The following is a 128,635-nucleotide window of genomic DNA, read 5'->3' as shown; positions in this document are numbered from 1 at the left end:
CTGTTGGGGTATCGGATGAGGACAGGTTGCACAGGAACCCCGGCAATGAAGGCTCCTGAATCCCATTTCCACCCCCACCCCCACCCCCCCAGGCAGAGGTTAGTTCATGGAGGTAGCTAGAAGGCACCAAGTGTCAGGGTCTGGGACAGTTCTGAAACGATATCTGATCTGGCTCCGTTTCATTTGTAATTTTCTTTCTGACTCCTAGAGACTTTTCAGTGTCAGCGAGGAAGTTCCCTGTCTCTCTTCCCTAGGATCCCTGCTCCACTTCTTGGGTTATTCCAGAGTCCCCCTCCAAATCTGGGGCTCCTTTTTCCTTCAGCCCTACCACCCACTATCATTTTATTCACCTGGTTTGAATTTAAGCAAAGCCTTCTTGTTGGAACAGGTGCCCTCAGGAAAGAATAGTACCTGGGGGGAAAAAAACCCGAGGGACCAGAATGAGGTGGGGTAGCCTGAAGGGAAGAGAGGAAAGAGAAGCCTCTTTGGGAGCACATAAAAGGTGAGATCTTGAGACTCTTACCCACCTGGGGCCACTTGCCTCCTGAGGTAGCCCGCCTTCGGACCTCCTCCACCACTCTGCGCCGAGAAGCCGGGTCATGCCGAGATACTAGGATGGCTTGGTTGAAGCGAAGAAGGGCTGGGGTCCAGAGAGGATACAAGGAGTCACTTGGTTCCTACCCAGTGGCATTAATATCCGCAGCCTCCCCTTCAGCAGTAGGAGATGCTTCGCAGTGATCTCTCTGCCCTGAGGACCCTCCTTTTACTATATTTTGGTCCTTTTAAGCAAGTGATCAGAGGTCCTTCCAACACCTCTAAGCACCAGCCCTCAGAATCTAAGGGGTTGGTTCACAAACAGTATCCATTTGCATCTCATTTGCCAGCAACCGCTGATTTCCCTTCTAACCTCTCCCTTCCCCCTTGAGGCCAGTTCTCTCCAGAGCATCCTCGATTCCTGCCTTTTTTGCTCAGAGTTGTCATCTCTCCCCTTCACCCCTTTTATGCTCTCACCTCCAATGACAGGCACGGAAAGGTTCTCGGCTCGGGACACAACCTTGGGCAGGTCACAGGGCAGCAGAACAATGGGGTCAAAGAAAGTAGAGTGGGGAGCAGCAACAAGGACAGGGGCTTGAAGGCGAGAGGCCCGCTGTCCCCGAACGCGAATTCGAAGGAAGCCCAGCAGGAAAAAGAGCAGGCGGCTGAGGCCCAGCACCCCGTTGTGGCACACAGTCCTGCAGGACAAGGCTGGGCATCAGCAGAGGCGGTGATTCTGTCCCTCACTCACCGCCCCCCCCCCCCCCAGGCCTAGGCACCCAGAAAAGCCGCTGCCTTTCTCTTGTCTTCTATCCCTCTGCCGAGGGGCTGAAGTCTGCCTCCTTTGGGACATATCAGGGTGCATCACTTTGAGCTAAGGTCCTGGGTACCAGGTCTGGGCCTGGCGGACTCATCTCACCTACCTAGGCTGGGTAGCAGAGCTTCAGAACCCTCCCTCCGTTTCTTCTCAAAGAGGGAGCAGAATGGGTAACAGGGAAGAGAAGTGAGAAGTAGGGTCTCTGGGGGCTGACCCCCCACTTACTTCCTCCATCCTGTGATTGGCTCCTGAAGCTGCGCCTCCGTAAGACCAGCTACTTGCAGCCAAGCAAAGGGCCAGAGGAGAAAGAGGACAATGAAGGCCAGAAGCACTCGGATGGGGGCCAACAGTGCCCCCAGGAGGCAGAGCTGCAGAGGGTGGGAGAAAACACCACTTCAGGACTGGGAGACACTCTCCATTGCTTCGCTTCTCCCACAAGCATGAAGCAGAGAGCCATCACGCCCTGTGCATCAGGAGACAGGTGGTGTGGGAACAGAAGACGGGGCCGGAATCCAAGGGGGAGATGAAGATACCAATAAAGGCGAGAGGATAAAGGATTAATAGGATCAGGGACCTCATTATTAGGATCGGACCTGATTTTTTTAAATCATAAAACGCATCTGTCACTTGGTAAGGCTGTTAAGAGCTTTTAATGATAACCCCCGTGGAGGCGCCCAGCACAGTGCTTGATGGAGAGTAGGCTGGAGAAAGTCCCTCCCCCACCTCGCATTCCATAAATAGCTCCTATGTCCAAGAGAAACCAGGTGCATAGTTCTTTCTACTTTGGCCCTGGGAGGTGGTAGAGAGTTGGAACACACAGAGGTCCACTTTTTAGGTCCAGGCCAGCCTAGTTCCACTCAACAGCACTCCCCTAGGCCTGGGGGGTGGGGTGGGGGTAGGGGAGAAGAGCGTGGCCCTACTCCGCAGGGTAGGGGTTGCCAGGAGTCAGGGTGACTCCTAGGGATGCCCCGGGGAGAGTGCAGGTAAACAAACTGAGCCCCACGAGCCAGCCTCAGGGGCAGTGAGGGTGGCAGAAACCTTGGACACTCCCTTCCCCAATTCCCCTAGGCTAGTGCGGCTCTCCACTTCCTGTAGCCAGCCCCCTTCTCAGCCTCCCTACCCCCCACCAGGAGGTGCTGCAGTGCGGGGAAGGGGGGGAGCGGAAAGAGGGGGGTGTTGGATCGGCACAGGGGCGCAGGCTATGGGTCTAGAGACGTCTTCCCTCTGATTCAGAGCCTCACAGAAGCACTCAGCACGCCCCTGCCCCCACCCCCGGCTTTCCGTAGCCTCCACCTCCATCCTAGTTCATCGGTCTCCGCAGGATGTAAACCGCATTTCCCAGTATCTTCCATCTCCCCTACCCCTGGGTCTCCTGCGGTCCTCTATCCTCAGCTAGTCAATTCTTCCACACCTTCGAGCTATCCATCGCCCAAGCCCGCGCCCTCTCCAAGGACTTCTCGCCCACCCCTGCCGCCCCCACGTGCGCTCCCCCGGACATCCTCCCCGCAAGCCTCTCGCCCACCTCTTTTCCGGATCCCCATCCCCATCTTTGCCTGGGCTCTAAACGGCCTCCTTTTCCTATGCCCACGAGTCCTTCCGACGCCCCCCGCTCACACTTTACCTTAACCCTCTGGAGGCGGGAGAGATGTAACTCATGCACGAAGGGGTTGGGGGGCGCTGGGGACCCGGGGGTGGGGTCGAGGGGGGCCCAGTCCCCCGGACTTCCCTGGTTCATAGCGGCGGAAGAAGGTGGGAGCGAGGGCGCCCCGGCCCCGACCCCGGGCCCCGCTCTGCAGAGCAGCGGCTGCGGCTGCAGCGCTCCGGCCGGGGCCCCGCCTGGTGCCGGGCGCCGAGGGGCGGGGAGCAGGCGGCGCGGCCCGGCCCGCGTTGTCAGGGAGCCGGCCGAGGGGCGGGGCTTCCAGCGCCCGGGCGCCCCTGCACCGCCGCGCCCGCGGCGCCCGCCGCAGCCCCTCCGGCCATTGTTCGGCAGCGGCCGGATGCTGGGGCGCGCTGACCCCGGGCCTGGCCCTCCGGGCGTTCCTTTCGGAACACCGGGCCGCCGCTTCCCCGCAGGCCTCCGGCTCGGAGCGGGCTTGAGGCCGCGAGGTGGGCGCGGAGCTGAGAGCGTCCTTCGACCCCGCCCGGGGGTCGAGGTCACCCTGCGAGCGCAGGTCGGGGCCCTCGGGCGGCTGGGAATGGAGGAGCGGTGCGCCGAGGCCCGCAACTCGGGGGCGGGTGGGGCCCCTCTCTCCCCGCGTGCTCGCGGGCCCCAGGCACCCCTCCTCGCAGGCCGACCACCTTCCCTTCTTGGTCGCGACGACGCCATCGCGGGAGGACTTGGGGCGCTCGTGCCCTCTGGCGGCCGTGTTGTGCCTCACACCGCTCCGCATCCGCGTCCTGCGGGTGCTAAACCGGATCTCCTGTTCGGCGGCGTGCACCTGGCGGCGGCCTGGCGCCAGCCGCCCTTGACACGCTGGCCCGTGTGCTTCCTGTGAGCCCGGCAAGGCCTGGCTGGGGAGTGGCAGTGGAAACCGGGAAGGCCGGGCGACCGCAGAGGCAGCTTTCTTTTCACTCCTAGTCTCTTTTTCTCCGTCGGCCCCTCTTCTGTCTCTGTGCCCTTCACGCCCAGGCTCCAGACCGTCCTAGAAAACTCGTGAAGTGGTCAGCACCTGGTTGTCAGGCGATGGCGAGGTCAGAGAAGTTGTCCACAGCTAGTAACACAATCAGAAAGATGATACCCACGACAAAAAGGGAATGAGAGCCTCCCTGCTGTGGAAAGAAGCTGCCTTCAGTTCACCTCGTTTTCTCTCTCTCTCTCTTTTTTTAACCTCGTTTTCTCTCTTAAGCATTCCTGTCAGTCACTATTTCCTGAGGGCAGTGGGGACAATGGCAGATCAACGGGCTGCTGGATCACTGCACACCGTTAATCTTTCACTGGAAGGGGGAGCAGGCAAAAAAAGCCAGAAGTCACTCTGCTTCCGATTAGATCCTCTTCTCTCCCTCCCTGCCCCATAATTTACTCACTTAATTCCTACCTGTATTCTTGAGAGCATCAGCATTCTCAGAGAAACAAAGGGATATCCTAGTCGATTTATTTATTTCTTAAACGTTCTTAGAAGAGATTCAGTAACCCATTTACCTATTAAAAATTTTTAAAGATCATTTCCAGCCTTATCAATTACTGACATACATGTAAGTTGAAGGTGTCTAATGTGATGGATGATTAGATACATGTACATCTACCTCCTATTTAGGGGAGAGCGGGTTTCTATATGTCTATCTTTCCAAGGTAGTTAAAATATTTTTATAATTTCTTTTTCTTCAATTAAGGCAATCCATTAAATTCATAGTTACACATATGGCTTGCTTTTTATGCCTCTAATATTTTAACATAAATTATCTATAACCAGGAGGAGTTATTAAGCTTAGAACTCAAACCCATATGGGGCACCTGGGTGGCTCAGTCGTTAAGCGTCTGCCTTCGGCTGGGGTCATGATCCCAGGGTCCTGGGATCCAGCCCGACATCAGGCTCCTGGCTCAGCAGGAAGCCTGCTTCTCCCTCTCCCACTCCCCCTGCCTGTGTTCCCTCTATCGCTGTGTCTCTCTCTGCCAAATACATAAATAAAATCTTAAAAAAAAAACCTCAAACCCATAGAGTAATAATGATTATATGCAAATTATTATGTAATTAAATTAAGCATAACCACATATTATCAATGATGTACAGAGAAAATTTTGTTACTAATTTCTGATTCTGTGGAATTGATGAAAACCCTTAGGCAATGTGTCTGGTGTGGAGATTCTTCCCATTTGTTCTGTTCACCTGCTATGTCTCTTGCAATGGTCTTGCTCCCTGCTACTCTCTGACATGCTGTTACTTTGTTGTTTCAGATTTCTTATCACTGATTGCAGAGCAATCTCGGTATTTGTGGCAGTTTTTAGCATCTTAAATAAATCCTCATTAACTTTTTGCAAAAATGTTCTGCAAATGTGCTTGCTACTAGCTGCTAATTCTATTAGGGGCTAATTGCCAAGGTATGGTTTCTTGGTTTTTGCCCCTCTGCTCTCTGCCTTTTTCTAATTTAGACGCTCTGGTATAATTCATTCTGTCAGCGCTGGACTGACGGGCTAGAGGTTTCATACTTTGTCTTTTTTGTAAACGCTTTGATTGGTCCGTTCTCCCTGTTTCTCCTTAACAGAACCCTAATTTAGTTCAAGTAGCTAGCTGCCTCATACACCCATTTGCCTCAGGGGCAGCCAGGTTGGGTGGAACCTATCTGAGGAAGTCCTTTTCTCCTGGTCAGTGACTGATTTGAAATGGGTGTGTGACTCTGGACAATGGGACATGAATGAAAATCTGAGGAACTTCTGGGAAGTTTCCTTACTCTTCCTGAAAGTGCCTTACAAATGAACACGTTAGCTTTTTATGCTGTGGGTGTTTCTGAATGTGACAGCTATGACTATTGGAACCATCTTGCAACTATCTGAAGATCAAGCATCATTTAGGATAGAGTAGTGAGATGCAAAGAATCTGGGTCTTTGATGATGGAATTGAGCCTCTGAACAAGCCAAATTGAAGTCTGAAGTACTTCTGGCCTGCCTGTTATATGAGAAAATAAATTTCTTTGCTCATTAAGCCAGTTTAAGTCAGAGATTCTGCTATGTGCAGAAAACCACTTTGGTTTTCTGTTGCTGTATAACACTTGCCTTAAAATTAGCAGCTTATAACAGCCCCTATTTATTATCACAGTTTCTCCGGATCAGAAGTCCAGCTTAGCTAGGTCCTCTGCTTAGGGTCTCACAAGGCTGAAGTGAAGGAGTTGTGAGGGCCATATTCTCTTCTGGTGGCTTGACTAGGGAAAGATCTTCTTCCAAGATCTTCTTCCAAGATCTCAACAACTCCTTAGTTGTTGGCAGAATTCATTTCCTTGAGGCTGGAGAATTTATGGTAGCTTGATTTTACCACCAGCACCAGAGACAGTCTAACCTCCAGACTCTCTTTTACAGGACTCACCTGATTAGGTCAGGCCCACCCAGGAAAATACCACTTTTGATTAACTCAAAGTCAACTAATTAGGGACCAGGCATGTGGCTATGTATATAATGTGAGTTCTATTATTTATTCAGCTTGCGGATAATATTTGGCCGTTTTATTGATTTCTAGGCCCCTGGGAATTACTCCGTGCAGTAGCGTACTTAGCATATTTGACCCTTTGGGGGGGACCTCATGCCAAAGAGCTTGTGTTCTCTCTCTCTGACATGTGGGCATACAGTGAAAAGGCTGACATCTGCAAGCCAGGAAGAAAAGACCTCACTATAAACAGACCATGATCTCAGACTCCCAGCCTCCAAAGCTGTGAGAAAATAAATTTCTGTTTCTCAAGCCACCCATGGTATTTTGTCAGCTGACTGAGACACTATCACTATGCTATCATTGTTTATGTCAAATCTGTTTAAATGTAGGGATATGGAGTACCACAGAGGCTGGAGACACGAAGGAGGCTTGAAGTAGTCTGGAATGATTCTGAACCTTTGCAGACTTTCTAAATGAATGGGAATAGCTACTGAATCTGCTTGTGTCTGGGGGCAGTTGTACAACTGAGAGTCCTTTGAGTTAAATTCCATGCAGATTACAATGTTTATTAAAGGGCCAGTAATAAAAATGTCCAACTCGAAGCTTAAATAAATATTATTAAAACTCAAAAGTAACCACAGCAATTGTTTAAAACTTGGACTCATAGGATATTTTGTTTGGAGGAGTATTTGATCACTGGCATTGTTCAGAATTGCTGATGCATAGTGATAATAAAATGCTGACTGATTTCTAGCCCATTTAGTTACTGTTTTTATATTCTCTATGGACAACACACACTTTTATTGCCCTGTACCTGGGGCTGACCCCTTCATCAACCTGTCCTTGGTACCCTGCTGACTCCATGATCTCTTAGGTGCTTGCTTCATAGGTTGGAAACCATTGGTCTACCTTGGGAGACTAGGAAGATTTGGGGTTGACATGATTTACACATATTAATTGGGAGGCACCAGCCAGATCCGAGTGAGATTGTCTAGTAGGCCTTTAAAAATGTGGATCTGGAGCTTGGGGATGGAGATAAAGATTCTGGAGAAGTCTGTGCATGTGGTAGTAAAATAAAAAATCAGGAGTGTGTTTCCCACATGCTTTTGGGATCAAATGTATTTCTATTTGTTTCAGAGGTGCCTTAAGGCAGGAGGGAATTCTGACAAACCATCCTGTCTGTTTTCAACTTAATGAAAAAAAAAGTTTATTGAGCAATCCCTATGTACCAGACACCATAGTAAGTGCTGAGAATATATATGTATATATATATACCCACCCACACATACAAGGTGAGTTGGACATAGTCTCTGTTATGGTTGTGGAACTTGAATTCCAGCTTCTTCATTCCATCTTATTCTTGAGCCAGGATTGATATTGGACCATTTTTATGAAATCTCAATAAGCAAGAAGTTAATTTAATACTAAGCCAGATTCTTTTTGGGGGAGCTAAGAGGCTGGACTTCTTGGTAGGGTTAGCATAGATTTTATGCCTTCACTCTAGGTTTACCAAGGATGTCCTTGGGGGAATTAGAGATTAGGGGGAAAAAAAATCACAGTTAAACATATTCAAAAATACACAAGGTAGGTTTGAGATGAGAAAAAAAGTTTTTTTTATTAAAGATTTTTATTTATTTATTTGACAGAGAGAGAGAGAGAGATCGAGAGCAGGAACACAAGCAGGGGGAGTGGGAGAGGGAGAAGCAGGCTTCCTGCTGAGGCTTGATCTCGGGGCCCTGGGACCATGACCCTAGCTGAAGGCAGACACTTAACTACTGAGCCACCCATGTGCCCCGAGGAAAAAAGTTTTAAAAGGGGAGTTTACTGCTTAAGGACATATGTGAGCAAGGAAGGAGGGGGCAATTCCTTCTCTGTGGCCCTCAGTGTACCATAATGCTGAATGTAGCTATGTTTAATAAATGTTTTCTGGTGTTTGAGAGTCTCATTTACAAAACAAAAGATAAAAACAACACCCCCAACACAAACAAACAAAAAAACAATAGCTGTTGTAGATCTCAGAGGTCCCCTGTTCCTTTGTGAGTTCCTCAAGTCCAGGGGCATGGAATAATGGCTATTAATCACAGTACCCGAGTCACTGCTCTGAGATCTGCATTCTCAGTGTTCTTTATAGAATACTAGGCTACTAAATAAAAGAATGTCTTTGGTATTTATGAAGACACCACTACTGTCTGAGTTATTTCTTCCAGCTTTGGTATTAGATTTGCACTAATCCTTCCTGGGAATAATGGTATGAGTTTGAGTTGTCAGAGTGAGGTCAGTACAGAATAAAGTAAACAGCCTTGAATTTGGCACCACAACGTATAGTTCATGGGACTATTGTTCAGTAACTCCTTTGCTTGGGGCACATACCCACCCACCCTCCCCAGGTCCCCTGTCTAATGTTAGCTATTCTACAGCCATTCCCTCTTCCCTCTTTATCCTGAGCTCTCCCCTTTTCTGGAGGCAACTAAAGAGTTCTGTTTCCTGCCTTTTTCTTTCCTCAGAAATACCATTTAAGTTTTGATGAACAATCCAAGAACAAGCCATGAAGTGTGGGAGAGAACTAGATCAGGGACTGTGTGTGGAGGTGGGGAGGAGTGGAGGTGGTGGTGGTGGGATGTACAAAGAGGCAAAGCAGAGCATGTGTTCAGGTATTAGTCATGTGCTTGGGGTCTAGCACAGTTCCTGGTGGGAAGTAAGTGCCTTCATCATTGTTGGCTAAATGCAAAGTAACATATTGCTTTTTCTTGCCATATTTCATAAATTCTCTTTTCGCCCACAATCAGAACACACAAAATAGGGTATAAACAAAATCAAAGAATTAGAACTAGGGAAAAGATCAGTGAGAATAAACAAGACACTATATTCATTTCCTCTGGTTAGTTTCAAAATGGACTTTATTGAGGTCTATTTTACACTGTAATTTTTTTCTTACCTTTTTATTTTGAAACAATTATCAGTTCACAGGAAGTTTCAAAAATAGTACAGAGAGGTCCATATACCCTTCTCCCAGCTTCCCCCAATGGTTGCAGTGTATATGACTAGTACAATACCCAAACTAGGAAATTGGCATTGATAGAATGTGTGTATATAGTTCCATGCCGTTATATCTCATGTGTAGATTCAGGTAGCCACCACAACGATCAAGAGGCAGAACTAGTCCATCATCACAAAGGTCTCCTTGTGTTACCTCTTTTGAGTTACACCTGCCCCTCTCCTCCTCACCATTCCTCATTCCTGGCAACCGCTAACAGTTTTCCATCACTGCAATTTTGTCACATGGAGAATGTTATATAAGTGTGATCATACAGCATGTGACTTTTAAAAAAAAAGAACTTTTCAGAGGGTCGCCTGGGTGGCTCAGTCGGTTGACTGATTGCCTTCGGCTCAGGTCATGATCTCAGGGTCCTGGGATCGAGCCCCACATTGGGCTTCTCCCTCTGCCATTCCCCTTGCTTGTGCTCTCTCTCTCTGTCAAATAAATAAATAAAATCTTAAAAAAAAAATAAAACCTTTTCAGATTGGCATCTTTCACCTAATGTAATGCTCCTGTGATCCATCCAAGTTATATGTCTCATGATTTATTCCTATTTATCCCTGATTAGTATTCCATGCAGTGGGTGTAGCAGTCTATCGAGCCATTCACTTATTGAGGGACATTTTGGTTGTTTTCAGCCTTTGGCTATTACAAAGAAAGCTGTGATGAGCATTTATGCACAGGTTTCTCTGGGATAAATACTTTGGAGTGTGACTGCTGGGTTGTATAGTAACTGCATATTTAGTTTTATAAGAAACTATCAAACTATGGCCGCCCATTGTACAGTTGTACCAGCAAGGTGTGAGAGGTCCAGATACCCCACATTCTCAACAGCATTTGATGTAGTTACTACTTTTAAAATTTTAGCTGTTTTAATAGCCGTGTGGTTATATCTCATTTTGGTCTTAATTTGCAGTCCTATAATGGCTAGTGATGTTGAACATCTTTTTTGTCAATGGTTTTTAATCTTTCTTCAAAGACTTCTTCCTCTTAACCATGATACCAACTGAGACTACATATTAGTGTTCATGCTTGATCCTAATTAATATCCTTCCCTCCCTTTACTCTCTGTGGGAGGGTGCTTACTTTTTGTAAAAATCTCCATGTTCCCCTGTGCTCTAGTATTGCCTGGGGTGAACACTAATAAGGCTGTTTATGACAAAGTATTTTTTGAATAGAAGCCCTGTGTTTGGAGACATTGCCCACAGGTGACAAAAATGCTGCATTAAAGTCATTTATTTGCATTCTGAATACATTATCTCTAGAACGTTTTTACCCTACAGTTGGATTTTATTTATTTATTTAATCTATGTATTTATTTTTAAGATTTTATTATTTTTTTTAAAGATTTTATTTATTTACTTGAGAAAGAGGGAGAGAGCACAAGCAGGGGGAGCGGCAGAGGGAGAGGGAGAAGCCCTGCTGAGCAGGGAGCCCGACGTGGGGCTTGATCCCAAGACCCTGGAATCATTATCTGAGCCAGACGCTTAACAGACTGAGCCACCCAGGCACCCCTTAAGATTTTATTTTTAAGTAATCTCCACACCCAATGTGGGGTTTGAACTCACAACCCCAAGACCAAGAGTTTATTTATTTATTTATTTATTTACTAACTGAGCCAGCCAGGCACCCCTATCATGGGATTTTTGAGTTTATTTTATATCTTGGGGAACAAATTGGCCTTGCTCAGAAGCTTTGTAATGTAATACTCAGGAGTTAGGCTTATTTTCTTTCTTTTTTTTTTTTTAAGATTTTATTTTTTTTTATTTATTTGACAGCGAGAGACACAGCAAGAGAGGGAACACAAGCAGGGGGAGTGGGAGAGGGAGAAGCAGGCTTCCCGTGGAGCAGGGAGCCCGATGCGGGACTCCATCTCAGGACCCTGGGATCATGACCTGAACTGAAGGCAGACGCTTAACGATTGAGCCACCCAGGCGCCCCTAGGCTTTATTTTCAAATCAATATAGATTTTAATTCCTGGTTTTGCCATTTCTGAACTTTGTAATCTTGGACGAGTTATTTAAACTAAGCATTAGTTTTCTCTTATATAAGATGAGAATAATAATGGCAATTACCTTATAGGGTTTTTATGAAGACTATCTGTGTGTTTCAGTTATCTATTGTGTTACATGTCATCCCAAAGCTTGGTGGCTTCAAATGAGAATTATTTAATATTTCTCATGATTCTGTGGGTTGACTGGTTCTATAGACTGAATGTTTGTGTCCCTCTGAAAATTCATATGTTGAAGCATATGTGATGGTGTTAGGAGTGGGGCCTTTGAGAAGTGATTGTGTCAGGAGGATGGAACCCTCATGAATGGGATCAGTGCCCTTATAAAAGAGATCCTGGGGAGCTCTCTTGCTGCTTCCAGCATCTGAGGACACAGTAAGAAGGTGGCTGTCTATGATCCAGGGAGCAGGTTCTTTCTTATCAGACGCTGAATCTGCCAGTGACTTGATCTTGGACTTCCCCGCCTCCAGAACTGTTATATCTCTTTAGCTTTTCTTCTTAATGACACACGTTTCCTTCCTAAAAAGTCCAGGCCAACCATCTTATAAAATTCCCAGATGCTTAATTTGTTTATTTCTTCATGCTACCATATCACTTGTTTTTTCTCTCCCCTGTATTTCCTCTATACAGGATTGGAGGTTTAGAGACTTGATTAGATTCAGCTTAAACAACTTTGGTGAGAATGTATCATACTTAGTGCTGTGTATTTGCTATTGCATTTCCTAAGGAAACAACAATGCCAGGTTGTTCCACCACTAGTGAGGGCTAAGGTGGTGAATACCAGATCTCTCCACTGAATGGCACATATTTTCAACTTTAGTGATTAGTAACTAATCTGTATGGTTTTAGATTATTTAGCTATTGCTGCATAACAAACCATCCCAAAACTGAGTGGCTTAAAATAATGATTTATTTAGTTCAGGATTCTGAGGGTTGGCCATTTAAGTTGACTTTGTTTATTTATTTACTTTATTTAATTTTTTTAAGATTTTATTTATTCATGAGAGAGAGAGAGAGAGAGAGCACACATGCAGGGGGAGGGGCAGAGGGAGAGGGAGAAGCAGACTCCCCAGGGGGAGCAGGGAGCCTGACCCAGGACCCTGGGATCATGACCTGACAGACGCTTAACCAACTCAGCCGACCAGGCTCCCCTTAAGTTGAGTTTGGAGGGCAGTTCTGGTTTCAGCTGGACTTCCTCATGCATCTACGGTCAGCAGTGGATGGGCTAGGTGGCTTTGCTGCTGGATGTTGACTCACTTTTGCCTGTGGCACCTCAAATCTCCTCAGCAGGCTAACCTGGGCTTATTTTCATGACAATGGTAAGATTCCAAGGGAGCAAGGGGAAGTGCATGAGGTCTAGGTTAGGAACTGACACTGTCATTTCTTCCATATTCCATAGGTCAAAACAAATCACAAGGCCAGTTGGGATTCATGGGGTAGAGAGAAATAGGCTCCATCTCTTGATAGGGGAGCTACAAAGTCACATTGCAAAAGACATTGCTAGAGAGGGGAGAAGAAGTGAGACCATTCTTCACAATTAGTCTACAACAGGCATCATGTTGCCTATCAATCTCTCCTGATGATTTTGGCATCCATTGATGATTCTCACCTGAGTCAATTATCATATTGTGGTGACATAAGGGTAATTTCTTTTTCTTCTCTCTTTTTATTGAAATGTATTTGAGACACAATACTGTAAAAAGGGTGATTTCTTAATTCAACCATTCTCCTATATTTTCTAGATAGCATTCATCTGTAAAAAGAGCCTTCCTGAACATAAAAAAAATCCCAAACCCAAACAATGGGTAGAGGGCCTGAATAGATATATTTCCAAAAAGACACATGAAGGGGTGTTCGACATCACTAACATCAGGGAAATGCAAATTACGACCACAGTGAGATATATCACCTTATACTTGTCAGAATGCCTAGTATCAAAATGAAGGGTGGGAAATCGGAGGGGGAGATGAACCATGAGAGACTATGGACTCTGAGAAACAAACTGAGGTTTCTAGAGGGGAGGGGCATGGGGGAATGGGTTAGCCTGGTGATGGGTATTAAAGAGGGCACGTACTGCATGGAGCACTGGGTGTTATATGCAAACAATGAATCATGAACACTACATCAAAAACTAATGAGGTAGTGTATGGTGATTAACATAACATAATAAAAAAATAAATAGTAAAAAAAAAGGCAAGAAATAACAAGCGTTGGCGAGGATGTGGAGAAAAAGGAACACTTGTGTACTGTTGGTGGGAATGTATATTGGTGCAGCCACTGTGGAAGACATTATGGAGTTTCCTCAAAAAACTAAAAATAGGAATACCATACAATCCAGTAATTCCACTATTGGGTATTTACCCACAGAAAACACTAATTGGAAAACTTCTATGTGCCCCTAAGTGTTTATTGCAGCATTATTTACAGTAGCCAAGATATGGAAACAACCTAAGTGTCCACTGATAGATGAATGAATAAAGAAGATTTTGTATATATACATGTGTACACACACACACACACACACACACACACACACACACACACCCACCCCACACTGGAATATTATGCAGCTATAAAAAGGGATGAGATCATGCCATTTGTGACAACATGGATAGACCTAAAGAGCATGATCCTAAGTAAAATAAATCAGACTGAGAAAGACAAATACCATATGATTTCACTTATATGTGGAATCTAAAAATAAAACAAAAGAAATGAATAAAGAAACAAAAAAATGAACAAAAAAACCCTACACTCTTAAATACAAGGAACACATTCATGGATGCTATAAGGGAGGGGTGTGGAGGGTAAAATAGGTAAAGGAGATTGGGAGATACAGGTGTCCAGTTATGGAGTGAATAGTCATGGGAATAAAAAGCACAGCATAAGGACTGTAGTCAATGATGTAGTAGTTGTGCAGTGACAGGTGTTAGCTACACTTGTGGTGACCGTAGCATAATGTATAAACTTGCCAAATCACTATGTTGTACACCTGAAATTAATGTAACATTGTGTCAACTATATTCAAATAAAAAGATTAAAAAAAGAGTAACTACAACACACACAATCTTCCTTTATTCTTCTTTTTTATTATTTTATTATTTAATTTTTTATTATTATAGGCAACATTTTAATAATTATGTAAAATATAAATATATATTATATAATATATATAATATATTTATATTACATATAAAATTATGTAAAAATATATGCTCACAAAAATTCAAACAATATAGAATCATGCAAAATAGGAATAAAAAAATCTGTAGTCCTGCTTTCTAGAGGGACCCATTATTACAATTTTGTACATATTGTCTCATATATAAACATACATATAATACATATATGAAACAAAAATGAGATCTTACTTCACATAACACTCAGATTTCAGATGTCTTTGAAATATCATAATAAACATCTCACACTATTAAAAATACTAATATTTAAAAACAGAATGAGGGGTGCCTGGGTGGCTCAGTCATTAAGCGTCTGCCTTCGGCTCAGGTCATGGTCCCAGGGTCCTGGGATCGAGCCCTGCATCGGGCTCCCTGCTCTGCGGGAAGCCTGCTTCTCCCTCTCCCACTCCCCCTGCTTGTGTTCCCTCTCTCGCTGTCTCTCTCTGTCAAAAAATAAATAAAATCTTAAAAAAAAATAAAAACAGAATGAAGTGGCAAAACACTTTCCCAAAACTTGGTCTTCCTCTTAGAATCTTAGTTTTCCTTAGACATATATCTTGTAAATCCAACATGACCAATTACCACTTCCACATCCAATTAGCCCCATTTAAATCCTGTCACTGTCCTTGGATTACAGTATATCATCCTGAACTTGGCTCCTAACTACTCCTCAGTCTGCTCACTCCTATAATCCCCAAGTTCACCTCTAGCCACTCAGTCTTTCCACCTCAGTTATACCAGATTTCTTTCAATTCCTTGAACTCACTACGCTCTTCATGCCTCCTGGTTTTGAACATCTGGTTCCATCTCCTGAAACTCCCTTCCTCACCTCCCCCTCAGCCCAGCCTATGCCTGACTATATCTTGTTCACCCTTCAGCTTCAGCTCACATCTTACTTCCTCAGAGGGGCCTTCTCTGACTCCCAAACTGGCTTATGTTCTCCTTTTTTTGTGTCCTGTAGTGCTCAAAACTAACTTAATGTTTCTATTCATGGTCAGCCTGTAAGTGCCAAGAGGACAATATAACTGTGTCTTCATTGTCCATCACTGTATCCTCAGGGCTGGCATGGCATTTGGCACATTTTAGGTACTCAATACATTTTTATTTGATTAAAAAAAAATAGAACAGTGTTCTAGAATATGGGAGACCTATCACAATGCTATTTCTAACCATTCTCTCTGCCCTTCCTAGCCATTTAGTTCCTGAACACACTGTAGTGGGCCCTGTCTGTGCTCCACCTAGATCCTCTTGGACCCCTTAGTAAAACATTTCTTAATGCTTTTTAATAGCCAGCACCTGCAACTCTCTTAGGAGGACTGTCCTTGGGCTATTACAATGTCTCCCCCCTTCCTCCAGTCTTCTTGAGGTATAACTGACAAATAAAAACCCTCTATATTTAGGGTGTATAAAGAAATGATTTGATATATGTATACATTGTGAAATGACTACCTGATTACCATAATCAAATTAATTAATGCATCCATTATCTCACAAAGTTAGCTCAAAAAAAAAAAAGATTTCATTTTTGAGTAATCTCTACCCCAACATGGGGCTTCAACTCACAATCCCAAGATCAAGAGTCACATGCTCTACCAACTGAGCCAGCCAGGTGCCCCTAGCTTTTTTTTTTTTTTTTTGTGGTAAGAACACTTAAGATCTACTTTCTAAGCAAACTTCAAGCATACAACATAGTTAGTAGTCTACTAACTGTAGTCACCATGCTGTACATTTTATCCCCAGAACTTATTCATCTTATAAATGAAAGTTTGTACCATTTGACCAACCTCCTCCATCTCTCCCAGCCCCCAAACCCTAGCAACCATCGTTCTATTCTCTGGTTCTATGAATTCAACTTCTTTAGATTCCACATATAAGTGAGATTATACAGCATTTGCCTTTCTGTATCTGGCTTATTTCACTTAGTGTAATTTCTGGGTATACAGCCAAAGGAAATGAAATCAGTATTAGAGCTGCTTTGCTTAGGCAAGGGCCAAAGGAAGTGACCGGGAGTTTACATTCCTCCTCGCCAACACTCCCAGTCCTTAGTCACTGCAGAAGCATGAGAGCTTAACTCCTTTGACTCCACTTGGGATAAACTCTAAACTCTGAGCAATTATCTACATTCCAGAAGTCCCCTCCAGGATCCGGCTGGCCTTTGCATGCGATTGCGCCCATTCTTGGCTTTCTCCCTTCCCGGGCCAGCTTCTCCAACTCCCTTACTAGTTTCTCTTGACAGCAATTTCTTTCTTTTTTTTGCATGAACTCAGGAAATACTGCTCCAGTGAGTCATTTTTCTGAAATTTTAACTTTTAATTGAGAAATTGATGTATAACATTGGATTAGTTTTACATGTACAACATAGTTATTTTTAATTGTATTTTTAAACAATTGAGGTATAAGTGACATATAACATATTAGTTTCAGGAGCACAACATAATGATTTGACATTTGTATATATTGTGAAAATATCACCATGATAAACTTAATTGACATTCATCAATGCACAGTTACAAGTTTTTTTTCTTGTGATGAGATCTACTTTTTTTTTTTTTAAGATTTATTAAAGAGAGAGCAAGCATGTGTGCCAATGGAGGGGAGGGTAGAGGGAAAGAATCCTTAAGCAGATTCCCAGTGCAGGGCTCAATCTCACGACCCTGAGATCATGACCCTAGCTGAAACCAAGAGTGGGATGCTCAACTGACTGAGCCACCCTGGAGCCCCCAGATCTAATATTTTTTTTTTAAATTAGAGAGAAACAGAGAGAGCGTGAGCAGGGGAAGGGGCAGAGGAGAGAGAATCAATCTTAAGCAGACTCCATGCTGAGCGCAGAGCACCAGGCAGGGCCTGATCCTACAACCCTGAGATCATGACCTGAGCAGAAACCAAGTCTGTGGATTAACCACAGAAATCAAGTCTGTGGATTAATTAGTCTGTGGCTAACCTGAGCCACCCAGGTGCCCCCATCTACTTTTTTTTTTAAGATCTCTTTTAAGATTTGCTCTGTTAGGAAGATTTGAATATACAATATTGTATAGTAAACTATATTTTAAAGTCTACATTTACGTATTTATTTATTTGTCTATTTATTTATTTATAAGTAGCCTCCACACCCAGCATGGAGCCCAACCTGAGACTTGAACTCGTGACCCTGAGATGAAGACCTGTGCTGAGGTCAAGAGTTGGATGCTTAATCGACTGAGCCACCCAGACACCCCTTAAGTCTACTTTTAAGATCTACTTTTTCAGCAACATTCAAATATATGCTGAGGTAGAGTAAACTATAGGCACCATGCTGTACATTACATCCCCAGGATATATTTAGCTTATAACTAGAAGTTTGTACCTTTTGACCACCCTCACCCATTTTCCCATCCTCCCTTGCCTCTAACAACCAATAATATGTTCTCTGTATCAATGTATCCTAATTTTTTTTAGATTCCTCATATAAATAAGATCATACAGTATTTGTTTTTCTCTTTCTGACTTATTTCACTTAGCATAATGCCCTTGGGGTCCATCCACGTTGTCACAAGTGGCAAGATTTCCTTTTTTAAAATAGCTAAATAATATTCCATTTTGTGTATGTGTGTATGTATCCATATATGTCACATTTCCTTTTCTTCTTTTTTTTTTTTTTAAAGATTTTATTTATTTATTCATGAGAGACAGAGAGAGAGAGAGAGAGAGAGAGAGAGAGGCAGAGGGAGAAGCAGGCTCCCAAGGAGCAGGGAGCCCGATGCGGGACTCGATCCCAGGACCCTGGGATCATGACCTGAGCTGAAGGCAGACGCCTAACCATCTGAGCCACCCAGGCGCCCATGTCACATTTCCTTTATCCATTCATCCATCAGTGGACACAGGTTGTTTCCATGTTTTGGATATTGTAAATAATGCTTCAGTGAACATAAGGTGTGGATATCTTTTTGAGATAGTGATTTCTTTTCCTTCAGATAAATACCTAGAAGTGGAATTGCTGGATCATATGATAATTCTATTTTTTTGGACCAATCTAAGTTATTTATTTAAGCCATCTCCTGCCATAAGCAAAGGGATGGAAGATCAGTATACTGGTCATCATTTGATACAAGTAAGGAAGGTGAGCTTAAGGTCCCATAGACTTCTGGTCCGTGGGCAGAGTCATGGTCCAAAGCAGTGCTGTGGTCCCCACTGGGTGGTGGTCCAGGTTCTCTTTATTCATCTTCATAGCCGGTTGGAAGTGGATTCACGTGAGAGTTATGGAATAGATTATGATTACCATCTCCCCAGGAAAGGGCTTGGACCTGATGCGGAGATGGGGGTAGGCGACGAACTCGGGTCTCTCCTGCTCTCCGTGACGCGACTTCAGGAAGACATTCAGCATGCTCACACCCACGCCAGGGAGCGCTACGAAGTAGGTGAGAGCCTTCCACATGCGAGCTGAGCCCTCCTCGTAGTGGGCGCCACTCGACATGGACCGCCCCAGCTGTGCCCCGGACCGACCTAGCAGCCCAGAGAGCCGGGACACAGACGCCGCCGCCACCGCCGCCATTTTCGACCTGGACCATATGATAATTCTATTTTCAAAAAAGATTTATTTATTTATTTGAGAGAGAGAGGGAGAGAGAGCACATGAGAGCAGGTTGGGGAGGGGCAGAGGGAGAGGGAAAGAGTCTTGACTCTGCTCTGAGCATGGAGCCTGACGTGGGGCTCGATTCCACAACCCTGAGATCAGGACCTGAGCCAAAACCAAAAACTGGATGCTCAACCAACAGCACCACTCAGGTGCCCCATGATAATTTTATTTTTAATCTCTCAGGAACTTCCACACTGTTTTCCATAATGGTTGCACCGATTTACATTCCCACCAACAGTGCACAAGGGTTCCCTTTTCTCCACATCCTCATCAACACTTCGGGAGCATTTTCTTAGTAAGTCACCTGAATATGAATCTTTGTCTCAGTTTGCTGCTACACCTCATGACCTAAGGCCCACAGCAAGCTTGCTTCTGACTCAGGGCACTTGACTTTACTTTGGCTTCCTTCCTTCCCCCATGAGGTCTCTATTTAAATGCCATCTCCTCAGAGAGGCCTTCCTGAACCCCAGGTATAAAATAGCACCACTCCTTCATTTCTGTCCCACTCCTGTTGCCTTCCATCTCAGTAACTTGTTTTATTTTTCCTTCACAGCAGTCATTACTCTTTAGAAGTACATACTTACCTTTTTGTTTACCATTTCCCTGTTTCCCTGGCGTCTGCTTCATGAGGGTAGGGACTTTGTCTCTTTTGTTATTGCTGCTCTAGAACCGAGCACCTAGTGGCACTTGGTAAAAATCACTGGAATGAATTATTGTTCTTTAATACAGCAGGGAAATGTAGTAGTGGAAATTTTGGGTCAAAAGAATAAAATAAAATTACATTATTAAAACTTACATTTTCTTGAAATTTGTATATAATCTTTAGAACTACATATTTTTTGGTTATTTTTTTTTTCATTTTGCAACTGTTTGTCAGAAATGAGTATTTTAATTAGTGTTGCATGGCCTCCCTGTAGGAACCCCAAAGACTAGTGGCATTTTCCAAGTTCTTCATGAGAACTTATCTCCATTGTAGATGGTACAAATGAAAACAATTTGCAATGGAAAGAATATGGAATGGAGTTGTAGTCCTTGCTTTTGCAAACTAGCTCTGTAGCCTTGACCATTGTACCCTTCCTCTAAAATGACTGGCTGGGCTGGATCAGTAATTATCAAATTTTTGTGTGCTTATAGGTAGATGAAAATTTTCTTGGCTCAACCTGGGAGATTTTAGTTTAGATGTGGGGTGGGCCTCAGAATCTGTATTTTCTCCATAATTAAAACAGGTAACTTAAGAACAGATAGTCTGTACACCATACTTAATAGTCAACCAGGCAAGATGTTCATTTATTATGTCAATCAGTCCACAAACTTTTATTGAGCATCTACTATGTACTCTGCTATGTGTTGTAGATTCTGGAGATACAGTCATGAATGAAATGGACTAATCTTTGTTCTCCTGGAGGAGAGACAGAGATAGAGAGAGAGAGAGAGAGAGAAAACACTTGACAGGAGACACAGACAAAAAAACATACAAAATATATATCTGTTGTTAGATGGTGTTAAGTGCTAAAGAGAAAACAAGTAAGGATGGGGCATAGAGTGCCCCAGGAACAGGTTGGGGTGGTGGCGATTGGGGTTGTAATCAGGCAAGACCCACTGAGATGGTGACATCTGAGGAGAGAAGGAGTTAACGATGAAGCTATCTGGAAGAAGAGCATTCCTTAAAATTAACAAGACAAGAAACAACAAATGTTGGCGAGGATGCAGAGAAAGGGGAATCCTCCTACACTGTTGATGGGAAGGCAAGCTGATACAGCCACTCTGGAAAACAGTATGGAGCTTCCTCAAGAAGTTAAAAATCGGGGTGCCTGGGTGGCTCAGTCGGTTAAGTGTCTACCTTCGGCTCAGGTCATGATCCCAGAGTCCTGGGATCGAGACCCACGTTGGGCTCCTTGCTCAGCAGGGAGAGGGAGAAACAGCTTCTTCCTCTTTCCCTGCCTGCCACTCTTCCTGCTTGTGCTGTCTCTCTCTGTCAAATAAATAAATAAAATCTTAAAAAAAAGAACTTAAAAATGGAGCTACCCTGTGACCCGGCAATTGCATTACTAGATATTTACCCCAAAGAAAAAAATGTAGTGATCCAAAGGGGCACTTGCACCCCAATGTTCATAGCAGCAATGTCCACAATAGCCAAACTGTGGAAGGAGTTGAGATGTCCATCAACAGATGAATGGATAAAGAAGATGTGATATATAAAATGGAATATTACTCAGCTATCAGAAAAGATGAATACCTACCATTTACATCGACATTGATGGAACTGGAAGGTATTATGCTGAGTGAAATAAGTCAATTGGAGAAAGACAATTATCATATGGATTCACTCATACATGGAGTCTAAGAAACAGCGCAGAGGATCATAGGGAAAGGGAGGGAAAAACTGAATGGGAAGAAATCAGAGAGGGAGACAAAACATGAAAAACTCTTAACTCTAGGAAACAAACTGAGGGTTGCTGGAGGGGGAGGGGGGTGGAGGGATGGGGTAAATGGGTGATGGTCTTTAAGGAGGGCATGTGATATAATGAACACTGGGTGTTATATACAACTGATAAATTATTGAACACTACATCTGAAACTAATGATGTACTATATGTTGGCTAATTGAATTTAAATTAAAAAAAGAAAAAAAAAAAAAGAAGAGCATTCCAAATGGAGGGATGGGCAAATGCAAAAGGCTCTGAGGAGGGAGGCTGCCTGCATGTGGGAAGATGGGCACACACAGAGTGCGGTGATGGGAGGATTAGCAGGAAATGTGGTGGGGAAGATCCCAAGAGGCCAGATCACACAGGGCCTTATAGGTCATTTTATAGTCTTAAGTTTTACTCTGAGCAGAATCAGAAGCCAATGGAGGGTTTTAAGCAGAGTTGAGACATTGTTCTACTCTTTAAAAAATTTAGTCCACAAGGGGAGCAGGGGTGGAAACAGGCAGGTGGTAAGTGCTTTTTATGTGTTAGCTAATTTAATTCTCATAACCAAGAGCTTTAACATTCTATTATCCATTGCTTGTTGGACTTGGTGAAAAATTTAAAAAATTAATTTTACTCAGTTCTTTGTCCTTGCTGTTATTACTGTTTATGTAACCTATTCATTCTCAACCATTCATAATTTCCTGGCCTTTTTAAAGCAGGGAGTGTGGTAGGGTGGGAGGTGGGAGGGTCATTCTTTCTCCCCTCCTGACATTTCCTTCCCTGTGGATGGACCTACACTCACCCAACACCGTGGGGGTGGGGAATGTCCATTAGTTTTTGATGGAGTGTTCAACGATTCATTAGTGGCGTATAACACCCAGTGCTCATCACAACATGTGCCCTCCTTAATACCCTTAATACCAACAAAGCACTTTGTTGGTTGGTCATTCACAAAAATTACAGTAGGTGGCAGACACACTCTATCAAAATCAACCTCCATCCACAGCAGTTCTATTAAGGAGCTAGCCAATTTTACAATGTCCCATTAGAAATCACACCATCTTTGTTTAAGCTTCTGTAACAGAGTACCACGGACTGGGTGGTACTCTTTTAGATGACAGAACTTTATTTCCCACAGTTCTGGAGGCTGAAAGTCCAAGATCAGGGTGTTAGCATGGTTAAATTCTGGTGAGGACCCTCTCCTGGGTTGCAGACTGCTGAGGGCTCACTGTATGGTGGACAGAATGAGAGTACTCTTTGGCTTTTTCTTTTAAGGAAACTAATACTATTCATAAGGGCTCTACCCTCATGACCTAACCACTTCCCAAAGACCCCACCTCCAAATAGCATCGCATTGGGATTAGGGTTTCAATATATGAATTTTGGGAGGGGGGACAAAAATAATCAGTCCCAGATTCACCTGGCAAAGCATCTAAGTTCGGCTATTTAAGAGTGAATCCTGTTGGTTCTTATCTTGGAGTTGGCAGTTTGAATGTTTTGAATGTTTGTAAAACATGTTGAAGGAATGTTTGTAAAACATGTTGAAGGAATTCATTGTTAGTAGATTTTATTTTTTGAAATAGAAGTTGTTCAGAGCCAAGTCTTTCAAATATGAAAAGCCATTGAATTGAGTTTTTTGATGTGTAGAAGGATAATTTTTGGAAGTATTAATTTGTATTTTGCCATATGCTTATTTCTGCTCCTCCAATCCAAGTGTGTAGCCAGGCCCTTGAGAAATTCCTTGCTTCAGTTATTTTTTTATAGGATAGAAATACAAATTTTGATCTTGGGGAAAGAGTATTATCTCCACTGAATATAATTTATGTCCTGGATGGGTAGAAAAAGAACAGAATAGACAAACAGAGAGAAATAAAAGATACTAGAGACTGGGAAGGAGATAAAAGTCACTGGAACTTGTGCTTGTTAGAACCCTGGGCCCCTGGCACAGGATCCCCAGCCTAAACCTTCAGTCCTCTGAGTATGCACAGGAGAGGTGGGATGCTGGACAGGAAGGAATCATAATCCACTGGGACAATGGACTTCTTGGCAGTCTGGATAGATGACTAAGCAACTCTTTAATGCTTCGGTGCCAAAAGATCCCAGGATCTTGGCGCAACTTGGAATTGGGAACCCAAATAATGGATGGAAGTGCTTATCTCTTGCAGCCTGGTAGAATGGGGCTCAGAGTCAGATTTAAGGTGATTAAAAGAGAATAAAGCAACACATTATTTCTTGTATCCCTAGAGTCATACTCACTACAGATATTTGGATATTTGTCTCTAAAATAACCATATTTACTTTTTATCTCTAATGTTTTATAGGTCTGTGAGTGCCCCATATTTTCTGAACAAGGCTAGCATCATTGGAATAAGTATAAAATTTTCTAGGTGGCCATTTGAAGGTCAGTTTTCTTTTGCCTGTATAGATTTTTTTTTAAAAATTGACATATAGGGCACCTGGGTGGCTCAGTTGGTTAAGCGACTGCCTTCGGCTCAGGTCATGGTCCTGGAGTCCTGGGATCGAGTCCCACATCGGGCTCGAGTCTGCTTCTCCTTCTGACCCTCTTCCCTCTCGTGCTCTCTATCTCTCAATTCTCTCTCTCTCAAATAAATAAATAAAATCTTTAAAAAAATTGAAATATAATTGACATAATAAGGCCTGTGTACATTACTAATAAACAAAACTATATCATTACTTTTAATTATTTCATTTTGTTTCTTTGAATTCCTTTATCTATTATGACAGATTCTTGGGAAAAGTCAGAAATTAGCCTTGAGATCCTATAGTATCTCCATGTACTGATATTTACTTCTCACAGAATAGATGAGAGCAAATGATTATGAGGCAATTAGCTTGGCCAAGATCATAGTGGTATAATAATATTAGCAATAATAGTGTTGATGTGATTATTATGATGACAAACTAATTGAAATGATAGAGACAAACAAAAAAGCTACTTAATAAAGTCAAAGAAATATAGTATTTTTGGATTTGTTATGGCCCTTTAACTATTCAATGAATACGTTATAGAACTCAGTACATTTGCTGTGTACTTTTCAAAGATCTTTACCAATATTAACCTCACTTAAGACTCGTAACAGTCTTCTTAGGTAGACACTAGTATCTTCTCTTACTTATTTATTTACATTATTTTATTTATTTATTTATTTATATTATTATGTTCAATTAACCAACATATAGTACATCATTAGTTTTTGATGGAGTGTTCAATGATTCATCAGTTGCATATAACACCCAGTGCTCATCACAACATGTGCCCTCCTTAATGCCATCACCTGGTTATCCCATCCCTCCACCCTTCTGTAACCCTCAGTTTGGAGAGAAGGAAATTGAGGCATTGAGAGCCTAAGTAACTTGTTTAAGGTTATGCAACTAGTGATGGAGTCAGGGTTCCAGCCCAGGTAGGCTCACTCTAGAGTCTATGTTGTAAACCACTGTGCTACACTGCCTCTCTCTAACAGGCTCTAATGAGCAGCTGAGAGCCTCTTTTAGGAGAGAAATAAGAAGGCATGGGTGATCCGTGGCAATAGGAGGAAACAGCTCACTCATTTATTCATTTGGTTTCCTAGGCTTAGTTTGTTATTTTTTCAGGCTCAGTTCCTATTCCAGATAGTTCAAGAAATCAATTCAATTTTCTTACTGTCTTACTAACTGTCCCAATTTAGTACTTAGATGGTGGATCTGTCCATCAACTCTGCAGTCAAATTATGGCTTCATTGGTATTACTGAATGATTTTTCTTTATCACATAAACAACATATTTATGATTTTTCTTTATCACATAAACAGCCATATTTCTGTCTGTGGATTTACCATGCAATGAGCAAGATAGAGACCATCTTTACACTTGTCTTTATCTTTACTCACAAGAGAATCTCCTGAAAGATCACATACTAAACATCTGAATTCTTCTGTTACCTACTCAAGGCTAGGAAAATCACACCAACCATATGCTATTTTGCCACAAACTGAAATTACTTCCATTGACACAAGTATTCAACTAGCTATAGACTCTAAAACCTCCTAACTTTCCTCTGGTTTGATACTTATTTCTAGTTGTTGGTTTGTTTATAGGTAAATGTAGAGTACAATGGAAGCTCTGAAAGGCATAGTTTTGTGTAAGTCTCAAGTTCCTAATCAAGATACTTGTTCTTTTTGAAGACATCTTGAAACAAAGGGGAGGCTTGATGTACCATGGAGACCCACAGTCCCTTGGGACCCTCAAACCAGGAAAGAAGGAGAGACAGCTCTAGCCACAGGCTGGAAGGGGGTAAACTAGCTGTTAAGCTTACTGTTGTCACATAGAGGGTCTGGGGGTTTTCTCTCCTAGATAGTTTATTTTCTATGAGTATATATAAGGTTGAACGAACTGTTTGTGATTGCAAGGGAGTCTCAATCCAGTCTCTATCATTCCAAGCAGATGTGCTGCTCCTTGTCCCTTTCCTGAGAGCCAGGGTCTTAGCTCATCTCAGACACAGAAAGGTATTTGTTGTCTGTGTACCTCACGACCAAGTAAATAAAAACCTAGGTTGATGACATACATAATGTAGTCTCCATACAAAATATTATTATTTATATCCAGAACTGTATTAGCAACCTTACCTACTAGAATAGAAGCCTATGTAGTAATCATTGTCCAGGATAATTTTGAAATTTGGCTAAATTTTAGGATTTCTTTTTTTTTAAGATTTTATTTATTTATTTGACAGAGAGAGACACAGCAAGAGAGGGAACACAAGCAGGGGGAGTGGGAGAGGGAGAAGTGGGCTTCCCGCTGAGCAGGGAGCCCGATGTGGGGCTCGATCCCAGGACCCTGGGATCAAGACCTGAGCTGAAGGCAGATGCTTAACGACTGAGCCACCGAGGTGCCCTAAATTTTAGGATTTCTAACACCAAAGTAGATATTATGAAAATCTTGGCCACCCTTATATAATTTTTATTTTTTCTCTTTTTCAGCTTCCCTCGGGTTCTTTCCATTATAATTTCTCTCTCTCCTCTTTTCCCCACTTTTCTTATTTAAAAAAATGCTTCATGTTCTGAAAATCTCTGAGTCAGGTCTCAGCTTAAATGAGTTTCCTAGGGAAACCTTTTCTAATGCCCAGATTAGCTTAGGTAGCTCTAGTCAAAGTATTCATAACTCATACAATCAGTTTAGTCATTAATTATGGCATGAAAGGAATCATGTTTATATTTTTACTCTTTGTCCTCCTCTCTGCCATTAGAGTGGATGAGGGCAGGGACATATCTGCTTCTTTCTTTGCTAAATTCCCAGGGCTGGCACACAGTAGTAGTTCTTAACAGGTAATTGTCCCCTTTTCAAAGGCTTAAAAAAAAAAATCCCCCCCCCCCGTTTTTTGGTTGTTGGTGTTTGTTTTCTATTTCATCAGATACCTTAAATATATTTATGTACAATACAGAATGTTAAACCTGGAAGAGACTGTCAATGCTTATCTAGTTCAATTCTCTGCCCTTTCCCCTTAATTTAAATATGAGAGACCTAAGTCTCAGGTAGGTGCAGTGACTTCCACATGGTTACATTGAACACAGGTGACAGAACTAGGACCCTCAGTCCAAGTCTCCTTCCATATATTACATTGGTTCCCCTCCCTTACTCCTCTTTTTGTCAACCCAAGTATCTAATAAGTAAGGAGAAAATCCATCCAAGATGAAAGGGATGTTTCTCTTCTATTTAGTCCAGTCCAAATATCTTAAGTTTTCAAAGCATGATTTTTTTTTTTTTTAATTTTTTATTGTTATGTTAATCACCATATATTACATCATTAGTTTTTGGTGCAGTGTTCCATGATTCATTATTTGTTCATAACACCCAGTGCTCCATGCAGAACGTGCCCTCCTCAATACCCATCACCAGGCTAACCCATCCCCCTACCCCCCTCCCCTCTAGAACCCTCAGTTTGTTTTTCAGAGTCCATCATCTCTCATGGTTCGTCTCCCCCTCTGACATACTCCCCTTTTCTTCCTCTTCTATTATCTTCTTTTCTTTTTTCTTAAAATATGTTGCGTTATTTGTTTCAGAAGTACAGATCTGTGATTCAACAGTCTTGCACAATTCACAGCGCTCACCGTAGCACATACCCTCCCCAATATCTATCACCCAGCCACCCCATCCCTCCCACCCCCGACCACTCCAGTAACACTCAGTTTGTTTCCTGAGATTAAGAATTCCTCATATCAGTGAGGTCATGTGATACATGTCTTTCTCTGATTGACTTATTTCACTCAGCATAACACCCTCCAGTTCCATCCACGTCGTTGCAAATGGCAAGATCTCATTCCTTTTGATGGCTGCATAATATTCCATTGTGTATATATACCACCTCTTCTTTATCCATTCATCTGTCGATGGGCATCTTGGCTCTTTCCACAGTTTGGCTATGGTGGACATTGCTGCTATAAACATTGGGGTACACGTACCCCTTCGGGTCCCTACATTTGTATCTTTGTGGTAAATACCCAGTAGTGCAATTGCTGGATCGAACGGTAGCTCTAATTTCAACTGTTTGAGGAACCTCCATACTGTTTTCCAGAGGGGTTGCACCAGCTTGCATTCCCACCAACAGTGTAGGAGGGTTCCCCTTTCTCCACATCCCCGCCAACATCTGTCGTTCCCTGACTTGTTAATTTTAGCCATTCTGACGGGTGTGAGGTGGTATCTCATTGAGGTTTTGATTTGGATTTCCCTGATGCCAAGCGATATTGAGCACTTTTTCATGTGCCTGTTGGCCATTTGGATGTCTTCTTTGGAGAAATGTCTGTTCATGTCTTCTGCCCATTTCTTGATTGGATTATTTGTTCTTTGGGTGTTGAGTTTGATAAGTTCTTTATAGATTTTGGATACCAGCCCTTTATCTGATATGTCATTTGCAAATATTTTCTCCCATTCTGTCAGTTGTCTTTTGGTTTTGTGGACTGTTTCTTTTGCTGTGCAGAAGCTTTTTATCTTGATGAAATCCCAATAGTTCATTTTTGCCCTGGCTTCCCGTGCCTTTGGCGATGTTTCTAGGAAGAAGTTGCTGCGGCTAAGGTCGAAAAGGTTGCTACCTGTGTTCTCCTTTAGGATTTGGATGGACTCCTGTCTCACGTTTAGGTCTTTCAACCATTTGGAGTCTATTTTTGTGTGTGGTGTAAGGAAATGGTCCAGTTTCATTTCAAAGCATGATTTGGGGATGATTTAAAAATATTTTTGAAGTATAGGAAACTGCTAAGGATAACATTTTTTCGTCATTCAACATTAGAGGGCCAGGTACATGTAAAGACGTCAACCTTGAAGTGCAACTTTCCTTTGAGTCACACTGTTGCGAGGGGAAGGAGGAAGACAGGACAAAGTTGTGCCTGGGATGCTAGCTAGCATAGTCTGATATGGAATTCATAATCCCAGAGATCTCTGAGGTTGATCTAGCCAGCAGGCAAGTAGTCTTTTCTTCCCTTAACAATACATAAGCCTTCCTAAGACAATACAATTTTTTTTTTAGTAGAATCTTTTTTATTCAGGAAAAAAACAAACAAACCAAAAAACAAAAAAGTTTTCTAACCACACACAGGAGGAGTTTGGGTAGGGGGAGGTGTCTGTCCATCCAGCCCCAGCCCCTAGCCCATGTGGTTTTGGCAGCAGTAAGGGGTGTGGGGTAATGGCCCTCCAAATAAAAATGCTGTATGTGTGTATCTGGGAAGGAGAGGGGTACAAAAGCCGTGGGGAGTGGTGGGGGGAAGGGACGGACGAGGTCAGTACTGGTAACGCCCCAGGTGGGAGGCCATTTCATAGCATTTCTTGTTATCATACCACCGTGGACACCTTCTTCGCCCATCAGCAGGACTAGCGTCTTGGCAGTCATGGCGACAGTGATGTTGAAAGTGGGGGCTCCCCCAGTGCTCTTGGTACGAAGATCCATGGTAAATTCCCCATCCTGCAGCAGTGAGTCCCGGATAACAGAACATTTCTGGCCCCCAAGTGTCAGCCCGTTCACGAAAAAACTTGATCTGTCTTTGCCAACCAGGACACCATCCTCAGCTGGTGTGATGTTGACGAAGGTTTTCCCGGGGACGGCGGCCCAGACGGAGGGTAAGACCTCAGAGTCCACGATGGCCGCGTCCTGACAGGTCCCGTCCACCATGAGGTTGTCGATGTAGGCGTCCCACCCGGCCATGGCACTGCTACGGGCGCTGCTCTCGGCGCTGCTGCGGGGGTCGCGGCCAGGGCTCGGGGGGCCTCGGGCTGGCGGGCGGGGGGAGGCGGAGAGCTCGGGGCACGAGCTGCCGTCCGGACCGCGGCTCTGCTGGCTGTGCCGACAATACGGTTTTCTTAGAGAAAAATGCTTCACGCAGAGAAGGAAGTAGGGATTTGAAAAAGCCATCCTGAGCAGGAAGCATTATGAGAGGTAGTAGGATCAGAGGTATTCCAGAGAGGTTATTAGCCTGGTAGCCAAGTGTGCTGCTATTAAGAGTTCTCCTTATTCTCATGTGGGAATGAGGAGTTAGTAGAGAGTGCTTGTATGAGATTGTGATGTCTTAATAGTACATCACTTGTAAGAACCAGGGGGAAATATTTTTTTATTCAGCCTTAGTTTTTACATTAAGAGACTGCTGCTTTGTATTTTCTTAAAAAGAATGTGGTTAAGGGGCACCTGGGTGGCTCAGTCAGTTAAGCATCTGACTTCGGCTCAGGTCGTGATCTCGGGTTGTGGGATGGAGCCCTGGGTTGAGCCCTTCGTTAAGCCCTGAGTGGAGCTCCATGCTCAGCAGGGAGTCTGCTTCTCCCTTTCTCTCTCCCTCTGCCCCTCCCCTGCGTGTGCTCTCTCTGTCTCTCTCTCAAATAAATAATCTTAAAAAAAGAATGTGTTTAAAAAAAAATAATCTGGTTTAGAAAAGCTATGGAGAGTAAGTAGAGAAGAGCAATGCAATGATGGAAAAGATGAAAACAGGTTTTAAAATGTTTTTATTATTATTCACATGGAAGAGGTAAAGCTAAAGAATAGATCAAGAAACATGTAAACAGAACTTTGATCAGCTGTTCTCAATATGTACATAACACAAGTGAGACAATAAGCTTGTTACATAAATGGAAAGCTAATTATATAGTATAAAAAGATATATTCTTGATATGATTTTAAAAACACTGTGAATAGCTACTTGAATTTAATGTTTTAGGGACTAACTTTTCTGGAAGGGAAAGGCTGGTTATACGACCAATAGGCAACACTTGAAAGTGTGAGAGATTTCATCTCTTGCTTTGTTAGTAACCATGGCTGAAATATATTTTGAGGGGGCCTCTGTAGAACACAAAACAAGAAAAAAATATGTTTATTTTTTAGCTTTTAAGAGCTCTTGCGTATTTCTTGTGAAATAGAATCATTCATGAACTTAAAGAAACTAGTGAACAAAGAAGTTCTTCTCCAAGTAATCTAAGAACACCCCAAAAGTCATTTTAGCTTTCTATATTTCTTACAATCGTTCTAGGTTGGACTGAATCAGCCAAGGAATATTTGATTTTCCTTCTGCCTTGGTTATGCTGTGTAAGCATTCTTTTTTTAAAAAGATTTTATTTATTTATTTGACAGAGAGAGACACAGTGTGAGAGGGAACACAAGCAGGGGGAGTGGGAGAGGGAGAAGCAGGCTTCCCACGGAGCAGGGAGCCCAGTGCAGGGCTCCATCCCAGGACCCTGGGGTCATGACCTGAGCCAAAGGCGCCCCAGCTTTGTAATCATTCTTTAGAGAATATCTCACCAAATCTTATAATAGTTGTTTAAAAAGCAGGGTGGAAGATTTGAATGATCTAAATTCTAGGACAAAATCTAACACTATTTAAAGGAATACAATAAAATGCAATAATCAACAATGTAAAAATCGCAACTAGCATCCAAGCAAAAATTCTCAGGCATAATTTGCAACGGCATGGATAGAGCTAGAGAGTATTGTGCTAAGTGAAATAAATCATTCAGAGAAAGAGAGATACTATATGATTTCACTCATATGTGGAATTTAAGAAACAAAACAAATGAGCAAAGGGGAGAAAACAGAGAGGCAAACCAAGAAACAGACTCTTAACTGTAGCGAACAAACTGATGGTTACCAGAGGGGAGGTGGGGGGATGGGATAAATAGGTGCTGGGGATTAAGGAGCACACTTGTGATGAGCACCCCGTGTTGTATGGAAGTGTTGAATCACTATATTGTACACTTGAAACTAGTATTACACTGTATTAATGAACTGGAATTTAAATAAAAACTAAAAACTAAATACAAAAAGAAAAAAATTATAAAGTAAGTGATTAGTATTAGATGTTAGTGGTTAAAGGTTAGGGGTTAGGGTTAAAGTTAGGGATTAGGGTTACAGTTAGGGTTAGGGTTGGTGTTTGGGTTAGGGTTAAGGTTATGGTACATGCCTGGAATTTTACAGTTCAGAGACCTCTCCAGAGGGTTAGGGTTAGGTGAAGTGTTAGGGTTATGGATAGGGTAAATTTTAGGGATAGTATTCAGGGTTTGTGGTTAGACGTAGGAGTCAGTTATGGTTTTGGGTATGGTATGTGCCTGGTATTTTCAGATGAGGTATCACAGAGAATAAAACCCCAAACTTCTGCTGGGGTTACTGTAAGAGTTCTGGTTAGAGTTAGGGTGAGAATATGTGCCTGGTGTTTTGCCATTCAGAAACCTCTCCAGAGGGTTAGGATTTGTGGTTCAGGATTAGCGTTTGGGTTTGTTTTAGGGTTTTGTTTAGGGTTGGTTTTAGGGTTAGCATTGGGTTTGAGTTAGTGTTTGGGTTAGGGTTAAAGTTAAGTTAGGGCTTAGGGTTTAGCAGTTTGATGTTAGGATATGTGCCTGGAAGACATAAGTATTTTTTTAAAAGATATATTTATTCATCTTAGACAGAGAAAGAGAGAGAGAGTGGGCATACGAGCATGGGTAGAGGTAGAGGGAGAGGGAGAGAGAGAATCATCAAGCAGACTTCCCACTGAGCAACTGAGCACAGAGCCAGACTCAGGGCTGGAACCCAGAACTCTGAGATCATGACCCAAGCAGGATCCAAGAGTCAGCAGCTTAATGGATTGAGTTACCCAGGCACCCAAAGGAAGATATAAGGATTTCTAAACATATGTGTGAAAGCATGTTGGAATAGCTCTGTGCTTAACTCATTAAAGCTACACTGTGCAAAAAAAAAAAAAAAAATTCAGGCATACTATGAAGCATAATAATATGACCCCCAGAAGAAAAATAAATCAACATATTCAGGAATGACAGAAATGATGGAAATACCAGAAAAGGATGTGAAAATCTCACCAAGGCATATAACAATTAAATTGTTGAAAACCAGTGATGAGAAAAACTTAAAGGCAGCCAAATAAAAAAGATTCATTGCATATAGAATGAGAGCAAATGACTTTTTTTTAAAGATTTATTTATTTACTTATTTGAGAGAGAGAGGAAGAGAGAGAGAGAAGGAAAGTGCGCACAAGCCTGGCGGGCAGGGGCAGAGGGAGAGGGAGAGAGAGTCTTTAGCAGATTCTGCTCTGATCACGGAGCCTGACATGGCGCTGATCTTATGATCCTGAGATCACAACCTGAGCCAAAACCAAGAGTCAGACCCTGAACAGACTGCACCATGCAGGTGCCCCACAAATGGCTTCTCTTAAGAAACTAAGTAATCAGTGCAATCCCTATCAAAATACCAAAATACCAATAGCATTTCTCACAGAACTAGAACAAATATTCCTAAAATTTGTACAGAACCACAAAAGACCCTCAATAGCCAAAGCGATCTTGAGAAAAAACAAAACTGAAGGTATCACACAATCCTAGATTTCAAGATATACTACAAACCTGTGGTAATCAGAATAATATGGGACAGGCACAAAAATAAACACATAGATCAATAGAACAGATTAGAGACCCTATAAATAAACCCATACTTATATAATTAATATATAACAAAGGAGGCAAGAATATGCAATGGGGAAAAGACTGTCTCATCAGCAAATTGTGTTGAGAAAACTGGACAGCTACATGCAAAAGAATGAAACTGGATCATTTTCTTACACTATTCACAAAAAATAAGCTCAAAATGGGTTAAAGACCTAAACGTAAGACCTGAAACTATAAAACTCCTAGGGGAAAGCATAGGCAGTAATCTCTTTCATGTTGGCTTTAGCAACATTTTTCTAGATGTTTTCCCAGCCAAGAGAAACAAAAACAAAATTCAACTATTAGGACTACACCAAAATAAAAAGCTTCTGCATAGCAAAGGAAACAAAACAAAAAGGCAATCTAATGAATGGGAGAAGATATTTGCAAATGATATATCTGATAAGGGGTTAATATCCAAAATATATGAAGAACTTATACAACTCAACACCAAAATCACAAATAACCTGATTAAAAATGGGCAGGAGTGCCTGGCTGGCTCAGTCGGAAGAGTGTGTGACTCTTGATCTCAGGGTCATAAATTTGAGCTCCATGTTGAGTGTAGAGATTATTTAAATAAATAAATAAATTTAAAAAATGGGCAGAAGACCTGAATAGACATTTTTCCAGAGAAGACATATAGATGGTCAATAGACACATGAAAAAGATGCTCAACATCACTAATCATCAGGGAAATGCAAATCAAAACCGCAATGAGATATCACCTCACACCTGTCAGAATGGCTAGTATCAAAAAGACAAGAAATAACAAGTGTTGGTGAGGATGTGGAGAAAAAGGAACCCTTGTGCACTGTTGGTGGGAATGTATGTTGATGAAGCCACTGTGGAAAACAGTATGGAGTTTCCTCAAAGAATTAAAAATAGAAATACCTTACCATTCAGTAATTCCACTATTGGGTATTTACCCAAAGAAAATGAAAACACTAATTCACAAAGATATATGCACCCTTATGTTTATTGCAGCATTATTTACAGTAGCCAAGATATAGAAACAACTTAAGTGTCCATCAGCAGATGAATGGATAAAGAAGAAGTGTTATAAATACATGATGGAATAGTATTCAGCCATGAAAAAGGAAGATTCTCTCCCATTTGTGACAACATGGATGTATCTAAAGGATGGTATGTTAAGTGAAATAAGTCAGACAGAGAAAGACACACACCATATAATTTCACTTACATGTGGAATCTAAAAAACAAAACAAATGAAGAAACAGGAAACAAACAAAAAAACAGACTCTTAAATACAGAGAACAAACTGGTTATTGTAGGTGGTAGGAGGGGAGGTAGGTGAGAGGGATGGATGAAGTAGATAAAGGGGAATGGGGGGTAGGTGAGGGGAGGGGAGGTAGGTGAGGGGGATGGATGAAATAGATAAAGGGGAATGGGGGGTACAAACTTTCATTTATAAAATAAAGAAGTCACGGAGATGAAAAGTACAGCATAGGGAATAAAGTCAATAACATCGTAACAAGGTTGTCTGGTGACAGATTGTGACTACACTTATTTCGTGAGCACTGAGTAATGTACAGAATTGTTGAATCAATATATTGTATACCTGAAACTAATGCCACATTGTATGTTTATTATACTTCAATTAAAAATGTTTATTTTTGTTTTTGTTTTTTTTTTTTAAGATTTTATTTATTTATTTGACAGAGAGACAGAGTGAGAGAGGGAACACAAGTAGGGGGAGTGCGAGAGGGAGAAACGGGCTTCCTGCTGAGCGGGGAGCCTGATCCCAGGACCCTGGGACCACAACCTGAGCCGAATGCAGATGCCCAAAGACTGAGCCACCCAGGAGCCCCTGGTTTTGTTTTTCTTAAAAAAAAAACCCCAAAAACACAAGGTGAATCACAATCCCATTTTGCTATGTATTGTCAAATGGTCAATCTCCCTCCATCTTCTGTGCTCTTTGACAGGAAGCTGATCTGTGATTTTTGGTCACATCTTCTCTCATTAACCCAAGGTGCCCACAGTTATTTCTAAGAATTCTCAGCTTTGTTCACAAACCATGGCCTTCCACGAGCAAACTGCTGGCAAGCCTCTGTAAATGCTGTGCTGTTTCAGATTTTCATATCTTTTTTTTTTAGATTTTCATATCTTTATATGAGCTGCTCCTTCTGTCACTGCTCAAAGTCACATTATCACCCAACTATTACCTTTTTGATGAAGTCTTTTCATACTTTCCACTCATATCTTATTATTTATCTTCTATGTGGAGCTTTTAATACTACATTTATCCTCTATTTAAAATATTTCTTTACATTTCTCTCATTCACGGACTATGAATTCTTTGAGGGAGATTCCATGTCTCCTCTTCTTCCTCCTTCTGTATAATTATCATCTGTAACAGAACTTGGTATATTAGAATCTCAATTAGTGTTTTCAGAAATAATGTGAATTCCTTAAAATTTTCACCCTTTTCTCTACCATCCTGATCAATGATCTTTGAACGTGTAAAGAAAAATATTTTGTCATAAGAACTAATTAGATACTACAAAAGTCACAAGTGAAACAGGAAATATAACCATATTCATAAAAATCTTATAAATATTTATTTGGAAGAGCAATGGGCATTTAGAGGTAAGAATATTGATAAGACCCTTAGATAGATGAATAGGTAGATTCAGGATAGTGTCAAAAACAAAGAGTCTTTATGTTTTAGTTGGCTCTTTTTCTTGGATTGTTGTATTTTTTTAATTTTTTTAAAGATTTTATTTATTTATTTATTTGACAGAGAGAGACACAGTGAGAGAGGGAACACAAGCAGGGGGAGTGGGAGAGGGAGAAGCAGGCTTCCCGCGGAGCAGGGAGCCTGATGTGGGGCTCGATCCCAGGACCCTGGGATCAAGACCTGAGTTGAAGGCAGACGCTTAATGACTGAGCCACCCAGGGGCCCCTTGGATTGTTGTATTTTCTAAACCCCAGAATATACTGTTTTTTCTTTTTTCAACCTGTCCAAATGCATATATCTAGAGAATAAATATCCAATTTTGTGTGTTTGTGTCTGTCTTATATGTATACAAATGGGAGAACAGTAAAGATGATTTTCAGTAAAAAAGCAATTAAAAGAGGGTCGCCTAGGTGGCTTAGTCAGTTAAGTGTTTGACTCTTAAGCTCAACTCAGGTCTTGATCTTGGAGTTGTTAGTTCAAGCCCTTCACTGGGCTCCATGCTGGGCATAGAGCCTATTTAAAAAAAAGTAATCAAAAGATATTTTCATGAATCTTAGGACTTCATCTTCACCTCAAGCCCTGAGGTAAAAAACAAAATGAAACAAAAACAAAAACAAAACCACAACAACCTGATAAAACTTATTTATTCATGAGGGAGCTCTTCCCCTACGTGACTCCTTAATTGTCTCCTCTTACATTGCTCTGGGAAAATCAGTCTTATTCTGAGACCATTCCCAGCACAGACTGAAATCATATTGGTCTTCCCTCTGCTATGTGGTACCATTTTTGACTACCCTCTGTATTGCTAATTAGCTATCTCTTTTCCACTCCGGGGGAATTTCAAATAGGTCCACATGCCAGGTGTGAGTTTTCTGAGGATGCTGCTATTTCAGGTCTGCTAGAAAACAGGTGGGTGAGAAGGACAGGCGGAACAGATACAATCATTTTGTTGTGTTTTGTCAACTGAGATGTTTTCTGGTACTAAATCAGAGTTTGAAATCACCACTGAAGATTTCAAACTGTGATTTAGTTGTGGTCCAGAGGAAGAGGGCACTCAGAAGAGAAAGAGTTGAGAAGAGTAGTTGAGTCAATGGGCAGGGTTTGAAAAATATTCTGCAGGGAACTTATGTTGGTCTTTATTTTTTTTTTAAAGATTTTATTTATTTATTCGACAGAGAGAGACACAGTGAGAGAGGGAACACAAGCAGGGCAAGTGGGAGAGGGAGAAGCAGGCTTCCCGCGGAGCAGGGAGCCCGATGCAGGGCTTGATCCCAGGACCCCGGGATCATGATCTGAGCTGAAGGCAGACGCTCAACGACTGAGCCACCTGGGCGCCCCTATGTTGGTCTTTAAAAGGGATAGAGAGGTATTCAGTATCACATATTCAAGGATACGAACCATGATGTGGAAGAGTCAGGCACGATCCAGGAGGCAAACAGGAGTGTAAATGACATTAGGATGCACATAGAATATGTAGATTTAGGTCAGATTTAGTCTGGCAGTAAACATCCACTCCAGAGTTGGTAACAGTGTCTGGTTTTGGTGGTGGAACACAACTTCTATGTGGACCAAGCAAACAGAATTATGCAATTTAGCCACTGTTTGCCAAAGAAGCAGGAATTGCATGTTCTTTCCTCTGACATTTAATTAGTTATTATAATAAATGACTGAGGAGAAAAAATCTGAAGTAATTGCTGAGGTGAAATATTCTAATTTATTTCATTGGACCCTCGTCTTCCTGAAGGATTCAGAAAACCTTGATATCTGGGTTATTTGTATGTCCATTGTCTCATTCAACAAAAAGTACTTCCCCAGCTTCTGTTATGTTTTCAACATTAACCAGAGTTCTGGGAATACAGAGAAAAATACACAGTTTCTTCCCCCCATGAGCTGGACTCGTGGGAGTAGGAGATAGAAACCGAAAGTTATGTTCCATCACTGCCTCTGGAGCAGGAACAGCTGAGAGGTGGAGAGGTAAGTAAGGGAGGAATACCACTTAGGGAAATGTCTCATTAGAAAAGAAGTGGAAAGAATGGGGAAAACTTTGGTTTCTAGTTAAGGATCTGCCATTCTCCACAGCAGATGAGGCTTTCTGTCAAATATTTTCTTTCTTTTTTTTTTTTTAAAGATTTTATTTGTTTATTTGACAGAGAGAGACACAGCGAGAGAGGGAACACAAGCAGGGGGAGTGGGAGAGGGAGAAGCAGGCTTCCCGTGGAGCAGGGAGCCCGATGCGGGACTCCATCTCAGGACCCTGGGATCATGACCTGAGCCGAAGGCAGACGCTTAATGACTGAGCCACCCAGGCTTCCTCTGCCAAATATTTTCTGAGAAGGAAAACTCAGGTCCTTGTCTTTGTGAGGTTAGCTTCTTTCTAAAAGCCTTCTACTGGGTGTATGGCTAGGGCACTTTGGAATTTTCAATATTTAAGCTAATTTTTAATTCCTTTCCTGTATTTTTCCATTTGGGCATGTTAGTCTCTAGTCTCAGAACTTGAGGGAAATTTCACTCTGTTTCCGTTTTTCTTTCTCTTCTCCATGATTCTTTTTATCACTCTTTCCCTATTACTTACTTCTTCACTTAATTTTTGTTTTCTTTATCATTAAATTGTTTTTTCTCTCCACTCCTTACCATCATTCTTCTTCTCTTTGTATGTTTTCTTTATCTTCATCTTCTAAAATATCTTATTTTAAACAGTTAAGTTGAAATTGCAAAGGAATTAATTCAAATTAATTTAGCAAACATTGACTTCCTAGAATGGACCATTCTGCCCTCTGAAACTCTCCTAGGATGAAAATAGAGATGAATAATGCAGAGGTCCTGCCCTCTAGTGCCTGGAAACACAGGAACCAAGTCATGCTCATGTAACTATACTGCAGGACAAAAGGTGCTGTGCTAAGTAGGAAGTGCTACGGCAGAGCGAACAAGATTTTTTTTTTCCTGCTAGGATAATTGGGGAGGTTTCATGAACTGGGTGGCACTTAAATGGGGCTGTGAAAAATGAACAGCATTTCAAGATAGATGAGGCAGCGTTTTTTATTTGGAAGGGAGAGTCTGAAGAAAAGGAGGAAAAGTTTCAGAGATGCAGGGTCTGTTTAGCTGAACATAGGGTGAGTTGGTGCTGGGGCCCAAACACAGAGGCCCTAGAATACCTGGGTTGTTTTTCAGTCAATGGGAAATCTCCAATTTGGATTAGTAGAGAGGCACAGCCAGTGTTTCTGGAATACTATTTTGCTGTAGAATAGGCGGGGCGGGCAGAGAGACTGGGAACCAGGAACACTCTGGATTTTGCAGGAACCTTGTATTTTCCTTTTTTGGCTCATCAGTCCTCACTACTGTATCATCTTAAAGCTCTGGTCTACTGGTTCATCCTCTATTTCTTATTGGTTTCTCTTCTCTGCTTCCCTGGATCCCACTCCATCCCAACCAGATTCTAGATAAATCATGGAAAATTTTGATTTTTTTTTCTTTTTTAAGTAGCAAAACTGCAGGATGTCGGATGATCTTTTCCTTGGTTTGAGGGCTTTTCATTTATTTATTTAAAGGTCTATTTATTTATTTGAGAGACAGCGAGCTCGAGAGTGCGAACAGGGGGAGGGGCAGAGGGATAGGGAGACAAGCAAACTCCCCATTCAGTGGGGAGCCCAATGTGGGGCTCGATCCCAGGACCGTGAGATCACGAGCTGAGCCGAAATCAAGAGTCAGTCAGTCACTCAACCAACTGAGCCATCCAGGCATCCCTCTTTTATTTATTTGCTGGTGATATCAAATGAAAAAAGGGACAGTAATAGGCAGAAATCATTTTATACATCTGCTTGAAAATCTATAGTTCAAAAACCTCATTGACAGTATATCCACTAAAAGACAGACCTTCTGATCTAGTACAGTTCAGATTCACCTGTTACTACTTTAGTGTTCTTACTATAACAAGAAGCCTTATTATAGCATGTTTGTGTCTTCACAAATTTTTTTTTCCCTTTTCCTTTCCTGACTTAGAACAATACATGGCCCTTGTATTTTGCAAGGCTAAGCCTTCTTATCTTTATTTTTTTATTTCATCCATTTCTGCTACTCCAGAGCCTTATGACCAATTACCTCTGGCTGTTGTGCGCTTTCATATTCTCCCCCCATGGTTCCTATGAAACACTCATTTCTCCTGTTTATTTAATCATTAAAAAGTCCCTTTATTTTGGGCTCTCTCCATGTATCCTTCTCCTCCTTTATTTTTAAATTGTATACTCTCAAGAGACTAACTTTCTTAACAGCCTACGTTTACCTTAACCCTGGGCAGTCTGAGTTCCTCCCTCTATTATTCATTTATTCCATAAATATTCATGGAGCACATCCGATGTGTTACATTCTAGGCACTAGGAATACATTAGTGAAGAATTCCTAGCAGTGCCTTGCTTTCAAATACCAGTTTTCTTTTGTTAATCCCAGAAACGCTGAATTAATTCTTATTCCTCTTGATTCCACTGCAACACTATTCACCTTCTGAAATAATCTCATTTCTTGACTTCTAGAGTTCTGAACTCTCTGGTTCTCTGGAACTGTTTCTTTCCCTGTTTTTATTTCTTTTTCCCAGACTTATTTTATTTATTTATTTATTTATTTATTTATTTATTTATTTATTTATTTATTTATTTTTAGATTTTATTTATTTATTTGACAGAGGAGACACAGTGAGAGAGAGAACACCAGCAGGGGGAGCGGGAGAGGGAGAAGCAGGCTTCCCATGGAGCAGGGAGCCCGATGCGGGGCTCGATCCCAGGACCCTGGGATCATGACCTGAGGTGAAGGCAGACGCTTAACAACTGAGCCACCCAGGTGTCCCTTTTTCCCAGACTTTAAATCTTGGGCTTTTCTCATAGCATATTTAACTTTTCCTCTAGATACATATATTTCTTGTGGCTTCAGTGATCACATCTATGCAGATGATTTCTAAGTCACCTCTCTAGCCTTAGCTCCTTTAAAAAAACCAACACTACTTTACAGGTATCAAGTTCTTCAACTTAAATCTCCATTATGGAGTATTTCATTCCCCATAGTCTGGCTTTCTAGGGCCTCTGCAATCTGTTTTCTACTTATCTTTACCTTTTATCTCCTATGTTCCTCCTACACAACTTGCATAGAAGCCATAAAAGTCATCATTTGGTTCTCCACCCAAAACTGCTCTTCACTCTCACCGCTGTACCTTTGCACATGCTGTTCCCCCCGTCTGGAATATCCCTATCCATCTTCTTTTTCTGTTATTTTTTTAAAAATTGTGAAATATTCTACATACAGAGGAGTGTATAAACATAGGTATATTAAAAGTAATGTGAATTCCTGTGCACTCATTACTCAGGTTAAAAGAGTTTTTCTAGTGCCTTATAAAGCTCCTGTGTTTCTCTGTTTTTGTTCCTCTCCTTCCTTTCTACAGTTAACCTCCATGTGGTTTTTGTGTTAACAATCCCTTGCTTTGGGATGCCTGGATGGCTCCGTCAGTTAAGTGTCTGCCTTTGGCTCAGGTCATGATCCTGGGGTCCTGGGATGAAGTTCCCCATTGGATTCCCTGCTCAGTGGGAAGTCTGCTTCTCCCTCTGCCTGCCTCTCCCCCTGCATGTGCGCTCTCTCTTTCTCTCTCTGACAAATAAAATCTTTAAAAAAATCCCTTGCTTTTTCCTTTCCTATTATTCTGTTATTTATGTATGCAAAGTAGGCAAAAGCAAAATAAATGTGCATTGTTTAAAGAAGAATACTACTGGATGTCCACCTTTCACTTAACACTTTACATGTCTAGACTAGAATCCTTCATCTCCTGCCCTCCCTGCCACCTGGGTTTTCCTTCAAGGAGGGATTTGCTGCCCAGCCATGGGGAGTGCCATCAGCAGATAGCCTTGAGGTCACACCCTGACCAGAGCAGCCCATATGTGCTGGAAGACTGAGTGAAGGGAAGTATAAATGCCGAGCTATTTCCAGCCCACATGGGGCACTCTCATGGAGCAAAACTCCCTACAGGGCTCAGCAAGGTGGGGATTTGTTGGCTTTGCATCGCAGTTAGACTTTGTCTTTTGCCCAATCCTGCCTCCTCTGACTTCTCCTTAAAGGTGTTAATCTCTCATGATCATCTTGTACACTAACCTCCACCTCAGTGCTTGCTTTTGGGAAACCCAGACTGCTATACTGCCCCACTTTTCCTCCTTTTAGCAAAATTATTTTTATTAATTTTGCATCTAAATCCATGGGTGATGGGGGCGTGTGGGTGTCTCCTTCGGTTAAGTGTCTTACTCTTGATTTTGGCTCAGGTTGTGATCTTGGGGCTGTGGGATCGAGCCCCAGTAGGGCTCCACTCTCAGTGGGGAGTCTGCTTGGGATTCTCTCTTCCTCTCTGTCTGCTTCTGCCTCCCACCCCCACTCGGGAGTGTGCTTTCTCTCAAATAAATAAATAAATCTTAAAAAAAACAAATCCGGGGGTGATACTGCCCTGAAATTTTTTTTTTCTCATACTGCTCTGGTCAAATTTTAGTATGGACATTATGTTAGTCTCATAAAATAAGGTAGGGAAGAAAATTTTCTCTCTTTCTTTGCAGTTTCAGTAGAATTATAGTTATTGGTTCCTTGAATTTTTGGTAGATTTTGCCATAAAAACCGGAATTGTGTTTGCTGGAAGATTTTTAAAATTCAACTTAAATTTTTTAATCTCTTTAATGCAGTTATAGGATTATTTAGGTTTCCTATCTTATTAATTGTGGTCCCCACAGAAAACAGCACACTTAAGTAGAGTAATAGAGGGAAGATTCACAATAAGTAGACTATTTAGAAAGATGAGGATGGGATTAAGGGAAACCAGTAAGGCATGGTGAAGCATCCCAGGGTGGTTGCTGGGATCTGTAAAGGAAGTTACAGATGTAGGAGAGGGCTGCCCTGTTAAAAAGAAATGCAGACATTGCCAGCCTGGGGCCTGGAGGGGACTGTCAGGCGATTGATATTCTTTTTTTTTTTTTTTTTAAGATTTTATTTATTTACTTGACAGAGAGAAACACAGAGAGAGAGGGAACACAAGCAGGGGGAGTGGGAGAGGGAGAAGCAGGCTTCCCAACGAGCAGGGAGCCCAATACGGGGCTCGATCCCAGGACCCTGGGATCATGACCTGAGCCGAAGGCAGACGTTTAACGACTGAGCCACCCAGGCACCCCGTGACTGGTATTCTTATCTTTCACTCTCCCTGGCCTCTTGTTTCTTGTTAGTGCCTCTCATTGATCAAAAGTAGCCAACAGTGAGAGCCCGGGAGCCCAGTTTATGCAGTCCTTAAAGGCCCTCCCCAGAGGTGTGGAGCAGGGTAGAGAAGGACAGTGGCTCTAGAGTGTCCAGCACAGTGAATTTTGGTAAGTTATGTTTTACTAGATATTTGCTGATGTTATCAAAATTTTAGAATATGTTGGCATAAAGTTGTTTATTATAGTCTCTTATTATGCTTTCAATGTCTGTAGCATCTCTATTTATATTCCTCTTTTGTTCTTGATATTAGTTCTATGTGCCATCTCTCTTTTTTTCTGCTTGATTCATTTCATCAAAGGCTTATCAATTTTACTTGTCTTTTCAAAGAACAGCCTTTGTTTTTGTAGATTCTCTGTAGTTTATTTTTGGTTTCTCTTTCATTAATAGAAAATGTTTTTGTTTTGTGGTTGTGTTTACTACTTTTAAAGATGGATACTTAGCTCATTAAGTTTTAGATTAATTTTAAGCCTTTTTTCTTTCTCTAATATAAGCAGTTAGACTATATATTTTCCTCTAAATACAGCTTTTGCTTCATCTTACTGGATTTGGTATAAAATATTTTATAACTCAGTTTAAAATGTTTTCTTATTTCCATTGTGATTTCATCTTTGACCCAAGAGTTATTTAAAAGTGTGTTACCTAATTTCCAAACATATGAAGATTTTATAGTTACATTTTGGTTAGTTGTTATACCTTAATTGCTCTGGGGCTGGAATATGGTTTGCATGGTAGCAATCTTTTGAAATTTGTTAAGATTTGCTCTATAATACAGCATATGGTAAAGTTTTTTTAATGCTCTATAAATACTTGAGTATTCTGCATATATTGGGGGCAGCGAACTATATAATTCAATTTGACTAATCATGTTTTTATTTATTTTATTTATTTTTTTAGAAGATTTTATTTATTTATTTGAGAGAGAGAATGAGCTAGAGAGAGAGCATGAGAGGGGAGAGGGTCAGAGGGAGAAGCAGACTCTCCGCTGAGCAGGGAGCCCGATGCGGGACTCAATCCCGGGACTCCAGGATCATGACCTGAGCCGAAGGCAGTCGCTTAACCAACTGAGCCACCCAGGCGCCCCTGATTAATCATGTTTTTAAACCTTCATTATGCCGACTGATATTTTGTTGGTTTGTCCTATTGTTCACTGAAGGAAATGTGTTTCACTCTTCCACTATTTCCACAAGTATACAGAATGTCCCTATTTCTTTTGTAGTTCTGCCAGTTTTTTCCTTTTTATGTTTTTAGGCATTTTGAAGTCCCTGTGGGCTAGTAGAAGCAACAATTTATTGCCGTATAATACTTAGTACCTTTGTTTTCCTTTCACTACAAAACTCTATTTAAATTCTTTTCCATTTCTCTCTTGAAGTGGCTTTCTGACATCAGAGGAGAACCCATGGTGAAATTTTAAACAGAGTCAGTAATAACAAGGGAAGTTGGTGGGAGATGAAGTGAGATTAGGACAAATAGATTTAGAGCCTTTGTCAAGTCTACTTAAGTGCCACTTAAATTTGGTTTGACCAAATGAATAGAGGTGGTAATTTTCAAAATTTTTACATTCTCTTAGAAATCTATTTTTTAAAGATTTATTTATTTGAGAGAGAGAGAGCGTGTGTGAGCAGGGGGAGGAGCAGAGGGAGAGGAGAAGCAGACTCCCTGATGAGTGCCCAGCCAGACACAGGGCTTGATCTCATGCCCCTGAGATAATGAGCTGAACTGAAAACAAGAGTCCGACACTTAACTGACTGAGCCACTCAGGCACCCCTATATTCTTTTAAATAGACAGTATGGTGGCTTTGTATTGTGTCAGCTTGCCTAGATTGAACTACATGCTCTAGAATTCCTTTTTCTCTATGTTTCCAACTAGAATACATTGTAAAGGAGATTCTTTTGCAATATTTCTAGGTTGAAGTGAAACAGCAGCCATATTTATAGCTCATACACGTTGTCATTTCTCTGCTGGCTTATCTCATTGGGGTGAGGCAGTGGCCAGGACCGCAACTGCCACACCCTCTTTGGGATCCTTCTTGAGCTTCTCTGACTTGTGGGCCCACTGTGTGTTCAGCTCTGTGGTGGAGGGCCCTGGCTTCTGCAGTACATCTATACCATTGAGGTTAGAGGCAATGAACACTGACACTAATTTTCGTCTGTCCCTGAGGACTTTAGCTTTTACTTGTGTGTTCCAGTTTATTTTTGTTTTCCTTCAATTTGCATCCATCTTCCCTTCCTGGGGGCCTGTCCTGTGGACATCAAGCTACGGCATCAGATGCAAAGACAATAGACTTAACAGAAACTGCTGAATCAGCTTCCATGATTATGCAAGGTCAAATCACTAAGAAATACCTTAGTATATTATCTCCTAATGGTCTGCTTCTCTAATGGAACCTTGATGGATATGGCCAGTAATCCCAATTTGTTATTTTTTTCCTGTTCTTTCAGGCAAATTTGGAGCCCAAAGTGACTGAAACCATGGGGGGAGGAAATAATTCGGTGGTGTCTGAGATTGTGTTGGTGGGACTCACCAGTTCTTTGGAGATGCAGCTTGTTCTATTTCTAGTTTTCTCTGTGTTCTATATAACGGGTATTTTAGGAAACCTCCTCATTGTGCTCACAGTGATCTCTGACTCCCATTTACACTCCCCCATGTACTTCCTGCTGGCCAACCTCTCCTTTATTGACATGTGGGTTTCCTCCATTGCAGCTCCCAAGATGATTTCTGATCTTTTCAAGGAGAGAAAAGTAATCTCTTTCCAAGGCTGCATTGCTCAGATGTTTTTCATTCATGTTATTGGAGGAACTGAGATGGTTCTGCTCATTGCCATGGCCCTTGACCGTTATGTTGCTATATGCAGGCCTCTCCACTACCTGACCATCATGAACTTCAGAACTTGTATTTTACTCTTGGTGGTAGCCTGGACCATTGGAATCATCCACTCATTGATCCAACTTGTATTTGTTGTAAACCTGCCATTTTGTGGCCCCAATGAAGTGGACAGCTTTTACTGTGATCTTCCTCGATTTATTAGTCTTGCCTGCACAGACACTTACAGATTGGAGCTCATGGTCACTGCCAATAGTGGTTTCATCTCTCTGGGAACTTTTTTCATTTTGGTTATTTCCTATATCTTCATCTTGGTCATTGTTTGGCAACGTTCTTCAGGTGGCTTGTCCAAGGCTCTCTCTACTCTGTCAGCTCACATCACAGTTGTGGTCTTATTTTTTGGTCCATGTATTTTTGTGTACTCATGGCCATTTCCCACAGTGCCAGTGGATAAGTTCCTTGCCATTTTTGATGTAATTATTACCCCATTTCTGAACCCTGCCATCTACACTTTTAGGAATAAAGAGATGAAAGTGGCAATGAGGACGATATTCAGTCAGGTGTTGAGCTCCAGGAAGCTATTTTAAGTGATTTTGAATCAAGAAAGACAAGCATCTCTAACATTCCCTGACTGTGCTGCAGACATGAATCCAATGAAACACAGCACAGGGATGCTCTACTTACTAGTTTAATTATTAATTATAGGATTTTCTTAATGAGTTTTCTGCCCATAATCAAGGAGGATATGGTGTTCTTTCTTATGTAATGTGATGGAATAAGAAGTATTAATATATAATTGTTTCCGCATTTTCTCACCTCTCCTTGATAAGGAGGATTTTGGACAGGACTTTCTATCTCTTTTCCTACTCTGTGTTCCAAGGAAAATCCTCACTTGTCAGATTTATTTTTGGGGTTTGTAATGCAGAACCTGAAGAAAAGTGCTTTGGAAATATTAAAAATATTAGAGATAGGTTTTTTTTTCTTTAGAGGTTCTACAGTGAGATGTGTGGGAGTAGCCAAAGTGTGTGAAGAAAATAGATAAAAGACAAAAAGAGCATTTTAAAAAGATATTGTTGTCTATCTCTTACCTTTCAATATATATTGCCCTTTAGTAAAAAAGCAAAGAGCTAAAGTTATTTTGAATTTTCTTTGTGTGTGCATGTGTGTGTGTGTGTGTGTGTGTGTGTGTGTGTGTGTGTGTGTGTTTTATAACAACATCAACCTGAAATTGGATCACTGGGTTATAGCTTCTTAAACTTTTCAACTAATGCATGAATTAAGCCTTATAATTACTCCAGTTCTTTCAAAAGCTGTATTCCTGTACTGTCATGGGATTTAAATAATGGGGGCCAGGTAATGGACAAAGACCATGACCTACTTAATAATTCTGTCCTAGGTAGTGCTAATTCTTGCCCTAATTATATTGAAATCAGCAATGATACCTCAGAGTTAGGTAAACTCTTTCCTTTTATAGTGCCATGGTTACAAGTACACACTCTTGAGCCAGACCGCCTGATGTAAAAACTTAGCTTTGCATTTTACTAACACATAAATTGCTTAACCTCTTTATGCCTAAATTCTGTCATCTGTAAAATAGAGGTAAGTTGAACCATCTGAACTTTCTTTTTTTTTAAAGATTTTATTTATTTATTTGAGAGAGAGAGAATGAGAGATAGCACGAGAGGGAAGAGGGTCAGAGGGAGAAGCAGACTCCCTGCTGAGCAGGGAGCCCTATGTGGGACTCAATCCTGGGACTCCAGGATCATGACCTGAGCCGAAGGCAGTCGCTTAACCAACTGAGCCACCCAGGTGCCCAGAACCATCTGAAATGTCTGATATTTGTTTTTGACTTAATTGATATGGTAAAGTTACCTTCCTCATAAGATTATAAGGATTGACCAAGTTAATATTTGTAGGTACTTAAACAATTCTTGATCTATAGTGTTATGTAAGTACCTGTTCAATAAAATGAAATAAAACATTAAAACCACTTCTCAGTTTTGATGACCTTCTTCCATGCTGTCTACAAACTATTTCCTTTCCTTTTCTAAGTCCATTCATCAGATCTTGATCAAGAACATACACTTTTCCTAACAGGACTGAAGTATTTTATTTATTTATTTATTTATTTATTTGAGAGAGAGAGAGAGAGAGAGAGAGAGAGAGAGAGAGCGTGACGCGGGGCTTGATCTCAGGATTCTGAGATCATGACCTGAGCCAAAGGCAGATGCTTAACCGCCTGAGCCACTCAGGCATCCCAGAACTAAAATATTTTAAATGATAAAATTCCTTGAATATAGAGACTTCAAAATGCCACAATTCAGTTTACTTTCTACACTTTCTTTTATATTCAAATTACCTTCTTATGAGCTATGCATTAGTTCTAAGAAGCTTGTTTTCGTTATCTATGGTGCTTTTTAATGTGCTGGAAGATGTTACCAAGCTGAGTAGGTTATAAAAAGTTACATAAATAGAAATTCAATTAATCAAAAAAGGTATTGAATACTTACTGTGTTCTAAATCCTGTCCTAGGAACTGTAGAAAATTGTGTTAGAAGTATATAACCTGGGGTGCCTGAGTGGCTCAGTCGGTTAAGTGTTCCATTTGTAATTTTGACTCAGGTCATGATCTCATGGGTCCTGGGATTGAGCCAGGTGTTGGGCTCTGCATGCAGTGTGGTGTCTGCTTGAGATTATCTCCCTCTGCCCCTCCCCCCACGAGTGCATGCGTGCTCTCTCTCTCTCTAAAGTAAGAATAAATAAATCTTAAAAAAAAAGAAATATACAACTTAATTTAGGAAGGGGCGATCCATCTCTGAGGCAAAAAAAATCACTGCAAGAAAGGAAGGGGTGTGGTAGGGTAGGCAGACTGAACAAAAGGGTTTGAGAGAGGAGTTCATGAATTTGTGAATATCAACCCCAAGAAACTTCCTATCTAAAGAAGTTCCCTCTTGCCTTTCTACTCCAATCATTCTCTATCATATGCTTTGTTGAATGTCCCCATTTGAATGACTGCTTTGTTTTATTAATTATTTTTTGTTTCTGTCCACATGGAAAGAAGATCCATAAAGCAGAAAATACAATTTTTTGATCTTTGTACCTAGACAGATGCTGGACCTACAGTGGGAAGTCAATAATTATTTGTTTTTGCCCAAAGAGCAAATGGTTTGTCCAAAAGCTGAGAGAGAGAGAGACAACTCTTTCATTATGAATCACAAGGAATGGGAGGAAATAGGAAAAATCTAGTAGATTTAGCGCAAATGTTTAACTTATTCAGGAAAACAAACCTGTGCAATCTAAAGTACATTTGTAGGTTACATATAAATAAGCACAAGGAAGAAAAGAAAAAAAAAATCACCGAAAATCACTTCACTCAAATATAATTGTCGAAATATTGTTATATTTCTTTTAGGATTTTTCCTTTATGCCTTTGAAAAATCATACAAAATAGGACCACATTGTTCTATAGTCCATTTAACAATATGATATGTAAGTCATTTAACAATACTGATATTGGTCATTTAACAATATGATGTGTAAGTCTTTTTATGCTAATAAATCTACTTCTACCATGTAGTTCTTGGTCACTATATAGTAATCTATTGCATGGATATAGCCATACTGCTTTAGTCAATACTTCACTGCTGACATTTAAGTTATTTCCAATTTTTAGTCTTCAGCAACTCTGCTATGGAAGATATTGATGTACCTTTTTATATATACATGGCTTTGGTTACTTCCTCATAATAACAATAGAAATGAAATTGCTGCGCCAAAATGTATTTGTCAGCTTGATTAAATATGGCAAAATTGCCTTCTAAAATGATTGGGTCGATTTATATTTCCATCACCAGCAGTGAATTAGAGCATGAGTTTCTCCCATCTTTGCGAACAGAGGATATATAATTAATTGAATCTTTGCAAATCTGAAAGAAAAAAACTTTATCTACTGACCTAATTGATTTTTTCTACTTCTTGTTATGAAATATTATGTATTTACAAAATATGTAACATATATTTGAGTTAAAAAGCAAAATAAAATAAATACCTGTGAGCCTATCTATCATTGCATCTACTCTCTCAACCCCTATCCCTTTACCTTGTTTTTCACCCAGAAACAATCACTCTTCTGGATTTATCTTTATACTTCTTTTGCTTTTTTTGAAAAATAATTTTATTAAAGAAGTATAGATCCGGGCACCTGGGTGGTTCACTTGGCTAAGCGTCTGCCTTCGGCTCAGGTCATGATCCCAGGGTGCTGGGATCGAGTTCTGAGTAGGGTTCCCTTCTCAACGAGGGGTCTGTTTCTCCCTCTGCCTCTCCTCCTGCTCAGGTACACACGCACTCTTTCTCTCACAAAAATAAATTAAAAAATACTTAAAAAATAAATAAGTATATATCCACAAACAATCTTGTTTAATTTTTGCTCATTTTTAATGTTTGCATATATTCTTCTTTAAAAATGTATATATCTGTCTACAAGAGACTCATTTTGAACCTAAAGATACATCCAGACTGAAAGTGAAGGGAAGGAGAACCATCTTTCATGCCAACGGACCTCAAAAGAAAGCTGGGTCTGTTAGCCATTTGTATGTCTTCTTCAGAGAAGTGTCTTTTCATGTCTTCTGCCCATTTTTTGACTTGATTATTTGTTTTTTGGGTGTTGAGTTTGAGAAGTTCTTTATAGATCTTGGATACCAGCCCTTTATCTGTAGTGTCATTTGCAAATACCTTCTCCCATTCTCTGGGTTGCCTCTTTGTTTTGTTGACTGTTTCCTTTGCTGTGCAGAAGCTTTTTATCTTGATGAAGTCCCAAAAGTTCATTTTTGCTTTTGTTTCACTAGCTTTTGGAGATGTATCTTGAAAGAAGTTGCTGTGGCCGATGTCAAAGAGGTTACTGCCTATGTTCTCCTCTAGGATTTTGATGGATTCCTGTCTCACATTGAGGTCTTTCATCCATTTTGAGTTTATCTTTGTGTATGTTCATCATCATTAGCCATCAGGGAAATTCAAATCAAAACCACATTGAGATACCACCTTATACCAGTTAGAATGGCAAAAATGGACAGGGATAGAAACAACAAATGTTGGAGAGGTTGTGGAGAAAGGGGAACCCTCTTACACTGTTGGTGGGAATGCAAGTTGGTACAGCCACTTTGGAAAACAGTGTGGAGGTTCCTCAAAAATTTGAAAATAGAGCTACCCTATTACCCAGCAATTGCACTCCTGGGTATTTACCCCAAAGACACAGATGTAGTGAAAAGAAGGGCCATACGCACCCCAATCTTCATAGCAGCAATGTCCGCAATAGCCAAACTGTGGAAAGAGCCGAGATGCCCTTCAACAGACGAATGGATAAAGAAGATGTGGTCCATATATACAATGGAATATTACTCAGCCATCGGAAAGGATGAATACCCAACTTTTACATCAACATGGATGGGACTGGAGGAGATTATGCTAAGTGAAATAAGTCAAGCAGAGAAAGACAATCATCATATGGTTTCACTTATTTGTGGACCATAGGGAATAGCATGGAGGACATTAGGAGAAGGAAGGGAAAAATGAAGGGGGGGAATCGGAGGGAGAGATGAACCATGAGACACTGTGGACTTTGAGAAATAAACTGAGGGTTTTAGAGGGGAGGGGGAAGGGGGATGGGTTAGCCCGGTGATGGGTATTAAGGAGGGCATGTATTGCATGGAGCACTGGGTGTTATGCATAAACAATGAATCATGCATCACTACATCAAAAACTAATGATGTACTGTATGGTGAATAACATAACATAATAAAAAAAATAAAAATGTATATAACTAATTAGAACTGACTCAAGAAAGAATTATGAATATATTTTTAAAAGAATTTGTCTATTTCATTTTTACAGTTCTAAAATATACTGGCATAAAGTTTTCTATAGTAGTTTATTTTTTTAAAATGATATATTTATACCATGTTGATATATCCTTACTTGATTTTCTCTACCTCTCTGTCTCTCTTTATTCCTCTTTCTGTGTATTATGTGTATTATTGATGTATAATTGATATATAAAGAATTACACATATTTAATGTGTACAATTTTATGAGTTTGGATATATGCAAACACTCATTATACACTCAGTACAATTAAAGTAATAGACAATATGAAACACCTCCCAAAGTTTCCTTGTGTCCCTTAATTTTACTTTACTTTTTTTTTGTGGTAAAACACATGTTTACCTTTTAACAAATTTTGAAGTGTACAATACCATATTATTAACTACAGGCACTATGTTGTAGAGTGGATATCTAGAACTTACTCATCTAAAAGAACTGAAATTTTATACCCAATGGAAAACAACTATTTCCTAGCCATGGCAATCACTATTGTATTCTCACTATTGTACTGTATTGTATTGACTATTTTAGTTACTTCATATAAGTGGAATCCTGTATTTTTGTCCTGTAGATGGCTATTTCACTTAGCATAATGTCCTCCAGTTTCATTCATGTTGTCACAAATGGCAGGATTTCCTTCCTTTCCAAAGCTAAATAATATTCCATTGAAGGTGAATATCAGATTTTCTTTCTGACTCATCTGTTGGTGGACACTTTGGTAGTTTCCATATCTTGGCTATTGTAAATAATGCTGCAATATATGTGGGAGTGCAGATATCTCTTTGAGATACTGATATGGTAATTCTATTCTTAATTTTTTGAAGGACCACTATAGTGTTTTGCATAAGGAATGCACCAATTTACATTCCCATCAATAGTGCCAAAGGGTTCCAATTTCTCCACATCCTCACCAACAGTTATCTGTTTTTCTTTTTTTGATAATAGCCATCCTAATAGGTGTGAGGTGATATCTCATTATAGTTTTGATTTGCATTTCCCTGATAATTAATGATGTTGAGCATATTTTCACATCCCTATTGACCATTTATATGATCTTGAGAAAGAAGAAGAAAGCTGGATGCATCACACTTCCTAATTTCAAATTACTGATTTCAAATACTTCAAGTCTACAATAATTAAAACAGTATGGTATTGGCATAAAGACAGGCTTATAGAACAATGGAACAGACTATAGAGCCAAGACATAAACCCATGTGTGTGTATGGTCAACTGATCTTTGACAAGAGTGCCAAGAATACACAATGGGGAAAGGATAGTCTCTTTAACAATGGTGTTGGAAAAACTGAATATCTACATGCAAAATGTGAAAATTAGTGCAGGGAAACCTCACCAAAATGGAGTAAGGAGCTCTCATGTCTTACCACTTGTTGCCAATTTCAAATACAACAGAAAAAGGGCTTTGCACTGGATAGTACTTAGTAAAGTACTTTCCCAGCAGAGGGAAAGAAGGTTTCTTTCTCCCCGGCAACAGCCCAGCCTACAAGGGACTGTCACAACTCAGCCAATGAGAAGCCACTATGGTTTGAACTCCCAGTTTACTCCAATGCACTTTTGGTTTATAACAGCCCTTCCCAAGCTCCCCCCCCCCCCCAAGAAAGTATTCCTCTCCTTCGTTCTCCGCTGGAGGCTTTTTTTTTTCTTTTTAAGATTTTATTTATTTATTTGTCAGAGAGAGAGAGAGAGAGAGACAGAGATTGAGCGCACAAGCAGGGGGGAGTGGCAGTGGGAGAGGGAGAAGCAGGCTCCCTGCTGAGCAAGGATCCCGACGTGGGACTCGATCCCAGGACTCTGGGATCATGACTTGAGCCAAAGGCACATGCCCAACTGACTGAGCCTCCTTTGTTCTCCAAATTAGCCTATGGCTTTGCTATAGACTGCATGTCCCTAATTGTAATTCTCTGCTATTCCTAAATAAACCCATCTTTTTGCTGGTAAAATAAATGGCAGCTTTATTTTTAAGGTTAACAACAACAAAAACGGATCCCTAACTTACACCATACACAAAAATCAACTCACAATGGTTAAAAGCTTAAATGTCTGGGACGCCTGGGTGGCTCAGTCAGTTGAACGTCTGCCTTCGGCTCAGGTCATGATCCCGGGGTGCTGGGATGGAGCCCAGCGTCGGGCTCCCTGTTCAGTGTGGAGCCTGCTTCTCCCTCTGCCTGCTGCTCCGCCTGCTTGTGCTCTTTTTCTTTCTCTCTCTGACGCATAAATAAATAAAATCTGAAAAAAAAAATAAAAGCTTAAATGTCCATCTGAAGCTATAAAACGGGATCTAGGAGGAGACATAGGAAAAAAGCTTCTTGACATTGGTTTTGGCAATGATTTCTTGGACATAACATCAACAGCACACAGGTAACAAAAAAAATAAACAAGTGGGACTAAAAACTTCTGCACAGCAAAGGCAACAATCAACAGAGTCAAAAGACAACTTGTGGAATGGGAGAAAATACTCGTAAACCATGTATCTCATAAGAGGTTAATTTATAAAATATATAAGGGACTCAAATAACTCAACAGCAAAAAACCAAATACCAAATTAAAAATGGGCAAAAACCTAAGAGAATATATTTCTAGGGAGATTTTGTAGAAGAAATCATTGTTGTAAACAGTGGGATGTAGGAAAAATTCAATTACAAGTAGATAATATCATAGATGATTTTGAGTTTTCACTTCATGAGCATAAAGAAATTAAATTCTTTAGACAATTTTTTTTAAAAAGTCCCAAATTTCTAAGAAGAAAGGCTAGACTCTGCCCATAGTTTTCTGTTTCACATATTTAAATTTAACTTAGATATATTATTATCAAATTTTGGCACTGTTAAATTATACTTTTTAAAACAGTATATTAAGATTCATATACCATTTACATGACAAATAATACTTGAAATTTATAGCAATTAATCAAATGCCTTTTATGTGTATACTCTGTAACATTATGCATATAGCATGTTATGTATGGACTATAATAACTAATGACATTTAATGTAAAAGTTCTTTTATGATATTTAATAAAGAAGTAGCATTTATAGACAATAAAAGTTATATTGGCTTCTGAAAATAATGAACAAAGAACTTGAACACACATTTTTCCAGAGAAGATATATAAGTATATAGTTTTCTCTTGCTTGACCAAGTTAACAAGAGTCTGTTTCTTGGTTTGCCTCTTTCTTTTTTTATTCCTTTTGCTTGTTTGTTTTGTTTCTTAAATTCCACATATGAGTGACATATATGGTATTTGTCTTTCTCTGACTGACTTATTTCGCTTAGCATAATACTTTCTAGCTCCATCCATGTCATTGCAAATCGCAAGATTTCATTCTTTTACATGGCTCAGTAATATTCCATACATTTTATTTATAAGCATCCTTCAACTAGCATCGGCTTTCATTAAGATACAAGTGTTTGGAAACCTATGGGTGGAAGCGTATGGGCATAGCCATATTCTGAACTAATTGAAACTACATTGTGTATAATGTGCCCTTCAGCTAACCTCTTCTTTCATTAAGATATAAGTGTTTGTAAATGTACGTGTAGAAGTGTAATGGACCAGCTGCATGCTTCATTCATTGACACTACACTGTGTATAAATCATTGTTCAAGTAACATCTTCTTTCATTAAGATATATGTGTTTTCTGTATCTTTATGTCTTTAAATAACACAAGGATGGATTTTTAAAGTCCATTTTCTCTACAAATTCTTTACAAATATGTAAAGCCTAGACAATAGTTTTACTTCATGGAATTCTTTTAACAGCTGATCATTGGTAAAGGCTATGTCTATGAGGGATTAACCATTTGAATACATTGATTAATTTTAAAAATTATTCTAAACTACATTAGAAAAAATTAGTCAAATATTTTTAAAATTAATACTTATTAAATATTGACTATGTGTTCTGCACTGTGTACCTCTGCTTGCTTGCCTTTACTGATCAGTTTATGGCAGGGTGTGATGTTGGAGCCAATCAATTGTAATTCTTCGTAAGAGTTAATATGAGGAAATCAGAGAGGGCGACAAACCATGAGAGACTCTTGACTCTGGGAAACAAACTGAGGGTTGCGGAAAGTGAGGTGGGTGGGGGGATGTGGTAAATGGGTTAAGGAGGGCGGCATAGCCTTAAGGAGGGCACATGATGTGATGAGCACTGGGTGTTATACACAACAAAAGAATCATTGAACACTACATCAAAAACTAATGATGTACTATATGTTGACTAATTAAATTTAAATAAAAAAAGTTAATATGAGGCAATAATTCCTAGACAATAATACCCAAAGATGCTGATAATAGAAGCAGAGGGAACGATTATAGGACAATGAAAGAAAAGCATAAGAAAAATGTGGTCAGGGAAGGCTTTTATGGAAAAGATGTATTTATTTTATTTTTAAAAAATTTTTTAAAGATTTTATTTATTTATTTGACAGAGAGAGAGAGAGAGCGAGAGAGGAAATACAAGCAGGAGGAGTGGGAGAGGGAGAAGCAGGCTTCCCACTGAGCAGAGAGCCCGATGTGAGTTTCGATCCCAGGACCTTGGGATCCTGACCTGAGCCAAAGGCAGATGCTTAACGACTGAGCCACCCAGGAGCCCCAAGGTGTACTTATTTTAAAACTTTCTGACATAATTCCTTTTATATGTCCTTTTATACTCCAGTAATTACCACTTTATAACTTGATAGCACTCTGATGAAAAATTTATGTAGTCTAAGGTCCTGGGTTTTGAATTTTGTGGGGCCAAAAGGCACCTAGAAAGCCAAAATTGTTAAAGTAAGAGATAGTTTTTTGTCTTGTTGTTTTTCATTTGCTGTTACCTCCTTGTTCTCATTGATGAGTGTTTTGCCATGAAATCTTTGTTAGTACTATAGTAGAGTAATACTGTTTCCCTTTCTATCTGCTTCTCAAGCATTCTGGTGTGTTGGATTTCTTAGATACTTCTACTGATTCATTTTATTTTTTATTTTATTATTTTTTAAAAAGTTTATGTATGTATGTATTTATTCATGTAAGTAACTTCTAGACTCAATGTGAGGGTGGAACTCAGGACCCTGAGATTAAGAGTTGCACACTTTTCTGACTGAGCCACCCAGGCGCCCCTCTACTGATTTCATTTTAAAGCAAAAATATTTCTGTACATCCATCTAAAGCACCATTAAATCTGGTATCCAGAAGCTACTTTTCTTTCTTCAGTCCTTTTTGCCCTTTTTAATTCCCCAGGGGGAAAATCAGTGTGGAATCCAAGGAATAATTCCCAGGAAAATCTAATCAAGGAAAAGTCGGCTATTCCCAAGACTCACACCATCATTTTGGTCACCAGTATTCAAGGTTGCTAATTAGAATCTTTTTTACTTGAGGAAGACAATATTAAGCTCTTTGTTTTGGAAAAAGTTACAATCCCAGTCAGAATGTGAAATTGTCCTCTCCTGAATTTAGAAAAATACTTCTACCTCAAGTACTATCATGTAAAATGTATGCAAAACAAATGTTTTACGGTTTAGCAGACTGAACATTAATCCAACCTACTCTTGGGTCTCTCTCCAATGATTGCTCAGTAATTATTTCCTCTCTTAACCTAATACACAGTTTAATTGCTATTCCACATATTTGTGATACATGTATTCTGGGCAAGGCATGGGGAGGAGTATCAAGATGAACGAACTATGGCTCTTGCTAAGTGTACTGGGGAAGGTATTGCTAAGGGTATTTGGAGGACAATAAGCTGGATCATGAATCAAGGGTGGGATTTTGACTAGAAGAGGATGTTCTAGGAGGAGGAAACAGCATATTTCATCTTTTCTATTTCTTATTCTTTTTTATTCCCCTACTTTGTATTTTCTTTTAGTTTTTTTTTTGTGTGTATGTGTGTGGTAGATAAATTCCTATGTGGTATTTTCAGTTTCTGTGTTTTATACACTCCCAATTTCTGTCATTTTGTTCTCTGTATCCATTAAACTAATTCTTATTTTTCTCTTTTAGAAATTATAGTTTTTACATAATGGAAGCTCTCTATCTTGTCACAAAATTTGGAGGGAATTGATCTACTACTATTTGAGAAGAATAGATTCTTTGGTCTAACTCAGGTAAGAGAGAATCTGGTTCCCACTGCCTTTCTTTTCAAATAGGATTAATGACATTTTCAGCATTGAGTGTGAGCCATTTCTAGGGCTCAGAGAAGATTCATCTGTGTTGTTTTTTTGATGCAACATAGATGACACAGACAATGGAATGCAGTAAACTACAATTCTCATGTGAAAATTTCACCATAGGGATATAAGATTAGGTATAGGCAACATTTTAGAAGTTGAGTGCCAAGCTGTTGACGTCTCTTTCTGATGTTCAAGGAGGGCAGGTTGAGAGTGGAAGAGTTGGGAGTAGCCTGGAATAGTTAGGAAGCATGGTGCATGGACATACAGAACTAAAATGAAAATTTTATGAGAGTTAAATTTATATAAATTCGGGTAACTATTGAGTTCTTTTTAACACACTTTATGTGGATACGGCTCAGCATGTAAATGGTTTAATTGAAAAGGGTCTGGAAAGGAGAACACTGGAGGCTGGGAAATTAGAAGAGACTAGATCTGGGTAAGAATGACAGTGGAGGTCTTGCACAGCCAGAGATAGCATGAGGGTAGTAGCAACCCACGTTGCCTTCTATGAACTTCTGTCAAGTACTTTAGTAGTAGAAGCTACTTCCTCATGCCCTTGAAGTTATTTTTTTATTTTTATTTATTTTTATTATTATTTTTTAATATTTTAATTTATTTGACAGAGACAGACACAGCGAGAGGGAACACAAGCAGAGGGAGTGGGAGAGGGAGAAGCAGGCTTCCCGTGGAGCAGGGAGCCCGATGCAGGGCTTCATCCCAGGACCCTGGGCAAAGCGTCACTGGGCAAAGTGAGCCAAAGGCAGACACTTAATGGCTGAGCCACCCAGGTGCCCCCCATTGAAGTTATTTTTGACTGCAGGTTGTCAATGACTTACACGGCACTGTAGTGAAGAAGGCCTGGACTCTGGAGCCAACTTGCTTTTTTTTTTTTTTTTTTAAGATTTTATTTATTTATTTGAGAGAGAGAGAGTGCACAAATGGAGAGAAGGGGCAGAGGGACTGGGAGAAACAGACTCCTTGCTGAGCAGGGAACCGTCCTGGGACTTGGTCCCGGGACCCTGAGATCATGACCTGAGACGAAGGCAGATGCTTAACTGACCTAGCCACCCAGGCACCTTCAACTTATTTTTTAAATTAATATTTTTTAAAAAGAAATAGATGTGCAAAATAGAAAATTTATGAAAGTATAAGGAAGGGAAAAAATCACCCACAGCCCCTTCATAGGAAGATAGCAACTGTTAAAATTTTGGCATTTTCTTCACATATTTCTTTTATTCACTTGCATCTTTACAACAATTGCAAGAATTGGGCTTGAATTTGACATTTAGTTGTGCAAAATTAGGCAATCTGTTTAATCTCTTTGAGTTCTTGTTTTCTAATCTGTAAAATATAGATCATATTCTCTTTCCTTCTCTTCCCTGTGTATTGTACAACAAAAGATGTAAAAGGTTTTTAGAGGTTGTAAACTTTTAGAAAAAAGCAAAATGATGTTATAAATTTTGGTATTCATATCCTGTAGGAAATGATTATTGAAACAAGATAAAAAAAGCAGTGTTCCTGGTAGGGCAGAACTTGAAGAAATTGTCTTAGTTGTAACTATGTGAGAGAATAGAAACATTCTTAATTCAGATGAATTTATAACTCATATGGCTAATCATGAGGACTGATGATAGTCTCACATACAGCATCTTTATTTCCAGAGGATGCAGTACAGCTATTATATATAATACTAATGTGATATATAACATTAAGGTTTTCTAAAGCCAATATGAGATCAGAATTAACAGAAGTCTGACTTGTAACATTTAGGAAATAATTGTATTATATTTATAATTAGACTCTTACCAATGTTTTACAACCAAGATTCATTAGAACATTAAGGAAATGGAAATGATGTGTAGACAGTGAAGAGGATCAGAGAACTATTAATGTGTTAAAGAGAGTTGAGGAAAAAAAGCCACCATTAATAATAAAAAATATTTGTGAAACTAATGTAACATTGTGTGTCAACTATACTCAAAAAATTTTTTTAAAGTATTTATTCTGGATATGATAAGATTAAGAAGAGGTGTAAGAGTTTAAAAAAATGATATGGCTGACTCATTGATCAGCAGTTTTAGTTGATGGCCCCTTTGGCATTTTTCACATGTATAAAAGATCAATATCCGGTGGATAATGATAGTTTCCATCTATACTGAGGATTCAGCAAAAGTAATTGCTCCTAAATAATCATCCTAAGAAAATTATATCTGAGGGTTTGGAGAGGAGTGAAGAAAATCATTTAGGAAACTCAAAAGGATGCCCAAAGTAGGTTTTAGAATTTACACATTTGCATTTATTTGAAATTAAGTTATGCACTGTGTGTTTAAGACACATTCTGCCCTTTGGCCTCTAAGCTTTGACATTTAAGTCCTTTCATATGTTAATGACTCTAGTTAGAAGTCTTTTTTTTTCAATTGTGCCCAAATAAGAATGCTGAGAAAGAGGAAAATTAAATAAGATCTTCCTAACTATCTGGAAGTGAATGTTTTAAAATAATATTGTATTAGTATCAGAGATTCTACTATCTATGTCCTTAGATCACTTACTTTTTTCTCATGAATCTTTCTATAAGTTCAATGAACAGAAATGTCTCTGGCCCCTGTACAGGGAATAACTTTAAAAAAATTTTTTTTATTGTTATGTTAATCACCATACATTACATCATTAGTTTTTGATGAAGTGTTCCATGATTCATTGTTTGTGCATAACACCCAGTGCTCCACGCAGAATGTGCCCTCTTTAATACCCATCACCAGGCTAACCCATCCCCCCACAGCCTTCCCCTCTAGAGCCCTCAGTTTGTTTTTCAGAGTCCATCGTCTCTCATGGTTCGTCTCCCCCTCCGACTTACTCCCCTTTATTCTTCCCCTCCTGCTATCTTCTTCTTTTTCTTTTTTCTTAACATATGTTGCATTATTTGTTTCAGAAGTACAGATCTTTGATTCAACAGTATTGCACAATTCACAGCGCTCACCATAGCACATACCCTCCCCAATGTCTATCACCCAGCCACCCCATCCCTCCCACCCCCCACCACTCCAGCAACCCTCAGTTTGTTTCCTGAGATTCAGAATTCCTCATATCAGTGAGGTCATATGATACATGTCTTTCTCTGATGGACTTATTTCACTCAGCATAACACCCTCCAGTTCTATCCACGTCGTTGCAAATGGCAAGATCTCATTCCTTTTGATGGCTGCATAATATTCCATTGTGTATATATGCCACATCTTCTTTATCCATTCATCTGTCGATGGACATCTTGGCTCTTTCCACAGTTTGGTTATTGTGGACATTGCTGCTATAAACATTGGGGTGCATGGACCCCTTCGGATCCCTACATTTGTATCTTTGTGCTAAATACCCAGTAGTGCAATTGCTGGATCCTATGGTAGCTCTATTTTCAACTGTTTGAGGAACCTCCATGCTGTTTTCCACAGTGGCTGCACCAGCCTGCATTCCCACCAACAGTGGAGGAGGGTTCCCCTTTCTCCACAACCCTGCCAACATCTGTCGTTTCCTGACTTGTTAATTTTAGCCATTCTGACTGGTGTAAGGTGGTATCTCATTGAGGATTTGATTTGGATTTCCCTGATGCCGAGCGATGTGGAGCACTTTTTCATGTGTCTGTTGGCCATTTGGATGTCTTCTTTGGAAAAATGTCTGTTCATGTCTTCTGCCCATTTCTTGATTGGATTATTTGTTCTTTGGGTGTTGAGTTTGATAAGTTCTTTATAGATTTTGGGTACTAGCCCTTTATCTGATATGTCATTTGCAAATATTTTCTCCCATTCTGTCAATTGTCTTTTGGTTTTGTGGACTGTTCAGGGAATTACTTTTGATCTTTCTATTCAACTACAAACCAGATAGGAAAAAGAAATTAACCCATTTTTTCCCCGTGAAGTGACAATTCAAGCCTCCATCAATGTTTGCACTGTCCATCTACTACCTCCAGTTCTTCTCTGTCCTTTGTTTAAATATTCCTTTTGGCTAACCCTTTTTGTCTTTTTAAAAACTGAAGTATAATTGACATATGACAGTATGTTAGTTTCAGGTGTACAACATAATGAGAATGTAAATCCATAAGGATTTAGGTCCTTTCCTATGTTAATGACTAGTTAAAATTCTTACTTGAGGGATTGTCTTACTAGGCCCAGTTTATAGAATAGACATTACCAACAGGGAGAAAAATGACAAAGTCTCTATACATCCCACTATTTATAATGTTTCTCAGAAAGTAGGAAATGGTGAACAGTATGAAATGATGCAGGGAGATCATAAGGATGAAGATTTAGCTACTCCAAGGTATTTAGTGATCTTCATGATGATGAGGGGAACAAAGGCATAGGAATTGTAGCTAAAATGAAGTCTCCTTACAACTTGCAGCCCAGTGATAAATCCCTGAGACATACAGGGTGTAACACTCCTACAATTCCCTTAAGATTTTCTTTAATGTTCAACCAATATAGCTTTGCTTTGGTTAGTGAAATTCACTCTGATAATTGCAAACCTCCAGGATATGATAACAATCATCTTTCAACATGTGGCCCCACTAACACACATCTAAAGGGTCTCATGACTAATGCTTTACTAAAACAATAAAGAATAACCTTATCTTGATAATAGCTGGTTCTCCAAGGTCTTGGATACCTTGCTTTCAGCATACATAATTTCCTTTGAGCATACATAAATTCCTGATGTTATTCCTAACCCTCACTACCTAAAAAGTATATGATCAGCTACTCCTCACAATAGCAGTGCAGCTCTTTTTGCCCATGGGTCCTATCCCTGTGCTATAATAAAAGCACATTTTTGCACTGAAGATGTTTCAAGAATTCTTTCTTGACCATTCGCTCAGTGGCCTCACATCAATGGGATCAGTATAAAGGTCGAGGGGACAGCTGTCAGAATGTAGGGAGTTAAGAAGGAAGTCATCTATAGGCAACAGAGCAGATAGTATTAAAGAGGAATAAATATTTTTTGAAAATAGAAGCATCCTGGAAAGATGCTATGGAGACAAACTGTAGCAGCACCTTCTAAATTAGGATTTTGTACTTTCAGAGGCAATGAAAACCACTGAACATACTTTGGTGGTGCTAGTTACATAACCAAAGTGCTTAGAAAGGGTAATCTGATGGCCATATTCAGGTTAGATAGGGAGAGATCAGTTGTCCTGTATAGTAGGGTTTTGGTAATGATTAGTGAAAGCAAGTGGAGGATTTGAGAAGAGCTGAGTAGATAAGATGCTTGTAATGTTATACTAGATCTGAAAGAAAAGCTGCATTGGGAGGAGAGTGATGATTATTAGCTTTGTGGTAGTCATGTGAAATTCCACAAGCACAAGACTGATATATAAATGTTAAGTGACAGTGTTTAGTAGACTATGGGAAATTAGACTATACTGTTTAGGATAGAATTAGGGAATGAGTGATATACCTATTTGGATTCAACTAGCATTTGTATTCTAATGAAAGTATTAAACCCTTTCATATATGCTGCCTTTCACACAGTGGTCAAGCTTTTGGGGAGGGTATAATTAGAATTTTAAAAGAAGCCCATTAGGTGGAGAACAAGACAAGATCTTAAATAATGTATATAGTGAACAGAGGACAAAAAATGAGGGAGACAAGTCTGAGACTTAGGACTACCAGGAGAGTTTAGTGAACTAAGGATGTTAAAATAACATCATTACAGCTAACAGTTATTGAATTCTTGCTATGTGTTCAATACTGTTCTAAGCTCTTTACTCATAGCAATTTTTGAGGCCAGACTATTATTACTTCAATTTAACAGATGAGTAAACTTAGACACAATAAGATTAAGTAAGTTATCTGAGGTCAGGGTGTAACTGGGGCACAGGGGTGCAAGAGTACCTGACTCTGGGGGTCCCATTCAGACCAGGTTTGGCCACTCACCGCTGACAAAATCCAAAGGCAGAGGGATGAGTGCTTGCTGAAACAAGAAAGGAGTTTATTTCAGGGAGGCCCACTCTGGGAAGACAGCAGACTAGCGTCTCAAAACCTATCTCCAAAGTGCTGAAAAAACTTCTAGGTTTATGTAAGGAAAATGTGGGACAAAGGTCAGGGGGTACCTGCAGGTGGGCAGTAAAGGTCTGGTGAATCATTGTCCTGAGTCAATCATGCAAGGTCATGCTGGTGTCAGGGAAGTCCCTGTTGCTCCAAGGGGGTACTTTTGGTTTCCATCAGGGGATGCTTTGCCTGCAGGGTCTGTTGTCTAAATTCAGAGATAAGCTAGAAAGAAGAATTTAATCAATTAGAAGGTACAGACTGAAGTCAACATGGAGGGAGTTGAAATCCTCTTTCAAGGGTTAGTGGTGGGGCAAGTGGATAAGGCAAGTTTAAACCCAGTAGTCTGGTTTGTGATTCTTCACTTTTAACCAACATTTTACATCTGTCTCTCCAGAACAAGAAACATAGGAAGAATATGAATGAACCAATTTAAATAAACAACATAATAACCAAATCTGTATACATTGAAAGATTAACAGGATTGGATATTTATTTTAAATTCTAGTTCTTTGTTAACTTGTAAAGAAAATTTCACTTGTCTTCAAGAACAACTTTCACTGTGACAGAAAATATTTGGGATGATATCAATTCTTAGTTCTGAGCCTTAAAAAAATCAAACTAAAAAAAATCAAACTCTCAAGTCAGCTTTTCTTTAATCACTTTATCATAAAGCAATACATAAGAATATTGTAACTGAGAGTTATAGTTTACTCCAAACCCCAGTGACATGATGTTTACTTACTTCACAGGTTTTTAGGCACTTTTTGATTGTCAAATTATTATTGCAACAACACTTAAAAAGGACACTATGTATTAGGTGGCATTTACATCCCTGAGAGTTTAGAGAAGTAAAAACAGTACCAGACTAGACTGGATATATTGAATAAATCTTGAAATCAGACAGATTGATATAGATGATTTTGGAAATTTCATCTCAGATATTAGAATTTATATGTGTAAAGAATATATTAAGCATATGTGATACTAGGCTGATGTTGGACACAAGGCTGTTGGAAGAAGCAGATGCTAATTTCAATAAAAAGTAATATTAGCACGCAAAGGGATTCATGGGAAATATAAACAAGACCCTTTAGAACTGAACAATTGAGATGAATTTAAAAAAAAGATGATTATTCTTGAAATCTAAATTTGAGACTAGAAGGTTAGGAGCAATGGATCTCTGGAAGCATATAGGGTAGAGATAATGAGATAGCAATCATGAAGGGAAACCAAACAGGGAGGACTCAGGAGGCATAATATATAAAATAACGAGAAGTTCGAGAAAGGCAAAAAGGAACCAATTTAATTTAAACGGAAGGAAGGAGGTAAGAAGTTGGGGAGAAATGTATTTTAAAGGTCTTATCTTAATTGGTGTTGGGGTAAGGCGGGAAGGAAATAGAACATATTGGTAGGGAAAATAGATGGCATCTTATTTTACTTTTTATTTATTTTTATTATTATTTTTATATTTTTTGGGTGGGGGGAGGGAAGGGGCAGAGGGAGAAGGAGAGAGAGCATCCCAAGCAGGCTCCATGCCCAGTTTGGAGACATGGGGCTCGAGATCACTAGCCAAGCCGAAATCAAGTTGGTAGCCTAACAGCCTGAGCCACCCAGGCGCCCCATTGGCATCTTATTTTAAAATAAGAATAGAGGGGGTACTGGGTGGCTCAGTTGTTAAGTATCTCCCTTCAGCTCGGGTCATGGTTCCAGGGTCCTGGGATCAAGCGCCGCATTGCACTCCCTGCTCCGCGGGAGGCCCACTTCTCCCTCTCCTTCTGCTGCTCCCCCTGCTTGTGCTTTTTCACTCTCTCTGTCAAATGAATAAATAAAATCTTAAAAAAAAAAGATACAACAGTAAGTAATTTAAAAATAAAACAAAATAAGAATAGAGAAATGTAGCACTGGAAAAGGGAGAATAAACGTGAAAAAAATAGGAAAGTATAGTAGGACTTTCATGTTAATAAGGGGATAATGAAATGGATACTATCTTAACCAAACCAGCAAAAATTAAATATGAAAATGTTGTCTCTTTTTGCTGATGACATTATTATAAACCTAGAGAACCCAAGCTATTTCAGTAAAAAACTATTCAACGAATAACAGAAGGTAGTAAGGTGACTACATGTAACATATAAAAAGAAATAACTTTTTTCCATTCTAGCAAAAAGAACTTAGAAATGGAAGGGAGAAAAGATATTTCATTTATAATGCTAAGAAAAAAAGCTATAAAATACATAAGAATAATTTTAACAAAGAGAGCATAGAACATATATAAAGAAAACGGCAAAATCATATTGAAGGACATGAAACAAGGTTTGAACAAATGGGTGGTGGTGCCTGGGTGGCTCAGTCAGTTAAGCATCTGCCTTTGACTCAGGTTATGATCCCAGGGTTCTGGGATCAAGTCCTGCTTTGGGCTCCCTGCTCAGCGGGAGTCTGCTTCTCCCTCTCCCTCTGCTCCTCCCCTCCTCTCCCTCTGCTCCTCCCCTCCTACTCCTTTCTCTCTCTCTCTCTCTCTCTCTCTCTCTCTCGCAAATAAATAAATAAATAAAATCTTTAAAAAAAAGAACAAATGGATGGATGTACTATGTTCTTGAATGGGAAGACACTATCATAACTATGCTACTTCATTCAAAGTTAAAATACAAATTTATAGCAATTCAAATCAGAAGTTCAATGGAATTTTGGGGGGATTGGAGAAAATGAATTTAAAATTTATATGCAATAATATATGATCATGAATAGTCAAGGAAGTATGAAAAATAAGGACAGTGAAGGAGGGACTTGCTTTATCAGATATAGCGACATAGTATTACCCTGATATTTCTTTTTTTTCTTTTTTTAAGATTTTATTCATTTATTTGTCAGAGAGAGAGAGAGCATAAGCAGGGGGAGAAGCAGGCAGAGGGAGAAGCAGACTCCCTGCTGAGCAAGGAGCCCAATGTGGGACTCGAACCCAGGACCCTGGGATCATGACCTGAGCCGAAGGCAGATGCTTAACCAACTGAGCCATCCAGGCATCCCATTACCCTGATATTTCTACAGAAAGAGACAAGTATATCAGTGAAATCAAAATAAAGAATTCAGAAACAGATCCCAAAATATCTGATAATTTAGCAAAGTGCAAAAATAGTTAAATTGAAAGAGAAAAGAATGGGTCATTTAACACACAGTGCCATTACTATTTTATTCACCTGGAAGAAATTAGAAATGAACTTACATTTTAAAATATATACAAAATATAATATAATAAAATAAAATATATACAAAAATAATAAAGCACTGTCCTAAATAGAAAATAAAACAAAGTATTGAAAGAAAATCTAAGGGTGTACGTGTATGATCCAGGAGCAAAGGAGATCTTAAAAGCAGTATGTATAAAAAAGTAATAGCTGTATTTAATCATTTAATAATTAAAAACTTGGGTATAAATGAAAAAAAACGAACAAACTTGGGTATAACAAAAGAAACCAGAAACAAAATTAATAGAGAATTGTTTTAGAAAAGATAAAACAAATGACAAATGCTTATATCTGTAATATAAAAAGAGCTCTTACAAATGTGTAAAAAAAAAAAGCACAGTAAGAAATAGGAAAAGGCAGAAATAGGCATTTCACAGAAGTGCAGATCCAAATTGCAAAAATGTTCAAATTTATTGGTTGTCAGGGAAATGAAAACCAGAGCAACAGTGAGCTATCACTTTATACCCACTATTCTGGCAACAATTAAAGAAAGTATTAACATTTATTCTTATAGAAATATGTGTTGTTTCAGCTTTTTTGGAAAGCTGTTAGGCAACACTACTAACATTAAAAATATGTGCACTTTGACCCAGTGATCTCACTTCTGGGAATCTGTGACACAGAAAGGAAAGCATCAATACACAAGGATGTATGTATATGGATAGTTATTTGTAGCATTATCTGCAGGGGCCAAAAATCTAGAAACAAGTTAAATGCTTATTAATAGGGAAATTAGTAAATAAATTATGGCCCATCCACACTGTGAATATTGAGCAGCCATTTAAAAGAATAAACTAGACACCTCTCCAGACAGTTCTAGTTGCCTTTCTGCACGTTTCCATTCTGTGGCATATTTCAGTGTCGAAATTAGAAAATATGTCTCTCTATCTCCTGATGTATTTCTCCTTTAAGTCTTAGGTGACTTTGTCTACATTTCCCCTACTTCATTATACATTAAAGACCAAACAAAATTTGAGGCATACGATTAAATGATAACAAAGATCTAGGCTTGGAAAAAAATTTGGTGCTGGCTCTCTGTGATTTTTGTACTATGTAAATTCTATGTAACTGTGTACAATGGCTAAGTGATCTTCAGTTTTTTTTTAAAGATTTTATTTATTTATTTGACAGAGAGAGACACAGCGAGAGAGGGAACACAAGCAGGGGGAGTGGGAGAAGCAGGCTTCCCACTGAGCAGGGAGCCCAATGCGGGGCTTGATCCCAGGACCCCGGGATCATGACCTGAGCCGAAGGCAGATGCTTAATGACTGAGCCACCCAGGGGCTCCTGATCTTTAGTTTTTGACATTTGTGTAACCCTATAGCCAGGCTTCCCTTTCAACTTAAAAATCATGTTTTTCTCCCTCTTATGCTCTTCAGGTATCTTCAGGATTGGTCTAGAACACGAAGTTGATGGATGGAGGAAATCACTCTGTGGTGTCTGAATTTTTGTTGCTGGGACTCACCAGTTCTTGGGAGATTCAGATTCTTCTTTTTTTGTTTTTTACTATATTTTACATAGCAAGTATGCTAGGAAACCTTCTCATTGTGCTCACGATCATCTCAGACCATCACTTACATTCCCCCATGTACTTTTTGCTGGCAAATCTTTCCATCATTGACACAGGTGTTTCCAGCATTGCAAGCCCAAAGATGATTTATGATCTTTTCAGAAAACATAAAGTCATCTCCTTGACAGGGTGCATTACTCAGCTGTTCTTTATTCACACTGTTGGGGGTACGGAGATGGTGCTGCTTATAGTCATGGCCTATGACCGATACATTGCTATCTGTAAGCCCCTCCACTACCTGACCATTATGAGCCTAAGAATGTGCATTTCTCTTTTGGCTGTTGCTTGGACCATTGGACTCATCCATTCTGTGGCCCAACTGGCTTTTGTTGTAAACTTGCCCTTTTGTGGTCCCAACAAAATGGATAGTTTTTATTGTGATTTTCCTCGGTTCATCCAGCTTGCATGTGTAGACACATACAGACTGGAATTTCTGGTCATGGCCAACAGTGGTTTCATCTCCATGGGCACCTTCTTCATCTTGATTGTGTCTTACATCTTCATCCTGGTCACGGTTCGAAAACATTCTTCAGGTGGTTCATCCAAGGCTCTCTCCACTCTCTCTGCTCACATCACTGTGGTGGTCTTTTTCTTTGGTCCTTGCATTATTGTCTATGTGTGGCCATTCCCTACGTTACCCATAGATAAATTTTTAGCTATCTTTGATGCCCTTATCACTCCTTTTATGAATCCTGTTATCTATACATTCAGAAATAAGGAGATGAAAATGGCAATGAGGAGACTATTTGGTAAGATTCTAAGTTTCAGGAAGAGTTCTTTCATGACCAATCAAAGCCATCCAGATTCATCCTGACTATTCTTGAAAATTAATCTCTTTAATTAAACTTTTCATAAATCCTTTCACTTTAGTTAGTAATTTTAATGTCCACTGTGAAAATTCTCCTCAAGGACTCTGTTCTGATCTGGTCAGTTTTTCATAAGGACTCTTACCCTGTGGATCCTGGAAGTATTGAGGAAGAGTGAATTCAGCCTTTAAATGTAGTGTCTTTCTTGTTTATTATAGAAGAATACGAAATCTCACATACTGGGCACATTTTCCATTAAAACAAAATGTTGGATACTCTTCTCTTTGGTAGTGATTCTCAAAGACATATCTCTTCTAATCTATATGTGTATTGATATTCATGCCCTCTGAGTTTCTTGTGTTTATATACTTGGAAGAATACACAAAATGAAGACAGTTTCTTAGGTAGCTTTCAGAATTTGAGGCTTCTAACATCTGGATTTGACTATCCACCCTCAGATTTAGTTAGTATTAAGGTTTTTATTAAAAAAATTTTTTTTAAAGTAAGACCCATGCCTAGCATGGAGTCCAGTGTGGAGCTTGAACTCACAACCTTGAGATCAAGACCTGAGCTGAGATCAAAAGTCGGACACTTAACTGACTGAGCTACCCGGGTGCCCCAATACTGAGGTTTTTAGGTCAAATTTGGGATAAATCATAGAGTGACAACTCAGGAAACTTTAATATTATTATTTAATCCAATGTTTTGAGACCAGAATTTGTAAATTCCTATACCACTCCGTGTGTATCATAATTATATTTTACCCCAATTATTTCCTAAACAATTTTTATATGGTAAAGGAAACTATGTGAATATTAAAAGATTATAAATGGATTTAATATTTTGGATCTAAGGATAGGTGGCACTGGTTTATAAATAAATAAAATGCAAAAGATTTCTACATTATATGAATCAGGTTTATAACTAAATAAATAGCAAATACAAAGTGTAGACATTACAGAAGAAAATTTATTACAAAGCTGTCTACAAGTGAAGAGATATATTAAGGAACTGTCTATAATGAAGAAATGTATTAAACTTTCCATGTGATAAAATATATTATATATAATTATTTAAAAAATAAATATACTGTTCAGAAGTGGTATAAATAACTATCCAAAGACTATCTCACTATTTTTTCTGTGTTACCAAATAAATAGGAGTGAGTGTTGAGTGAAGGCATTATTATTCATGTGTGGGCTAGGCGACTTGTTATGAATGAGCAGTGGGGAGGGGCAGAGAAAAAGAGAGAGAGGGTGAGAGAGAGAGAAGCAGACTCCCTACTGAGAAGGAATGCAGGGCTCATCCTACTGCACTCTTTAATCCCCTTCACTTATTTCATCCATTCCACCCCCATCACCTGTCTGGTAACAATTCTCTTTGTTCTCTATGGTTAAGAGTCTGTTTCTGGTTTGTCTGTCTGTCTGTCTCTCTCTCTCTTTCAAACATTTTGTCTATTTCATCTAAGTTGTTGAGTTTACTGGCATAAAGTTGTCCATAATATTCTCTATTCTTCTAAAACCTGTAGGATCTGCAGTGATGTATCCCCTTTCATTCTTGATATTGGTAATTTTGTCTTTCCTTTTTTTTTTTTTCTGATCAGTTTGGTGAGAAGTTTATCAGTTCTGTTGAACTTTTCAAACACAAGCTTTTGATTTTACTGATTTTGTCCTTATTTTTCTCTTTTCTATTAATAATACTCTTTTCTTTATTATTTCTGTTTACCGCTTACTCTGGGTTTGGTTTTTTCTTTAAGATTTTATTTATTTATTTGAGAGAGAGAGCATGAACAGGGGGAGGGTCAGAGGGAGAGAGAGAAGCAGACTCCCTGCTCAGGAAGCCCAATGTGGGGCTTGATCCCAGGACGCTGGGATCATGACCTGAGGTGAAGGCAGACACTTAACTGACTGAGCCACTCAGGTTCCCTGGTCATAGTTTTCTTATCTTACTGTCATTGTTAGGATTGTTATGTCTTTTATCTGCTGTTTATTCTACTTAGTGAAATTTTCATTTCAGGTATTTTGTTTTTTATTTTTTCAGAATCAATATACAGAATTCTGTTGCATTTCTATGCACTACTAACAAAATAGTAGAAAGGAAAATTAAGAAAAAAATCCCATTTACAATTGTATCAGAAAAGAAAATGCCTAGGAATAAATTTAGCCAAAGAGGCGAAAGACCTGTATTCTGAAAACTATAAGATATTGATGAAAGAAATCAAAGATGACACAAACAAATGGAAAGATACTCCATGCTCATGGATTGAGAGAATTAATGTTGAAATGGCCATACTACCTAAAACAATCTACAGATTCAGTGAAAATCTCTATCAAAATATCAATGGTACTTTTCACAGAAAAAGAACAAAAAAAATCCTAAAATTTGTAAATCACAAAATACCCAAATAGCCAAAACAATCTTGAGAAAAAGGAACAAAGCTGGAGGTATCACAATCCCAGATTTCAAGATAAACTACAAAGCTGTAGTGATCAAAACAGTGTGGTCCTGGCACAAAAATAGACAGATCAAAGAACAGAATCAAGAGCCCAGAAATAAACTCACACATACATGGTCAAATAATCTATGACAAAGGAGGAAAGAATGCACAATGGGGAAAAGACAGTCTCTTTAATAAATGGTGCTGGGAAAACTGGACAACTGCATGCAAATTTGTGCAGTCATTGCGGAAAACAGTATGGAGGTTCCTCATGAAGTCATTCTTGCAGCATTTACGTTTCTTTATCTCTGAACTACCTCCTTATCATTTTTCTATCGAATTCTTGGTATTTGCCAATATTTCAGACAACTTTCATATGTTAGATATAGGTAAACTTTGTCATTTAAGTAGCAAATGTTTTCCCATTGTTTATGGTGATTTTGGCAGTACAAAGGTTCTTATTTTTATATTGTAAAATTTAGCTATCTTTTCTTTCTGTATTTGGATTTTGAGTTATAATTAGAAATGTTTTCTCAGGTTATAGAGAAATTCATTCTTGTTCCTTCTAATACCTGTGTGTCTTCATTTAAAAATATTTAAACCTCTGCATCATTTGGAAGTTATCTTACTATATAGCATCAGAAATGGGACTAACATAACCATTCCTACATGTTTCTCTAGTCTCATTTCTCTAGTTTCCTCAAGTCATTCATTAAAATGTCCATATATTTTCCACTGATTTGGAAGGTCATCTTTAGTGAATACTAAATTTCCAATTGCAGTTGGGAATGTTTCTGTATTTTCTATTTGGTCCCATTAATCTGTCTATTCTTTTAATTTTTATTTACAGAGGCTTTTAATATATTTTAATATCTGTTAGAGAGTCTTTCCTCCTCCTCCTCCCCATGATTTTCCCTTTTAAGATTACTTAACGATTCTTGTTTTTTTTTATCTTTGAAACGAAACTTATAATCAATTTATCTAGCTCGTGAAAAAAGCTTGATGATATCTGTATTGAGATCACATTACATTTAGGGATTTACCTAGGGAAAATTGACATTCTTGTGTTTTTCTTTTAATTCTTTTCTTTTACATATGTTTTTCTGTCAAAGTGTTTCCCACTTTAAAATTATACTCTTAAATCTCACAGACATTTCTGGTTTCCTCTCATCTCCAACTATCTATTAAAGGTTTAGAGGAAATGTGAAATTAAAATACTAGTGCTTCTAGAGCTGGTTAGAGGGAAAGATTTAATAAAAGAAACTCTTTGGAATAAGTATTCTCTCTTATTTTTTAAATAAACATTCTTGAACATGAAATTTATATACAAAATTAGATAAGATTATTCAAACATTCACTTCCTCTTCCTAGATGTAAGAAAATTTACCTTTTTCTTTTGTATTCACTTGTAAGTACTAATATAAAGTATTATCTCTCTTCGCCCCCACTTCCTTTTTTGAACACTAATGGTTTCCTACTAAATCCACTATCCTTCACCTTGCTAGTTGAAGATACTTTATATCCATACAGGTACAATGTCCCTAGTCTTTTCTTGTGGCTTCATAGTATTCCATTATATGTATGTTCCATAATTTATTTAGCTACTCCTTTATTTTTTTAATTTTAATTTTTAAATTTAAATTCAATTAATTAACATATAGTGTTCCTCTTCAGTTTTTTGTGGGAGAGTTTAAGGATTGACATTGATTCTTCAAATGCTTGATAGAATTCACCAGTAAAGCCATCAGGTCCTGGGCTTTTCTTTGGGGGAGAGTTTTGATGACTAATTCAATTTCCTTACTCAAAATTAGTATGTTGAGTTTTTTTTTTTTTGTTTCTACATGGTTCAGTCTTGGTAAGTTATACATTTGTAGGTTTTTATCCATTTCTTCTAGGTTATCCAATTTGTTGACATATAATTAATTGTTCACAGTAGTATTAAGAGCCTTTGAATTTTTGTGGTATCAGTTGTAATGTTTCCTCTTTCATTTATGATTTTATTTATCTGAATGATCTTTCTTAGCCAAGAGAAAGGTTTGTTAATTTTGTTTGTTCAATAAAAAGCTCTTAATTTCATTGATCTTTTCTACTTTTTTCCTGGTCTTTATTTCATATTATTTCTGCTCTGACCTTTTCTATTTCCTTACTTCTGCATACTTTGGGCTTTGCTTGTTCCTTTTCTAGTTCCTTGAGGTGCAGAGTTAGGTTACTCTTTTGAGATTTTTTCCCCCTTAATGTAGTAATGTAAATTTCTGTCTTAGAACTGCTTTTGCTGCATCCCATAAGTTTTGGGATGTTGTGTTTCCATTTTTGTTTGTTTCAAGCTATGTTTTGATTTTCCTTTTGATTTCCTCTTTGATCCATTGGTTGTTCAGGAGTCTGGCTTTATTCTTAAATTCAAATTTTCTTAGATTGTTATTAGAATATGAAATTTATTGGGATATAATATATCATCACACATATGGTTTCCATGGGTAAATTGAAGGAATAAGTTTTTTTTTAAGATTTTTATTTATTTGAGAGAGAGAGCATGAGAGAGAGATATCACGAGCAGAAGGGAAGGGTAGAGGGAGAAGCAGACTCCCTGCCAAGCAGGGAGCCTGAGGCAGAACTCGATCCCAGGACGTTTAACTGACTGAACCACCCAGGCGCCTGGAATAGGTTAAGTTTTAAGTTTCAGGGTATGATGTTACTTAGATTTGCCTGATTTATATATGTTAAATTTTTTATAATCTTACATATTTTTGTCTGCTTGATCTGTTAAACAAAAGAGACCCAGAGTTATATGACCCACAGACATTCATTTATTCCTGTTGTAGATATATATTTTTTATAAGTTTACTGGCACTTATATCTTAATGAAAGAAAATGTTAGTTACAAAAATTTTGTATATAGTGTAGTTGCAATGAGTTAGGCATATGGCCCTTTCAATATGCTTCTACACATAAGTTTACCAACACATATCTTTTTTAAAAAAGTTTTTATTTAAATTCCAGTTAGTTAACATACAGTATAATAATAGTTTTAGGTGTACAATTTAGTGATTCAATACTTCCATACAACACCCAATGCTCATCACAACAAAGGCCCTCCTTAATCCCTATCACCTATTTAACCCATCTGCCTGCCCACTCCTCCTTTGGTAACCATCAGTTTATTCTCAGTAGTTAAGAGTCCATTTCTTGGTTTGCCCCCCTCTCTCTTTTTTCCCCCTATGATCATTTGCTTTGCTTCTTAAGTTCCATACATAAGTGAAATCAAGTTGTATATTCATTTTGAATTTTACATTATAATGATAACAGGTATAATCCAAAGTGAATATAAAACAGGAATAAATATCCTTGGACAAATAACATAGCTATTTCCTTAGTTTTACATTTGCATTTTCTTCTGATAAATGAAGCTTGATGATTTTATTCTAGTGTTTGATGAAATTAATATATTTGATCATTTCTACTCCTCCCTCATTTTCACATCTAATTTGTTATTTTACCTTTCTTTGTATTTATCTTTGCATTATTTCTTTAAAACAATTTTTTAAAGATTTTATTTATTTATTTGACAGAAAGAGAGACAGAGACAGAGCACAAGCAGGGGGAGTGGCAGGCAGAGGGAGAAGAAGAAGCAGGCTCCACTGAGCAGGGAGCCTGATGCGGGGCTTGATCCCAGGATCCCGGGATCGTGACTTGAGCTGAAGGCAGATGCTTAACTGTCTGAGCCACCCAGGTGCCCCTTATCTTTGCATTATTAGGTATACCTAAATATCCGTTACTTGATTAATAATTTAAAATCATGTATTTTGACCCTCATTCTGAAAGATGAGGAAATCATACTAATAACAGTACTTATTCTTTCCTTTGCTTTTCCACCTTTTACTTGTACCATTTCTACAATGTCAGGTTAGTAATTTTCACATCCTGCCTTGTAAAGATTATCCCTATTTTTAATTTTAGCTTTAGTTCTATAATGAAATAAATTCAATGTTTATTCTGGTTCACTGAAAGTTTGACCTCTAATGATTTTTTCAATAATTTTTTTTTACATTTTTCCTATTCAAAAATACTTTCCTGTTACACCTATACTTGAAAAACAGGGTGACCATTTATGAGATTCTTCTTTAACTTGAGGTCTTTGTAAGGATTCTTTCAGTGTTTTCTTTCTCTCTTTCCCCCTTCCTTCCTTCCTCCCTCCCTCTTTCTTCCTTCCTTCCTCCCTCCCTCTTTCTTTCTTTCTTTTTTCTTTTTTCTTTCTCTTTCTTTTTCTTTCTTTCTTTCCTTCCTTCCTTCCTTCCTTCCTTCCTTCCTTCCTTCCTTCTTTCTTTCTTTCTTCCTTCCTTCCTTCCTTCCTTCCTTCCTTCCTTCCTTCTTTCCTTCCTTTCTTTCTTTTTCTTTCTTTCTTTCTTTCTTTCTTTCTTTCTTTCTTTCTTTCTTTCTTTCTTTCTTTCTTTCTTTCTTTCTCTCTTTCTCTCTTTCTCTCTTTCTCTCTTTCTCTCTTTCTCTCTTTCTCTCTTTCTCTCTTTCTTTCTTCCCTTCAGTGTTTTCTTGATGTTGAATGATGCTATGGCTGGTTTAATTTTTCTCCTTTATTAGTAAGTAATTTAAAATTTTTTTTGGCTAGATGTCCAAATAATTTTTTTCATTAATATCTGTGTTGAACATTTTGTGCCAGGCTTTTTGTTTATTTCCTTGTCTGGAAAGTCAAGTCTTCTTTTATTTCTGCAAAAAAATTTATTTTTAAAAGATTTTATTTATTTATTTATTTGAGAGAGAGGGGGAGAGAAAGGAGGGCAGAGGGAGAGGAAGAGGAAATCATTTTCTAGAGCATGTTCATTTTACAGTTGAGAAAGTAACACTATAGAGATATGAAGTGAGTTATCTGAAGATATAGGGTGAGATACTGGCCAAATATGAATAGAATTGATCTCTCTTCTGATTCCTAATTCATAACCAGGTCCAAACACAGTATGGTTGTTTCTGACTTAAAAGTATTATTTTTATTTTTATTTTATTTTTTTAAATTAAATTGAATTTTATTATATTATGTTAGTCACCATACAACACATCATTAGTTTTAGATGTAGTGATTCACGATTCATTGTTTTCGTATAATTTTTAATGTGACATTGTAGATCATGTAGTAGAATCTGCAGTTAAACATTTCCATATTATGGATATGGTAGCTTTTGATTGTAAAGCAGAAGAACAGATTTACAAATAATTCACACACACACACACACACACACACACACACACACACTATCCTGGGGATTTCTTTGAAGGTTCCTTTTTTAACTGCCATGGTTCTTTGGCAGAGTTGAGGTTAACATAAATATAAAACAATGTATATTCACATGTTCCTTGGAAATCCTTCTTTAGCCTTACTTATGAAATAAATATTTCAAATTAAGTAAAGAAAATTGCGTTTTCTTAAAATTTTTTTGGTCACTTTTTCTTCTCTTTGGTGACTCATTAATAGTTTCCTCTGTTGGTCTGCCAGGATTCTGAATGAAAATTCCCTTGAATAAACGAACTCATACTGGTAATCCCAAATCTATGCAGTGTCATTCAGTCAGTATTCTCCTGTGTGCCAATTAGACATATCTCTTAAAGTAATAACATTTTTATAGCTATCTGTGCATGAAGTAATGTTAGTTTTAACTGGGGAATGTTAAATAATGTTTAACTCTTTGGAAACAGTTACATGTTAGGTCTTTAAGTGAGCCAGATGGGTGACAAATATAGAAATATCCAAGGGATACTGGTATACAATGTTTAAATCCCCAAAGATCAGTATTGAATAGATGTTTCTGGTGACAGGATTGTTTTGTATAGAGATCAATAATATATTATCTTGTACAATAGAAGCAGCTTCAGTTGAGCTTAATGAGCAAGAATGAATATAACTGAGAAGAAAAAGGACATGCAGTCAGAAACAGAAATTACTTTTTTTCTCTCGATTGCTATCTAAGCTTGAGAACAAAAAAGGGATTTTGAATGATTAGGAAGCTGTCTTTTAAGAGGGAATAAAATATGACTTGGTTTAATTCTGGGCTTTATTTCATTTCTTGATATGGAGACAGAGGGCCTTTGTTTTTTCTATTAATTAGAGAGTGGTGAGATCTGAATCTCTTCTATGGGAAGCAAAATGGAGTACATATGGATCAAGACAAAACTGGCCTGGAACTCAACCAGAATGCTCCGAGATGCAGGTATTATATAGATTTGCCTTCTCCTATCATGGTTATTTATATAGCCTGGATAATTGCATTTCTACTTCTATCATAAGTAGTAAAAAATGTCAGGATTGATTTGTACTTATTTTTTGAATTTTCTCTCTCTCTTAAGTTTTTTTAAGTCATATGCAAAAATAAACCTTATATCTGATACTTTTCCTTTGTAGGAAAAACATGTAGATATGTTTGAAGTAGTTTAAGAAGCCCAAATGCTTGTGAACAGTTGAGGACAAAGCTTCATTCTCTCTCACTTAGCTCTGGCTAGGATGCTGACAGAAGAACATGGGACATCCAGAAAGAGACTAAGGTGTGTCACACAATCAGAAAGTCATGAGAAAAGAGAAGTCTTCTCTATATACCGGTTGAGAGGCAGATCAGAGAATCAGTATTAGTTCTATCATTTATTGTTCTAATTTGTTGCTTTCCCTCTCTTGGTTTGGATTTCCTTCATTGCCAAAAAAGCTGAAAATACCAACTTCTATGGTTTTTGTAAATATCAAATAACATTATGAATTTAAAGAAGTTATTATGGTGTCTTACACATGGTAGTCGCTGTTTTTGCTTTGATTTTGACTGTTATCATTACATCCATAAATAGTTCATCAAACATTGCTCCAGACTGGGAGATATTTCTTGATTATATATATTATCCTGATTATATTTCCTTGTTTTAAAAAAGGCTTATTTATTTGTTTGAGAGAGAGAGAGAGAGAGAAAAAGAGAGAGTGTGTGTGAGGGGCAGAGGGAGAGGGAGAATCTCAAGCAGACTCCCTGCCAAGTGTGGAACCCAGCTGAAACCAAGAGTTGGACGCTCAACAGACTGAGCCACCCAGGCGCCCCATGATTATATTTCATTATATTATGTATTATGGAAATTCTTTAAGCCCATATATGAAGTTATCTAAATAAATTATTCCATATCTTAAAGTGTGGCATAAGTTTTGGTTCCTTTTTTTTTAAAGATTTTATTTATTTGAGGGGTGCCTGGGTGTCTCAGTCGGTTAAGCATCGGCCTTCAGCTCAGGTCATTATCCCAGCGTCCTGCGATGGAGCCCTGCATCATGATCCCTGCTCAGTGGGGAGCTGCTTCTCCCTCTCCAGCTCCCCCATGCTTGTGTTTCCTGCTCTCGCTATCTCTCTCTTAAAATCTTAAAAAAAAAAAAGGAAACTCCCCTTTCCAACTGCTTATTTAAAAAATTATTTATTTATTTGAGAGAGAGAGAGAGAGCAAAAGCACGAACAGGGGGAAGGGGAGAGGGAAGGGGAGAAGCAGACTCCGCACTGAGCAGGGAGCCTGAGGCAGGACTCGATCCCAGGACCCTGGGATCATGACCTGAGCCAAAGGCAGACGCTTAACCAACTGAGCCACCCAGGCACACCTAGGACTTGATTTCTTTCTGAAGAAAGCTTTGATCACTCTAACACTCTGGGTATCTTTTTTTTTTTTTTTTTAAAGATTTTATTTATTTATTTGACAGAGAGAGACACAGCGGGAGGGAACACAAGCAGGGGGAGTAAAAGAGGGAGAAGCAGGCTTCCCTCAGAGCAGGGAGCCCGATGCGTGGCTTGATCCCAGAACCCTGGGATCATGACCTGAGCTGAAGGCAGACGCTTAACGACTGAGCCACCCAGGCACCCCTGCTCTGGGTATCTTTTTTGCTTCATGAATTCTATGATTCTACTACTTACTTGACATTTTTTAATAGTACTTTTTTTTAAAGATTTTATTTATTTATTTGACAGAGAGAGACACAGCGAGAGAGAAACACAAGCAGGGGGAGTGGGAGAGGGAGAAGCAGGCTTCCCGTGGAGCAGGGAGCCCGATGCGGGGCTCGATCCCAGGACCCTGAGATCATAACCTGAGCTGAAGGCAGATGCTTAATGACTTAGCCACCCAGGGACCCGTATAGTACTTTTAAAATTATTTCTATTTTTGTGTATGTGCTAAAATGTAAAAGCCTTAAGGGTAGTGGATATTTTAACATTTTAACATTTCAGTAAGTCTCCAGTGTCCTGTAACAATGCATTGTGCTTAGTAGGCATCTGGCAAATGTTTGTTGGTTAATTACAGATGATTATGATAAAAGGCAAAATAAACGATATAGCAAATTTATAATAACTTATAATAATATGCTAATTGAGTCATGTAAGTACTGCAAAAGGAATTAGCAAAGAGGGAGATATGAGGAGAGGGATTTCCATGGAATATGGGACTTATAACCAACTGCAGACATGGGAAAAGATAGTGAATATGATATCAGTACACTGCAGAAAATACTATCATTATGATGGGCTTCATTACATTCTGAAGTGGCATTATGTTATAAAATCATAGAAATGTTAGACTTGGAAAAATTACTGAGCACCACTCACCTCAGCCCCTTTATTTTACAGATGATGAAACTGAGTTTAAGAAGTGAGTCAAGTTGTAGGATCTGATCACAGCTCTTCTTCTTCTTCTTTTTTTTTTAATTAAGATTTTATTTATTTGACAGAGAGAGACACAGTGAGAGAGGGAACACAAGCAGGGGGAGTGGGAGAGGGAGAAGCAGGCTTCCCGCTGAGCAGGGAGCCCGATGTGGGGCTGGATCCCAGGACCCTGGGATCATGACCTGAGCTGAAGGTAGGCGCTTAATGACTGAGCCACCCAGGTGCCCCTGATCACAGCTCTTCTGATTCCAAATGCTCTGTTCTTTTTGCCATTCCATGAACCATGAAAAGTGAACATGGCATGTGCAAAGATCTACAAATACAAATCTCATAAGTTTTTTTTTTTTTTTCCTATATCGCATTAGCTCAACCATGTTTAGATTCTGCAGGGAAAATCTCTCTTCTGGCTTGTCCTTACTTCATTATATGCTCTCATAGCTCAAGCTCTATGATCACTTCCACTTCCTGAGCTGTGCTACAATAGCTGGATACCTTTAGAGTTTCTACATTATCTTTTCTCTTGAGGAGGAAAAGGTGAATATGATTTGATAAAATGCAAAAGAATGAGGCTAAACCTAAGAGCATTAATGAGACTGATAGCATTGCATATAGAAGGCAGTCAAAGGGATAAGGAAAACAAAGATCATCATAAATTGCCTGAGTTTTGGGGAACTCCATGAGCAGGAGTAATAAACTGTGAGGGAAAAATCAATGAGCTCATTTCCATTTCTTCTTTCTTCTCTTATGTTATTCCAGGGCATTCCTGGTCTGCCTCTTACAACCCTTCTAATTCAGCAGATTTTGCTTAAATTTCTCTTATCAAATCCTAGGGAATTTTAAGAGACTAGGGAGTTAGAAGTAGTGCTTTGTAGCAATGAGTTACTGCCTATTTTCTGCAACTACAGTTTAAGGGGTTATATTAGATGCGTTTTGGCTTTGTGAAGTAAGGCAATGTTTTTTCTTTATAATATGAAACTCATGCATTCAGCAACTCCCCACAAAGTTGATTTTCTCTTTACTCCCTTTTGCAGGTAAAATTAGTGTCACCTCTGCTTGCAGAAGCAATGGATGGAGCCAATGAATCTGTTGTATCTGAATTTGTGTTCCTGGGACTCTCCAATTCATGGGAGGTCCAGGTTCTTCTTTTCTTTTTTTCCTCTGTGTTCTACATGGCAAGTCTAATGGGAAACCTCCTCATTGTGTTCTCTGTGAGCACTGACCCTGCCTTGCACTCTCCTATGTACTTCCTGCTGGCCAACCTCTCCTTTCTTGATGTGGGGGTTTGCTCCATTGCAGCCCCCAAAATGATTTATGACCTTTTCAGAAAATGCAAATCCATCTCTTTTGGAGGTTGTATATCTCAGATCTTCTTTATTCATGCTATTGGGGGCACAGAAATGGTGTTGCTCATTGCCATGGCCTTTGACAGATACATTGCCATTTGTAGGCCTCTCCACTACCTGACCATCATGAGCCCACGGATATGCATTTTTATTCTGGCAGCAGCCTGGGTCCTTGGCCTCATTCACTCAGTGGCCCAATTGGCTTTTGTTGTAGACTTGCCCTTCTGTGGTCCTAATGTACTGGACAGCTTTTATTGTGATCTTCCTCAACTCATTAAACTTGCTTGCACAGAGACCAATAGACTGGAGTTCATGGTCACAGCCAATAGTGGACTCATCTCTGTGGGTTCCTTCTTTATACTGATTATTTCTTACATCATCATTCTGGCCACAGTTTGGAAACACTCTTCAGGTGGGGTATCCAAGGCCCTCTCTACTTTGTCAGCTCATGTCGCTGTGGTGGTTTTATTCTTTGGACCATTAATCTTCTTCTACGCCTGGCCCTTCCCCTCATCACACTTGGATAAATTTCTTGCTATCTTTGATGCAGTTCTCACCCCTTTTCTGAACCCGGTCATCTACACATTCAGGAATAAGGAGATGAAGGTAGCAATGAAGAAACTCTGTCATCAGCTTCTGAGTTACAGGAGGATGTACTAAATACTATAGAGATCAAAAAAATTTTTAGCTGTACACTCAATAACAACAGAAAAAATAAAGTGATTGAAATTTTAGATCTCTATTAATTTTACATACTAGGTTACATTTAGGTATTTACCATGTCACTGTGTATGTCTAGTATCCTAACTAATGATAAAGGGAGCTAATATTGGGACTTCTGTGTTTCAGACCCTGTGCTGGTTGTTTTATATAAATTATTTTGTTTAATATTTATGAAAACTCTGTGTAGTGAGTATTAAGAAATGTTTATTGTTTATCCCTCTTTAATTACTATGGAAAATATGTCAAACCAAAGTTAACACCTTAATCCACCACTTCCAATTGTCTTATCCCTCAAAAGGTGCCAAACAGAGAATGTGTTCAACAATTAAGTGCTGGAAATTAGCATGTTAGTCCTTTTCACTGTTATACTTTCTCTGCTTTGAATTGGTTAACCTCCTTTACTCAAACTATCTACCAAATTGCCGTAATGCCAATTGGTTTGACTTTTTTTTTCTTCTAAAGTATCTGTTTGTTTCCTATTACCCCATTCCTTTGGTCACCTAGAGAACTGTTGATTATATAGTGGAATTGTGGAAATTTAGAACTGGAATTTGAGATCATTTGTTCCAACCTATTTTTTTTATAGATGATAACAGTCAGGCACAGAGATGTTAAGTGATAGATTCAAGGTGAGAATCAGATCTCCACACTTCCCTCCCAACTTTATTGAGGAATAATTGTCAAATATAATTTATACATTTACTTATTTTTCTTTTAAAGATTTTATTTATTCATTTCAGACACAGAGATACAGAGAGAGAGGGAGAGCATGAGCAGAGAGAGGCAGAGAGAGAGGGAGAAGTGGGCTCCACGCTGAGTCAGGAGCCCGATGTGGGGCTCAATCCCAGGACCCTGGGATCATGACCTGAGCCGAAGGCAGATGCTTAACCATCTGAGCCACCCAGGCGCCCCTGTAATTTATACATTTAAAGTGTACAATATGATAACTTGATATACACATGCACTGTAAAGTAATTACCAAGATCAAGATAATTAACACATCTAACACCTCACATAGTGAACTTTTTTCTCTTCACTTTTGATTTTACAAAAATCTAGGCTCACTTATTAATTTCGATTCTTGAGCTTTTCATTAATAGACTATTCCTCTGGCCTGCTATTTCTGACTTGGTGATAGCAGAAGTAGCACAACTGAGGTCATGACTCTCTTCATTGGTATCGGTTTTGTATGATTATTTGTTGTTTCCAAGTTCTTTATTTGCAGGCTAACAAGAAATTTCTGGTTATTTTACAACTGCATGATTACTTCATCACTCATCCATGGTCTCATTCATGGCTTTCATTTATATCACTTACTAAAAATCCACAATTAAACAGTATTCCCCCCTGTGTATTGTTTTCTACTCTAATGAACACTCTAAAGGGTGTTCACCATAACTTTTCTTATTATTACCAAGGATTGGCAGTTACCTTAAGTAAGCTTCAAGAATCTCATGTGTGAATATTACTGCATTCCTTTATCTGTCTCTGTTAGTGGGTCAAATTTCTAAGACAGAACAGCTAAGGCACTTTAGAACTTTTGGGACCCAAAGATAATATAGGCCAGAGACAAATCTTTCTGATCTTTAAACAACTAAACTATCAATTTAGAAACTAATAACTATGATAAAATTATATTAATGCTTACTTATTTTATTTTAATTTTTTAAGAAGATTTTATTTATTTGACAGAGAGAGACACAGCAAGACAGGGAACAAAAGCAGGGGGAGTGAGAGAGGGAGAAGCAGGCTTCCCGCTGAACAGGGAGCCTGATATGGGGCTTGATCCCAGGACCCTGGGATCATGACCTGAGCTGAAGGCAGATGCTTAGCAACTGAGCCACCCAGGCAACCCCAATTCTTACTTATTTTAAAGATTTTTTGAAAGTGCCACATATATACTCATATTCTTGTTAGTTAGCAAATTTTGATAGATCTTTGTGATGAATCTATCTTTTTTATTTTTTATTTTTTTAAAGCTTTTATTTATTTATTCATGAGAGACAGAGACAGACAGAGAGAGGCAGAGGGAGAAGCAAGCTTCCTGCTGAGCAGGGAGCCCGATGCAGGACTCGATCCCAGGACCCTGGGATCATGAGAATCTATCTTTTTTTCCAAGATGTTATGGGGCGCCTGGGTGGCTCATTTGTTGAGTGTCTGCCTTCGTCTTGGGTCATGATCCTGGGGTCCTCGGATCAGGCCCTGCGTGGGCTCCCTGCTGGGGGGGGAAGCCCACTTCTCCCTCTCCCAGTCCCCCTGCTTGTGTTCCCTCTCTTGCTGTCTCTCTCGCTCTCTCTCTGTCAAATAAATAAATAAATAATTAAAAACAAGATTTTATTTATTTATTCGAGAGAGGGAAAGAGAGTGAGCATGAGCAGTGGGGAGGAGCAGAGAGAGAGAGGGAGAAGCAGACTCCCCTCTGAGCAGGGAGCACGACAGGTGGCTCTATCCCAGGACCCTGAGATCATGACCTGAACTGAAGGCAGACGCTTAATCAACTGAGCCACCCAGGTGCCCCTGAATCTATCTTAAACCACCAACAGGTCTCAGACTTCTTTTATTTTCAGTTTACCTATTTTTTAATAGTTTTTATTTTAATTCCAGTTAGTTAACATACAGTGTTATATTAGTTTCAGACTTCATTCAGGAATTTATTTTGTTTTTCTACCTTCACTTTTCTTCTGATGCTATTTTGGACTTCTTTATTTGTAAAATATATATTTATTAGGATAATTACAGGTTAAGACCTTAGCTTAACCAAGTAAGAGATATTTCTTTTTGTCAAAATTAGCCTTAGGCTGATGATTGTATGAAATTGTTTCTTTTCCCTCTTGATAAGTTTTGTTTATACTTCTCTTTCTCCTCGTGACCTCATAGAGTGCTCCTTTGGATATCAGCCTTACAAATATTATGTGATTCTTTTTTTTTTTTTTTAAATTTTTTATTGTTATGTTAATCACCATATATTACATCATTAGTTTTTGGTGCAGTGTTCCATGATTCATTGTCTGTTCACAACACCCAGTGCTCCATGCAGAACGTGCCCTCCTCAATACCCATCACCAGGCTAACCCATCCCCCTACCCCCCTCCCCTCTAGAACCCTCAGTTTGTTTTTCAGAGTCCATCATCTCTCATGGTTCGTCTCCCCCTCTGACATACTCCCCTTTTCTTCCTCTCCTGTTACCTTCTTCTTTTTCTTTTTTCTTAAAATATGTTGCGTTATTTGTTTCAGAAGTACAGATCTGTGATTCAACAGTCTTGCACAATTCACAGCGCTCACCGTAGCACATACCCTCCCCAATGTCTATCACCCAGCCACCCCATCCCTCCCACCCCCAACCACTCCAGTAACACTCAGTTTCTTTCCTGAGATTAAGAATTCCTCATATCAGTGAGGTCATGTGATACATGTCTTTCTCTGATTGACTTATTTCACTCAGCATAACACCCTCCAGTTCCATCCACGTCGTTGCAAATGGCAAGATCTCATTCCTTTTGATGGCTGCATAATATTCCATTGTGTATATATACCACCTCTTCTTTATCCATTCATCTGTCGATGGGCATCTTGGCTCTTTCCACAGTTTGGCTATGGTGGACATTGCTGCTATAAACATTGGGGTACACGTACCCCTTCGGATCCCTACATTTGTATCTTTGGGGTAAATACCCAGTAGTGCAATTGCTGGATCGAACGGTAGCTCTAATTTCAACTGTTTGAGGAACCTCCATACTGTTTTCCAGAGGGGTTGCACCAGCTTGCATTCCCACCAACAGTGTAGGAGGGTTCCCCTTTCTCCACATCCCCGCCAACATCTGTCATTCCCTGACTTGTTAATTTTAGCGATTCTGACGGGTGTGAGGTGGTATCTCATTGAGGTTTTGATTTGGATTTCCCTGATGCCGAGCGATGTTGAGCACTTTTTCATGTGCCTGTTGGCCATTTGGATGTCTTCTTTGGAGAAATGTCTGTTCATGTCTTCTGCCCATTTCTTGATTGGATTATTTGTTCTTTGGGTGTTGAGTTTGATAAGTTCTTTATAGATTTTGGATACTAGCCCTTTATCTGATATGTCATTTGCAAATATTTTCTCCCATTCTGTCGGTTGTCTTTTGGTTTTGTGGACTGTTTCTTTTGCTGTGCAAAAGCTTTTTATCTTGATGAAATCCCAATAGTTCATTTTTGCCCTGGCTTCCCGTGCCTTTGGTGATGTTTCTAGGAAGAAGTTGCTGCGGCTAAGGTCGAAAAGGTTGCTACCTGTGTTCTCCTTTAGGATTTTGATGGACTCCTGTCTCACGTTTAGGTCTTTCAACCATTTGGAGTCTATTTTTGTGTGTGGTGTAAGGAAATGGTCCAGTTTCATTCTTCTGCATGTGGCTGTCCAATTTTCCCAACACCATTTGTTGAAGAGACTGTCTTTTTTCCATTGGACATTCTTTCCTGCTTTGTCAAAGATAAGTTGACCATAGAGTTGAGGGTCCATTTCTGGGCTCTCGATTCTGTTCCATTGATCTATGGGTCTGTTTTTGTGCCAGTACCATACTGTCTTGATGATGACAGCTTTGTAATAGAGCTGGAAGTCCGGAATTGTGATGCCGCCAGCTTTGCTTTTCTTTTTCAGTATTCCTCTGGCTATTCTGGGTCTCTTCTGGTTCCATACAAATTTTAGGATTATTTGTTCCATTTCTTTGAAAAAGGTGGATGGTATTTTGATGGGGATTGCATTGAATGTGTAGATTGCTCTAGGTAGCATTGACATCTTCACAATGTTGATTCTCCCAATCCATGAGCATGGAACGTTTTTCCATTTCTTTGTGTCTTCTTCAATTTCTTTCCTGAGTATTTTATAGTTTTCTGAGTACAGATCCTTTGCCTCTTTGGTTAGATTTATTCCTAGGTATCTAATGGTTTTGGGTGCAATTGTAAATGGGATCGACTCCTTGATTTGTCTCTCTTCTGTCTTGTTGTTGGTGTATAGGAATGCCACTGATTTCTGTGCATTGATTTTATATCCTGCTACTTTACTGAATTCCTGTATGAGTTCTAGCAGTTTTGGGGTGGAGTCTTTTGGGTTTTCCACATACAGTATCATATCATCTGCAAAGAGTGAGAGTTTGACTTCCTCTTTGCCGATTTGGATGCCTTTGATTTCTTTTTGTTGTCTGATTGCTGTGGCTAGGACTTCTAATACTATGTTGAATAGCAGTGGTGAGAGTGGACATCCCTGCCGCGTTCCTGACCTTAGGGGAAAAGCTCTCAGCCTTTCCCCATTGAGAATGATATTCGCTGTAGGTTTTTCATAGGTGGCTTTTAGGATATTGAGGTATGTACCCTCTATACCTATACTCTGAAGAGTTTTGATCAAGAAAGGATGTTGTACTTTGTCAAATGCTTTTTCTGCATCTATTGAGAGGATCATATGATTCTTGCTCTTTCTTTTGTTAATGTATTGTATCACGTTGATTGATTTGCGGATGTTGAACCAGCCTTGCAGCCCAGGAATAAATCCCACTTGGTCATGGTGAATAATCCTTTTAATGTACTGTTGGATCCTATTGGCTAGTATTTTGGTGAGAATTTTTGCATCCATGTTCATCAAGGATATTGGTCTGTAATTCTCTTTTTTGATGGGGTCTTTGTCTGGTTTTGGGATCAAGGTAATGCTGGCCTCATAAAATGAGTTTGGAAGTTTCCCTTCCATTTCTATTTTTTGGAACAGTTTCAGGAGAATAGGTATTAATTCTTCTTGAAATGTCTGATAGAATTCCCCTGGGAAGCCATCTGGCCCTGGGCTTTTGTTTCTTGGGAGTTTTTTGATGACTGTTTCAATTTCTTTAGTGGTTATAGGTCTGTTCAGGTTTTCTATTTCTTCCTGGTTCAATTTTGGTAGTTGATACATCTCTAGGAATGCACCCATTTCTTCCAGGTTATCTAATTTGCTGGCATAGAGTTGCTCATAATATGTTCTTATAATTGTTTGTATTTCTTTGGTGTTGGTTGTGATCTCTCCTCTTTCATTCATGATTTTGTTGATTTGGGTCATTTCTCTTTTCTTTTTGATCAGTCTGGCCAGGGGTTTATCAATCTTGTTAATTCTTTCAAAGAACCAGCTCCTAGTTTCGTCGATCTGTTCTACTGTTCTTTTGGTTTCTAGTTCATTGATTTCTGCTCTGATCTTTATGATTTCTCTTCTCCTGCTGGGTTTAGGCTTTATTTGCTGTTCTTTCTCCAGCTCCTTTAGGTGTAGGGTTAGGTTGTGTATTTGAGACCTTTCTTGTTTCTTGAGAAAGGCTTGTATTGCTATATACTTTCCCCTCAGGACTGCCTTTGCTGTATCCCAAAGATTTTGAACAGTTGTGTTTTCATTTTCATTGGTTTCCATGAATTTTTTAAATTTTTCTTTAATTTCTTGGTTGACCCATTCATTCTTTAGTAGGATGCTCTTTAGCCTCCATGTATTTGAGTTCTTTCCGACTTTCCTCTTGTGGTTGAGTTCTAGTTTCAAAGCATTGTGGTCTGAAAATATGCAGGGAATGATCCCAATCTTTTTGTACCGGTTGAGACCTGATTTGTGACCTAGGATGTGATCAATTCTGGAGAATGTTCCATGGGCACTAGAGAAGAATGTGTATTCCTTTGCTTTGGGATGGTATGTTCTGAATATGTCTGTGAAGTCCATTTGGTCCAGTGTGTCATTTAAAGTCTTTATTTCCTTGTTGATCTTTTGCTTAGATGATCTGTCCATTTCAGTCAGGGGGGTGTTAAAGTCCCCCACTATTATTGTATTGTTGTCAATGTGTTTCTTTGCTTTTGTTATTAATTGCCTTATATAATTGGCTGCTCCCATGTTCGGGGCATAGATATTTACAATTGTTAGATCTTCTTGTTGGATAGACCCTTTAAGTAGGATATAGTGTCCTTCCTCATCTCTTATTACAGTCTTTGTTTTAAAATCTAGTTTGTCTGATATAAGGATTGCCACCCCAGCTTTCTTTTGGTGTCCATTAGCATGGTAAATGGTTTTCCACCCCCTCACTTTCAATCTGGGGGTGTCTTTGGGTCTAAAATGAGTCTCTTGCAGACAGCATATTGATGGGTCTTGTTTTTTAATCCAATCTGATAGCCTGCGTCTTTTGATTGGGGCATTTAGCCCATTTACATTCAGGGTAACTATTGAAAGGTATGAATTTAGTGCCATTGTATTACCTGTAAGGTGACTGTTAACTGTCTGTTGTCTGTGTTCGTTTCTGCTCTTTGCTGCTTTTAGGTTCTCTCTTTGCTTAGAGGACCCCTCTCAATATTTCTTGGAGGGCTGGTTTCGTGTTTGCAAATTCCTTTAGTTTTTGTTTGTTCTGGAAGCTTTTTATCTCTCCTTCTATTTTCAATGATAGCCTAGCTGGATATAGTATTCTTGGCTGCATATTTTTCTCCTTTAGTGCTCTGAAGATATCATGCCAGTCCTTTCTGGCCTGCCAGGTCTCTGTGGATAGGTCTGTTGCCAATCTAATGTTTCTACCATTGTAGGTTACATATCTCTTCTCCCGAGCTGCTTTCAGGATTTTCTCTTTGTCTCTGAGACTCGTAAGTTTTACTATTAGATGTCGGGGTGTTGACCTATTATTATTGATTTTGAGAGGGGTTCTCTGTGCCTCCTGGATTTTAATGCCTGTTTCCTTCCTCACATTAGGGAAGTTCTCTGCTATAATTTGCTCCAATATACCTTCTGCCCCTCTCTCTCTCTCTTCTTCTTCTGGGATCCCAATTATTCTAATGTTGTTTCGTCTTATCATATCACTTATCTCTCGAATTCTGCCCTCATGATCCTGTAGTTGTTTCTCTCTCTTTTTCTCAGCCTCTTTATTTTCCATCATTTGGTCTTCTATATCGCTGATTCTCTCTTCTGCCTCATTTATCCTAGCATTTAGTGCCCCCATTTTTGATTGCACCTCATCAATAGCCTTTTTGATTTCGATTTGGTTAGATTTTAGTTCTTTTATTTCTCCAGAAAGGGTTTCTCTAATAACTTCCACACTTTTTTCAAGCCCAGCTAGTATCTTTAAAGTCATGATTCTGAACTCTAGGTCTGACATCGTACTAATGTCCGTATTGAGTAGGTCCCTGGCTGACGGTACTACCTCTTGTTCTTTTTGCTGAGGTGATTTCTTTCGTCTTGTCATTTTGTCCAGAGGAGAATAGATGAATGAGAGAACAAAATGCTAACAGGTTTACAACGTCCCCAGCAAATATACTGTATACAAATCAGAAAAGACCTGAAACCAGGGGAAAAGAAAGCGAAAGAAAGAAAAAAGAAAGAGAAAAAGAAAAAAAAAAAGAAAAAAAAAGATAAAAACAAAAACAAAACAATACAAAAAAGGCAGAATATGATCAAATATGATCAGGCTAGTGCATAGATCAGTGCCACACACTAGATTTTGGGCGTATTTTGGTCTGTTAGAAAAAAGTGCCTCCTAAAATTTTAAAGGAAGAAAGACATATATGTACAAAATAAGGGTTGATACAATGAAGGGATGGAAGATGTCTGTAAAGATGAAAAGTATAAAAGATCTTATAAAAAGACTTGGTAAGATAAGTTGTTTGAAAAAAGAAAGAAGATTTAAGAAAAAAAAAAAAAAAGGAAAAAGGGAGAGAATGTGATCAGGCAGGAGACTAGAACAAAGCCATACACTAGTGATTTAGGGTATATTTTGATCTGTTAGAAGAAACTGTACCTCAAAATTTTAAAGAGAGAACAACTTATATATATATATGCCAAAAATAAGGGTAACTAGTATGAAGGGATAAAATATGACTTTAAAAATGAAAAATAAAAAATGTTTTTTTTTTTTTTTAAAAAGGGATTTATAAGATGTTGGTTGAAAAAGGGAAAAATAAAAATAAAAAAACAGTCAACAAAAATTAACTTTGATGAAATAATGAATCATGGTAAAAAAAAAAAAAAAAGCCATGAATCTATGTGCAGTATTCCCCTAGCGCTGGAGTTCTCCTATTCTCCTTGATCGATCAACTTGGTCTTGGCTTGCTGGCTGTTTGTGCTGATCTTCTGGGGGGAGGGGTCTGTTGCTGTGGTTTCCAAATGTCTTTGCCGGAGGCAGAATTGCCCCGCCCTTGTCGGTCCGGGCTAGGGAAGCTGCTCCGGTTTGCTCTCAGGAGCTTTTGTTCCCTGCAAGCTCTCGGTACAGCTTTGGAGGACCAGGGCAGAAATGGTGGCCTCCCAATCTCCACTCGGAGGAGCTGAGAACTCGGGGCCCTGCTCCTCAGTGCGCCCTCAGAGAAAAGCAGTCACTCCCGTCTCCCTGGTCTCAGGCCGCACTCCGTGCTCACCTGGCCTGTGACCGAGCGTTGCTATCTCTGGCACCCGACCCCGCGCGGAGTCTCCAAACCCAGCAGATCCCTGCAGTGCGTTCCCGCACCGCTCCTCCCCGGGAAGGAAGGGGAGTCTCCCCGGATCTGCTGCTTGTTGGGTCCCTGCTGGGGGAGCCCTGCCCCGACTGGGCCGCAGATCACAGTTTATGGCAACCCCGAGCTGAGAGCCCGCGCCTCTTCTCCGTATCTGCAGCCGGCTTCCCTGCTCTGATACCTGGGAGCTCTGCCGCACTCAGGCACCCCCGGTCTCTCTGTGACCCCAAGGGTCCTGAGACCACACTGTCCCGGGAGGATTCCACCCCCCGCTTAGCCACTGCAGCGACGTCCCTCTGCCGAGCCAACTTCTAAAAGGTCCGATTTTGTGCTCCGCGGCTCTATCACTTGCCAGAAGCGGCCGGCGGAGGCCCCTCCCCCGCCGTCTATCCTCCCGAATATCGCCTCGGATTCACTTCTCCGCACGTCCTACCTTCCAGTAAGTGGTCGCTTCTCTGTTCAGAGAGTTGTTGCTACTCTCCTGTTCGATCTCCTGTTGAGTTCGTAGGTGTTCAGAATGGTTTGATCCCTATTCAGCTGGATTCCTGAGACCAGACGAAATCTAGGTCTCCTACTCCTCCGCCATCTTGCTCCGCCTCCATATTATGTGATTCTTTGACTTTCTATTTGATATATGGAAACTTAGATGTGCAATCACTCCAAATAAAATTCACTACAGGATTTATCATCACCTTGATTGCTCTTAACTGTGTCATTTACCAGCCTGGTTGAAACTGTCATAGCTCCTCTCTCATCCAAAATGTTCTGACTGGCTTTTTAAAGCCCATTCATCATTTTGTCCTACTTTCACCACCTCCACCATCACCAACATTTATTGAGCATTTATGTGGTGGGTACTCTCTTAAGTTGTTAACATACATTAATTTATTTAATACAGCAATCAGGTAGGTAATATTATCATTCTTATTTTGTAGATGATTTAACTGAGGCACAGAAAGATATACTAACTAGCCCAGGGACAAAGAGGTGGTGAGTGGTAAAGCTTGGTTGCAAAACCACACAGCTTCTTCTCCAGTATCCCTGCTCTTAATCACCACACTTCCAAGTTGGTGGGTGTCTCTTACTTGTCCTTCTAAAATCTGAACATATTTTTTCTCTCTCTACTTAATAACACAAAATAAATATAAAACATGCATCAATTGAATAAAATATGTTTTTGTGTCCTGTTTTTTAAATCTGTCATTAAAAATATCCATCTATTTACTATTCAAAGGGGCTGAGACTCAGAGGTGATTTATGTAATAAAATGACTTTATAACTCCCTTATATTCAAACAAAATTATGCATGAGTGGAGGGCACTGCACCATCTACTCCTCCGAGATAGTCCAGGACAGAGTCATATTATTTGAGGAGAAAATTGAAGCCTGAGTGGACACCTCCTGGGGTTCCTTCCTTCTCACAGAGCCAGACACTTTGCAGTTGTCCAGGCAGAGGATGAGCCAATTTTAATAAGACTGTTCTACAGAAAGCTGAAAATGACTTAACAAATGATAAACTATTTACTGATTCTATGCCATTAGGCTCCTCCAAAGTACTCGAACAAGAACTTAAAGAAAAAAAAAAGAACACTAAACTTCAAGTACAGCTCTTTCTGGCATACGCAAAGCTTCCTCTTAGTTAACTAGAATGAGGTTGTTTGGAGGTGGTTTCTGCATCACATTAGTAGGTATCAAAATAAAATTCTATGTTTTAACAATTAGTGGACAGGGATTTATTTTTATTCATTTTCCCAACTTTATTAAGGTATGATGACAAATAAAAATTGTACACATTAAGTTGTACAATGTGATGGTTTGATCTATGTATCCATTGTGAAGTGATTACTTCCCAATCAGTTAATTAACATATCCATCACCTTAGTTAAACCCCTCCTCTTTATGTGAGAACACCTGCAATCTACTCTTTTAGCAAATTTCAAATATACAATACATTATTATTAACTGTAGTCACCATGGTGTACATTAGGTCTAAGGAACTTATTCATTTAGTAACTGAAAGCTTGTACTCTTTGACTAATATATCCCTTTCAGCACACCTCCCAGTCCCTAGTAACAACCATTCTATTCTCTGGCACTCTGTTGCTTATTTTCTTAGATTCTGTATATAAGTGAGATCATGAAGTATTTGTCTTTCTGTGTTTGGTTTATTTCACTTAGTCTAATGTCCTCCAGGTTCATCTATGTTATCACAAATGGCAGGATTTACTTCTTTTTAAAGGCTGAATAATATTCCTGTGTTTGTGTGTGTGTGTGTGTTTAGTGTGTGTATATTTAACCACTCATGTGTCAATGAACTTAGGTTGTTTCCATATCTTGTCTATTGTGAATAGTGTTGAAATGGATATGGGAGTGCAGATATCTTTTTGAGATAGTGATTCTTATTTCATTTGGATATATACCCAGGAGTGGGATTTGCTAGATCATATGGTAGTTCTATTTTTAATTTTTTGAGGGATCTCCATTCTATTTTCCTAGTGATTAATACTGTATTATATTCCTATCAACAGTGTACAAGGGCTCCCTTTCTTTCCACATCTTTGCCAACACTTGTTATATATATATATTTAAAGATTTTATTATTTATTTGTCAGAGAGAGAAAGAGAGAGAGAAAGAGCACAAGCAGGGGGAGTGGCAGGCAGAGTGAGAGGCAGCCTCCCTGCTGAGCAAGGAGCGCAATGTGGGACTCAAACCCAGGACCCTGGGATCATGACCTGAGCCAAAGGCAGCAACTTAACCAACTGAGCCACACAGGTGTCCCAACACTTGTTATCTTTTGACTTTTTGGTAACAGTCGTTCTAGTAGGTGTGAGGTAATATCTTGTTGTAGTTTTAATTTGCATTTCCTGGATGGTTAGTGATTTTGAGCATCTTTTCATATAACTGTTGGCCGTTTTAATGTCTTTGGAGAAATCTCTGTTAAGGCCCTTTGCCCATTTTAATCAGATTATTATTTGGCCATGCAGTTGTATGAGTTTTTTGCATACTCTGGATATTAACCCCTTATTGGATGTATAATTTGTATCTTTTTTTCATTCTGTAGGTTACCTTTTCATTGTATTGATTGTTTCCCTTGCTGTGCAGAGTTTCTGAGTTTGATTCAGCCCTACTTTTTTTTAATTTATTTTTAAATTTTTTATTGTTATGTTAATCACCATACATTACATCATTAGTTCTTGATGTAGTGTTCCATGATTCATTGTTTGTGCATAACACCCAGTGCTCCACGCAGAACGTGCCCTCCTTAATACCCATCACCAGGCTAACCCATCCCCCCACCCTCCTCCCCTCTAGAACCCTCAGTTTGTTTTTCAGAGTCCATCGTCTCTCATGGTTCGTCTCCCCCTCCGACTTACTCCCCTTTATTCTTCCCCTCCTGCTATCTTCTTCTTTTTCTTTTTTCTTAACATATATTGCATTATTTGTTTCAGAGGTACAGATCTGTGATTTAACAGTCTTGCACAATTCACAGAGCTCACCATAGCACATACCCTCCCCAGTGTCTATCACCCAGCCACCCCATCCCTCCCACCCCCCACCGCTCCAACAACCCTCAGTTTGTTTCCTGAGATTCAGAATTCCTCATATCAGTGAGGTCATATGATACATGTCTTTCTCTGATTGACTTATTGTTGGTGAGAAATTTCTATCCCACAGGAACTCCAGGCTCTTTCAAATCAAGTAAAATGGCTGTGTCTCTGCCTCAGTGTTCTTGAATATTCTTTGGCAGTTAGGAGGCTGGTCTGTCCTGCACACAGGAGACTCTAGAAGGTCATGTGGCTTAACCTAGTCTCATATATAGTATCAGGATGTAAACTCATTAAGAAATTAAAATTAATTATTACAAACTGGCTAAATAGAAGACAAATACTGGAATGGGAGAGAGTTGCTGAGTTAATTGGTTCGAGTTAGTAAAATTTGGAGCAACAGCACCATAGAACTCTACAGGACATATATCAGTTCCTTATATTAAGGCTAACAGACTTAGCCAATCAACACACTCACAATGAGTAGATATGGAGCCTCTAGTTAATTGAAAAACATGCTTACAGTATTTTACACCTTCTCTTGTCAAGAGGTAGAGTCTATTTCCCAACCTGAAATCTGGCCTGGTTTCCTGCCTTGATTTGACCAATGGAATGTGGCAAAGATGATACTGCATGAATTCTAGAACTGAGGCATCGTTTGCTTTGCACCTTCTGCCTTTCTTGTATCGCAGAGTTCCTACTACCCTGTAAAGAAATTGGGCAAGACTACTGAATAATAAAATACCCCTTGGAGAGAAAGGCCCAGCGAAGCCAGCATTAAGGCCCTGGACATGTGAATGAGCCCATCTTAAACCCTCCAATCCCAAACTGCCAGATAACTGATGCCTCATGAGAAAACCCAGGTGAGATCCGCATGAGACCTGCCCAGCTGAGCTCAGCCCTAACTGCCAAGTCAGGAGCAAGTAAAATGTCCTTGCTTTAAGCTACTTTGTCATACAGCAAAGACTCTTTTTGCAGAAGGAGTTAAGGGGACAGTTTCACTTGCCTGCATGGAAAAGATCAGGTTTAAGCTACTATTCTGCCCTTGTTTAAAAGTGGAGACTGATACCAAGTAAGGCCCCTAGAGACCTCAAGTTTTCAGTTAGGCAGAAAGTGAAAGACTGGCTAGGAAGGCTGGGCCACCAACAAGTGTCCCATCTTGTTTTCCATCTTTTTACTGACACTAGGAATTATCTACTTTTTAAATGCTTAGCTAATCTAATGCATTAAAAAGCGTCATCCATTTTCAGGGGGAAGATAAAATAAGGTCTTGTGTTAAAACTACCAAGAGTTTGGGATGGAGTGGGATTTAGAAGCATTGCTGGAATAACTGTCAGCTTCCAGGAGGGTAACTCAGAATCAATCGTTTGCTTGGATGAATTGCATCAGTGGGGAGATTCCTGGTGATAATCCCTGTGAAAGGAATCTAACTGCTTCCAAGCTGAGTTGCTTTTTATTAATGTAGATATCATTAACACCAGCATCAGGAAAAAGTCTAAAAAGGACATTTTAAACATATATTTAGAAACTTTTAAGTATAGCAATGGAGAATTAGATAGTGGTCTTTGTTAGAGCAGTAACAGAACCGTATGATTGTTAGGGTTTCTGGTTTTGTCACCACATTGTAAGAAAAATTTGTCTTCCCCCATGTATGTAAAGTAAGAGTGTCAGAAAGTACTTCATAGAGGAAGGAGTTTTGCAGAGTGGGCTGTTGAAGAATGGGAAGAACTGGAGAGATGTAATGAAGGCCCAGGCACTGCAGGCTGATTGAAGAACATGGAGGGAAGCCATGGGCTGGAATATTTGAGTGTGTGTGTGTGAGGGAGGGGTAAATACCATTTGAGTGCCTGTCCAGGGAAGAGGAGGTGGTTCAGCTAGAGTGGGAGGGAGAGGAAGGTGTATAGCAACAAAATCAGCGAATATTTTAGGTGTAGCTTTGATCTTTGCTATAAATTGGAAGATACATTATGAAGATATCTTTGGAAGATTCAAATCCCAAAGACAAATTTATTTTAGAGAAAGAGTGCAAGTGCAGGGTGGGGAGGGGCAGAGTGAGAGGGAGAGAGTGTCTTAAGCAGACTCTGTGCTGAGCCTGTGGCCCACCTGGGGCTCAGTCTCAAGACCCCAAGATCAGGACCTGAGCCAAAACCAAGAATCTACTGCTTAACCCATTGTGCCACTAAGGTGCAACTCTTTGTATCTTTTTTAAATTGAGGTGTAATTGACCTATTCTATCAATTTCAGGTGTATAACATAATGACTTAATATTTGTATACACTGCAAAAAGTTCACCACAATAAGAACTTTCAAGATTTACTCTCTTAGGAACTTACAAATAGCCAATACATTCCTACAGACTCTAGCCACCATGCTGTGCATTAATTACATCCTTATGACTTACTAACTTTATAACTGTATCGTTTGACCCCCTTCACCTATCTCACCCATCCTTCCGATCCCCCTCCCCTTTGGCAACTACCAATCTGTATCTCTTCTTTGTTCACTTTGTTTCTGTGCACACACACAGATATCCAGATATTTTTCTGAGAAGTAGAATCACTGAGTCAAAGTATATTTTGGAAAGTATTACCAACTTGGCAAGTGTTTTATCAGTTTACTCTCCCACCACCAGTTATGAGACTACCTGTTTCCCCATTTCCTCTCAAACCCTGCATTTTGTCAAGTCTTTAAATCCCTGCTGATGTTATAAGAAAAACTAGTGTCTTGCTATTTTAGCATATATTTATTTAATTCAGAATGAGGTTAAGTATTTTTATATATATCAAGAGAGCCAAGTGTAAAGACCGATATTTTCACTTTTACTCTTTCTCTTTTACCGGCATTTATGATTTATCGTTGTCATTCCGGTCTCACATTCCTTCTTCTCTTTGCCCCAAGCAGAATGCCCTCCACTGAACCCATAACTGTGTCCCTCTCACTAGATTATTTTCCTTCTATGGGATGGTGCGTGCCATGCTCTGGCATCCTCTACACCTCTCTTTCCTTCCTTCCTTTAAATAACTCATCTTGCCTTGCTAATTCATAGCTATGAGACATTTACATATCAGGTCTTCAGAGAAAACTTACAAAGATTTTCATAGACCTTGCCAATGTGGTCATGGATATGGTAACACTATACTGTGATATGTCCAAGTTATGGAATGTACTGTCACTGCATTATTTCATGTAGTTAGGTAATTTCTGAAAGCCTATTAATTCGTAGTCGTTTATGAGATATGACTATGAAACAATGACAGGAAAAATACAACAGAACTATCAATCTAAGTAAGTAAAAGGATCCTTATTCTTTCATTTGCCTTCCGGTGATGAGACACGACGAAGATATCTGAATTGCTTTGTGACCGAAATGGTCTCCAAGAGCACACATCAGCCTTGGTCTAGTTTTCTGACAGTGATTGAATTGCCCAAGATTAAGATCCGTGCCATTTCTCCTACATCAGTTTCTCCTTACTCTCCTCTTTCAGGTGGTAGGAGCGGTGTCACTGCTGACAGGCCATGGATGAAGGCAATCACTCAGCGGTGTTGGAGTTTGTGTTCCTGGGACTCTCCACCTCACCTGAGATCCAGCTCCTTCTCTTTCTCTTTTCCTGTGTGTACTATGTGGCCAGCTTGATGGGAAACCTCCTCCTCCTGCTAACTGTGACCTCTGACCCTCGTTTACAGTCCCCCATGTACTTCCTGCTGGCCAACCTTTCCATCATCGACTTGATATTTTGCTCTTCCACAGCTCCCAAGATGATTTATGATCTTTTAAGAGAGTGCAAAACCATCTCTTTCGGGGGCTGTGTAGCTCAGATCTTCTTTATCCACGCAGCTGGGGGCACTGAGATGGTGCTGCTCATCGCCATGGCCTTTGACAGATACGTTGCCATATGTGAGCCTCTCCACTACCTGACCATCATGACCCCACGGAGGTGCATTTTTTTTCTAGTTGCTTCCTGGATCATTGGCTTAATTCATTCAGTGACTCAACTGGCCTTTGTTGTGGACTTGCCTTTCTGTGGGCCTAATGAATTAGACAGCTTTTTCTGTGACCTTCCTCGGTTTATCAGACTTGCTTGCAGAGAGACAAACAAATTGGGATTCATGGTTACTGCCAACAGTGGCTTTATTTCTGTGGCCTCCTTTTTAATTCTAATCATCTCTTACACCCTTATTTTGGTGACTGTTCAGAAAAAATCTTTGGGGACTATGTCCAAGGCCCTCTCCACTCTGTCAGCTCATGTCACTGTGGTTGTTTTGTTCTTTGGGCCATTAATCTTCTTCTACGTGTGGCCATTTCCCACATCACATCTGGATAAGTTCCTTGCCATCTTTGATGCAGTTCTCACTCCTTTTCTGAATCCAGTGATCTACACTTTTAGAAATAAGGAGATGAAGGTGGCAATGAAGAGACTATGTTCTCAGTTTGTGAATTAGAGTAAAGTCTCTTAAATATGCAAAGGATTTGGGCTTTGCTTATTTGAGAGACTTAGAGATCATGGTTTTTTTTTTTTTTGCATTTGTTTATTTTATCTATTTATTTATTTATTTATTTATTTATTTATTTATGAGAGAGAGCAAGAGAGAGCACAAGTGGGGGGAGGGACAGAGGGAGAGGCAGAAGCAGACTCCCAACTGAGCAGGGAGTCAGATGTAGGACTGGATCCAGGACCCCAAAATCATGACCTGAGCCGAAGCCACACACTTAACCAACTGAGTCACCCGGGCGCCCTGGTCATGGTTTTCTTATCTCACCAGTGGTCTTACCTTGATATGGTGCCAAATAGAATTAGTATAAATGTGAAAAAAATCCCCTTTGAAAGGCAATATGTGGCTCACTGTTCATTTTCTAGTTTCTCCATGTTAAATAGACTCTCTTACTTTAAAGATAAGGATTAATTTTTACTTCATCTGATTTGTCTTACTATATAGCTCGTTTGTTTTCTATCTTTGCAGCTCATTATCTCTTAGCTTCCCTCATTGTTCTATTGCTAATCTGGTTTTTCAGGGTCCAGTTAAGGAGTAATCATACCAGTTAATTTGAAAGGAAAAGTTTGGTGTAAAGAATGGTTTGCTAAGTAAAAGCTGTTAACTAGATTTTGAAAAAGGATGAACTGTGAGATATCACAGACATAGCATTTGTAGGAAGCAGGTCTCACTCCTTGGGATGGAAAATGAAGGAAAGAAGTTAGAATTACTAAAACTTAAAAATAAAAAGCTATTAAAATCTTGGAGGAAGGACCTGTGGAGTTGAAATTCACATATCTGAGGAGGGACTGCTGCTTGGCTGGTGCTAAGGTCTCTGAGCTTAGAGGAGGGCAGGGACACCACCCCTGATGCAAGGGTGCTGCAGGCTAACACAGGTGTTCCTGAGGAGGGTGTGATGAGGTGACCTCCTCTAAGGTTGGAACGCAGCTGCTGCCTAGGAAAGAAACCAAGGTTGCTGAGGTGAACTGTGTGGTTGGGTGATGCTCACAGGCGTGGTGAGCAGAAAGGAAGCGCACAGCAGCAAACAGGAAGGAGCAAGGAAGTCCTTTCTTCCTCTTCCAGCCGTGCAGTCTCCCTCTAGTGCCCCCTAATGGCAGAGCTGGCCAAAAAGAAATGAGTTTGCAGAGCCTCAGCTCCTGCTTCTGGACAGAGTATACAGAAGGATAGCTTAGAGCTGAGAGATAATAGTTCATAGAGCCCACACAGTTACTTAGAAAATTATTAAAATTCAATTAGGGAGGATCTCATGGTTTTTTAGCTTTAAGGTAAATCATCTCATAGAGTTTCCCTATTTTAAAAAGTTTCAGGTACTGGAAAATTAGTTAATTAGCTCAAGATCCTAAAGGGACTATATGGAAGATTAAAATCCAGAGTCTAGGTTGCCAGCCTCCTGGTCCTTTCCTGCCTTCTGTCACTTTAGATCTTATTTCCTCAGTAGCTAAGTGTCATGTATCCACTGGGCTGTTAAGTTGTCAATGACGGGTACCCGTATATTATTCACCTTGTGTCCTGAATGTCTGTTTGCCAAATTGCAGAGCTTCAACAAATGTTCATGAATGATTTTCACTTAATAAATCTATTCGGCCTTATTTTTAAATTTCTCTTCTGATTTCTTGTTTCATTTAAATAGAGCTTTCATTCTGGACAGTTTTAGTGTTACCAAGAAGTTGCCAAGGTATTCCAGGGAGTTCCTATGCAGCCCTCGACCAGCTTCAGTTTCAACCGTTTCTTCTAATGTTATCATCTTATATCTCTGTGGTCCATTTGTGGTACACTGAGAGATCAACACTGGTACATTACTATTAACTTGACGCTAGACTGTATTCAGATTTCACCAGTGTTTCCATAAGTAGCCAGATCCTGGAGACCCCTGATATTCTAGGCATTCCCTTTTCACATCTGATTCATAAGAATTCTGGGGAAAGAACTTCGGTGCCAGGTGGAGCCCCAGTGGAAATATGACAGTGGCTGTATTCTAACCAGTGTGCATATATTTTAGAATTTTAACAAATATGTTCATTACACAGCTGTATTTCAGCTGAAATTAACCTTATTGGAAAATGGGTGTTGGAGAATTTGTGGCAGGTGACCCCAATACTTGTATAATCATATGCAGTGGCCCTGAGGTAATTTGGGTGTCTGCCATTAGGTATTAGTGATCAGATAGTCAAAAAGTTGTGCATACCCACCATAGATTACTATGTGATATTTGGGAATAATAGACCTGATGTCCACATAGCAACTTGGGCTAAGTGAAATAAAACATTTAGAATGGCACATATATTTTATATGTATGTGCATAGAAAACATTCTGCGTGTTTTATGATAGGAAATGGAATACTGTCGTATGATTGCAGGGTTCTTGTCTCACCAAGTCAAAGAATGAATCTCATGGACACAAAAAGGTGAAGTGGAGTGAAATTTATTAAGTGAGGGTGAGAACAGAAAGGAAAGAAAAGGCTCTCTGGAGTGAGAGGGGTCCCAAATGGCTTGCCACTGAGGGCTTTTAGTGTCGGCCTTTTATTGAGAACTGACTGGGAAGCTTGTGCCTTGAGATATTTGTGCTGTCTTGGTTTGTTCCCTTATCTCTTATTCTGCTCTGTTTCAGAGTCTCCACCTGCCAGGAACAGTTTCAGAGCCTAGTCAGGGAGTCAGGAGCCTCCTAGCTCTCCTGCTTATGACTTAGCCCTTTCCCTACTCATGGGACAGGATCTGTGGGCAGAAAGAGCTGTACTGAGATTGTGAGGAGTGACTGATTGTATATTTTTTAACTAGTGGGGGTAGGGATAGCACCAGTCTCCAAGGAATCTGGAAGCAAGGCTTTTAGGACCTTGAGGGGCCAGCTTCTGCCAAGATAAGGTTACTTTTAAACATTAAGACATTAAGGCAGCCACAAGTTCCTTGAGGAAGGTCACGCTCTGCATGCTTCAGGTATCTGTCAGTGGGCTACAAGCTGTAAGATTTTATTTTATTTATTTTATTTTTAAAAAAGATTTTATTTATTTGACAGTGAGAGGGAGAGAGAGCGAGCGAAAGAAAGTACAAGCAGGGAGAGTGGCAGAGGGAGAGGGAAAAGCAGGGTCCCCACTGAGCAGGGAACCCGATGTGGGGCTCGATCCCAGGACCCTGAGATCACGACCTGAGCCGAAGGCAGGCGCTTAACCAACTGAAGCACACAGGTGCCCCTGCAAGGAGATTTTAATTTAAGCTGCATTTCTTTTGCCTTTATTTCCCACATCAATACCATGCTACACTTAAAATACACTAGAATGGTTGCCTCTGAGGAAAAGGAATTAGAAAGAGAGAATGGATATTAATGGGAATAAATAAGTAAAATAAGAGAGGGACCCTCCGTAAATCAATGCTGATAACGTACCATGAACTGAGGGATATGATTACCTCAATCTCTGCGCTTGAAGCTAAAAAAGATAGACACAAGTCTTGTTACTTTCTCTTAATATTTTGAAGTGAAGTTTCTAATTCATATTATAGGAATATGATTTCAAATAACAAGCACAGTAAGGGACAATGGAATTATTTCAGTGACTGGATTTTTTGGTGAAGTTCAACAAATACATTGATTGTCCCCTTGATTGCAAGACAGTGTACAAGCTGTTTTGGAAGAAGCAAATATGAGTGAGACAGAACTGTATCTTCAAAGTGGTTATTACAATGCAGTAAATTTATTATTTATAAGAGTCACATTGTATGCTCTTTTTTACTAGAAGTTTTTTTTATCTCATTCTTTCACTTGCCTAGTTCATTTACATTTAGAGAAAAATCTATATTTATAAGGCTGTTCCATATAATTTGTATAAATCTCTTGGAAAGTGAATATTACCAAATTATCCAGGGATGCTTTTATTATTCATGATAGGATTTAAAGTGGCAAAAAATTTTGAGATTAATTTTCTTAAAGACTCTAGTGTCATTCCTTGCCCCTTGTGACTCATTATCAAAACTTCCCTTTGTTGCTTCAATCACAGTGAATATATTTTTAGGAGACAATTTTCTTGATTAAATGACTTGAGTTTTGCAACCCCAGCTCACAACAGCATTAGCTGGTCATCCAGTTCAGTTATTTAGCTATATTTTCCATTTTTAGAAACACTTTATATACCTCTGTGTGTTCGCGATAATAGTCTGTGAATAGCTCCAAGGGAAGGATGGAGTGAAGCTGACAAGAGGACGAAGGTATTAAACTAGATAAACTTCAATGACAAGGAAAACTCAGGTAATGGTTTGCTGTTTGTCTATTTCAATTATGTTTTGGCTCAGAGGCAGGAAGAAACAGGTGGTGGTGGGGAGGTGATGAGCAGAGCAGGAGAATAAATACAAATGGTTGTCAGCATGAATAACTGAATTAACCTTAAGTTTTAACTAGGATTTGGAAGTGACTTGGAGATTCAAAGATGCAACTGAAGGTATACTGCAGAGTCTGGAGTCCACGCTGTGGTCAGGACCAGGATGCAGGCTAGGTTGTTAACTGTACCAAGGGATCTTTAGGGAAAGTTACTAGCACTAAAATTAAATACCAATATGTGTGCCATCATAACAAGCTTACTCTATCTTTAGGGAACGAAGAAATAAAGAGAAAGTTCATTAGGTATATGTGATAAGTGAAATTAAAAAAATAAAACCCCCATTTCATAGAATCACGATGGAGAAAGTATAATTAAAACCTGCTTAGAAGAAAAGTATCTAGGGAACTAGCTCACCCTAAACTAAACTAATGTAGTGTAGGTTAAAATTAGGTGGTGGAAGGATGGAGAAAAAACTAGGGAACTAAATACGTAATGTTCCACAACCAGTAATCAATCTTCCTGATTTTGTTTGTGTTCTTTAAATGTTTGTTAGAATTTTTTCTAGGTCACTGCAGTGAGATGTTTGGTGGTGGAATGGGGGTGGTTAGGCAGAGTGCCAAAGATGAAGACATAGAAGATAATCCCATGGAGGAAGACTAAAGGAATCGAGGTGGTTAAAACTAAAGGGCACAGACAAGTGATCTTTATTTGCTTTTACCAAGTTCAAGGATATCAAACATTTATCTGAGGGAGTTGCTGACAATGTCTTTATGTTCACAGAGAAAGAATCAAGTGGCCATCAGCTTACTTAAAAGGATGAGAGATTTTCTTTTCGTAAGGATGAACCTTTGGACTATTATGTTAATAAAAAGCGGGATGCCAAGGAAGAAAATGCATTTTCAAACCATGTGAACTGTAGAGAAACTGACATGTCCAGGATGGAGAAACAAAAGAAAGGAACTGTGTCAGAACACATTTTTAGATCTCTTCCAACTGAGTGATTTTATTAATTGGGGGTAATGAACATCTTTCTCTCTTTTTTTTTCCGGAACATTTTAAAATGTAAAATTCCCATGATTCTATTGTAAGGAGTTCCCCAATTCTGATTCCATTTAACTCAAACATTTATTTATTTATTTAAGATTATTATTTATTTATTTGAGGGAGAGAGACGGAGAGAGAGTGAGCGCATGAGCAAGGGGGAAGGGCAGAGGGAGAAGGAGAAGCAGGCTCTCTGCTGAGCAGATAGCCCGATGGACATGGGGCTCGATCCCTGGACTCCAGGATCATGACCTGAGCCAAAGGAAGGTGCTTAACCAACTGAGCCACCCAGGTGACCCTAAATCAAGACCTTTAAATGATAATCCCATAAGGAGGGCACTTGATGGAATGATGGAATCACTAAATTCTACCCCTGAAACAAATAATACACTATATGCTAACTAACTTGAATTAAAAAGAAAATAAATGATGATTTCATTAAATGCTGCAGAATCTGGGTTTTCTGCATACCATGATCATTTACATAGTCTAAATAAAGAATCGCTGTAATTCGTGTCGTAATTCTTGAGTGTGATAGCTAGACAGAACTAGAGAACTGAGAGTGGAATATCTTCGAATGGCAATGGCCTTAAAGGAGCAGTGCTGTTTCCATGGAAGTCTGCAATGTCCCAAGGTGATTGAGCACCCAGAATCTAGTGTCTCTTTCTAGAAGCTGTTGAATAGTTGAAGACAGGACCTGGGTAAGTTTCCAGATCTCCCATTTGTGAGTTGTAGTATTTTGTCTTTTTTGTTCTTTGAGGGATCTAAAGTAGGTACCTTTTGTCTTTGGCTCATTTATCCTTCTATTCTCAGATTTAGCTCTCATTTCTGGAGTCTGGCTCTCCCCTCCTGAGCTCATCTGTTCTTGTCCTGTCTTCTGCAGCAACCAATCCAAGCTCATCCTTCTTGGGTAATGAGTCAGGTTTAAAATGAATCAGTTATTTCTTCATTGTGGAAATCATTTCTTGCACACATAAGATCTCAGTGAAGGAGAGCCATTGGGTAACTTATTTGTTTGTCTATAATAGCATGATATGGCACCTTTCCCTCAAGCAAGTAAGTAAAACTAGGGGATGCAGTATGTTAGTCAAAAGTTAAGGAATGCAGTATGTTAGTCAAAAAGAAAGCAACTCTAATGCTAGTAAGAAGCAATTCTGAGCCGCTGGACTTTTGAGATTGCATATCTGAATGAGCTTCCAGTCTGCTATTTCTTACTGTTTGCCACAATTTTCCCTCTAACTGACCATCTTGGACTCCTGCAGCATTCAAAAACCCAATTTCCTGTTGTCTTCCTTTTTGTCATCTTTCCATCAATTTCCTTTCTGATTTTAAAAATGTATTCTACTTTCTTTTTCTCCAAAATTGTCCTTCTTACCCTCTGGTTAGACTCTAGTTTTATGGAAGCTTTACACAGAAATATATATATATGTGTGTGTGTGTGTGTGTGTATATGTATACTTTTTTTCCTGATTGACTCAGTAAATCCTTTATTGATTTTGTTAACCCTATTCCTTACAAACTTATTAATAGTCAGGTTTATCAGTATTTGTTTTATCTTCTCACTTGTTATTTTATTTTCTTTTTTTAGAGAGAAAGATAGAGTGTGTGAGCAAGTGAGGTGGGGGGAGAACAGAGGGAAAGGGAGAGAGAGAATCTTAAGCAGGCTTCATGCTCAGTGTGGAGTCTGACGTGGGGCTTGATCTCACGACCCTGAGATCATGACCTGAACTGAAATCAAGAGTTGGATGCCTAACCAACTGAGTCGACCAGTGGCCCCATCACTTTTTTGTTTTGTTTGTTTTTGTTTTTGTTTTTGCTCTTCACATTTCAATTTGGAGGAAGCACCACTTATATTTTCAGGTCATAGTATATTCTCATTGTTATTCCTACTTCATGGAAGCCTTGGAAGAGTTTTGGCTAACACACTTTTCCCTTTAGCGATCAGAAGGAAGGCTTTTTGCCTTATTTTTCTGCCCATTCCTAGAAAAATTTTGATTAGTTAGTTCATACTTCATGATATGGAGGTTTGGTTTTAGGTCATAAAACAGCTTAAACAACTTTTACTTAAAATTGTCCTGCTAACTGCTACCTAATACTTGTTGAACGAATGAGTGAATTAGCCAAGAAATCCACCCAGCATCATTTCTGAGCTGCTTTTCAGTCAGAATGAACAACTATGGTACACAATTCACCCCAAGTGTCTTGTACCATATTTAAGGAGATAAAACCCATGCATATTTATCAGAAAACCATTGACAAATTACTGTGACAGAAATCATAGATGTAAAAATTCAGATAAAAAATAAGTCAGAATACTGAGAGGAGATTCTGTGAATGTGGAAATTGAACTGGAAAGAAGCAGAGTGTTTGTGACTCTCTGTATTTGATGAATTGCAGCATTTCTTCAAGTGTTCTTATCCTTTTGAGGGAAGCGAATCTGTATATAACAGACCAGAATTGCATTTTCTGTCATGAATATGGACTTCACAAAGGTAGGAATTCTTGTCCATGCTGTATCTTCAGTGCCCGGAATGGTAGTTGGCATTCTGGGCGCTCAAAAATATTTACTGAATTAATGAACAAAAGTCATTTCAAAATCATTCAGAGAAGCACTCAGGATGAAATGATATACCTAGTTGTCCAAGAACATATTGATTGGCTGATTATCTTGGATAATCCAAGGATAGGTTCCTCATCATTGGTGGATATTAGTTGGTCAGACTTGGTCCTAGATATAATAGGAGTCAGAAGCATCTTATGTGTAGTTTCAGGGAGAAGGTCCTGATGCACTACCTGTCCTTCCTCCTTCAATATCTCTTCCATTTTCCTGACAGGCTCTCTGAAAGTTATTCTGTCAGATTCATTGCTTAGTGATAAAGTTTTCTTTTTCCTCCCTAAAACATCTGTTCACTAGTGAGAAGTTGTGGTGTACAGAATAATGGCCCCAAAATATCCATGTGTTAATCCCCGAGCCTGTGAATATATTACTTTATATGGCACAAGGGACTTTGTCAACGTGATTAAGAATTTTGAGATGGGCAAATTATTCCGGATTATCTGGATAATGTAATCATAAGAATCCTACCTTACAAGTGGAAGGCAGGATGGTCAGAGTCAGAGAGGACATGTGATGACAGCTGGCAGAGTTTGGAGTGATGTACTCTGAAGAGGGAGGAAGGGGTCATGAAGTAAAGAATGCAGGCAACCTTGGAAGAGGAAGGTAGTGGATAGTCTCCTAGGTCCTCTAGAAGGAATGCAGCTCTGCTGACACCTCAATTCTAGCTTGGAAGACCCATTTTGGCCTTCTCATCTTCAGAACTGTCAGATCACACATTTGTGTTTTGGTAAGCCACTAAATTCCCAGTAATTTGTTACTGCAGAAACAGAGAATGAACACATATAGAATTAATACGAAGTTCTATTTAGGGCAAAGAACATTCAGTGGGAGCCATAGGTTCTTGATCCTCTATAAACCCTCCTACCAATTGACTTTGTGATAATGAGCTGGTCACCTCATATAGCTCTTTCTATATAAATTATTTCATTGGTATAACATGGAGTCATGGAGTTGTACTAAATCAGAAACAGCCACTGAGCAGTGGACCTCTGATGATTTATTTCTGGTAGTTTTTTTTTTATCCTTAAAGAACTGTAATTGTGTCCTAGCTACCCATGCTGCAGTTTGGCTACTGTCCCTTAATTCTTTTTGTGCCCATTATCCTTGTAATTCAATTGTGACCCTCTCTCAATTGCAGACACAGATACTGTCTGGCTGTTTTCAGCAGTTCTATTTTCCTGTTACTCTTTTATCCATTCCAAATGTATTTTGAGAAAGAAAAAAGACTGTTATGTGGGAGAGTTCTTATCTTTGGGGCTCCAATGACTCTCCATCTCTGTCTTTGTCTGTCTGTCTACTAGTGGAGGAGATTATTTGCCTCAGGTCAACACATGTGTTATGTTAGAAATTGTGAATTTTTTGGAAAGTAAGCATAAGTAAAAGATAAAATATTTTTTTTCCATTTGAAACATATACAAGGCTTTCTATTGGCTATTTTAAATTAATAGTTGAGACCCTGTATTTCATTTGATGATAGAGTTCTCTTGTGAAATAATTATGTTGTGTAGTTAAACAATTGCATGATGAGGCTTGGGATCCTATGATAACTCCTGACTGGTACCACAGAATATATGATTAAGGTGAACTTTGGTGGATTATGATAAACTCTCATGACTGCACGAGTCATTCTTTTTTTTTTTTGTAAAAAAACCCCCAATGTATTTATTTAATATATTTGTCACAAGGGCTCAACCAGAGACTTAATTTAAAAAACAGAAACAAAACAAAAATGACACCACAGCTTAAGATACAGAGTCCTAGACAGAAATGAAGAGAAAGACTATCTAAGGAGAAAATAAAAAGACAACACAAAGAGAGAGGCTGGACAGTCAGGGATCTTGGCTGGAGACCTGCTTCGAGTAGGTTTCTTGCAGATACTTCTTAAAGGCTGTGGGGTTTTTCCAGAGCTCGGCAGCATGCGTGTTCAAAGGACTATCAGTTTGGTTCTCCTAGCAGGCTCTGGATGGACAGCGGGATGGTCCTGACATCATACAGGGCAGACCACTTGTCCTTCAGGATGTCCAGGCAGATATTTCCCTGGGTGTCCACGTTGGGGTAGTAGCAGGGTGTGAGGAACTTCACCGTGGGCGCGTTGTAAGGGTAGCCACTGGGGAACTCCAGCGAGAGCTTATACCTCAGGTCTTCATAAACTGTGCCTGCTGCCCCATGGATGGTCCCCACCCATTTGAAAAGGTTGTCGGATTCAGGGAAGGCAGAGATGCCTTTGTCACCAGACATCATGAGGGTCATCAGCTCCTGCTGTAGCCTCTTGCCCACGGGGCCCCGGGCGGCGCCCCCGCTGGGCTCGGCTCCTTTGCGGGCGGCGGCGACGCTGGCGGCAGCTGGGTCGCGGTTCTGGGAGGCCATCCCGGGCGGTGCGGGGAGAGAGACAGGAACTCGGAGAGCACGACTGCAACTGCTGCACGAGTCATTCTTAAGTACCTGTAATTTCTTCCTTCATTCAACCAGTGTGAAGCACTCATTAAATAAGTGGTTGTATTAGTCACCACTGGTGATTGTGATGGAGGTGGGGAATACTCATATGAACTAAGATGATTCCTATACCCAAGAAACTACACATTAATTTGAGAAATGGAAATTTATATAATTGGGAGAGGCAGAGTGAAATCAATGCTAACAGTGCGGAGAGAGTAGAGAGACTGAGGCAGATCTGGAAGCTTTCACAAGGGAGGGAGCATTTGAACTGGGACATGAAATTGGGACAGTAGAGAATAGAATGAGAAATTTTGAAAGCTGAAAGAAGGAAAACGTTTAAAGTCTAATCAAGCAATAGGAATAACAGAACAGAGACTTTGAAAACTGTATGCTATGTATGAGGAATTGTTAGGTGACTCATATGAGTGGCTGAAGTCCTATCCATTCATAAGAAGTCATAGTCAAAAGTATTTGAGGTTGACCTTGTATGCTACTGAAGTAGAATGGAGGGCAGGAGAAAATAAGAAATAGCCATGTGATAGTAGAAGAAAGCAGAAGGGAAACAGGTCCAGAGATGGACCTGTTGTAGCAGTTTTGAATTCATACTGGCATTGGGAACCAGCTGGCCCCTCTAAGTAGAAGTCCAATGTGCATGTGATGAAGATTATTTGGCTGTGGGAGTTGTTAATATGATGACTGTTTTCATGGGCTGGAGGCTTCCTTTTGTGAACACCAATACTTGCCTAGGAAATTGTTTTTCATTTTCTTTCTTCCTTTAGGGAAACATGAAATTTAATCCTGGTGTCTGAAGCAAAAGACAGAATGAACCAGTCGATAGTATCAGAGTTTGTGTTCCTGGGACTCACGAATTCATGGGAGATCCAACTTCTCCTTTTTGTTTTCTCCTTTTTGTTCTACTTGGCAAGCATGATGGGAAACCTTGTCATTGTGTTCACTGTAACCTTGGATGCTCATCTACATTCACCTATGTATATCCTCCTGGCTAACCTCTCAGTCATTGATATGTTGTTTTGCTCAATCACAGCCCCTAAAATGATTTGTGATATTTTTAAGAAGCACAAGGCCATCTCTTTTTGTGGATGTGTTATGCAGATCTTCTTTGGCCATGCTGCTGGGGGCACTGAGATGGTGCTGCTTATAGCCATGGCCTTTGACAGATATGTGGCCATATGTAAGCCTCTGCACTACTTGAGCATCATGAGCCCAAAGATGTGTCTATACTTTTTAGTCACTTCTTGGGTCATTGGTCTCATCCATTCATTGGTTCAATTAAGTTTTGTGGTAGATTTGCCTTTTTGTGGCCCTAATGTATTGGATAGTTTTTATTGTGACCTTCCCCAGCTCCTCAGACTTGCCTGCACAAACACCCAAGAACTGGAGTTCATGGTTACTGTCAATAGTGGACTCATTTCTGTGGGCTCCTTCTTCCTGCTGGTCATTTCGTATGTCTTCATTTTGTTTACTGTTTGGAAGCATTCCTCTGGTGGCTCATTCAAGGCTGTCTCCACACTGTCAGCTCATATCACTGTGGTGGTTTTGTTCTTTGGGCCACTGATGTTTTTCTATACATGGCCTTCTCCCACATCACACCTGGATAAATATCTTGCTATTTTTGATGCACTTCTCACTCCTTTTCTGAATCCAGTCATCTACACCTTCAGGAACAAAGAGATGAAAGTGGCAATGAGGAGACTGTGCAGTCGTCTTGTGCGTTACAGGAAGATTTCGTGAATGGATGGTATGGGATATGAAATCACAGATTTTCCCTCATGCTGGTTGTAGAAAAGACATTATGCGATTTTAGAAAAATCCTCAACACTTAGGACATGTTATACACCTAGAAATCTACTATCTACGATATTATGATATCTATTTCACCATTAATTTAGAAGTCATGTTTTTCTTTGATACTTTGTACATCAAAGTGCTAAAAAGTGAATAATATATGTTTTGTAACCTACATGGTTAGGAGAATGCTATCATGTAATTGAGTAAATAAAAAGGTTTTATGTTTTTCCTACATTGGACAGATTATTCTATTGATAGACAAATTATGTATTTATATTATCCTCCAACTACTTACTATTCAAGTTTATACCTTGATTTCAATTCTCTTTGTTGCTATTCTGTTTGCTTCTTATTTCTCCATTTTCTGCATCCTTTGCATCCTTATCAGGCACTCTGGAAATTGTTAACCCTATGTTAGATTTTTAAAAGTTAAAGGTAGAATGAATTGTCAATATCTTTTGTTCTAACTCCTTCTCTTGCACTAGCTATAACCCAAGAATTGAGGGGTGACATCAATTAGCCCAAGGCACACAGCCAGAAATCACCAGAGATCCAAGTACCAGAAACCATGTTCCTGGTTGCCAGGTTAGTTCCCCTTCACGTTCAAATGATTTTGTATTTGAATTTCTGTGCATGTTCTAGTCTTTCAGCTTTTCTTATGGGTCTGTTTGTACAAAGAGCTCTACATGTCTTATGTGTATTCCTTCTTTCTGTTAAACTGTCATTACATTTAACACTTCCTTACTGTTTCTAAATCTTTTCTTAGTTTCTACCATGACCATACATTTCCTTGTTCAGGTCCTACCAAAGCTGAGTCTTAAACCAAAGCATTAATTATGAAAAACATGTTTAGAATTCATTAATAAGCAGGATTCTTTTGTCTACAGTGGTATCCAGAGATTTTTTTTTAATTTTATTTTATTATGTTATGTTAATCGCCATATATTACATCACTAGTTTTTGATGTAGTGTTCCATGATTCATTGTTTGCGTATAACACTCAGTGCTCCATTCAATATGTGCCCTCTTTAATACCCATCACTAGGCTAACCCATCCCCCCACTCCCTCCCCTCTAGAACCCTCAGTTTGTATCTCAGAGTCCATAGTCTCTTATGGTTCATCTCCCCCTCCGATTCCCCCCCTTCATTTTTCCCTTCTTACTATCTTCTTCTTCTTCTTCTTCTTTTTTTTAACATATAATGTATTATTTGTTTCAGAGGTACAGGTCTGTGAGAGATTTTTGATTAAATTCTATTTTGTAGGCCTGAAGTCCCCCCAAATACTTACAATTAATGATGTTATTTCTTTTGTGGGAAAGAATGTCATTGATTAACTTTGTACTCTGCTTAAGTGACACTAAGATCATTATATCTCTTCCAGAAAGAGAAATTAAAATATTTCAGCAAATTTTAAAATGAGATATTTAAAGAATATGTATGAAGAGTTTTTCCCATACATTGTGCAGCTTCTTATTTAACAAAATTACTAGACAATGGAACGGAATGCATGCACTAATTGAAGTTTCCTTCATGAGGCAATGGAATAATGATCGTTTGTCATCATTTGTGTTCTAGGGGAGGTAATAAGTGAGGTGACTCATATGGTGCTTTTTACAATCTAGGTATTGTTCTCAGGGCTTTACTTTGAATCTTATGGAGTAGATACTCTCACCATTTCCATTTTACACAGGAGAGGTCTGAGGCACGAAGATGTTAAATATTCTGAGTTGTATTAAGTAATCAGACCGGACACAAAGCCTTGTGGTTTTGATGCAGGATCTGTAATCTTAACTCTTGCACTATAATGTATCTCTGGTAATAAAATATAACAGAATAACTGTTTTACTTGAAAACAACCTTGTGGGCTTCCTCTGGTGACCTCATCACCAACAAAACCCAGTATTTATGGGGTTAGTAAATTTACAATTATTTTTTGTGTATGTAAAACCAACCAGGTACTTTGTCCAAGGCACTCACTACTATCAGGGAAGTTGAAATGCCAGATTTCCCCTGATATACTACAGAGGAAGGAGCATAAAGGCTCAAGATGTTTGAATGGATCTATTATGTGTAACCTACTTAGATAACCCCTAACTCTATCCTTCTGGGAGGGGCTGGGGGGCATGGCATCACCAAGATTGCTTTAACAAAAATGCCAGGAGGAAGGGCTGTGCAACAGCTCAGTGAGTATACATGACAATGATTCTCTCAGTACTTTCCCCAAAGGTACCCTTGACCATGAACTTGCATAATCATACACTAGGAATAAAGGAATATCACAACATTTTGAGGACTATTGGGCACAGAGTCTGAGTTGAAAGGTATACTCAAATCCCTAAATGGTCATTGTGATCCTATATTTGAAGGGAGGCATGTGGGAGTTAACTATATACAAAGTCCCAGTCTAGATCTGGTGCGTAGTGGGTCCACCAAATTACACCCCTCCCACCCTGTGATCATTACACCATTTCCTGGATGTATAATTTGAATACAGTTGTACCAACGACCAATATATTTGGTCGCTGGTACAACTGCCACACTGTTTCCTTGCCCTGTGGTTTCAGGTACTGTAGAGGGGAAGGCACTGACTGTCACATCCATACACTCAGACAGTATTCTATTTTAATTTTTTTATTGTTATGTTAATCACCATACATTACATCATTAGTTTTTGATGTAGTGTTCCATGGTTCATTGTTTGTGCACAAAACCCAGTGCTCCACACAGAACGTGCCCTCTCCAATACCCATCACCAGGCCAACCCATCCGCCCACCCCCTCCCCTCTAGAACCCTCAGTCCATTTTCCAGAGTCCATCATCAGACAGTATTTTAAAAAAGTACATTACCAAAGGCACGGGAAGCCAGGGCAAAAATGAACTATTGGGATTTCATCAAGATAAAAAGCTTTTGCACAGCAAAAGAAACAGTCCACAAAACCAAAAGACAACCGACAGAATGGGAGAAAATATTTGCAAATGACATATCAGATAAAGGGCTAGTATCCAAAATCTATAAAGAACTTATCAAACTCAACACTCAAAGAACAAATAATCCAATCAAGAAATGGGCAGAAGACATGAATAGACATTTTTCCAAAGAAGACATCCAAATGGCCAACAGGCACATGAAAAAGTGCTCAACATCGCTCGGCATCAGGGAAATCCAAATCAAAACCTCAATGAGATACCACCTCACACCCGTCAGAATGGCTAAAATTAACAAGTCAGGGAACGACAGATGTTGGCGGGGATGTGGAGAAAGGGGAACCCTCCTACACTGTTGGTGGGAATGCAAGCTGGTGCAACCACTCTGGAAAACAGTATGGAGGTACCTCAAACAGTTGAAATTAGAGCTACCGTTCGATCCAGCAATTGCACTACTGGGTATTTACCCCAAAGATACAAATGTAGGGACCCGAAGGGGTACGTGCACCCCAATGTTTATAGCAGCAATGTCCACAATAGCCAGACTGTGGAAAGAGCCAAGATGTCCATCGACAGAGGAATGGATAAAGAAGAGGTGGTATATATACACAATGGAATATTATGCAGCCATCAAAAGGAATGAGATCTTGCCATTTGCAACGACGTGGATGGAACTGGAGGGTGTTATGCTGAGTGAAATAAGTCCATCAGAGAAAGACATGTATCATATGACCTCACTGATATGAGGAATTCTTAATCTCAGGAACAAACTGAGGGTTGCTGGAGTGGTGGGGGGTGGGAGGGATGGGGTGGCTGGGTGATAGACATTGGGGAGGGTATGTGCTACGGTGAGTGCTGTGAATTGTGCAATACTGTTGAATCACAGATCTGTACTTCTGAAACAAATAACGCAACATATTTTAAGAAAAAAGAAAAAGAAGAAGATAGCAGGAGAGGAAGAATGAAGGGGAGTAAGTCAGAGGGGGAGACGAACCAGGAGAGATGATGGACTCTGAAAAACAAACTGAGGGTTCTAGAGGGGAGGAGTGTAGGGGGATGGGTTAGCCTGGTGATGGGTTTTAAAGAGGGCACATTCTGCATGGAGCACTGGGTGTTATGAACAAACAATGAATCATGGAACACTACACCAAAACAAATGATGTAATATATGGTGATTAACATAACAATAAAAAAGTACATTATATTCTGTAGGGATAGTGGCAATAAGATACCCAAACAATATAGGAAGGGTGATCTCCATCCTCTGTCTATTTAATTCACCACTGTGGCCCCTACAAAAGTCAGGCAGATCTTGGAAAATGACAATGGACTATTGTAAACTCAGGTCAGTAGTAACCTCACTTGCAGTTGCTGTACCAAAGGTGGTATTGTTGTTGGAGCAGATTTTTTATTTTTTAAAGATTTTATTTATTTATTTGAGAGAGAGGAAAAGAGCAGGGGGAGCAGAGGGAACAGCAGAAGTAGAGGAGAAGCAGATTCCCCACTGAGTAGGGAGCCCGATGAGGGACTTGATACCCGGACCCTGGGATCATAACCTGAGCTGAAGGCGGACACTTAAGCGACTGCGCCACCCAGGCACTGTAGAGCAGATTAACACAGCCTTGGGTATATGATATGTGGTCACTGATCTGGTAAATTTTCTTTTCCATCTTTTTCAGAAAGTAGAGTTAGAAACAGAATTTACATGGAATGGACATCAGTATCTATTTATTGTTCTACCCTTTGTCATAGTCTGAAGAGAAATGGATCATCTGGATAGGTTATATATATTTAAGATTGTCAATTATATTAATGACACTACACCATCAAACCAGATAAGGAAGAAATGGCAAGTACATTCATGCTTAGGTCATACATATGTGTTGTCAGGGAGTGAATAAATTGCATAAAGAATAAGGAAATTGCCATATCATTAAAATTTTAGGATTTCAGAGATATGGATCAAAGACTTAATCATAGGAGAAAACACAGGCAAAAAAAGGTCCTTGACATTGGTCTTGGGAATGATTTCTTGGATAAGACACTAAATGGATGGGCAACAAAAGCTAAAATCAACAATTGGGAAGGTATCAATCTGAAGAACTTCTACACAAAAGGAAAAGAATCAATAAATTGAAAAGCCAATTTACACAATGGGAGAAAATACATGCAAATTCTATAACTGATAAGGGGTTATTATACAAAATAATAAGAAAGTCATATAACTCATAGCAAGAAGCGATTAATCCAATTAAAAAAGGATAAAAGCCCCGAATAGACATTTTCCCAAAGAAGACATACAAACAGACAACAGACCCATGAAAAGTTGTTCACCATCACTAATCATCAGGGAAATGCAAATCAAAACCACAATGAGATTCACCTCACACCTGTTAGGATGGCTATTCTTTTTTTTTTTAATTTTTTAATTTAAATTCAATTAACATATAGTGTTTACTAGTTTTAGGGGTAGAATTTAGTGATTCATCAGTTGCATATAACACCCAGATGGCTATTCTAAAAAAGACAAGAAATGAATGCTAGCAAGGATGTGGAGGAAAGGGAACCCTTTTGTACTGTTGGTTGAAATGCAAATTGGTACAGCTGCTAATTTACAGTAAACATTATGAAGTTTGCAAAGAACAATATGGTGGTTCCTCAAAAAACTGAATACAGAATTACAATATGATCTAGCAATTGTACTTCTGGGTATATATTGAAAGGAAATGAAATCAGGATCTTGAAGAGGTTTCTGTACACTCATCTTCACCGCAGCATTATTCACAGTGGCTAAGATACGGAAACAATGTAAATTTCTTTCAATGGATGAATGAGTAAAGAAAATGTGGTATATATACAAACTGGAATATTCAGCCATAAAAGGCAAATCCTGCCATTTGTGATAACATGATAAACCTGGAGGCCATTATGTTAACTGACATAGGTAGAAAAAGACAAATAATGTACAGTATCACTTATATGTGGAGTAATTTAAAAAAAAGAAGCTGATGTTATAGATACAGATAATAGCATGGTGGTTGCTAGGGCTTTAGGGGAGGTAGAAATGGGGAGATGTAGGTCAAAGCGTATAAACTTTCAGTTGTAGGAAGATAAGTTCAGAGGATCTAATGTACAATGTGGTGACTATAGTTAATAATATGGTATTGTGTACTTGAAGGTTGCTAAGAGTAAATCTAAAGAATTTTTATCACAGACAGACAGACACAGACACAGAGACACACAGCCCCAAGAGTTTAGTATATGAGGTTACGGATGTGTTAATTTTCTTGATCTTGACAATCATTACACAGTATATGTGTATATTAGGTCACCACATTGTAAACCTCAAACATATACAATTTTGTTTGTCAATTACCCTGAATAAAGTTTGAAAAAAACTGTAGGAGTTCAGTGGTCTGGGGAATGTCAGGACATCCTCTTAAAGTAAAGGAAAATTACTGAACTTTGTACCTTCCATCTAATAAGGAAGCACAGTGTCTGGTAGATTTCTCCTGTTTCTGGAGGAAACATATTCTATAACAGGAATAGTACTCAAACTCATGTACTAAAAGATGTGAAAGGTTCTCAGCTTGAGCAGGGTACAGATCTGGAAAAGGTTTTATTTGCTAGCATTTCCAGATTTGATGCAAATAACCCTTGTACCTGGACCATCCTACTTGGCATACCCTGTAGTGTTAGAAAAATTGGTAGTGAAAAAAGAAAAGCTGTGAAGTTTATAGCAAGCATCAATTGGATAATCACAACACAATTTTTTTATAATTCTGGACCAACCATTTCCTCCAAGGATTACAGTTCAGGCGCAATACAGACACACATGATAACACAAAATATCACATCATACCATGGATCCACGTTAAAGAAAAGGAGGTGTTGGCACATGAACACTGGATCTATTGGTCGTATCAAACTATACCAACCAGAATCTGCTGGTCTAACAGAGGAACGGAAGAACTTACTGCAGGTGCAGTTGAAGCAGCAACTTGGGCTTGATATTTTGAGATATATACATATATAGACACAATAAATAATTAATATTTAAACCTTCTCATGGAAAGAACTTCAAGGAATACCTTTAGTTGTATGCTTCCCTTGGAAGGAAAGGATAGCTGTGGAACAAATCTTACCAATTTGTGGCAGGCCTAATTGTTTGGTTTGTTCAGGGACTAAGAAAGAATGAGTTTATACAATTATTGGCATGGAGTTCTAGGGAGAGGTAGGTAGCTGGACCTCTCAGAAAAACAGAGAGAATGACAGTATTCATGCCCATGTAAGAGCTTAATTGAGGTTACTCATTGTACATGAATAAGATGACCTGCCCCTGTGGTTGTCAGTCAGCCTCTTTCCGCAGCTGTTTTAGAACTGCTTAAGTGGCATTAAAGCATAGCAGCGGAGTTGATGTCTCTGCATAAAATTAGTTACTTGAATTTCCCATCACCAAGGCTGATTTGCTTACCATTAAATCAAAGCTCCCATTAGTAGGAAGCATAAATTTCCCTAGTATATTATTTGGTTTTACTGTTAGAGTGACTTCTTCTACCTTGGATTCATATATTCCAGCTTTAAAACAGATAGCCATATATATATATATATATATATATATATATATATATATATATATATATATACACGCATCACTGGTTTAAGATATGTACTGCATCAGATAGTATCCTGAAATTGCAAGATGTTCATCCCCCAGTTGATACAAAAACTGATCCTTCTTCTGTATGTCACTACACTATTCTAGCAAGCCAGTTGTTTCTAGGGTTTGGAGCACAGCTAAGTCCAGTGAATGCAATGGGTGTAAACCCATGGTCACACCTCACTTCCTATCAAAATATGCCCAAATGCAATATTATATATCAAACCATAACCACATATAAGGCAACGAAGGTATTCTATGAATCAATAGATGGTATTGCTGGCAGCACCACTGTGGTGGGAAAGGCAAAGAAGTACCCAAAATTAACAAATAAATAGGTGACAGATAATTTATATTATGTAAACATATATTATAACATATATTACAAAGATATTTATAGTTTATTTATAATGTACATTATATATTTTACATAATATGTATAGCATATATATTTATAACTTATAAGAATTTTTAATATTTATAATATGTCTATATATAAAATATATGGGATGTATTTATATAGATAGTATCTTTCCCTGTGAAGTGAAATTAGAGAAAGACATAGATAGAAATAGAGATAAATATCCCTATGAAGATAAGCATCTCCTCATTTCATAAAAGAAGGGTTTAACTTTCAATCAGTCACAAGTGTGAATAGTCCCAGTCCTCTCAGAGTAAGGTAAGATATGGTACCATACAAGGAGCTGACCATTTACTTTTGTATTGGCAGCTTGGGCACCTGCAGCAATGGTAAGCAAATCAGCCCTAGTGATGGGAAATTCAAGTAACTGATTTTATGCAGAGACATCAACTCCGCTGCTATGCTTTAATGCCACTTAAGCAGTTCTAAAACAGCTGCAGAAAGAGGCTGACTGACAACCACAGGGGCAGGTCATCTTATTCATGTACAATGAGTAACCTCAATTAAGCTCTTACATGGGCATGAATACTGTCATTCTCTCTGTTTTTCTGAGAGGTCCAGCTACCTACCTCTCCCTAGAACTCCATGCCAATAATTGTATAAACTCATTCTTTCTTAGTCCCTGAACAAACCAAACAATTAGGCCTGCCACAAATTGGTAAGATTTGTTCCACAGCTATCCTTTCCTTCCAAGGGAAGCATACAACTAAAGGTATTCCTTGAAGTTCTTTCCATGAGAAGGTTTAAATATTAATTATTTATTGTGTCTATATATGTATATATCTCAAAATATCAAGCCCAAGTTGCTGCTTCAACTGCACCTGCAGTAAGTTCTTCCGTTCCTCTGTTAGACCAGCAGATTCTGGTTGGTATAGTTTGATACGACCAATAGATCCAGTGTTCATGTGCCAACACCTCCTTTTCTTTAACGTGGATCCATGGTATGATGTGATATTTTGTGTTATCATGTGTGTCTGTATTGCGCCTGAACTGTAATCCTTGGAGGAAATGGTTGGTCCAGAATTATAAAAAAATTGTGTTGTGATTATCCAATTGATGCTTGCTATAAACTTCACAGCTTTTCTTTTTTCACTACCAATTTTTCTAACACTACAGGGTATGCCAAGTAGGATGGTCCAGGTACAAGGGTTATTTGCATCAAATCTGGAAATGCTAGCAAATAAAACCTTTTCCGGATCTGTACCCTGCTCAAGCTGAGAACCTTTCACGTCTTTTAGTACATGAGTTTGAGTGCTATTCCTGTTATAGAATATGTTTCCTCCAGAAACAGGAGAAATCTACCAGACACTGTGCTTCTTTATTAGTGATGGAAGGTAGAGTTGTTTTATTCACTTTTAAGCTCCATTCACTGGAATGAATTACTATATAGTTAAATCTTTGTATACATCTCTAATTACTCAGTATAATGATTGCATAAAAATGAAGTTGGGTATATATTCTTCTACTATTTAAATTATACTAAAAAATTAAGCACAGTGGCTTTCTTGGAGATGATCAAGATGACCAAAATTAATTTTTTTGAATTAATATTTACCTATTTTCAGAGATTAATTCTAATGGGTAATTATCAATATTTATAAAATTTCCAACAAAATAGCATAAAGATATTAAATAAAAATGTTCTACTTTATTTCCTTCTTCCTCTCTAGTGTCTTATTATGAGTTTTAGATTACTGGTTGCCCTGGTCCAACCAAATAGTTCTCTAGGGGTAAAGTCCCCTGATCCAGGAGCTCCTTCTAAACTGTCATGTTTTTGCAGTATCACTTGGTTATTGTCTTCTTGAGCTGTAATTAGCTTCATTTCTTCTAATGGCAGGACATTAGACTTTATATGTCACTTTGTGTTAGAAAACATAGGAAAATTTCAAACTTCCTGAAGATGCTGTTCCCTTTATACAGGTAAAGTAGAAGAATGGAAAAAAATTAGCAATGCAAAAAGTGGCTTTAATTTTAGACATGATTTTGTTGTTGGAATTGCTATGAATATGAGTCATATCCTCAAGCACACGAGCGTTATCCTAAAGCAAAGAAGATAGTATCCAGGATAAGGAACTAAATAGTATAGAAGAATAATTGTGAAAAATTTGGTTGATATTTTGGAAAAGGTTAACTGACCTTGACTTTTAGCTGGAATCACATTGTACCTTGGGTAATGTGAAAGACATTAGAAACAGTCAAATGGTTTTGTAATATTTTGTATTCAGCATAGGTTGCAATTAATCAGTCTGTGTTGATTATATAAATGTTTCTCACTCTGCCACTTGATCAACAGATGAGAAAGACTGATGACGCAGGAAGATAATATGGATAATTAAATTTTTCTCCTCATTAGCTTTTCAAAAGAGATGGGTATAAACTGATCGTCTTCTGTGAAAAGAAGCAAATTTATTAGGCACTTGTCAAGTTTATAAGATGGAAAAGGATTTCATAGACATTTCAATAAAAATAGAAGACATGGAGACCCAAAACCCCAAAGCCTAATAAACAGTTTACAGTGTAACAGCATTTTAAAATATGATGTGAAAGATTAAAAAACCCATAAAGCTCCTAGGAGATTAAACTAATTTTTCTGGTACCTTAATGGTTTGGAATTAGAGTGTTTTAAATGAATTTTATCTCTAAGTTGTAAGTAGAAAGAAGAAAGGTTTAAAGAAGGTTGAGAAATGAGAATTTTTTTTTGCATGGAAGGGAGAAAAAGATTCTAAGAGGAAAAATAAAAATACTGAGTTTGTTGAATCTTGCAAACAGAAAACTCAGGGGTGACTTTATTTGTTACATTTGTGTACAGAAACAGTTATTTGAAAAGTCCTTTTCAAGATTTATTTTTCCCAGAATGATAAAAAGTAAAAATAGAGAAGGCAGATTTTACTTGAGTATAAAGAAGGTTTTGTGACAATTTGAGAGGTAAAAATGCAGAAGGTGTGAGCTGAGGGAGATGTTAAACTCACAGTATCTTTATATTGAGGAAATTTATATGGATGATGATTTAGATTAGTACCTTTTTCAAACCTAACAGCTATCTGTAGATCCTTTTCACCTTGATAACTATTATTTAGAACTTCAGTTTCCAATATTTCCTTCATCTATACAGGATTAAATGTCTGGGGATCTGTTTGGAGGATTAATCATTTCCATTCAGATCAAGAAAAAGGATTAATCACAACAGAAGACAAAGAGTTAGACCTTCTCTTTTGCATCATGGATATTTAATTTGTTACAAATTATGTGTATAATTAATATGTTTAAGAAAAGTTATTTCAAAGCATAGCAAATACATAAGAGAGGGTGAGTTCAGAATACCATCGTTCAGGAGTTTTTCCCTATGAGTATTTGATAACTTTTAGGTGAATAAACACATCTTTGTGTCTCTATTTCTGACTTTTGTTCTGGACTGGGATTTGGATATGACCCTGTCTCAAGTCACTTTAAAATTGTGAGGACCCAAACTTTTCAAGTTTCTGTATTTCCTGATATTCGAATGGATGTATTTTTATCCTTTTAGTGCTTCTAGTTCCATGTTTATATCTTGTTCTGCTTTAAAGTCACTTTTCCTAAAATTCCGTTCTTACGTAGTTGATGGAGACTGGAGAGCCAAAAGGCAAATGAATCCATGGCTCTATGAGCATAGCTGATAAAGGCTTATTGAGACACTTTCCCAAGAGCCTTAGCACCTAAAAGACGCTTGGAGATATAATACTGAAACATATTTGTGATTACAGGATTTGTCAACAGTGGGTCCAGAAAGTAATGCAAATCATAACCTCATAAACCACCTTTCACTTAATTTAAAGTAAGCTTTAGCCTTCTTTTCTTCATTATTATACATATATTTTCCTAATTTCTTCATCCTTTTAAAATTTTAATTCTTCTTTTTTCCTAACTCTTCTTCACTTCTACAGTCTTTTATTTTCTATCTTCTCTGTTGCTTAGGAACTATGCAGTCTCTTTACCCATCTTCCTTAATTATATAATGGGACATGTTTTTGAATAATCCAAATATATCCTCTTCTTTCAGAAAATATTGATTTCCTGAAATATTTACAAATTCCTATTCTGTAACTGGTGTGGTTATAAGTTTTGGGATATACTGGACAATAAGACAGATGAAGTTCTTAACTCTTTGGCGGTTGCAGTATGATCAGGAAGGAGAACAAACAAAAAAATTCAACGAATTACATTTGTAGAAAGTACTATAAAGAAATACAGTGATTTTAAAAAATTTTTTATTGTTATGTAAATCACCATACATTACATCATTAGTTCTTGATGTAGTGTTCCATGATTCATTGTTTGTGCATAACACCCAGTGCTCCACGCAGAACGTGCCCTCCTTAATACCCATCACCAGGCTAACCCATCCCCCCACCCCCCTCCCCTCTAGAACCCTCAGTTTGTTTTTCAGAGTCCATCGTCTCTTATGGTTGATTTCCCCCTCCGACTTACTCCCCTTCATTCTTCCCCTCCTGCTATCTTCTTCTTTTTTTTTTTCCTTAACATATATTGCATTATTTGTTTCAGAGGTACAGATCTGTGATTCAACAGTCTTGCACAATTCATAGTACTCGCCATAGCACATACCCTCCCCAATGTCTATCACCCAGCCACCCCATCCCTCCCACACCCCCACCACTCCAGCAACCGTCAGTTTGTTTCCTGAGATTAAGAACTCCTCATATCAGTGAGGTCATATGATACATGTCTTTCTCTGATTGACTTAAGGAAATACAGTGATTTTTGAGAGCAAATATATTTAATCCACACAGGATGGTATTGATTTTGATCACTAAAAGATTATGAATATAAAATCTATTATGTGGAAGAAGATAATCATAATGTATTGTTGAAATACTCTGGGAAACAAACTGAGGGTTGCAGAAGAGAGGGGGGTGGGGGATGGGGTAACCTGGTGATGGGTATTAAGGAGGGCATGTGTGGTGATGAGCACTAGGTGTTATATGCAACTAATGAATTGCTGAACACTACATAAAAAACTAATGATGTACTATATGTTGGCTAATTGAACATAATAATAAAGAAATATCTTTTAGGTATGAAATTTTGATGCTGTGTGCTGGCCAGTGCCATTTTATTTTCTTATTCATTCATTTATCTCAGGTGTTGTGCACTATTAAGGACAAGTGAAATAAAGGGAAGTAAAATCAACATTTGCTAAATATTTACACATTGAATACATGACGAGAAACTTTATCTTTACAACTTACTCAGAGTAATTAGTATTATTCATTGCAATTTCATAGATGGTTCAAGAATTTAATTAACTTGCCCAATATCAACTTAGTGGCTGAACCAGAGTATAACTCTTGGTTTTGTGAATCCAAAATCCATGTTCTTTCCACTATGCTATGTTGCTTCTCTAAATAAAATTAAAATTACAAGGTAATGTGATAAGTCTTTTTATTCTATTTTATTTTTTTTATTATGTTCTGTTAATCACCATACATTACATTACTAGTTTTTGATGTAGTGTTCCATGATTCATTGTTTGCTTATAACACACAGTGCTCCATTCAGTACGTGCCCTCTTTAATACCCATCATCAGGCTAACCCATCCCCCACCCCCCTCCCCTCTAGAACCCTCAGTTTGTTTCTCAGAGTCCATAGTCTCTCATGGTTCATCTCCCCCTCCAATTTCCCCCCCTTCATTTTTCCCTTCCTGCTATCTTCTTTTTTTTTTTAATGACATATAATGTATTATTTGTTTCAGAGGTACAGGTCTGTGATAAGTCTTTTTAAAGAGGTTTGAACAAAATACTTTTCACTGCACCATGATGCCTTTCATGGTTTAGGCTGCTTAGATCATGTGTTCAGCATTCTAGGGCAGTGCTCCTCAAATGGTGAAGACATAGGTTCCTCTCCCCACCTCCCCAATCATGGATTGATACTCTAGTAAATACAAAATCATACATCTGGGTTTTGCTATGATGTAAAATTGCTAGATAAGTTTCTTAGCACTCTCAATTTCTTTCTTCTTTTAAAATATTTTATTTATTTATTTGACAGAGAGAGAGACAGCGAGAGCAGGAACACAAGCAGGGGGAGTGGGAGAGGGAGAAGCAGGCTTCCTGCTGAGCAGGGAGCCCGATGTGGGACTCGATCCCAGGACTCCAGGATCATGACCTGAGCCGAAGGCATACGCTTAATGACTGAGCCACCCAGGTGCCCAGCACTCTTAATTTCTGTGCATACCATGATGCAAACTCAGACAGTTTATGGACCTGCAACTCTGTGTGGACCACTTCTTCATTACTTCAGGGAATCTAAATATGAATAAGTCACAATATCTGCTTTCAAGGAGCTTACATTCTTTTCGTAAGTTAGAACTGTACTTGGGTTACTAAAACACAAGACATAGTAAAATAAATGCTAGTGATATAAAGCAAGACTGAAAATTTAATAAGCCTTGAAGATAAATATGTTCCAGAGGTGGGGAGTTAGGACGGAGGGTCTGTTTGTCAGAATAAGCCTTGTAATTTTGGAAGTGAATGAAATAGTTTAGAAGTGGTGAGGAGTTTTGTGTGATTGAACCAAAAATCAAAAGAATTTGGTGTTGAATTCTTATTACCCAAGTTGACCAATCTTGTAACTCAGGACAAGGATCATAGTATCTACCCTGGAAGGAAGCAGAGTATTAAATGCAGAGAAAACTTTGTGGCTATACTAGTAATAATAAAGCAAGACTTTATAGACATTGTAAACATTTAAGTAATTTTAAAGATGAATATATTCCCAGAGGTGGGCCCTGGGATGGAAGAGAAGAAGGGTCCGGCTTCCAGATAAAGGCTTATGGACTTGGAAGGGATTGAAATAGTGATTAGTTCTGCGTGACTGGGGCCAGATCGTATCAGTTTTGAACCAAAAATCAAAAGGTTTGGCTCATGTTGACTATGTTATAACTCATGAGTAATCACGGCATCAACCCCAAGAGGAAGCAGAGGGTATCAAATGCAGAGACAACCTGGTGGTAGAAAGCAGCTCCACATGACAGCCACCATTTTTCTGGGTAATCACAGTTGAGAGGCCATGAGCATATCAGGTTGGTTCTAATGCTATAGTAGAAACAGGCCTTCATAATTTTGACTTCTCTCCCAATCTATTAACATAATTATCATAATTTACATTTTCTCCTATGTCCTTCTTCAGGTAGGAGTGCCAACAAAGGCAATGGATGGAATGAATCACTCCGTGGTGTCCGAGTTTGTGTTCCTGGGACTCACCAACTCCTGGGAGATCCAACTTCTCCTCTTTGTGTTCTCCTCCACGTTTTATGTGGCAAGCATGATGGGAAACTCCCTCATCATGCTCGCTGTGACTTCTGACCCTCATTTGCACTCCCCCATGTACTTTCTGTTGGCCAACCTCTCCTTCATTGACCTAGGAGTTTCTTCAGCCACTTCTCCCAAGATGATTTATGACCTCTTCAGAAAGCGTAAAGTCATCTCCTTTGGTGGCTGCATCGCTCAAATCTTCTTTATCCACGTCATTGGTGGTGTGGAGATGGTGCTGCTCATTGCCATGGCCTTTGACAGATATGTTGCCATATGTAAGCCTCTCCACTATCTGACCATCATGAGCCCAAGAATGTGCATCTTCTTCTTAGTGGCTGCCTGGATGACTGGCCTTATCCACTCTGTGGTTCAACTGGCTTTTGTGGTAAACTTACCCTTCTGTGGTCCTAA

General features: G+C 39.2%; 7 protein-coding genes and 3 pseudogenes across 7 annotated transcripts in view; 6 read left to right on the top strand and 4 right to left on the bottom strand.

The window, feature by feature from the left end:
- Nucleotides 1–3,223, bottom strand: part of LPCAT4 (lysophosphatidylcholine acyltransferase 4) — a 7,476-nt gene extending 4,253 nt beyond the window's left edge. The window contains exons 1-6 of the mRNA XM_027568704.2: nucleotides 2,973–3,223; nucleotides 1,577–1,719; nucleotides 1,012–1,232; nucleotides 528–640; nucleotides 351–411; nucleotides 1–55 (exon numbers count right to left, since the gene is read on the bottom strand). The exon at nucleotides 1–55 is cut by the window's left edge and continues 4 nt beyond it. Coding sequence (XP_027424505.2) covers nucleotides 1–55; nucleotides 351–411; nucleotides 528–640; nucleotides 1,012–1,232; nucleotides 1,577–1,719; nucleotides 2,973–3,086 — 707 coding nt within the window. The 5' untranslated portion in view covers nucleotides 3,087–3,223. The remainder of the gene's footprint in view (nucleotides 56–350; nucleotides 412–527; nucleotides 641–1,011; nucleotides 1,233–1,576; nucleotides 1,720–2,972) is intronic.
- Nucleotides 3,224–18,647: 15,424 nt separating this feature from the next.
- Nucleotides 18,648–19,181, bottom strand: LOC113910166 (annotated as a pseudogene).
- A 10,258-nt stretch (nucleotides 19,182–29,439) lies between these two features.
- On the bottom strand, nucleotides 29,440–29,861 carry LOC113910330 (annotated as a pseudogene).
- On the top strand, nucleotides 29,860–47,117 carry LOC113909211 (olfactory receptor 4F21-like). Its single transcript, XM_027570321.1, has 3 exons — nucleotides 29,860–30,047; nucleotides 43,602–43,675; nucleotides 46,270–47,117. Exons 1-3 carry the CDS (start codon nucleotides 29,860–29,862, stop codon nucleotides 46,974–46,976), a joined length of 969 nt encoding a protein of 322 aa, XP_027426122.1. The 3' UTR covers nucleotides 46,977–47,117.
- Nucleotides 47,118–58,259: 11,142 nt separating this feature from the next.
- Nucleotides 58,260–70,088, top strand: LOC113909212 (olfactory receptor 4F3/4F16/4F29-like). The gene is made up of 2 exons (XM_027570322.1): nucleotides 58,260–58,364; nucleotides 69,084–70,088. The coding sequence occupies exon 2, from the start codon at nucleotides 69,117–69,119 to the stop codon at nucleotides 70,086–70,088; it is 972 nt and encodes a 323-aa protein (XP_027426123.1). The 5' UTR covers nucleotides 58,260–58,364; nucleotides 69,084–69,116.
- A 12,156-nt stretch (nucleotides 70,089–82,244) lies between these two features.
- Nucleotides 82,245–83,183, top strand: LOC113909601 (olfactory receptor 4F3/4F16/4F29-like). Its single transcript, XM_027570949.1, has one exon. It carries the CDS (start codon nucleotides 82,245–82,247, stop codon nucleotides 83,181–83,183), a length of 939 nt encoding a protein of 312 aa, XP_027426750.1.
- Nucleotides 83,184–99,728: 16,545 nt separating this feature from the next.
- On the top strand, nucleotides 99,729–100,652 carry LOC113909602 (olfactory receptor 4F6-like). Its single transcript, XM_027570950.1, has one exon. It carries the CDS (start codon nucleotides 99,729–99,731, stop codon nucleotides 100,650–100,652), a length of 924 nt encoding a protein of 307 aa, XP_027426751.1.
- A 9,671-nt stretch (nucleotides 100,653–110,323) lies between these two features.
- Nucleotides 110,324–111,076, bottom strand: LOC118357093 (annotated as a pseudogene).
- An 834-nt stretch (nucleotides 111,077–111,910) lies between these two features.
- On the top strand, nucleotides 111,911–112,853 carry LOC113909824 (olfactory receptor 4F15). Its single transcript, XM_027571397.2, has one exon. It carries the CDS (start codon nucleotides 111,924–111,926, stop codon nucleotides 112,851–112,853), a length of 930 nt encoding a protein of 309 aa, XP_027427198.2. The 5' UTR covers nucleotides 111,911–111,923.
- Nucleotides 112,854–128,120: 15,267 nt separating this feature from the next.
- The window catches only part of LOC113910885 (olfactory receptor 4F3/4F16/4F29-like), a 939-nt gene continuing 424 nt past the window's right edge, over nucleotides 128,121–128,635 (top strand). The window contains exon 1 of the mRNA XM_027572940.2: nucleotides 128,121–128,635. This exon is cut by the window's right edge and continues 424 nt beyond it. Within this exon, the coding sequence (XP_027428741.2) occupies nucleotides 128,121–128,635 (515 nt within the window).

The sequence above is a fragment of the Zalophus californianus genome, chromosome 6 (genome assembly GCF_009762305.2).
Source record: "Zalophus californianus isolate mZalCal1 chromosome 6, mZalCal1.pri.v2, whole genome shotgun sequence".
Lineage (NCBI taxonomy): Eukaryota > Metazoa > Chordata > Mammalia > Carnivora > Otariidae > Zalophus > Zalophus californianus.
This window is presented reverse-complemented; position numbering and strand designations above follow the sequence as displayed.

Coding starts and splice junctions, on each gene's coding strand:
- LOC113909211 (XM_027570321.1), top strand. CDS start 29,860: ATGGCACTGCTACGGGCGCTGCTCTCGGCGCTGCTGCGGGGGTCGCGG. Junction 30,048..43,601: donor TGCTTCACGCAGAGAAGGAA/GTAGGGATTTGA, acceptor ATGCAGTCCTTA/AAGGCCCTCCCCAGAGGTGT. Junction 43,676..46,269: donor GTCCAGCACAGTGAATTTTG/GTAAGTTATGTT, acceptor CCTCCATTGCAG/CTCCCAAGATGATTTCTGAT.
- LOC113909212 (XM_027570322.1), top strand. CDS start 69,117: ATGGATGGAGGAAATCACTCTGTGGTGTCTGAATTTTTGTTGCTGGGA.
- LOC113909601 (XM_027570949.1), top strand. CDS start 82,245: ATGGATGGAGCCAATGAATCTGTTGTATCTGAATTTGTGTTCCTGGGA.
- LOC113909602 (XM_027570950.1), top strand. CDS start 99,729: ATGGATGAAGGCAATCACTCAGCGGTGTTGGAGTTTGTGTTCCTGGGA.
- LOC113909824 (XM_027571397.2), top strand. CDS start 111,924: ATGAACCAGTCGATAGTATCAGAGTTTGTGTTCCTGGGACTCACGAAT.